This window comes from Balaenoptera acutorostrata, chromosome 9, assembly GCF_949987535.1.
Source record: "Balaenoptera acutorostrata chromosome 9, mBalAcu1.1, whole genome shotgun sequence".
In the NCBI taxonomy this organism is placed as follows: Eukaryota; Metazoa; Chordata; class Mammalia; order Artiodactyla; family Balaenopteridae; genus Balaenoptera; species Balaenoptera acutorostrata.
The window spans coordinates 11,925,913-12,069,378 of record NC_080072.1 but is presented as its reverse complement, the minus strand read 5'-3'; the positions used below and the strand labels follow the sequence as shown (position 1 = coordinate 12,069,378).

At 40.3% G+C, this 143,466-nt stretch overlaps 4 protein-coding genes, 1 non-coding gene and 1 pseudogene across 9 annotated transcripts; 4 read left to right on the top strand and 2 right to left on the bottom strand.

Annotated features, from left to right (window-relative positions):
• Positions 1-5,712: 5,712 nt before the first annotated feature.
• Positions 5,713-15,379, bottom strand: LOC103006664 (olfactory receptor 1444). Its single transcript, XM_057552498.1, is given in 4 exon segments — positions 5,713-6,543; positions 6,546-6,689; positions 8,737-8,821; positions 15,165-15,379. Coding segments are annotated over 4 exon segments (1,275 nt in total).
• Positions 10,544-10,616, top strand: TRNAK-UUU (transfer RNA lysine (anticodon UUU)). The gene has a single exon. It is a non-coding gene; the product is annotated as a tRNA-Lys (tRNA).
• A 2,617-nt stretch (positions 15,380-17,996) lies between the features above and the next one.
• LOC103006963 (mitochondrial calcium uniporter regulator 1-like) lies at positions 17,997-18,554 on the top strand (annotated as a pseudogene).
• Positions 18,555-25,896: 7,342 nt separating this feature from the next.
• LPXN (leupaxin) lies at positions 25,897-69,682 on the bottom strand. Of its 4 annotated transcripts, none has more exons than XM_057552202.1 (9): positions 69,587-69,682; positions 59,867-60,024; positions 54,709-54,755; positions 47,146-47,245; positions 43,574-43,741; positions 42,490-42,663; positions 42,294-42,375; positions 27,441-27,589; positions 25,897-27,116 (listed from the first exon to the last, which is right to left on the bottom strand). In XM_057552202.1, exons 1-9 carry the CDS (start codon positions 69,624-69,626, stop codon positions 26,847-26,849), a joined length of 1,188 nt encoding a protein of 395 aa, XP_057408185.1. In that variant the 5' UTR covers positions 69,627-69,682; the 3' UTR covers positions 25,897-26,846. The 4 variants fall into 4 exon arrangements, with proteins under 4 accessions (XP_057408185.1, XP_007196542.2, XP_007196543.2 ...); XM_007196480.2 differs by lacking the exon at positions 69,587-69,682 and adding an exon at positions 67,997-68,719; XM_007196481.3 differs by lacking the exon at positions 69,587-69,682 and adding an exon at positions 65,337-65,466.
• Positions 68,887-99,383, top strand: ZFP91 (ZFP91 zinc finger protein, atypical E3 ubiquitin ligase). Of its 2 annotated transcripts, none has more exons than XM_007196478.2 (11): positions 68,887-69,320; positions 74,343-74,371; positions 88,023-88,232; positions 88,488-88,524; positions 88,902-89,003; positions 89,889-90,023; positions 90,805-90,855; positions 91,280-91,358; positions 92,726-92,840; positions 95,058-95,157; positions 95,514-99,383. In XM_007196478.2, the coding sequence occupies exons 1-11, from the start codon at positions 68,977-68,979 to the stop codon at positions 96,022-96,024; spliced, it is 1,713 nt and encodes a 570-aa protein (XP_007196540.1). In that variant the 5' UTR covers positions 68,887-68,976; the 3' UTR covers positions 96,025-99,383. The 2 variants fall into 2 exon arrangements, with proteins under 2 accessions (XP_007196540.1, XP_007196539.1); XM_007196477.2 differs by having other exon boundaries at positions 88,899-89,003.
• Positions 99,384-99,528: 145 nt separating this feature from the next.
• CNTF (ciliary neurotrophic factor) lies at positions 99,529-106,761 on the top strand. The gene is made up of 2 exons (XM_007196482.3): positions 99,529-101,300; positions 102,555-106,761. The coding sequence occupies exons 1-2, from the start codon at positions 101,187-101,189 to the stop codon at positions 103,041-103,043; spliced, it is 603 nt and encodes a 200-aa protein (XP_007196544.2). The 5' UTR covers positions 99,529-101,186; the 3' UTR covers positions 103,044-106,761.
• The last annotated feature ends 36,705 nt before the right edge of the window (positions 106,762-143,466 follow it).

Genomic DNA, 143,466 nt, shown 5'->3' with positions numbered 1-143,466 from the left:
GATCTCCCTGTGCTATGTGGCTGCTTCCCACTAGCTATCTATTTTATGTTTGGTAGTGTATATATGTCCATGCCACTCTCTCACTTTGTCCCAGCTTACCCTTCCCCCTCCCCGTGTCCTGAAGTCCATTCTCTAGTAGGTCTGCATCTTTATTCCCATCCTGCCCCTCGGTTCTTCATAACCTTTTTTTTTTTTTTAGATTCCGTATAGTCAGAAAGAGAAAAACAAATACCATAGCATTTTATGTGTATCTCTTGTAGTTGTTTATAATTTTCCACATAGAATTAAAGTTACTTATATGTAGATATTGTCCTCACTTTAGTTTATACTATAAACTGCTTGAATATAGGAGCTCTGTTTGATATATCTTTTTTAACATTTCTACTGTGAAATATATCTTATACAGAAAAGTACATTACAGAAATGTACATAAACGCTTTGATTTTAGGAGCTATGTTTGACTTACCTTTTTTAACATTTTTACTGCGAGACAGGCATGTATATTTTTAAGTGCATAAAACATCTAGTTTTAGTTTAATAATAGCAAACTCCAATATATCCACCACCCAAGTCAAGAATAGAGCAGCAGCTCTGTACATCCACTCCCATACATTTGTATCTGTTTGTGGTTTGCTTTCTTTTTACACAAAATAGAAAAATGGCTGAAAGATTTGAAAAAAAAAGAAACACGTGTGTTTAGTTTCATCAGTAATCAAGGAAATGCAAATTAAGACGACAATAAGAAAACACTGACCTCTCTCCAAATTGGCATAATTTAAAACCCCAGTTATACCACGTGTTGGCAGTGGGAATTCACACACTGTTGATGGGAGTATAAATTGGCACAATCACTTTGGAAAATAGCACATTTTATTTAGTAAAGTTGAAACTGTATATAGCCTATGATTCAGCAATTACACTTTAAAATAGAAACACTCTAGAGAACTGAAGGCATATGTGCACTGACATACATGACAAAAATGTTCACATCAGCCTTGTTCATCTTTACCCCAAACCAGAGATAAACCAAATTAACATGAACAATAGACTGGATAATTAAATTTTGTATTTTTCTATTGGGTTGTCTGACTTTTTCTCACTGATTTGTAGAAAGTTTAAAACAAAAACATTTTATACAAACACACGCACACTAACTTTTTGCTGATTAAATACACTACAGTAATCTTATCCATCCCCGCCCCCCTCAACTAACACACACACATACCTTGCCTGTGAAATAATCACAGACCAACCACTGAGAAATCCCATGCTATGAACAGGAGGTAGGACTCCAGGGCTTGGATCTGCATAGCTGAGTGGTGGTATCCTACAGAAGTCTCTCTGTAAAAGCATGATTTCTCTGTGGGGACACAGTTGTTCCCATAAGCCCAGGCTCTTCATCCAGTTTGATGGGAAGGAGTCTTAATTGACTAGAAGTAATGGACTGAGGAGTTGGTGATTTACCTACTTCTAATCTGAATAGTTTATTTTCTTACAAGTTCCTGCCAACAGAAGATCCTGCCATATGCAATCCCATCTCCACACCTGAGTTCAGATGGGTCCCTATAGGTCAGGAACTCCCTCATTCAGCTCTGCTTATAATAGAATTCCCAGCAGCAATAATGTCCTTAGAACAAGGGTGGCAATTTTTAAAACGCTTTCCTGCCCATTATCTCATTTGACCCTCATAACACCCTTGAGGAAGGCATGGCTGGTGCTTTTATCTCCACTTTGATGAGGAGGAAATTGGCTCAAAGCTAAGTGGCTTATGCCAATCTCAGAACCAGTAAGTGGTAGAGTTTTGACTTGAATCCAAGTCTCCTGTCTTGGAATTCTGGACTCTCTGTATCATCTCTTCAGATTCTGGCTCAAGTTCCACCTCCTCCAGGGAGCTTTTTCCACCCACAGGATTCTTTCTCACCTCTGAAGAGTTCTAAATATTATTTTCTATGCTACTCACTTGACAATAACCACAAATGCCTTGAGTGGTCATCTATCTTGAAGTATGTGCCTTGTTCCACTGCACTATTTGCAAGCTTCTCCTGAAACAGGAACAATGTAGTCTATTACTGGTTCCTTCACAGACCTCACACCAAGCCTTTCCTGCAGCTTGTGCCCAGTAAGTATTGGCTGGGGCTTGGCTATCCCCGTGGGATGCAGCATTCAAAGAGCCAATTCCAACTATCAAGACTGATATGCCCTGATCGATGCATATTTCATAGAATATAGGAAAAATTCCTGCCAACAAAGTTGTTGAACACTGAGTCATGAATCTCAAAGTGCATTACATCGGTCACCATATATGCAGGAGGATTTGCTTTGTTGAAGTAGGAATTATATCTTATATTCTTAAATGTGTTTGTATTCTCCAGCATGCCTTTCCACACAGCAGGGACATATCATGAAAGACTGTCTTTAAATGATTTATACATCAAATAAGTCGTCTATTAAAATTTACTGAAATACAAGGCTACTTTTTTTTCTCAGAGAATTGGGCAGGAAACTAAGACTTATGTTCAAATCTGGGCTCCTCTTGTTAATGCTAGGCAAATAAGCTTTGAAAAGAGTTGATGTCTTCAACTGCAAAACTGAAGCACAAAAATCTGTCTCCTAGTGAACAAATGAAAAGTAAAAATGTCTTTTGCTACATCAAGAACTTTATAGAAAGTAAAGGATGAATAAAAGTCAAGGAAGATTTGGTTCTTGGGAGGTTAAGCAAGTTAAACTGTGGGAATCAGGGATTTCAATTGTAAAATGAGAGAACTGGTATAGATTATTTTTAAAGACTCTTTCGTGGCTAAAGAGTCTATGACTCTGTAATGTTAGCTTCAATCGTCCAGGACTCTTAATATTTTAATTTTTCTTTCCATACACATAAAAGCTAAACAAATTATCTCATGCACAAAGGGAGACTCCTATTTAAAATAATTCAATCATGAATCCTTTTTCAAAAGGATAATCTACCCTGATGTAAATAATTGTCCTTATATATGTGTTTTCACATTCTGTTTTTGGACATTTCAGAAAGGAAGTCTTCCTGTGCCTTTACTGTGCTAACTTGAGCTTCAGGTCTTACTCACAGTGTCTTTCCTTCATGAGGACATTCATGCAGGGAGACAGTGGGTGTTGTTAAAAACCAAATGAGCATTTTGTCTCCATTTGAGAGATTTCCCTTGTGGACATGAAAAGTTCCCCATGGTAATTTGTATTCTGTAAATTGATGTCTTACTGGCAACAAGACATCCCCTTCTGAGTAGCTTATGTAAATGAATACTCACATGATGTCAGATTGAAATGTGTCTGCTGTAGGACTGGGAGGTTGGAGGACAGGAAATTAAACAACGAATGGACCTAAAGGCTTGGACGTGGATGGGGTGGACAGAGTGGGGGAGCTCAGGAGCCAAAAGTGGGAAGTACAAGAACAGATAAGTGAGAGCTATTGCAGGACTCTCAGCTGTATAAAACACACATGCATTATGACGGGCATGTTTGCATACTTTATTTCATGGTGTCTTCACAGTTTATCCTGTATGTTGGGTTCAAAGAGATCAAATGACTTTTTCAAGGTCACACAACTGAAAAGAAGGGTAAGAATCTTCATCCAGCTCTTGATACTAGAACTAGGACCTTCATACTCATTTGCAGTCAACTGTAGTGCTAGTTTGAGATGACTTCAATAGAAAACGTAATATGTAGTCATTAGGCCTTTAACTCTTAGAAGATCCACACACTTTTCTGCCTAAACTGGGATATAGAGGCAGAAAGAAACATGCCCAGAAACACACCTTACTAGGTACTGTAACAGCTTTAATATAAAAACTATAGACTTTAATTTTTCATAGGGATCTAACTGCTTAGTGGTGAGGGAAGTTCTTGCTTGGGCTGAAGATGGAAAGAGGTTGAGGAAAAAAAGGAAGAAAAAGAGGAAGAGGAGAAGGGAAAAGAGGAGCAGGAAGAAGAGGAAAAGAAGTGAATGATATCTATCAAGTAGGAAAAGAAGCTGAGCTCTGAGCGGAACACACTCAATGCTCGGATAGATGCTTCCCAGACTCATCTCCAAATCTGGGTACCTTGAGCTCTGTAACTTCTATAAGTCACTGAGAAGGACTCCTTGGTGAAGTGGATCCTGGCCATTCAAGGTTGTTCTTCTGTGTGTTACTGGAAAATCCTCACTGCTAAGGCAGGGAGGTGGGAGGATGGATGAGGCAAGTCTAGGTTGTCAAGGCCTTGGATCCAGAAGAAGCTCCCAATCCCTTTAGGTGATGGTGACCATGTGCTTGAGAAAGTTTTTCCTACAGATCAGCCTAATGTCCCTCTTTGCTTCCCTCTCCACAAGACCCATGATCAACCCTCTTCAGACCAAGGCTGCCCTGTGCATAATGGAGTTTGAGCATCTCGAAACTAATATGACCTTCTAAGCTCCCTGATTTAGCCCACCAAGATTTCTGGTTTTCACATTTAAGATAAAAAAAAAAAATTTTTTTTTTGAGATCTTGAAATCATGAAATATGTGGCAGCTTAGACTAATCGTAGCTATAAACATCAAGCAGTTGATATGTGAGAAGTGAAATTAATCACCGCTCCCTTCCCACCCACACACATCCGCTCACACCATTTAGCTCATGAAACAAGACCTGAAGGTACACTTGTGCTGTGCATCATCAGGCCATTCCCATCTTAAGAAGTACATTAACACAGGCTTTTTAATTTTTGCTGCATCTAATTACAGAACATCTGAATAGAACAGGGATCCAGAGGTGAACTGAATTATTGAAAAAACAGAAGCAATGAGGGCACAAAAATCTATTGTGTGAATTCATAATAGATTCACCAAACTTAAGGATGCCGAGAAATGCAAGCATTTAATTCAGAAGCCAAATATGCCTTCTCAAGGCCCTTGGAAAAAAATGTTTTTTCTTTAAACCTTCTGTAAGTTTTGGTTATTATGTTAGACCAAGGCCAAAAGCATAGAACAGAGTGCAGGAACTCTAAAAAGAGATATACTTATTCAGGTTAAAGTTTAAACAATTTATCTACTGAAACATACATACACAAGGTGGCTTATTGTTTTCTACCAAAGTTGTCCTAACACTTTAACAGAAGGAGATGGAGAATACAAAAGTACACAGCCTATGAGTGAGGATGGGAATAAGAGTGGGCGCAGAAGCATCGGGGTTAGAAGGATCTCATACTGGGTCACCTGACTCTTGGTCCAGTGCTTTGTCCTTTCAATTATAACCTTCTCTGAGACATTATTAAAAATATTGAAACATCCTTTGTCAGCATTAGACACTTTAACTTTCAAACTCACAGATCAAAGAAACGAAAAGCATAAGGCTGTGCCTTCCAGTTGACAACTATTATTCAATGAAGATGTAGTCCTTACACCACACTTTAATAACAAATGGAAAATTTCTTCCAATTAAAATAGGGAGAGGGAAAGTCAATGCATTCAGTTTATGCTTTGATCTTCGGCTTTACACCGTGTCAGTAAACTAATGCAGGAAGGACTTTAAACATCCCAGGGTGTTGTTCACTAAATATAAGGTTATTTTTCTGAGTGAGACATTTCAGAGGGCTGCTTTTTTACCACTTTTCCTAACAGCAGAAGTAACCACTGTTCTTGGAGAAGAAAGAACTGAAATCTGCCAAACCTCAAAAGTTGAGGTGGCATCTAGGTCTGGGGGGAAGGTTTATCCCTTAGTTACCTGCCTACTTCCTACTCACACTTAAAGACTGGGAATTAAGTTTGTTGAGTATTTTCCAGAGAGCATGTTTCACTTCTTTGTTCCTAAGACTGTCAATCAAGGGGTTCAGCATGGGAATCACCACCGCGTAAAACACAGATGCTATTTTGTCCATGTCCACGGAGTGGGTGGAGCTGGGCTGTAAGTACAGGAAGATGATTGTTCCATAGAAAATGGAGATGGCCGTGAGATGGGACGCACAGGTGGAGAAGGCTTTCCTCCTTCTTTCCGCAGAATGCCTCCGTCAAACGGCAACGTATATGAAGAAGTAAGAGATGAGGATGACCAGGAGGGTGACAAAGACATTGAAGCCCATGACAAAGAAGACCACCAGCTTGCTCATGCATGTGTTGGAGCACGAGAGAGCCAGGAGTGGAGGGACTTCGCAGAAAAAGTGATTCATCTCATTTGAACCACAGAAGGAGAGTCTGAAGGTGTCTGCTGTGTGGATGCAGGCATTGAGGAAGCCACAGACATAGGAGCCCATTGTCAGGAGGGCACACACACCTGCTGTCATGGTGGTGCTGTAATGAAGGGGCCTACACAGCATTGCATGGCGGTCACAGGCCATGGAGGCCAGGAGGTAGCACTCGACGGTGGCAAAACCCACAAAGAAGAAGGACTGAGCAGCACATCCATTGTGGGAGATGAGTTTGTTTCCTGAGTGCAGTGCAGCCACTGTCTTGGGAGCTACGGCTGATGAGTAACCCGGATCGACAAAGGAGAGGTCGCTGAGGAAGAAGTACATTGGAGTGTGGAGGTGGGAGTCTGAGTAGATGACCAGCATCACCCCCACCCCCCATTCCCAACCAAAGTGATGAGGTAGATGAACAAAAATACCAGGAGGAGGGGAACCTGGAGGTTGGGGTCATCTGTTAATCCCAAGAGGATGAACTCTGTTGCTTCTGTGCTATTCTCCACTGAGGTTAACTTCAATTTAGCCTGGCAATTAAAGAAGAGGAGCCAGTGAAACAGATGAAAGTATAGAGGGATGATGTAAAAATAGAAAACTAATATATATTGAAGTACTCTGTGTAAGGCACCTGCTAGATCCTTCTATTACATTACAGCATTTAATCCTGTGAGATAAGTACTATTATGCCTACTTTCTTGGGAGCTTAATATTGACGAGAATAACCTAATAAGTAGGGGTCAGAGTTTAATTCACATCTTTATACTTCTGAACCCAATGTCCATACACTCAGAGCTTGAATTATTCTACCTGTTTACATCATATGAAACAAAATATGATATGTCTGGTAGCCTAGCTTTTAAGATTTTGTTTATTCAGTTTTTAAAAAATCAAAAAGAGAATAGTATGAAGTAAAAAGTATAAATCCCTCATTCCTTGTTTTTTTATTCCACTCCTAAGAGTACAGCCTCTACAGAGATTTCCTGATATTTTGTATGCCAATAGAATTATATGGTATTAAGTACAATAAGAGCTTACTGTATGCCAGGCACTGCTCCAAGAGCTTTACTTGAAGTTAACTTATTTAATCCTCAAACCAACTCTTTGGGGTTGATCATATTATTTTCCTCATTGTACACAAGGAGAAACTGTATAAATGTGTAAACTGTGCAAAATATACCCAAGGAGTATATATGATAATACTCTTATTTCAAAATGTTCACCTTTTTCAACAATGCTCCATGATATAAAATATGCAAATAGAGCATTTTGCTTTTTACTTAGATTATTTCCAGTTGTCAGTATATTTTATACTTGGTCTCTTTTTTCTGGCTACTATCTGCTCCTAAAATCTAGCAGCTTTTAGATGAAGACTGGAAAGCTATTATTATGAAATAATAGTAATAATAATAAGATGAAGAAGAAGGAGGGAGTGTAGGAGGAGGGAGGGGGGAGGAGGAAGAAGAGGAAGAAGGAGAAGAAGAGGAGAAGAAGAGAAGAAGAGGAAAATATCGCCCAAAGTCACATAACTGGTAAGTCTTGAAAGTGGAATTAAAACCTTGGTCTCTCTGATATCAAATCCAAAGCTCTTAACTACAATTTTAATGTCTTTATAAGTTTATCCCTCAACAGTAATTCAATTGTATTTTATATTTATATATTTAAATTGAGATTATACCTCTCCACTTCCTATCAGAAGTCTTTGTTATTGATCCTGATTACAATTAAGTTCTCCCTCCTCTGCTCTCCCAAAGCACTTGAGATTTGAGTGATTCACACAATTAGTTGAGCAACCACGCAGCCTACCATGACCCCTTGATCACATACCTAAATATTTGGTGAATTAATTAGAACATCAATAGCAAAGTGTTTAAACATTTTTCATGCTAACTAACCCCACAACAAACAGCTTCTTGTTCTCTTGTCTAGCTGGGTCCACCTTTTCTGCCAACATATTAGCTAAGATTCGTAGTGTAAAAAATATTCAGAATTAACAGTGAGACTGGGGATGGGCAGGCCTGGTGAAAGACTTGTGTCCTAATTCTAGTGATCTGTCTCTCTCTCCTATTGTTTTCCCTCAGTCTGATGTACTTATAGGTTTGTCCTGTCCCTGGTGGCAGAATGGGTGGCAACAGGCTCAGACAGAGGAAGAGAGAAAAGATGTGAAGGAAGGAGAGAAAGGGAAAAAGAAGGGATTTAAGGGAGAAAAGGCTTCAGCTCTGCTTGGCCTTGGTTAATCTGCAACTGCAGTGATTAGATTGGGTAAGGAGCCTTTTTTATACCACAAAAGGAGGCAGCCCAGCCTGTCACGTTCGGATGATGATTACATACACGAGTGTCGCAGCTGGTATCATAAGACTGGCTCAGCCAGTTTGGAAATGCTATTGGTCAGGAACCATGATAAAACTCCAGTCCTGGTTTCCGTTTTCCACCTTTATAAACAGTGCTCCAGGGAATACCCTTGTAGATGTCCTCTCATGCCCCTTTCTTTTTCCTTAAGATAAATTCCTAGGATTTTACATTTTTATCCTTCTTTTGCTTATTGACAGATTTCCATTCAGTAATGTGTCCACTAACTTTCCAACTAGCAGCACTTTCATTACATTTAGCCAGTCCTTCATTTTTCTTTTTTTCCTTTCGACTTTTGTCATGTGTGCGTACTCTGTAATTTAGCAGACACAATATCCTATCATCTATGACAGGCAGTTTCCTGATATTACATATTAGGAACCTGGGGCCTCTTAACTGCAATATCTGTACAAAGTCCCAGAGCAGGATCTATCAACCTCATCACTATTAACATTATGCGCTGGATTAAAAACAGAATGAAATAATGCCATTTGCAGCAACACAGATGGACCTAGAGCTTGTCATACTGAGTGAAGAAAGTCAGACAGAAAAAGACAAATATCATATGGTATCGCTTCTACGTGGAATCTTTAAAAATGGTACAAATGAACTTCTTTACAAAACAGAATTAGAGTCACAAATGTAGAAAGCAAACTTACAGTTACCAAGGGGGAAACAGGGAGGGGGAGGGATAAATTGGGAGATTGGCATTGACATATACATGCTACTATGTATAAAATAGATAACTAAATAAGGACCAACTGTATAACAGGGAACTCTATTCAATACTCTGTAATGACCTATATGAGAAAAGAACCTAAAAAAGAGTGGATATATGTATATGTATAACTGATTCACTTTGCTGTACAGCAGAAACTAACACAACATTGTAAAGCAACTATACTCCAATAAAAACTAATTTAAAAAAAACATTATGGGCTGGACAGTTCTTTGGTTGCAGGCGGGGGTGAGGCAGGGCAAAGGCTGCCCAGTGCATTGCAGGAGCTTTAGCAGTATCCCTGGCCTCTATCCACTAGATGCCAGGAACATAGTCCCTTCCCGAGCTGTGACAAACAACAATGTCTCCAGATACTGCCAAATGTCCCAAACGTCCACAGGGTCATCCCTGGTGGAGAACCACTGTTCTAGAGATTATAAAACTCTATCTGTGTTCACAGTTTATTAAATCACAATTCCATGAGTTATGTATATTATATATTTTACAGCATACATATATATTACAGACCCATATTCATGTATAGATGTATATATATGAAGAAACTGAGACTTGGTGAGATAAAGCAGTTAGTTCAAGATCTAGCGCTCCAGCCAAATATTGCTGCTCATTGGTGGGGTAGTCTAGGAAGAGAGAACTGCTTGCCAAGTACTGTGGTCCTTCAACTAAAGAGATACTCACCTTCCTGTTTCATAAACCAACCTCTTCCCCAACACGAGGTAGGGTAAGCGACGCAGAAAAACTCCAAAAATGAAAGGCAGCTGACTTAGTGTGGATTCTGAATTCTATTCCAAAACACCTTCTCAAATGTTTATTTAATCAATTTTCTTGGTTAATACTGACCACCCAATTATATGTACCTAAGCTGTAGGTCTGATTTCTAACAGTTATCACGCACTCCCTATATTGAATTGCCCCAGACTGCCATCTTCATATATTATCAATTAACATTCAAAGTATTTCTATGTTCTCTTGATGGACAACCCTTTCTATCACGCATTGTGTCACTATTAATAAATGTGTCTGGATCCAGAGCAGCAAAGAGAATTTGGAGTCAGGGCAGAGAGAGGAAAGCCTTGCTTTGCCCAGCACCATCCCTGAAGGCCTGAATCTAAATCCCATTGCTGCCACTGCTGCTGTGTTCCCTTCCACCAAAGTCCTACAAAGGCCAAGCTTTTCTGCATAGGCCTAAAATAAATATCAGAAGGAGCCTTGAAAAAGTAAAGACATTAAAAAAAAATATTTAAAGATAGCCTGTGATCAACTGCTTTATTTAATAAATAACAAATATGAGGGAATTCCCTGGCGGTCCAGTGGTTAAGACTCTGCACTTTTACTGCCGAGGGCCCAGGTTCGATCCCTGGTCAGGGAATTAAGATCCCACAAGCCGTGTGGCCTGGCTAAATAAATAAATAACAAATAAGAAAGGGTGTTGAAAACTGAAGACCATTAAAACTTCAAGGATTAAAGGATTATAAAAGTAGAAACCACCAAGACAGATAATCTGAAAATAAAAGTATTATCAAAATTGTTTCTAAAGGTGTTTGAAGAATCACCCTCAGCCATCACATCCCGCTGGGGGATTTCCAAAAGAAGATTCTCAACAGAAAACCATAAGACTAAATTCCACGAAAAAAGAGACAGTAAAGGATTAAGGAAGATAAAATATGAGAAAATCTAGCCACTGTGTGGTCTATGGTGGGTGCTCAATACAAACTAATTCATCTTTTCATTAAACTATCCGTCAATCAATAGAAAACAAACTTACGGTTACCAAAGGGGAAAGGAGGTGGGGGAGGGATAAATTAGGAGTTTGGGATTAACAGATACAAAATATAAAATATTTTATCTATATATAAAATAGATAAATGACAAGGTCATATATATTTATATATTATATATACATATATTATGTATATATTATATATAATATACGTATATATAACTGAGTCACTTTGCTGTATACCAGAAACTAGCACAACATTGTAACTCAACTATACTTCAACAAAAAAATATTTTAAAAAACCATTGGTCAATCATATGAACTTGAGTCCCAGATTTTATTAACACCAGCTGGCAGCAGCATTCTACCTAGACATGACTATGTCAGTTTCTGTTTAAGAAAAGATGACCCAAAAATTACCTAGGAGAGGTTCATTGTCTCAGTTTTTCATGTGGCAGAGGAAAGTGGGGAAAATGGAATTGAGTCCTTTTTTTATACCTACTTCTGAGCCCCTTTCTCCTAAAAAACCCATTATTGTTACCCACAGTACGAAGAATGTTGAAAAAAAAAAAAGTCAGGGAAAACATACCTAGTTCCTTGGGAATTCTGAGACCTTAATTCAGAACTGCCTTCAACTACGGGGGTTTTGGAAGCCTGCAAAAGAAAAGAAAAGCTGTTCAGTCTCAGAAGACCTCAGATTTCAAAGCGTAAAAGATTTCCTGCGGTTACGAAGTAAGTGTAAAAGCAGTTCAGCTGTGTTTGCTGCTTGTTTCAGAGCGTGAGTGGTACCAAACTGTATGAGAGGCCTGGGATCGGCCAGAAGCTGGCATCTATGTAGATGTGGGAGCCTCTGGAGGGACTCAACCCCAATCCAGAGCTCAGTAACGTGCAAACGAGTAACCAAAACACCACTTTCCTGAGGCAATGAAACATTATCGTGATGTGGAAAGGCTTAAAGGCCCAGGGGGAGCTCCAGGCCTTCAAGCAAGGGCTAAAATGATTGGTGATCAAGTTCCATCAAAAATGCCTTCAGGGGCTTCCCTGGTGGCGCAGTGGTTGAGAATCTGCCTGCTAATGCAGGGCACACGGGTTCGAGCCCTGGTCTGGGAAGGTTCCCACATGCCGCGGAGCAACTGGGCCCGTGAGCCACAATTACTGAGCCTGCGCGTCTGGAGCCTGTGCTCTGCAACGAGAGGCCGCAACAGTGAGAGGCCCGCGCACCGCGATGAAGAGTGGCCCCCGCTCGCCGCAACTGGAGAAAGCCCTCGCACAGAAACGAAGACCCAACACAGCCAAAAATAAATAAATAAATAAATTAAAAAAAAAAAAAAAAGCCTTCAGGGGCTTCCCTGGTGGCGCAGTGGTTGAGAATCTGCCTGCCAATGCAGAGAACACGGGTTCGAGCCCTGGTCTGGGAGGATCCCACATGCCGCGGAGCGACTGGGCCCGTGAGCCACAACTACTGAGCCTGCGCGTCTGGAGCCTGTGCTCCGCAACAAGAGAGGCCGCGATAGTGAGAGGCCCGCGCACCGCGATTTAGAGTGGCCCCCATTTGCCACAACTAGAGAAAGCCCTCACACAGAGGCGAAGACCCAACACAGCCAAAAATAAATAAATTAATTAATTTAAAAAAAAAAATGCCTTCAAAGGAGCTGCAGGGTCCAACCATCCCCACTCAGCCTATAGAAGACGTCCTGTGAGAATTTGGAATTTGGCATTTTCTCTAAGACTAAACGGGGAGAAATTTTCATTTTAATTTCATCTTTATTTAAAATTAGAATTAAAATTTCTAATTTTAAATATAGATGATAGACTTCATCAAAATTTCCATTTGCCTAAATCCAGCTCTAAGGAACCTCAAATTACAAGGACTTTTATGGATCAAAACAGTTTCATGAAATTTTTTTCCAATCAACTTGATTTTAGATGAGCTTTAGCATGGAGCTTACAGGAAGCAGTCTTCTATACCAGCCCCTACTGAATGATCACATATTGGATGCTTCCTATGTTTCAGGCCCTTGCTAAGTACTATATGAGTGTGTTTTTTCACTTACTGTTCACCCAACTCTATGAGAAATGTATTGATATTATCTTTCCAGTTTTACAGTTGTGAAAACTTCAGTATATACCTAACACCCTAATCTTGGTTTCTAATAATAATCTCCAATAAAAGGAACCAGCACTCCTTGGAGAACTGACTAATTCCAAGACTAGAGCAAGGGATACAACACACGAACTTGGAGCAGCTTGTCACTCCAGGAAGTAAGGAGATGCTCAAGTCTCTCTGACTTGAAGTCTACATAGTTTTACACTGTGCTCTACTGCTCCTTTTGGAAATCAGTGTAGAAGAACAGGGCTGCTCTCAGAATCCAGAAAAGGGTCCTGCTTCCCACAGGACTCACAAATGCATGTTCCAATAGAGTCAGCTACAAAAGTGAAGCTTATTTACATTTTTTTCTTTTCCTTTTATAAAAAAATTTCTGTTAGAATAAATTTAAATTTTTTTGATAAAATAAGAAGTGGCCAAGTAAGTGGCAAGCTAGGTATTAAGAGGCCAAGGATGTGTTTGCACCACTCTTCAAATTTTGTAGGATCTAATCTTCTGACCCACACATCCAACCTGAAGACTAGACTTTCCTCATTGTTATTTTATTTGATCACTACAACAACCAAAGGGAGGATGGAGAGAGAAAGAGGGAGAGAAAAAGGGAGAGAGATTAAAAAGAGAGAGAAGAAGAAGAAGACGAAGATGAAGAAGAAGAAGAAGGGCTTCCCTGGTGGCGCAGTGGTTGAGAATCTGCCTGCTGATGCAGGGAACACGGGTTCGAGCCCTGGTCTGGGAAGATCCCACATGCCGCAGAGCGACTGGACCTGTGAGCCACGGCTACTGAGCCTGCGCGTCTGGAGCCTGTGCTCCGCAACGAAAGGCCACGATAGTGAGGCCCGCGCACCGCAATGAAGAGTGGCCCCCACTTGCCGCAGCCAGAGGAAGCCCTCGCGCACAGAAACGAAGACCCAACACAGCCAAAAATAAATAAATAAATAAATAATAATTTAAAAAAAAGAAAAAGAAAAAAACTTTTAAAAAAAAAAAGAAGAAGAAGAAGAAGAAGGAGAAGGAGAAGAAGAAGGGGAAGGGGAAGAAGAATAGCAAGAAGAAGGAGGAGGAGAAGGGGGAGGAAGGAAGGGGATGAGGAAGAAGAACAAGAAGGAAAAGAAAGAAAAGGGAGGAGAAGAGGGAAGGGGAAGGGGCAGAAAGGAAAGAGAAAACTTCACCTTGTAGGTCCAACATCTAACAACTGAGACAATCTAGCCAAAACATCTGACTCTATAAAATAATTTAGTATTCTCCTTTATCTGCGTTTAATATTCTAAAAAAATTAAACTGCTTAAAATGAAGACTATTAACATGGTAAAATGGAATAGTACTGGCTCTTGGCGAGTGAGAGACCTAGAATCCCCTGCTTCCTAAACGGATAACTCATCACTTCCTTGTGCTCCTGAACTTCTCTTCTTCCTCTTCCCTCCCAAAGGCTCTTAATTCCTATGGGGATACTTCTGCTTTGACTTCTGTGGCTCCTTCACCGTTGGGCTCCTCACAAGATCAAGCTGTGACTTCACCTTCAAATAAGTATACTTTGGGGTTTTAGAAAAATAAAGGGGAAGAAAGGGGTCAATTCTGACTTCGGGGTTAGTTCAAGGCCAGGTATCTCTGAGTTAATGCTGCCACCTTGCGGCCATTGCAAGCCTTTCCTGCGAGGATTACAAGAAGAGTGAAGAAGCTACCAGTCTATCTAAAAAAGTTAGTTTTATGGACACATGGGATGTCAGCACCTTTTAAGACTTAAGAGATCACTAAGTGTTAAGGTACCCAAGACACCATGGCTCAGAGGTGATAAGTACAGTCCCTAGAGCTAGATGCACGGGTTCAAACCCCAGCTCTCCCCCCAGTGCCTGGATGGCTCGGACAAGTCACTTAGCCTCTCTATTCCTCTCTTTCTCATTATGGGATTGTTGTGAGAATTAAGTGAACGGATGTAAAGTACTTAGAATACTGAACACTGTATAACTATGTGTTATCTTGTAAATATCTAATTTTATCGAGGAATAAACAGGTTCATAGAGATGAAGTAATCAGCCTAAAGCCACTCCACTGATTAACAGCATGATTGAAACCCGTGCTCTAAGACTCCTGACTCATTTCCATCCATCAATTTCCCCAGAATTTCCCGAGCTTCTCTTGAGTCCTCAGCCCCACTGAGGTATCTGCACTCTCCGCGGATGACATCATCTTCTTTACTAAGATTGGGGCCACCTGATGTTAATGTCACCTCAGCCACTCCATCTAAATTCATGCTGCCTTCTGCCTTCCTAGCTCGGACCTTGCCCTCTTCTTTTCCCACCCCCTCCATCTATACCGTTGAATCAATCTCTACTTACTCTTGTGAGATCTTTACTGTAGCAATTAGTCCCATCCTTCATACCTTCTCTTACTTGCTCTTACCCCATGTGTCCACAAGCATGCTTAATTTACCCATCCTTTCCCCAAAACTCTCAAAAGGCTTTCTCCCACCCTAATAGACCCTTATGCTCTACGAGTATCCCTCCTTCTACCCTTACAGTTGTCATCTACATCATCTCCCATCCTATCATCAGTCTACTGCACCATAGCCTCAACTATTTCCACCTCCATTCTATTGAAACAGTATTCTTACAGGCCACTCCAGAACCTGCTTCACAGACATGCTCAGAAGGGCCCCATCCTTGGTGTTTAATGCTCTGCAGTTGTCATCTTCAAATTATTAATAATTTTATCTTCAAATATGTATTTTGTAGATAGTATCTGATGGGACAATGGAGCGTGCGTGAGAAGCTTGGAACCTCACCTCATGCGTGGTCACACCTCCCTCTGCGTTGCATTCTCCCTTCAATTCACCATGTTCAAAACTTCGATGACTTGCCTGTTGCCTACAGATGAATGTGCAGCCTCTCCAGCCTGACATTCAAAGCAAACTAGCCCCAACCAACCTTTGCAGTTTTATTCCTCTTCCTTTTTTTAGTTTAATTTTTATTTTATATTGGAGTAGAGCTGATTTACAATATTGTGTTAGTTTCCAGTGTACAGCAAAGTGATTCAGTTATACATATACATATATTCATTCTTTTTCAGGTTCTTCTCCCATATAGGTTATTACAGAATATTGAGGAGAGTTCCCTGTGCTCTACAGTAGGTCCTTGCTGATTATCTATTTTATATAGAGTAGTGTGATTATGTTCATTCTCTTTATTACTACCAAGTATCCTACTTTATCCACGCACACCTGGAAAAGCACACCTTAGATCCTCAATAAAGGAGTTCCTTTCTCCACCTACCATATCAGGCACATTTTCCCCTTTGCCTTACTTCATGCTTCTCCGCCCTGCCTCACACCCCTGCCCCAGGTTGGAATGCCCCAGTTTTCTTTTCCTGCTTCCACGTGAAGATTCAAATGAAAGCCATCTCTACCATGAAATTTTTCTCTGAGGTTCTAAGAAACATGTGTGCCTCCTTCTATTTATATCACTTTCCCAAATTGCCTCCTTTTGTCTCCTTTCCCAGAACCGAATACTTCCACGTTTCCCACCTCCAGGTCCTTCGTCTTTCACTGCCCTGACCTCTGCTGCCAAGGAAGAAACCCTCCTGTATGGACAAGCTCATATTAGGGCTGAATGTGTGACTCTTCCTAGACTGTAAGCTCCTTGAAGACAGAGACTAAGTCTTACTATCTTAGGTTTTCCCCTGGAACCTAGAACAGTCCTGTAAACAGAAATTGCCTAACGAATTATGCAAATCCTACCTGATTTTCTATTTAAGAAATTGGACTAGGAACAGGGATGTCATTTGAGGAGCTCACTTAGGGCAAATTTATTTGTCCTTAACTCACCAAACTAACATTCAGCTCACCAGACGTGGTAATGTTAAAAAGCACTGTATGCTTCTCATTAAGAATAAAAATGGAAAATTATCTATAAGAATAAAAATGGAAAATTATCTATTTGTAGATTTGCAAACCCTGAGGGCTTCTTTGTTAGTGAAAAATAAAAAAGAAACAGTTTAAACTGGTGCTTTGAAATATATCTCCCCCTGGCCTTTAAAGAGGAAACCAACAGCCATCAGCTGTATCACGGCACATTTGCATATGTAAACTCATAGAAGAGGGACCAGCCTGATTCCTTAGGATAACACCTCATCTCAGCCTCCATCTCATCTGTCCCGTTGTATCTAGTTTGATTACCTTCTTCATCTTAAGACTCCAATATCTCCATCTCTGTGACCTTCGTCCTCTCAGCACACAAACATCCAAAAAATACTTCTCAACTCTGATCATCCTTAGAGCTACCCTTCTAATGCAGCTTTAGTTTCCACAATATATCTCAAAAGAGATGTTCATGTCCACTGAGTGAATGAACAAAGAGATGATAAAAAGTCAAATGATATTGCACAAGGTAACAGAACTAGTAAGCAGTAGAGCTGGACAGAAGCCTACACCTGAAGTCAAGACCCACATCATAAAGCCGTCCCCAACTTCCCTGGTGGCGCAGTGGTTAAGAATCCACCTGCCAGTGCAGGGACACGGGTTCCAGCCCTGGTCAGGGAAGATCCCACATGCCGCAGAGCAAGGAAGCCGTGGGCCATGCCTACTGAGCCTGCACTCTAGAGCCCGCGAGCCACAACTACTGAAGCCCCCACCCTCTAGGGCCCACGTGCCGCAACTACTGAGCCCACAAGCTGCAACTGCTGAAGCCCACATGCCTAGAGCCCATGCTCTGCAACAGTAGAAGCCACCGCAAGAAGCCCGCGCACCCCAGCGAGGAGTGGCCCCCGCTCACCGCAACTATAGAAAAAAGCCCGTGCACAGCAACGAAGACCTAACACAGCCAAAAAATAAACAAATAAATAAATAAAATAAAAAATTGTAAAAAAAAAAAAAGCTGTTCCCATCTTTTAACTAAAGTTCAAATACATCAGTCCCAAATGAGCCATAAACCCATGCCTTAGTGTGTTTAGTTGAAGGAAATGGGTTTACTACTCGACAAGCAGAAACCATTGCATCTGCATTGGTCAAGATCATGGAGGCCAACATGGATCTCATCTACAAAGATATGTCACCAAGATGCAGCAGGACATCATTCTTCGGCAGATAATGTCTCAGGTTGCTAATGTGAAAAAGGATATGATTATTATGAAGAGGAGCAAATTTCCATCCTTCAAAGCAGAAAATGAGAAAATGAAACTTGAACTATATCAATTAAAACAAGTTATGGATGAAGTGATAAAAATCAGAACAGATACAAAATTAGATTTCAATGTAGAAAAGAGCAGAATCAAAGAACTATATTCATTGAACAAAAGAAAGCTGCTGGTAATGAGAACAGAAATAGTGATATTACATCTCAGCAAGATCAGACCCCCATTTAGATAGACACTGAGGTTGCTGGCCTCAAAACCATGCTAAAGTTGTACAAGCTTGATAATATTAAATAGTTAGCAGGGTCTATATTTTTGTGCCTAATGTAAGTCTGGGATTTTATGACCTGTGTATATAATAAAGTGTCTATTAAAAAAAAAAAGATAAAAAAAAAAAAGGATCAAAATTTGCCTGTTGATGAGTCTGGAATTAGATAACAGAGTGAAGCCACCAAGCTTATGACCAGAAAGCATGTGGAATTGTATCTTTGCCACTGTATCTTTTTAAGTAATGTTATGGACTGAATTGTATCCCAACAAAGTCCATGTGTTGCTTTGCTGTTTATCTGAAACTAATGCAACATTGTAAATCAACTATACTTCAATTAAAAGGAAAAAAAAGACTATGTGTTGAAGCCCTAATTCCCAATGTGTCTGTGTTTGGAGATAGGGGCTTCAAAGAGGTAATTTAGATTAAATGAGGCCATAAGGGTGGGACCCTAATCCAATAGGACTATTGTTCTTATAAGAAGAGGCAGAGACACCAGGGAGACACATGCACAGAGGAAAGGACACGAGAGGACAAAAGAGAGAAGGTGGCCATCAGCAAGACAAGGAGAGAGAACTTAGGAGACACCAAACCTGTCGACACTTGGATCTTGGACTTCCAGCCTCTAGAACTGTAAGAAAATAAATTTCTGCTGCTTCAGTCATCCAGTCTGTGGTATTTTGGTAAAGCACCTCTGGGAAAACTAATACAAGTAATAATGATGCCTGGGAATTTCACTTGAATTGTGGTTAAGCCATTGACAGGCAATGAACATCATGGCCTTGGAAGGTTCCTGAACTCTTTTCCCTTGGTTCTGCTTCCTTAACCTGGGTTCGCTGTTTTCTATCTACGGGAAGCAGCTAACTGGATGGATTTCCTGTGCCATGGAAATCATTCTGTCTTGAGCATTACTTTGTCAATATGTTGCTGCAAAGGAAGATTATCAGCTCACACTGAAGCTCTTCTCCTAATCTCCCAGCATTTTCAATTCCATCAGCTTTCATCCTTATCCCAAAAAAGATTTCTAAAATCATACATAAACAACTAAAAGCCTGCCATGGTTTCACAGTCTCCATGGAAATTCTGCAGAGGGAAGCTATACTGACTTCCTCACATATCTCTTGGACTGTTTTGTTAATGCCTTTTATGTACGATTCTTGGAGGTTTACAAAGCTCTTTCGCACTTATTATCTTGGTTAATCCTCACAGCAAACCCACATGGGAGGTATTATTACCCACATTTAGCATATTATGAAACTGAAGTTCGGAGAAGATAAATAGCTTAACTAATGTTTACATAATTTGTAAGTGGTACAATTGGCCTGTGAACTTGGGTCTGTTTGATACCAAGGCTACAGTTCTTGCCACTATACCCCTAAACAACATAGGTTGCACCACTGGATCACCCTTCCTGCCCTAGTGCCCTCACTCGTCCCTTGAAAATTCACCTCATGGGACATATTTCTGAGATGTATTTTACACTGTTGAAGTAAAGCCTAAGAGAAAGTGTCCCAGGCAAGGGATACTAAACAAACATTGGCCTGGTTGTAGTGCTATCACTAAAATTGAGTGATCTTGGCCTATTCATGTCATTGATCATTTTTCCATAGGTAAAATGGAAATAATAATCCCATTGCCCACTCTCTTCCTCCCTAAATGCCCTCCACCATTACTACACTAGCTGTAAGCTAGTGTAATGCATTAAGCTTTCTAGAACTGGGAACATTTTAAAATTCTGCAAACAAATGGCTCATATACGACCCATTCCAAATGTGATCATCAGTGACTCGAAGACCTTTCCAGTGAATTTTTTCTTACATGCTTACCTCCTCATAACTTTCCCCAGCAGATGCTCTAAGTTTCCATATCTGGTGGTACTCGTGGCCAGGGGCACGCTGATGCTTCCTCCTGCAAGAAGCTGTGACTCAGACTAAAGGCTTTTCTTGGTCAGAAGCATGTCCAGCTTGCACACAGGGAGGCAGAGGTGGGGTGGGGGCACTGGCTGGCATCCCATGTGGTCTACAATAAACCTCAGAGGTCATGAAGAGTGTTGAGCTCCAATTTCCCATAGCAGCAACCTGTTCATTAACGAGCGCTGAACTGGCCCTTTGCTGTCTCATTCCCTCGCCCCCCCGCCACCTGTACATCCAGCAACACCCTCCGAAATAGACTACTGCACACAAATTCTAGTCTCAGGGTCCACTTCTAGGAAAACCCAAACTAAAAGACACCCCAGGATGAGAGGTAGTGTCCCCAGGCAATTTGCATAACGGAATTAATTGAGTGACAGGATCCCCATTACAACCACTCTTCCTCACAGAGTGTGTTGTATGTCACCCTTCTTGTTTCCCCATGTTTCCTTCTTTTCTGGAAGCTCTGGAAATTTCACCTTGTCCAACTCACAAGTTCTCTTGTATATCCCATAACTTTCTCCCCTCCTTCTTTCCCTCTCTTTCAAAATTTTCAGATTATTTTAGGAAAATCTCTCTCCCTCTAAGCTCCCCCACCTTATTTTTGAGCCTCCGATATTTCTTAACTCACATCTGAAAATGCAAGGGCACCGGACAGGGAAAGTGATATTTTCCCAGTGTCATCAGACATAATGAAAACCATCACCCTCAACCTCCAGAGCACTAAAAAGTATCCCTACAATCTCCTCTCAGCATCACTATAAATGTCTTCCTTCTCTTCCTCAAGCTCTTATAAACCCAATTTTCTTCAAGTACCAACTTTCGGGATAAAGGTAAATATAATTCTCTTATAATTTTCCATTTTTTTTCCTTTTTTGTTTGCAAGTAAGGCATCAAGTTTTTTAAACTACTTTTCACTACAAATACACAGCACTACAGTAACATTAAAGGTTTAATCATTTTCTATGCAGGGGCACTAGACAAAGCAGCATATATAACATGATTTTCAACACATTTTTGCATCTCAGAGGATGGCAGCACCCTTCCCTCTTTTTTGCCCCCTTAGTGATATTGATACACATTACTCAACTTTACTAGCAAATTGGACAGGAACAAGAAGTTTGTTTTCTAAATATATGAGCTATGCACAGGATGCCTCAGACTTAAAATACAGCATTTCACTGTGCTCTAATGTAAAAAGTACTGGGCAGTGAGCAGATAGTTTTTTGGTCTATTTGTTTTTCATGGTGACAGGCAGTGTACATTCTGTACCACTATAGCGTTTACTTGTTCATTTATTCATTTTTTCACAATACTTTAAGTTTACAAAAGAAAGAATATGTCTGTTCTGCTTACTCAATTAATTGATGACACAATTCCAACTCAAATTAGCTGAAGCAAGAAAAGAAAAGTTACAGCTTCCCAGTCTGAAGCTAAGATGCTGATACGCTAAGACTGAGTGGCTCTAAAAAAAGAAGACATTGCCTCTCCATTATTTATCTCTACTTTCCTCTGTGTAGGCTTCGTTCTCAGGCTCCCCAAGTGATGCTAAAGATACTACTTCTCAGCAGCAAAGGGCTTTTAATATCCTCGGAGCCAGAATCCTAAACAAATCAGAGGGCCTCTTTCCCAATAAGCCCAGGGAAGGTCCTGGGGAGCAATCTGATTGGCTTTGCTAGGGTCACATGTCTAACCCTGATCCAATCACCTTGATCCAGAAGAACAAAGACCACTTACTGGTCAGGCCTGAGACTTGGGGCTGAGGGTAAAGTCAGCCCCACCTAAGCACATGGACTGAAAAATGGGAGCCATGCAGTTCCTTGTGGAGAAACTAGACTGAAAAAAATGATGCTGAGAAATGTACTTCCATTCTATTTCATATCCCCAGTTAGTCCCGTCATATAATGCAACATAGCATATCAAAGTCCAAAGGCAAAAAAATCCAAAATCAAATTGTCTCACCAACTCTGAGTTGAAGTTTACAGGAAGTAAAGTCCTGTTTGATTTCTTGAATTGTTCATTCTCAGCTATAGGAGTTGTATCATTTACACCCGTGATCTGAGATATCTCTCACTGAATTGGGATAGTTTTCCCAGGCAGAAATGTTATTCCTAGAATGCAATATTTGTTGAGATTTGGTGATACCTAAAATAGGCAGGCAAGATGGAGTGCTCTGACCAGGATGGCAGAATGTCTATGCAATTATCAGAATCCATGGCCTGTCAACGTAAATGCAGTTAGGAGATGTCTTTTCACAGGAAGTTAATTTAAACACTATGCATTTACCATAACTGGGGAGGAGGAACCTCCTACATTAACAGCATTTTACCGAATGGATTTGAGAATAGATTTGAGACATTGCTGCCTCTGGGCAAAATTATACATTTGTAACAAGCACAACTCAAGCCCCAGCGCTGATCTGAGAATTCTTTCCTCCTCCTCCAGGGGATCCCAGTAGATTTCCATTTCCCCTTTGACGTCTGGGTTCTCAGCACTTACTTGCTGCCCTGATGGAGAGTTTTATCTAATAACACAACCTCCACAATATTTTGAGGGCAAGTAGTCACCTTTTTAGTCTCATATTTTAGTGGCTGCCACCTCTGTCCTTATTAAGGACCTGCTCACACCTGAGACACTTGCCCCTAGAGAGAGTTGTCACTCCTTCTCACCTTTATTTCAGCTAGAAGATCTCCCTTCTCAGATTCTCACGCTGAAGCTGCTTTTTGATGTTTCTTAATGCCGTGCCCCGCCCCACCCCCCAGGGCCTAGGGAAGATCAGTATCTCTGCCATATGTTGCTTTTAACATCATGTTCCTGGCTCTCCTCTGCTTTTACATCCTGTAAGGTTCTCAGACATGTTCCCTCAGGGCACTGGAAAGATCTAGCTTACCTTCCATATTATCTTGAAACTCAGAAGCTCTTTAATATTTTTGTTTTTGAACATATAGGCATATAAATTCAAGATTCATTGCCCTCTTTTTACCAGTACCCAGATTTTTCAATATTCACATCTCCTCCACAGAGCCCTTGTGTTTTTAGAAACTTAATCCTGCCCCTAACTCTGGAAATGATCTAGTTTGGTTTAAGGCAAGCTGCGTAGTACAATTCCCCAGCAAAAATCACTGGCGGGTATGTGACCTAAGCTAGTACAGTTAGGATGATCTCGGGACTTCTGCTTGCAAAGATAGAGAAAAGTACTCTCTCTCCCTCTGCTGGTCACAAACAGGGAGCCTGTAGCCAACAGCCATCCTACAAGGTTACGTGCTAGAACTTGTATAGAAAAATGATTGCCATCTTTATCGAAGTATCACCTTGGAGGACTCTATACTTATTCCAAAGAATCATTGGCCAAACTGAGGATTTCCTCCTTGAGAATAGAGTTCCCAATCTATGGCATATTCTTTTATAAAAATATATAGCCTCACAGGTGGAAAAAACCTGTCTTTTGAGGGTAGGTTTTACATTTTTATTTCTTTAAATTAATTTTTATTGGAGTGTGGTTGCTTTACAATGTTGTGTTAGCCTCCCCTGCACAACAAAATGAATCAGCCATTCACATACAGGTATCCCCTCCCTTTTGGACTTCCCTCCCATTTAGGTTACCACAGTGCATTAGGTAGAGTTCCCTGTGTTTATATTTTAAAAGCTATAACTGGGCTTCCCTGGTGGCGCAGTGGTTGAGAGTCTGCCTGCCAATGCAGGGGACACGGGTTCGGGCCCTGGTCTGGGAAGATCCCACATGCCGCGGAGCAACTGGGCCCGTGAGCCATGATTACTGAGCCTGTGCGTCTGGAGCCTGTGCTCCGCAACAAGAGAGGCTGCGACAGTGAGATGCCCGCGCACCGCGATGAAGAGTGGTCCCCACTTGCCACAACTAGAGAGAGCCCTCACACAGAAACGAAGACCCAACACAGCCAAAAATAAATAAATTAAAAAAAAAAAAAAGGAAAAAAAAAAACCCTCTACTTGTAAACTGCCTTCACTGATTAAGTCCCCTTTAAAAAAAAAAAAAAAAGCTATAACTTACTCAGAACCAAGAGTAAACAGGTATATATCAGTGTGAGAATAGTATTTTTTTTAACAGGCGAACGTCAAAATTTTGAGTGGTTTCCTTGTTGCTAAAACCTGGGTCCTGAAGGCAGCATCTCCTTTTGAACAAATATATAACCACTTACTTTCATTATGAAAAGAAAAAGTTTTCACTTCCTAATTTCACCCTAGTAAACTCTGGTTTTTCTTCGAAACTTTTAAATACATAGATTCTACTGAAATCTCAAAACAGCTAATCCTTAAAAAAAAAAAAGTCAGCACCTGAATGTTCTCTCTTAAGGGTTAAAACCCAAGTTTCCTTTGTCAAATTCCCAAAGCTACCATATAAACATCTGCAAATGACATCACAGAGTCATATGCAGTAAAGACGATGTTTAGAAATCGAACATATATTTTGCTTAGTCTGGTACTCTCAGCCAGCCAAACAGGACAAAAACCCAGCTGGCTCCCTACCTGGGTGGCCTCCCACATAGTCTGGATGCATTTGGAGTTCCTATTTTATAGAATTAACTGTTACTACTTCCTTTTAATTTTCAAAAGCCCCTCATCATCCGTTCCAATAAAGGAGACCAAAATGATAAAGCTTAGCAAGAATCATTTAATCCATTTCAGTTCTCCAAGAAATTCTGTGCCCACATTAATAATCTAAAGACACCAAATTCAGCCCTATTTTTAAAAATACCTCCAGTGAAGGAGTTTTCCTCAGTAATTAAAAAAATTTTTTTTAAATACATTTATCTATTTATTTTTGGCTGCGTTGTGTCTTCATTGCTGCATGGGCTTTCTCTAGTTGCCGCTAGCGGTGGCTACTCTTCGTTATGGTGTGCAGGCTTCTCACTGCAGTGGCTTCTCTTGCTGCAGAGCAAGGCTCTAGGCGTGTGGGCTTCAGTAGTTGTGGCTCGTGGGCTCAGTAGTTGTGGCTCGCAGGCTCTAGAGAGCAGGCTCAGTAGTTGTGGCCCACGGGCTTAGTTGCTTCGCAGCATGTGGGATCTTCCTGGACCAGGGCTCGAACTCGTGTCCCCTGCATTGGCAGGTGGATTCTTAACCACTGCGCCACCAGGGAAGTCCCTGAAAATTTTTTAATAACAAATAATCAAACAGTTATTTTTAAGATCATGGTAAGAGAGATATGGTATAGACCTTATCGAGATTTCTTTTGAAGAAGCATGGCTCCTTCTGAAGCTGACTTGAGATAGGACATGAGAAGGTCAGATTCCTTAATAGCCTGGCAAGCTTTTGTACAATTTTACTTATAATATTTTTCAGAGGAAAAAATAATTAAGTGGAGATTTTTTTTTTAGGTGGGCCTGGGATTTCCTAATCCTAACTGGAAAATGGTGAAATGAGGTTTTATAGCATCTTTCTTCAGAGATGCTCTAAGAACAGCCATCTTGTTTGTCTTTATGAGACAACTATGAATTAAGGAAGATGCATGTTTCATTTTTTTAAACAGCTTTATTGAGATATAATTGATATACAAGAAAATTGGACAAATATATACAAATTTATGAGTTTGGAGATATGCATACATATGCAAATATGAATTTGGAATTGCCTGGTGGAAATCACTTTTTCCATAGGTAAACAAAGTGATGAAAAACTTTTAAGAAGCTTTGCCATCTTTTAATCAATCACCGAAGTGCAAAAAATAAAATAAAGTGAATGTTATGAGCCCAAATTAAGAGAAAAGTTAGTGACTAGGAGTCCCCTCTTTTAATTTCTTTTGATTTAAACGAAGTGTCCATTGTATGGAAGTAAACAAGAGGTATGATACAAATTTAATTGCACATTGTGCCTAGTATATAACATGGGAAGCAGAAAGTTTATTTACCAAAGTAATATGACATTGAGCCATTAAAACCACAAGCTACTTTATTTATCAATGATGTCAGTATTCAAAGTTGTCCAGTTAAAAATCTACTTTCTCTTGAAAAAGAAATACACTGAAGGGAAATGCAAGGAGCTTAAGAGTGATATCATGATTCCTAACAGCAAAATAAAGTCTGCAGCAGTGATTGTGAGAAAGTGAGTCACAGGGAAATGCGGGTAGCTTAAAAGACCCAGTTATGAGGGCCAGAAAAGAGAATATCTGAGTAGAGTCATCATAGGGGTGAAAATGGAGAAATGTGAGTAAACCAGTGTGGAATGAATGTGTGCATGTGGAAAATACATCTGCAGAGGCACTAGACAGCAGCTCCCAGATCTAAATTCAAGTACCTGATAAAAAAAAAAAGTAAGACTTGAAATCAAAACTTAATACCACAAGCCTAGTCGTGTAACATCTAGACGTTCCCTTATTTGTTCATCATCTTTGCCTTCTCTGTAAGCCTATTGAGCAGAAGGTCAGTAACTACAAATGTACTCTCTCCTCTCTTGGTTTAAATTTTATAGCAAATCAGAAGAGGGTGTGGGTTTAGCTGAGATTACAGTGGGAAGAGCTTATTGAAGCAGGGTTGACAGTAGGTCTTGTCATTCTGCTCTCTGAAGATTCCCTTCGACAGCTGCGTCAGGCAGAAAGCACATACAAAGTGCTCAGGATGGAACTTGTAGCCCATGGCACTGATGCAGCGACCAGTGATGGGCTGCCCACATCCGTGGCAAAGGGTTCCTCGGCGGTGATGGTAGTGGAGTTCACAGAAGGGACGTCCATCCAGTTCAAAGAAGGAGCCAGTAGAAAAACTGCTAAAGCAGTCCTGGGTGGGGTGGTGGAGAGAAGAAAAAGAAAAGGGAGGCAGATGTCAAGCAGTAAAAGCATCAGCAAAACTTCAGCCTTGAAATCCCTGCTAGTTTCCTGCCAGTGCAGGAATTCACTTGGGTTCTTGACAAATAGACGCTAGAATATTGCCCATTTGCAAGACAGACAAGCAAATGCCCACGATGGAGGCTGTGTTTCATGTTTCTTTTAAGAAGGCCCCTGTCAAATTCTCATCCCGAGCTGTGAACCCTCTTACCAACTGCCTCTCAGAAAGGAGAACCCTGACTTTCCCTAAATCCAAAAGATAAGCGAGTATACAGACCCCACAGACAAAGCACTCTGGGTGCCAGACAGTGTCCATGGCTGAAAGGTAGTTTTCCAACACTGGGCGGTTGCAGCCGCCACACTTGGGTGAGAACATGGCTAAGAAATCCTTCCGGCAATACGGCTTCTTGTCCTTCTCATGAAAGCCTGGAGAGAGAAAAATCAAGGGTTCACTACTGCACTGTGAGACCTTAAACCAGGGTAGAGACTGAGAAGAGGCCAATGATTTAAACGCTCCCAAACTCAGTGTCTTCATATTCAAAATGGTGCTAATAGATACCTACCCCAAAGGGCTGTTAGAAGAAATATATGAGATAATGCAGGTAAAGTGTTTCCGTATTGTGTCTGTTTCATAGTAAGCATTTAATAAGCATTAAGGTCTATTCCTCCTCAATGCCTTTGTACTGAGTACTCCCTCAGCCTGTACAGTTCTGCCCCAGGCCTTGATATGGCTAGCTTCACCTTGTGTTTCAGAAATCAGCTCAAATATCATCTTATCAGAGAGGCATCTCTTTAGCCTGTATCTACACTTCATCTTTTTTATTGTCTTTATAACATTTTCCATTATCTGAAATTTTGTGGTCTGTCGTCCATCAATGGAACATTTGCTCTAAAAGAAACTAGATATTGTTGGTCTGGTCACATTATATCCCTAGTGCCTAATATTTAAAAATAAAGTACTATTAAGTAATAATTTCCAAATTGATGCAAGATCTAAATATAGTAATGAAAACTCTACAAATACTTGAATTAAATATGGATAGGTTCCTCTTTAATCGGGGAATGAGAAAATTGTAATAAAAACGGATCACATTTCAAAAGCAAGTTAGAGACTAATAAATTTAGCCACATTAAAAATACATATGAATGACTTATGCATGACGAAAAAATATCATAAGCAAAGACAAAGACAAAGAACAAACTGAGGAAAATATCTGCTAATTATATCTCAGAAAAATATAGCTAATACAAGAGTTCCTAACTGGATGCATGATTTAAAGTATTGTTTTATAAAATTTTTTAAAATATAAAATAAAATAGAAAATCAATCCCTAAAAATTAAACCAAGTTTAAGCAAGTTAACTTAACTGTATATCAAATTGATGATATGACTAAAGAAAGGCAACGATTCATTCATGTGTCTTTAAAACATAGTATTTTGACTGTATAGTCATACTGGATCTATCCTAAAGACAAAAAGAGCTACAAAGAAATTTTAAACTTTTTTCAATAATCTTGTTTTTGCAACATTTATATTGATTTCTTTAAAATAATATGGGTAGATTTATAAGAAAGCAAATAATCAGTTATAGTAATTTGGTAATACCCTTGGTAGGCAAGGTTTTCAGTGTGAAAAAAAGATACAAGCATAATATAAAACAATTTCAGTAAATGAAAAAACCTGTAATCTTATATTAGAAATATCAGTATAGAGATAGCCTCATCCACCAGAGGGCAGACAGCAGAAGCAAGAAGAACTACAATCCTAGAGCCTGTGGAACAAAAACCACATTCACAGAAAAATAGACAAGATGAAAAGGCAGAGGGCTATGTACCAGATGAAGGAACAAGATAAAACCCCAGAAAAACAACTAAATGAAATGGAGATAGGCAATCTTCCAGAAAAAGAATTCAGAAAATGATAGTGAAGATGATCCAGGACCTCGGAAAAATAATGGAGGCAAAGATCAAGAAGATGCAAGAAATGTTTAACAAAGATCTAGAAGAATTAAAGAACAAACAAACAGAGATGAACAATACGATAACTGTAATGAAAAATACACTAGAAGGAATCAATAGCAGAATAACTGAGGCAGAAGAACGGATAAGTGACCTGGAAAACAGAATGATGGAATTCACTGCTGCGGAACAGAATAAAGAAAAAAGAATGAAAAGAAATGAAGACAGCCTAAGAGACCTCTGGGACAACATTAAACGCAACAACATTTGCATTATAGGGGTCCCAGAAGGAGAAGAGAGAGAGGAAGGACCCAAGAAAATATTTGAAGAGATTATAGTCAAAAACTTCCCTAACATGGGAAAGGAAATAGCCACCCAAGTCCAGGAAGCGCAGAGAGTCCCATACAGGATAAACCCAAGGAGAAATATGCCGAGACACATAGTAATCAAATTGGCAAAAATTAAAGACAAAGAAAAATTATTGAAAGCAGCAAGGGAAAAATGACAAATAACATACAAGGGAACTCCCATAAGGTTAACAGCTGACTTCTCAGCAGAAACTCTACAAGCCAGAAGGGAGTGGCATGATATACTTAAAGTGATGAAAGGGAAGAACCTACAACCAAGATTACTCTACCCGGCAAAGATCTCATTCAGATTCGATGGAGAAATCAAAAGCTTTACAGACAAGCAAAAGCTAAGAGAATTCAGCACCACCAAACCAGCTCTACAACAAATGCTAAAGGAACTTCTCTAAGTGGGAAACACAAGAGAAGAAAAGGACCTACAAAAACAAACCCCAAACAATTAAGAAAATGGTAATAGGAACATACATATTGATAATTACCTTAAACATGAATGGATTAAATGCTCCAACCAAAAGACACAGGCTTGCTGAATGGATACAAAAACAAGACCCATATATATGCTGTCTACAAGAGACCCACTTCAGACCTAGGGACACATACAGACTGAAAGTGAGGGGATGGAAAAAGATATTCCATGCAAATGGAAATCAAAAGAAAGCTGGAGGGCTTCCCTGGTGGTGCAGTGGTTGAGAGTCTGCCTGCCAACACAGGGGACACGGGTTCAAGCCCTGGTCTGGGAAGATCCCACATGCCGTGGAGCAACTAGGCCCATGAGCCACAATTACTGAGCCTGCGGGTCTGTAGCCTGTGCTCCGCAACAAGAGAGGCTGCGATAGTGAGAGGCCCACGCACCGTGATGAAGAATGGCCCCCGCTTGCCGCAACTGGAGAAAGCCCTTGCACAGAAACGAAGACCCAACACAGCCAAAAATAAATAAATAAATAAATAAAATTAAAAAAAAAAAAAAAGAAAGCTGGAGTAGCAATACTCATATCAGATAAAATAGACTTTAAAATAAAGAATGTTACAAAAGACAAGGACACTACATATTGATCAGGGGATCAATCCAAGTAGAAGATATATCAATTATAAATATATATGCACCCAACACAGGAGCACCTCAATACATAAGGCAACTGCTAACAGCTATAAAAGAGGAAATTGACAGTTAACACAATAATAGTGGGGGACTTTAACACCTCACTTACACCAATGGACAGACCATCCAGACAGAAAAATAAGGAAACAAAAGCTTTAAATGACACAATAGACCAGATAGATTTAATTGATATTTATAGGACATTCCATCCAAAAACAGCAGATTACATGTTCTTCTCAAGTGCGCACAGAACATTCTCCAGGATAGATCACATCTTGGGTCACAAATCAAGCCTCAGTAAATTTAAGAAAATTGAAATCATATCAAGCATCTTTTCTGACCACAATGCTATGATACTAGAAATGAATTACAGGGAAAAAAACGTAAAAAACACAAACACATGGAGGCTAAACAATATGTTATTAAATAACTAAGAGATCACTGAAGAAATCAAAGAGGAAATCAAAAAATACCTAGAGCAAATGACAACGAAAACATGATGATCCAAAACCTAAAGGATGCAGCAAAAGCAGTTCTAAGAGGGAAGTTTATAGCTATACAATCCTACCTCAAGAAACAAGAAAAATGTCAAATGAACAATCTAACCTTACACGTAAAGGAACTAGAGAAAGAAGAACAAACAAAACCCAAAGTTAGCAGAAGGAAAGAAATCATAAAGATCAGTGCAGAAATAAATGAAATAGAAACAAAGCAAACAATAGCAAAGATCAATGAAACTAAAAGCTGTTTTTTTGAGAAGATAAACAAAATTGATAAACCATTAGCCAGACTCATCAAGAAAAAGAGGGAGAGGGCTCAAATCAATAAAATTAGAAATGAAAAAGGAGAAGTTACAACAGACACCACAGAAATACAAGCATCCTAAGAGACTACTAAAAGCAACTCCATGCCAATAAAATGTACAATCTGGAATAAATGGACAAATTCTTAGAAAGGTATAATCTTCCAAGACTGAACCAGGAAGAAATAGAGAATATGAACACACTAATCACAAGTAATGAAATTGAAACTGTGATTAAAAATCTTCCAACAAACAAAAGCCCAGGACCACATGGCTTCACAGGTGAATTCTATCAAACATTTAGAGAAGAGCTAACACCCATCCTTCTGAAACTCTTCCAAAAAATTGCAGAGGAAGGAACACTCCCAAACTCATTCTATGAGGCCACCATCACCCTGATACCAAAACCAGACAAAGATACTACAAGAAAAGAAAATTACAGACCAATATCACTGATGAATATAGATGCAAAAATCCTCAGCAAAATACTAGCAAACAGAATCCAACAACACATTAAAAGGATCATACACCATGATCAAGTGGGATTTATCCCAGGGATGCAAGGATTCTTCAATATATGCAAATCACTCAATGTGATACACCATATTAACAAATTGAAGAATAAAAACCATATGATCCTCTCAATAGATGCAGAAAAAGCTTTTGACAAAATTCAACACCCATTTATGATAAAAACTCTCCAGAAAGTGGGCATAGAGGGAACCTACTTCAACATAATAAAGGCCATATACGACAAACCCATAGCAAACATCATTCTCAATGGTGAAGAACTGAAAGCATTTCCACTAAGATCAGGAACAAGACAAGGATGTCCATTCTAGCCACTCTTATTCAACATAGTTTTGGAAGTCCTAGCCACGGCAAACAGAGAAGAAAAAGCAATAAGAGGAATACAAATTGGAAAAGAAGAAGTATAACTGTCACTGCTTGCCGATGACATAATACAATACATAGAAAATCCTAAAGATGCCACCAGAAAACTACTAGAACTAATCAATGAATTTGGTAAGGTTGCAGGATACAAAATTAATGCACAGAAATCTCTGGCATTCCTATACACCAGCAACAAAAAATCAGAAAGAGAAATTAAGGAAACACTCCCATTTACCATTGCAACAAAAAGAATAAAACACCTAGGAATAAACCTGTCTAAGGAAGCAGAAGACTCGTACTCAGAAAACTATAAAACACTGATGAAAGAAATCAAAGATGACATAAATAGATGGAGAAATACACCATGTTCTTGGATTGGAAGAATTAATATTGTGAAAATGGCTATACTACCCAAAGCAATCTACAGATCCAATGCAATCCCTATCAAACTACCAATGGCATTCTTCACAGAATTAGAACAAAAAATTTTACAGTTCGCATGGAAACACAAAAGACCCCAAATAGCCAAAGGAATCTTGAGAAAGAAAAACGGAGTTGGAGGAATCAGCCTCCCCGACTTCAAACTATACCACAAAGCTACAGTAATCAAGACAGAATGGTACTGGCACAAAAACAGAAATATAGATCAATGGTACAGGATAGAATGCCCAGTGATAAACCCACGCACGTATGGGCACCTAATTTATGACAAAGGAGGCAAGAACATAAAATGGAGAAAAGACAGATTCTTCACTAAGTGGTGCTGGGAAAACTGGACAGCTACATGTAAAAGAATGAAATTAGAACACTACCTAGCCCCATACACAAAAGTAAACTCCAAATGGATTGAAGACTTAAATGTAAGACCAGACACTATAAAACTCTTAGAGGAAAACATAGGAAAAACACTCTTTGACATAAACCACAGCAAGATCTTTTATGACCCACCTCCTAGAGTAACAGAAATAAAAACAAAAATAAACAAGTGAGACTTAATTAAACTTAAAAGCTTTTGCACAGCAAAGGAAACCATAAACAAGACAAAAGGACAACCCTCAGAATGGGAGAAAATATTTGCAAATGAAACAACAGACAAAGGATTAATCTCTAAAATATATAAACATCTCATGAAGCTCAATATCAAAAAAACAAACAATCCAGTTAAAAAGTGGGTGGAAGACCTAAATAGACATTTCACCAAGGAAGACATACATATGGACAAGAGGCACATGAAAAGATGCTCAACATCACTAATTATTAGAGAAATGCAAATCAAAACTACAATGAGATATCACCTCACACCATTCACAATGGCCATTATCAAAAAATCTAGAAACAATAAATGCTGGAAAGGGTGTGGTAAAAAGGGAACCCTCTTGCACTGTTGGTGGGAATGTAAACTGATACAGTCACTACGGAAAACAGTATGGAGGTTCCTTAAAAAACTAAAAATATAAATACCATATGACCCAGCAATCCCACTACTGGGCATATACCCAGAGAAAACCATAATTCAAAAAGGCACATGTACCACAATGTTCATTGCAGCTATTTACCATAGCCAGGCCATGGAACTGACCTAAATGCCCATCAACAGATGAATGGATAAAGAAGACATGGCACATATATACAATGGAATATTCCTCAGCCATAAAAAGAAACAAAATTGAGTTATTTGCAGTGAGGTGGATGGACCTAGAGTCTGTCATACAGAGTGAAGTAAGTCAGAAAGAGAAAAACAAATACTGTATGCTAACACATATATATGGAATCTAAAAAAAAAATGGTACTGATGAACCTAGTTGCAGGGCAGAAATAAAGAGGTAGACATAGATAATGGACTTGAGGACATGGGGTGGGAGGGTGAAGCTGGGGTGATGTGAGAGTAGCATCGACATATATACACTACCGAATGTAAAATAGTTGGTTGCTGGGAAGCAGCAGCATAGGACAGGGAGATCGGTTCAGTACTTTGCGATGACCTAGAGGGGTGGGATAGGGAGGATGGGAGGGAGGCTCAAGAGGGAGGGGATATGGGGACATGTGTATGCATATGGCTGATTCGCTTTGTTGTGCAACAGACACTAACAGTATTGTGAAGCAATTATACTCCAATAAAGATTAAGAAAAAAAAAGATTTCTTTTAAATATATAAATATCTCAATCCTGGAAATTAATCCATACAAATAATTCAAGAGAAGAAAATTCTATGTTTAAAGATAGTCATTACAGGACTTCCTTAGTGGCGCAGTAGTTAAGAATCCGCCTGCCAATGCAGGGGACATGGGTTCGAGCCCTGGTCCAGGAAGATCCCACATGCCGCGGAGCAACTAAGCTCGTGCACCACAACTACTGAGCCTGCACTCTAGAGCCCATGAGCCACATCTACTGAAGCCCGTGTGCCTAAAGCCCATGCTCTGCAACAAGAGAAGCCACCGCTACGAGAAGCCAAGTGCACCACAACGAAGAGTAGCCCCCGCTCACCGCAAGTAGAGAAAGCCCGTGTGCAGCAACGAAGACCCAACGCAGCCACAAATTAATTAATTAATTAATTAATTAATTTAAAAAAAGTCATTACAACACTACTAAGACACCAGAAGTAATCTAACTATACTACTACAAGCACATTTATTGTAGTTGTTTTCAGTGTTTGGAACTATAATGCTTCAATGAACATCTTCAGGCATATAATCCATTATAATTTGTTTACATAAAGAAAGCCCTAATGGAATAACCGATATTATTTAAATTATTATTATAAAATTATGAAACGACATGGAGAAATAAGTTTAAAAAAAAGGAATTTCAGATACACTATAACTTTTGTATTCATAAATATTAATAAATGTAGAAAAAATATTGGTAGGGCAAATTTTTTGTTGCATTAGGTTAAGAAGGTAATAGATTATAAATGAAATTGTATGCAAAGTCTTCTTATTGTCTTTACATTAAAAAAAAGAAAAATATAATAAACTAATGCATCCTCAAGCACTTATTCAAGTGATATATTCCCTCTGCTTCAAAAATCACTTCCCAAGATACCCAGATGGTTTGGTTCTTCACTTAACTCAGGAGTCTGCTTAAGAGAACAACTGATCAGATCACCCTATTTCAAACAAAGCCCTGTCACTCTCCCCACAACCTCTCCTAACACACAGAGCAAGTTAGTTAATTAGTTAGTTGGCTAGTTTGATTATTGTCTGTCTTTCTCACTAGCATATATGCACCATGAAGGCAGGAACTTTGTTTTTTGTCATTGTCTCCCTAGTACCTAGAATAGTACCTGACACATACAAAGTAGCTGCTCAATAAATATTTATCGAATGAGCAGACATGTGAACAATATTACAATAGCAAAATTGAGACCATCCGCTTCAGAATAGGGTTGCCCCACTTCAAGATCAACTAGAACATGTATAAACAGGAGAAATTTTCTGGAAGAAACTCTCCTTAGCGTTTACAAGGAGAGTCTCCCTAAGATGAAGAGGACTGTTAGCAATCCCATTTGTGCAGGGAAGTACTTTGTACTGGTTCCAACTGAGGGCTCTTCCTACAGTATTAAATCAAAATTAGACTCTTCACAGCATTCCTCCCATTTTACAGGTGAGAAAAGGGAAGCTCAAAGAAATTACATATAACCAATGTCAGTGGAGGAGCTGACATTCAAATCTAGGCCTAACTTCAAAGCCTAACTTGGATGTCACACCCCTAGCTTAAATGCATTCTGACCTTGACCTCTCTGTGGGAACTGAGAGTATTAGCTGAGCCCAAATATCATAACCCAATAACTTTGTAAATATGAGAGCTCTCTAACTGTGCCCCACCAAAACAGCATGTAAGCAAAACATGCACAGTGGATTGGAAAGCAGCCCATCCAAGAAACATTATTTCTAGAAATACGCTTTGATAGTAGCAGCCAGACCAAAACCAGGCAATAGGAGTAGCCAGGTTTGGGACCCAAATCATGTAGCTGCAGTGGTCTGTTATCTGCGGTCACTTTTTGATATGCCTTACCTTGTTCAACTATGCTTTCTTTGAACAGCAGACAATTTAATAGACTTCTGAGGTCTCTATATCTAAGAATGTAAACTAATAATTTTATAAGCTGTCCTGTATTCTTCTTTTCTACCCCTGAGACACAGAAAAGCTCACTTTGCTTTTTCACTTTATTGAAGAATGTCTAGAGTCTGATCAAGTACAAAACTGAAAGCAGGCATGGGAGTTCCCTGGTGGCACAGTGGATAAGAATCTGCCTGCCAATGCAGGGGACACAGGTTCAATCCCTGGTCTGGGAAGATCCCACATGCCGCAGAGCAACTAAGCCCGTGAGCCACAATTACTGAGCCTGCGCTCTAGAGCCCATGAGCCACAACTACTGAAGCCCATGTGCCTAGAGCCCGTGTTCCGCAGCAAGAGTAGCCCCCGCTCACTGCAACTAGAGAAAGCCCGCGCGCAGTAACGAAGACCCAACGCAGCCATACATACATACATACATAAATAAACTGAAAGCAGGCAGTCCTGCTATTTAAGAAAAACAAACCAACACCCACAACCATCTTTCTTGCTTTTGTGTGGCACACAAACTATAACGTGCATCCATCACCTGGAGAGTTTGTCAGTATGCTGACTGCTGGGCCCCATCCCACCCAGAGTTTCTGATTCAGTAGGTTTGGGATGGGCTCGAAAATTTGCGTTCTGGACAAGTCCCCAAGGTGATGCTGATGCTTCATAAAGCAAATGGCGTAAAACCGTGCTTGCCTGTAAGTAGGTGTCACTCGAGAAAATTATAAGACATTCCGACAGACCTAGGAATGACCCTCATCTAGGCATTTACAGGGTATCGGGTCTCAAGAATGAGACAGCAGAGAAGTAACAGCCTCCATTTCAACTCAGGTGAGTCTCAGGAGAGGAATCAAAAGCATCCAGCCAAGCTTGCTGTGATACCCCTGCATTTAGTAATCCAATAAATTGAGGAAGTTTCAGCACTAACTTTCCAGGAGGCTCTCTCTGGGGCCAATTACCTCTGGAGGACGGATGAGAAACACTAACAATTCGAAGTGCCTTAGAGAGAAGAAGGGTGTTCATATTCTGGTGAGGCTCTTAGCCACCGGGGAAATTAGGGAGCACCTGCATGGCCTGGATAATGAACAATTAAAAAGAAAGACATAGGCACTGAGGACCTGGTCCCTGTGGGAGGACGCTAAGTCCCGATGTGCTTAGAAACTTGAACCTTAACGAGGAATTCTCTGAACTGAAACAAAAATGCAGACGAATTTAATTTCCCAGGAGGCTCAGTAGTTAAGCTGTCATTACAGAAACTTTGTGTGTGACTATGTGACTTGGGGCAAGGCAGGATGCCTTGGACTAATTAATGGACTAACCATATGGCAGGAGACCCATTTACAGAAAACAAAGGATGAAAACAAAACTACAATCCAAGAGGAGCTTCTGATTAGTAAATGGCCTTTTTTGTCACTTGTCTCAATAAGTCTGTTTTAGGTGTGGCTTCATATTTTCTTGTAAAGTCATAAAGGACCAAATCAGCCTTGTCTGGTTAGAAGGGGTCCAAGTCAAAAACAGTAAGAATTAGCTACCTTCATGGCACTTTCTGATCATCCTATGAATAGGGTATTTTTCTTTTGTATCTAACTTACGTCTCTTCTTGACATATGTCTGCATCCTGTTATTCTGCTCTCAGGCAACTTCCACATCATAATCATCTGTGAGCAGTATTCACTTGCTGACTGTTCTACTCAACAAACCCTCAGACTTCTAAGGCTACCAGTGCAATATATAAACTGATCATGACTTAGATTAAATCTCAATGAAAAATGTTGCTTAACCAAAGTGCAGTCTAAAAATGAAAGACCTAATGATTTGTGAAAAGCATTGAACAAGCTTCAGTGAGCAAGCAAATTACTACAAAGCACTTTGACAATGGATTTTATCAGTGCTACTCTATCCAGGTCTGTCTTCAAATAAAGTGTACCGTGTTGGTGCCAAGCAAGTAAAGAGACAACAACAGCAGAAGAGGGACTGAGCCTCTGTCAAGGGGCAGTTATGATGGTGCAGAACAAAACATGGAACTTGCTGAAATGAGACCTGAATTTAAATTCCAATTATTTGATTTTCTAGTTGCATGACTTTAAAAAAATCACTTTACCTCCCTGATGCTCAGTGTTTCCATCTATAACTTGGTAAAATGTGGGATAAAATTATTCTCTCAAAGTTGTGGTGGGGATTAAATGAATAATAGTTAGGAATATACATAATAACCTGCCTGATATTTAGGACCTGACCTCCAGGAGAACGGCACAACACACAGGTATATCTTCATACCCTCTTGAAACATCACCACAATAGTTTAAGAATTATTTAAAACAGAAAGACTCATAGGAAAAAAGAGAAAAGGAAAGGACATGCCACAGATGAGATATCAATAAAATTCTCCAAAATTTAAAGTAGGTATTAGAGTGGCATGTAGCTTGGCAGAAAGAAAAAACAAACTGAAACCTAAATCTCTGAAGAGGGGAGGTGCCAATAAAACTCAAGCCATCCTGAGCTCCAAAACATCAAAGGGGCTCAGGAACTGAATGCATAAAATAGTCTTCAAGGCTGAAAACAGGATTGGTTGAAAGTCCGAAGAGCTGTCAGAAAATCAGATCTCTCATCTTACCGTAAGATGCAGTGATTATTTCTATAAATTTCAAACCAGAGGATCTCAATGATCAGGGATACTGGACATCATAAGAAAAGAAGTCAAGCTTTCTACTAAAAATTGAGAATTAAATAAAAGTTGGCATGCCGAATGGTGAAAACCCCATCCCCCAATCTCTTTTACTAACTTTTGTAATGTCAACAGAGGAGAATATCTCTTTGGTAAAATTTATTCAAGATGAAAGACCTAAAATATTAATAGTCAGGGGTCCCGCAGCAAAATGGCCAGAGCACCCTACCTGAGTACAGTACAGTTGAGTCCACCAGTCAACACGTTCTGCCTTACCCACAGAGCTTCCAGTTAGCATTTTAGTGTCTCATTCATTCTTAAATAAAAAATGGGCAACCAAAGGTCAGCAGCATTTGGCAAAGACCACTGTAACAAGATATAAGGCATCAAGATGTAATAGACGTCAAAGTTCAAAGTGGGCTGCAAGACATCCCTCAAAGTAGATAGCCACGGACTATTTGCACAAATCTTGAACTCTGCACTCACACCTAGGATATAAAACAGGTAAAGGGAAGGGGAAATTGAGAGAGGGATTTCTTTGGAGAAAACTGTGCTATGTGTGCTCCACCACCACCACCAAGAAGCACGCGGTATGGTTCCGGCTAACCGCAAGTCAAGAGAGGGAACTCAGTGGGACCACTCAGAGAGCTGGGTATGTGCCCCCTGCCATTAGCGGGATACAGCTGATGGTACTTGATTCATCCCAGGTGAGCATCTGGCTGACGGGGCCTATGGCAGCTGAATAGAGTGATGCGCTTGAAATTAACTGCAGTCCCCATTGACTGCAAGAGAAAGATGCAAGTTTCCCATGGTCCCTATTTGAAACTATGAGTGAAAGAGTTAATCTGGAACCATTATAATCATTTCTAAGTGATCACCTCGAGGGAACAATGAAAATCCTGCAGAAAAGAGTCTCTGTGGAATGGATCCTCAAAGATCCATGTGCTAAGGGGAGAACGGCCAGCCAAGACATGTAAAGGGCCACCAAGAATTTGTAATTGGATCCGGACTGAATCCACAAAAACATCCAAGTAAAAAAATAAAGTCAGAGTTAAATATCTGACAGGCCCGGAGAGCACAAAGCAAATTAGACAAGTTAGAACTTTCCTGCCCTCCAGTCTCACCTCTTCCACCCCTGTTTCAACCCTGGAGGGGTCAGCTATCAAGATTAGCAGTGGGTATGAGAGTGGAAGCAAGAAAGGACCAATGAAAGGCCACAACCCCCTTCCCTGGCCTCCTGCAGCTTAAAGGCCCCAACAGGGGAGAGTGTAGCTGTCACTTTAAAGTTGGAAAGCTTTAGCTCTTACATAGACTGAATTACCTAAGGACTTAGATTTGTGTTTTGTGTCTTAAATTGATTTTCTATTTAGAAGAGTTTATTAAGAACAATAAAAAAAGACATGGGACTGCCCAAATCTTTATTTAGAAGAAAACTTTTCCCACTGAGTTAATTCTAAAAGGACAGGAACAGAAAAAATAAAGAAGCTTTCTGATTCCATGCATGAATCATATTTGTTCAAAAGAAACATAAAAAGAAGTCAGAAAAAAATCAAGAAAATTCAGAAAACAGAAGGAAAAAAAGCTTGCAAAAGGGGAAAAACAGGTCACATAGAAAGGATCAGGAACAAGAACAAAATTTTAAGAAAAAACTTCTCAACCATGGAAGCTGGAAGACAGCAAAGCAATGTCTTCAGAATGATGAAGGGAAATAGTTTCCACCTAGAATTCTATGTCCGGGCAACTTAAGGTAGACAAAATATTTTCAGATATTCAAGGTTTCAAAACTTTTACCTCCTATTCATTCTTTCTCAGAAGCTACTGGAGGTGTGCTCCACCAAAATAAAGGCAATAACATGTATTGAAAGATAGAGGGAAATAGTAAAAATAATTCCCGAGATACCGGCCCAGAATAACGGCTTCTCAGCAGGCCTGAGGAGAAACCGTTTTAGGCAGGAGCAGGAGGAACAAAGCCTCCTGGACAGATGTCTTCAAGAAGAAAACAAGGGGAACTGACATACTACCACATGTGGTAGACCCTTTTTTTTTTTTTTAATTAATTAATTAATTAATTTATGGCTGTGTTGGGTCTTCGTTTCTGTGCAAGGGCTTTCTCTAGTTGTGGCGAGTGGGGGCCACTCTTCATCGCGGTGCGCGGGTCTCTCACTATCGCGGCCTCTTGTTGCGGAGCACAGGCTCCAGACGCGTAGGCTCAGTAATTGTGGCTCACGGGCCCAGTTGCTCTGCTGCATGTGGGATCTTCCCAGACCAGAGCTCGAACCCGTGTCCCCTGCATTGGCAGGCAGATTCTCAACCACTGCGCCACCAGGGAAGCCCCATGGTTGACCCTTCTGAGAAGGATTTCACAGCTCTGTCAGATAAATTAGTGGTAAGTACAATGAAAATGAAGCTAATGAAAAAGAGATCCAAATATTAACTTCAGGAAAAAAACAAATGTGTATGAAAAGGACACCATGATAATGATAATCATCATCATTACCAGCCTCCATGAGCCAGGCACTGTTGTAAACGCTATACTGATACTGTCTCTTAAAATCTTCATAATGACCCTAGAAGGTAAGCATTATTATTAGGCCCATTTTACTCATGAGGAAAGTGAGGTACAGAGAGGTTAAATGACTTGAACAACATCACATAACTGATAAATACCACAGCCCAGATTTGAACCAGACAGTCTAACCCCAAAATCCATGCTCTACTATATCAGTTTGTTATGTGGCTCAGCTGTGAGCAATATTTATGTGACTGTCAACATATACACACTGAATACTGATCTGACCTATAATTATGACCTACTTATAACTGAGAGAATGGGGGAGGAATTATGTTGGGGGTAGGTGGGGTAGTAATAAAATTTCTAAATCCTCATCTCTCCTGGTAGAAAGTTAATACATAATGGTTAAAAACTGGGGGAAAAAAATCAGTATATAGTAATATATTATTTAAAACATACAAATAAATAATAGAAGAAGCTAAAAAATTTACAGAGGAGAACTGGATTTGGCAGTGGAAAAAGGAAAAGCAAGGGACTGTTCTTTTTAATATTACTCTTGAAGTAATATTTGCATTTTTAAACTATGCATTTGTATTTCTTTGATTAAAAAAGTCAATTTAAACAAAATTCATCAATGTTGGAAAAAGGTAGGGAGGGATGGCATTTGGTACTGAAATGGGCACTTGGATGGTAGAGGCAAGAACCAGGACCAACAAAGCAGATCAGGGAAAAGCTCTGCTGGTCTTCTTGTAACCACCCTGGGTCATACCTTCTTCACCAAACACCTCTCCACAGTGAGCGCAGAAGAAGTGCTCTGGGTGCCAGGTTTGGTTCATGGCCGTCAGCACTTTCTGGAAAAGAAACACACCGGAGAGATCAAAATGCTACAGAGCTGTAAAACCTGACCCCAGCTCTAAGTGAGGAGTAATAGCTACATGAAAGCAGGGGGAGGGCGGTTTACTTACATCCAGGATGGGAGCTCCACAGTAAGCACAGCGTGGAGAGAAAAGGTGGTGGTAGTCCTTGGGGCAGTAGGCCACGCCACTCCGCTCAAAGAAGGGACTGGAGCCGATCTCTCTTTTGCAGTGAGCGCAGACGAAGTGCTCCGGATGCCACGCTTGCCCTAGAGCATGGATCACCTGGAGAACAAAACAAAGCCTGGCAAGTGGGGGCCCAGTTGGGGGCTCTAGGGTCCATAGGGGGCACGACTCTGGAGGGCGCTCTTCCAACAGTATTCCATGTAAACGACTCCCCCTGGAGTTGCACAACACTGAGGCCTAGACCTAGGTCTCTTGTCCGTACTTTATGGATAGTAAAACAGTGCCCAACTTTCCTGAGCGATCACACTGAGAAAGGCCTATAAATGATCATTCCCACTATACTGCCCCAGAGGATGGGAGAAACAAAACAGAGCATCGCAGTGATGGATAAGAGATAACTAACCATACCTTGGCATGGAAGGGACCCCTGGAAGAGGAGAAGGCCAATGACAGTTCTTATTCCTCTGATCTGAACACCTCACCTCACACCCCATGCAAAATCAGGTCTCAAAGCCCTTTATTAAGGTTTTGGTGAAGGATGATGCCCGAGCAGGAGTCTGTGGCCATGATATGGAGCCGAGTGCAGCTAAAAATCGAAATCAATTGATTTACACCCAGAATGTCTGAACAGAGGGAGCAGTGAGAAAGTTCCTCTGGGTGAAGGCAGTACAAGAAATTGGTTAAGAGCTCAAACTCGGGAGCCAGACTCTCCTGGGTTTGGATCTTACCTCTACCTCCTACTAGACCTTGGACATGTCAGTTAATGACCCTGAGTCCTCGGGTTCCTCATCTTTATAAAGGGCTTGTGGCCACTGAAGGGCTAATGTGACCATTAAATAAAGGAATACTTGTAAAGTGCTTTGTTCAGTGCCTGGAGCACTGTAAGGGACCAGTAACTATTATTAAACTATCTTGGAATATAAGGAGAAAGAGCAGTCCTTAGTGGGATGGAGACAGACATACACACAGACACAGACGGCTGTAGGATCAACGTCTTGGCCTATCCCACCTTTCCAGCAATCGGTTTCCAGCAGGAAACACAGTGGCCCTTGGGCACTGTCGCAATTCCAAGGTCCTGCAGTTCCTGCTCCAAACCCCCCAGCATCGAGTCCAGGGAGGCCTTGTGATCCTGCTTGTCTGGTAAGTGCTTCTTGCTGGTATCTGCTTTCACTGTAACCTGTGTCAGGAAGAGAACCACAGAGACAGGCATCCTCACTGGCATCTTCTGCACGATCCCTTAGTCTTTCGCTAGCCTTCCTCCAAGGCCCTGGGAGAATCTAACATTGTAACACCAATAAAAATGCTTTCATTTCCTTTCATTCTAAGTTCCTCAGGGCAAATGAAATCTGACTAATCTTCCTCTGTTTGTAAATCTTTTCTGGCAATAGGAAATTGAATATATGAAGATGATACTTTATCTCTTATGATGACCACAGGTCAACAATTAACCTTATCTTCTTTTTATTCATTTATTCTGCAGTATTTATTGGGCATCTGGTTTGTGCCAATCACTGCTCTAGGCTCTTGGTGTAGAACAATGTACAAGACCAACCAAGTGTCTGCCCGTCATGCAGTTTACATTCTCTGGGTAATAGACAATAAGCAATTAAAGAAATAAATATATGATGTGTATCTCAGGTGGAGATAAGATGTAAGTTATATATTGAGACAAATGACAGAGGGTGGAATGGAGAGGAAAAACTGATTTAGATGAGGGTGATCAGAGAAGGCTCTCTAAGGAGGTGATATCTGAGCAGATATTTGAGTGATGTACTGAGATCTAGAAATATTGATATTTGTGGGAAAAGCATTCCAGAGGGAAAGAAGGCCCAGAGGAAGGAGACAGTCTGACACATAAAAAGAAAAGTAAAAAAGGTCAGTAGGGCTAGAGCAGAGGGAGTGAGAATGAGTGAGTCAGGAAAAAATGATGGAAAAAGAGGCAAAGATCACATAGGGCCCTCAGGATAAAAGCTGCAGTTCTATTCCAAGGGTGATGGAACCATTTTGTTTCAAGCATGAGCGTGAAAGAATTTGATTTACAAGATCCTTGTGGTAGCCGAGTGAGGAATTAGGTGTGGGCAAGCCAGAGTGGAATTAGAGGCACTAGTTAGGCAGGAGACCATTATAACAGCTCAAACTAGAAATGACTTGGACCAGTGTCAGTGGAGAAGGTGGTGAAAGTTGTCAGATAAGACTTGCTGATGGATTGGATTTATTAAAGCAAAACTCCAAAACAGTTATTATAAAACGTTCAAAGGAAAAACCTCAAATTACAAAACAGAACAAATTACAAATTGCCCAACTTATCCTTCGTCAACTCTGGTCCTGAGATTCCATCTCTCTGAACTCCTTTCCAACTGGGCTACTGCAAACATCTATCTAATACTTCCTGATCAGAGAACTACAATGATTCTCCATTGCTTCCAGCATGGAATTTGCAGCATCAGATGGACATTCAAAGTCTCCCATCCACTGCCCTCACTTTACCTTTCCAATCTCATCTTTTATTACTCCGTAAAAAGCCTCCATTGTTTAAAGCCAGCCAGGTTCCCTGCAGTCTCCTGAATGTGATCTGTTACTTACTGTCTGCCTTCAGGCCTCTACTTATCCACTTTTTACTGCCTGGAATAACCTCACATTAGCTCACTAATGCAAAATGCTCATTTCCCTTCAAGAATCTTATCATATGACACATTTCCTTCCTCCTCTATTATATAATGTTAGTTAATGCTGAAGAGAGTAATGTTCAAAAGGTTAACATGGAAAAGGCCTGAAAGTACCTAAGTAAAAACACAATAATGTATCTATAGCTACACATCATACATTTACATCTATAGCTATTTGCTGGCATATTCCAGAATACTTTTGAAAGGGTATGTAAAAAGTAGAAAATACTGACTACCTCCAAGGGGCAGAACTGGATGGCTGGGAACAGCTCACTGTAAACTTTTGTACTTTTGATTTTTGTACAGTGTAAAGGTATTCAAAAAATAAACAGATATTTTTTGAAAATGTAAATAAACCAAGACACGTGCTAAACCAATTTAAAAATACCACACAATTAAAACTCCAAGTGTAGGGACTTCCCTGGCAGTCCAGCGGTTAAGACTCTGCACTTCCAATGCAGGGGATGTGGGTTCGATCCCTGGTCGGGGAACTAAGATCCCACATACAGAGCGGCATGGCCAAGAAAAAAAAAAAATTCCTAATGTAGATTTTTTTCTAGTATTTTCAGATATACAGTGCAATGAGGAATGCACCCAGCTTTACTGTAGACATTAAAGAAACCTTGTTTCTGATATTTATTCATTTGTCCCTCTAATAAGTACGCATTATTCATAATGTATCAGGAACAGTGCTGGGCACTGGAAGTCCAAACGTGAGCCACAGAGATAAGCTTCCTGCCCTTCCAATCACACACATTTTTATACACTGCCCTGAAACTATTTCATGCTCATTTCATGGGTACATATCATATCCGCCAACCAATTCAGAATGGATGGATTCTCTATCTTAAGAATTCTAGCTCAATATTCTGTAATAACTTAAATGGGAAAAGAACTTGAAAAGGAATATATACCTGTATATGTATAACTGAATCACTTTGTTGTACACCTGAAACTAACACAACACTGTTAATCAACTATACTCCAGCATAAAATAGTTTTAAAAAAGAATGAATTCTAGATGATAATTCCCTTAATAAATTCTTAGGTCCATTTATGTGAGTTCCATTCCCTGCCAGGCCAGTGAGCTTGCCACCCATGCTCTGGAGACTAGAACAAGGGGGCAGATTTTATCTCAGTATGAGTTTAGGACTCATCCTTCCTACTGTCAAAGCCACACTTTGCTCTCCCTTGCTCTGACCCAGCTAGCCCACAGGTGTCCTCCATCCCACTCAGGGGGTTCTCTTTAACAGCCCTTCCACGCTTTATCCAGCTTTAGTGGCAAACAATCTGTCTTTTATTCTATAAATGTCACAGAGTCTTATGCCTCATTTTATCAAGCACACTCCAAGCCCCTTGAGATCAGAACCCGTATCACAGTATCTTTTATGTCCAGATAATACACCTTAAAAAAATTGACACAAATGAACTTATATACAAAACAGAAATGGACCCACAGACATAAAAAACAAACTTATGGTTTCCAAAGGGGTAAAGGGGTGGCGGGGGGTAAATTAGGAGTTTGGGATTAACATATACACATTACTGTATATAAAATAGATAACCAACAAGGACCTGCTGGATAGCACAGGGAACTATACTCAATATTTTGTAATAACCTATAAGGGAAAAGAATCAGTTTTATATATATATATACACACACACACACACACACACACACACACACACACACAACTGAATCGCTTTGCTGTACACCTGAAACTAATACAACACATTGTAAATCAAGTATACTTCAATTAAAAAAAAATACATAGTACAAATTTGAGTTCATCCATTGAATTAAATTTAGTATGGGGAAATGAATAATGACTTAGAAGAGTTTCTCAAGGGGGAATGCAGAGCTGAGTCCACAGAGATGAGACCCTGAAGGCTGTATCACAGGAACTGTGCTCACCTGGGTCTGCATTTCACACAGGTGGGCCATCAGCTCCTCCAACTGCACAGCTGCTGAGGTTTTAGGAGGTGGTGGTGATTCCTTTGGCTCTTGGACCTCACTATAGGGAGAAAACAAGAAGTCGTACCAACACATCAAAACTCAAATAAATGTTAGGCCATGCATAAAATACCAGAAAACGCAGTTTTAACTATTAACCCCTTAGATATGACTAAAACTAGAGACAGAGACTATTTTTAACAAATAGGTACTAAACATCTGAACAAGGTCTCCCTGCCTTTGTCTCCATGTCTCCCTCTGGTTGTCTCAAAAACTGACTATTGTTCTCAAGTGCATGAAGAAAAGTGCCGGACCTGTAGCTGGGTGGCCTTCTCCCCCAACAACCAGGAAAAAAGCAGCCTCTGAAAAGAGTTTGAAGACCACGGTCCAATGTGTATTTTTTATTTTAACAGCATTCTTTTTTAAACTATAAAGTATTATATCTTCTTTCAGTTATTGTCAAGTGAAAGACAAAAAATAAATATATAATATATATACTATATATTTATATAATATGTTTAATATATATTTATATAACATATAATAACATTTATATAATATATAAAATACATAAAAATAAATAAATACAGAGAAGACATTGGTCCATGGGCCCCAGAAACAGTAAACAGATTTTTATTCAAATACCTGCATAATCATTAGTAAAATTAATCATGTGTGAGGACACAAAATAGAGTCTAATAAATTCTAAGAAGTAAATCATACAGACCATATTCTGTATACTTAAATAAAAATAAAGTAATTCTTGGGAGAAAGAAAAAATTAACAATTTTCAAACTATTTAGAAATAGCTATAAAATCACACATGCTCTTCAGAGTTGAAAGCAAATGTTATTGAAAGGAAAAATATAAATAGACTTAGGTGCAATATTGAAAAATAAAAAAGACCAGAAGCAAATGAAACATCCAACTCAAGACTCTCAAAAAATAAAAAATAAAATAATAATTAAACAGAAGGAATAAAAGCATAAATCAATTAAACAGAAAACAAACCAAAAAAACTAACAGCTTTTTGGGAGCGTTGTATAAATTACCAAGTACATAATAAAATATGGAAAAATCACCCAACAGGTTCAATGAATATCTCAGAAACTTGATACTAAAACCAAAGACAGAATGGTGTGCATGTGTGTGTGTGTGTGTGTGGTAGTGTGCATACCAGTCATCCAAGAATGGTTCAACATTACGTAAAGGATTATTATAATTCATTATACTAACAGAAAAAGAGAAAATCTTTATAAACATATTGAGAAGTACTGAAAAGCAATTGAAAACAAATTTAACCACCATTCTTGTTGTTGAAGATCGAGGAGAAGAAAAATTCCATAACCTGACAAAATATGTCTATAAAAATCTATAACAAGCCTCATATTTAATAGTCAAATACTATCCACATTTCTAATTCAGGGAAGAGGAGGACAAGGCTTCTACCCTCATTGCTAGTCTCCAATATTATTCCAGAATGCATTAGCAAATGCATTTAAAAGTAAAGATAAGAAATTTATATATTTTAAAGAAAAACATAAAGCACTCTCACTCTTTTTAAATATATAATAATATTCCTAGAAAATGACAGATAAATGATATAACAACTATTATAATGAATTTTTAAAAATCAGGATGGCTACTAGATACAAGAATAAAATGAAATAATTCGTGTCTTTCCTATAGACCAGGGGTAACTGATTTGAAAATTCAATGAGGAGAAAAATGTGTTCACAATGCCAAGAAAAAAATATATTAAGTATTAAAGAATAAATCTAACAAGAAATGTGTAAGATTTCTATGAAGAAAAATCACTAAAAAGAAGACCCACCTAAATAAAGATGCATAATATGATGTCAGTTTCTCCCAATTAAACTATAAATTCAATATAATCCATACAAAAATTATAATCGAATTATTCAAGTTAATAGGCTGATGCTAAAATTCAATACAAGCGAGAACACTCAAGGCAATTTTGAAGAAAGAAAAAAAAAAAAACAGGGATAACTTGCCCCAGTAGATGCGGTATCCTATAGAGTGATAATTTAATTTGTGTGATGTTGGTAAAGAAACAGACAAGTAGAACAAAAGTAGGGTAGACTAGAAAACCCAGAAACAGACTCTGGTACCTATGAGCACATTGCATATGGTAAACCTGGCATTTCAAATAATCAGGAACAGACTATTAGAATCAAGGTGCATGATAACCTATTTGGAACACAATAAATTTAGATCCCTAACACACTGTACACACAAATGTGTTTTTAATGAATTCAAGATATAAATGTTTAAACAAAAATACTAGGAGAAAATGGAGGATTTTTTAATAATTTGGAGTGATAAAGACTTTCCTAAGAAAGGCATAAAACTCCCAAGTGATGTCAAAAAAGAAAAAGTATTGATAAAGATAGTATTAAAAAATTTAGCATGAATAAATATGTAAAACATAAACAATATTCAAATATTTAAAAGTTGATTAATCAATAGTAAAAATATAATGCAAAAGAAACCTGAGCTAAGGATTTTTTAAAAAGTAAGTTTCAGAAAAAGAAATTTGAATGTTTACTACATAAAAATATACTCAATCTCAATCTTTAATATGCAAATTAAATGGTGAGATACCATTTTTTCCCCATGAATCAAAGTTTTGAAAGATTGACAATATGCAGTGTTGGCAAAAGTCAGGGTTATATCTACACAGATACATTTACATATATTATAGGTAGCTACATAAGTTATAAAACCCTTTGCAAGGTAGCATCTATCAATATTTCAAATGCATATACCCTTGGATTCAGCAATTTCACTTCTAAGACTCTATCCTACAGAAAAATTGGACATATCTATAAAGATATACGTACAAGGACATTCCTTAAAACACAAAAACAGAATAGTTTTTATGAGCAAATTAAAACTAAATGAAAATATAGTCAAATAAATTATGGTCCACCCATGCTATGGAATAACCCTGCAGCTGCTAAAAAGAATGCCCACATAGAATTTTATGAACTAAGGAAGACTTCTCATTTATATTGTTAACTTAAAAAAGCAAGGCCCAGAACAGTATGAAAAATATCCTTCCATTTATCTAATTTTAAAAGCACAGATACATAAGTATGAATATGCATACACAAAGGTCTGTAAGAAGACATACCTACCAGCACAGTTACCTAAGGAGCTGGTAATTAGGTGGTGGGAGGAAAGACTCTACTGGAGGTGGTCTCACATCTTACCCTGTGTATTTTGCATTTCTTTGACTTTTTTTTTTTTTTTTTTGGTGGTGCCAGTGTGGCTTGCGGGATCTTAGTTCCCCAACCAGGGATTGAACCCGGGCCCAGCAGTGAAAGTGCAGAGTCCTAATCACTGGACCACCAGGGAAGTTCCTTCTTTGATTTTTTTTAAAGACTATTTTTTAGGGCAGTTTTAGGTTTACACTAATATTAAGCAGAAGGTATCTCTCTGACTTTTTATATACGTGAGTTTATAAAATAATTGTGTACATGAAGTTGTATTTTCAACACAAAGGTCCTCTATACTAGAAAAGAAACAACGATGAAAACAGATGAGGCGGTAGGGGTGGCAGATGGGGCATCAGCAGTACAATTCTCACGTATATCTTAGTTATACACACATACACACATGCATAAATAACGATTCCATAAACAACCTTCCGTATACTACATTAATACAGTTACAGTGTTGTGAGTGAGTCCTACTAAAATTATTTTTAAATATAAAATTAATATGTTAAATGTAGAACATTTTAAAACTGCAGAGGAATACAAAGAAAAAACTAAACCACACATAATCTTCCTTTTGAGAGGCAGTTAATACTCTAGACATGCTGGCTTATATTTTTACACTCTTCTATAATTGTGTATGATTTTAGAAAATTTGAATATTACTGTTTTTTTCATGTTTTAAAGTTACCATTTTTCCATATCCTTATGCACATCCTTATCTGTCCTTTGCAAACGTAATAGTTAACATTTATTGAGTGTGTATACTACACCAGGCACTCTGTAAAGGGTTTTACACATGTTCTCTTTAAATCCTCATAAAAACCTTAAAGGTAAGTTTTATCACTCCCAGATGAAAAAACTGGGACCTAGAGAAGTTAAAAACTTTGCTCTACCCAATACAGATGGCAAATAACAGAGTTTGGGCCTGCAGACTGTGAAGCTTGTGTTTTCTATCACTAAATTATCTTTTAAAATGATATAATAAAGGCTATATAGTTTTCAAATGCATAATGTACCATAACTTATGAAATCAATCACTTATTGTTAGACACCTAGATTGCTTCTGATTTTCACTGTTATAATCAATACTGCTACATAAATATTTGATATTTATTTCCATAGAGTACACTCTGAGAAGTGGAATCACTGGGTTATATAGGTAACTGACTCTGGAATAATTTTTGCAACCAACGTTAACCAAGAAGCTTAGCTAACAACCCACCAAACTGTGTGTGTGTGTGACAGACACACACACACACACACACACACACACACAAAGCCATAAATAAAACCAAATATTCTACGTCTTTCACTAAATATATTTTCAAAAATGACAACAAAGTCTTACTACTTTACTTATTTTTATGTATTTATCAGCTGGGGAAAAAGTAGAAGGAAGATGCTTATCTTCCTCTCTTAAGAAAAAAAGACTATCTGTTGGGTACGATATGTCCTGCTACTGACTCAGTTTGAGTATTTAACAAGGAAAATTTAGGAGGAAGTGGATCTCTTCCCTTCTTAAAAGACTTTGTCTTTTAGGTACAACATGGCCTCCTGCCCCACATAAGTTTGGGTTTTTGTTTTTTGTTTTTTTTTGGAGTAGGGGTGTTTATAATCTAAGAACAGAAATGGTCAGGTGACTGATTACAAGTGACTGATATAGTTCTTGGAGGCTTCCAACAAAGTACAGAGGAGCTCTCTCTCACAGCTCTTTTCAGTCATAATCCCTTAGTAATTTCTGCCACAGGCATGTGTCTTGGAAATACAAAAGGCAGCAGGACTGGGAGCACATTCTTCTGCCCTGTGCCCCAGTGTAGAATAAATGTAGTTTCTTAGATGGGTCTGTATAATCCTAAAAACCTGTCCATCTCACAGGTGGGGTATACTTGTGCTTATTTAAAGAACTCTTACTGGTTTCTAAACAGACTCCTAGTGCAGTGTATAAAGAGAAATAGATCATTGCCAAAATACCCTAAGAGTAATTGTGTCAACAATATAAACTTCTAAATAAGAAATGAGAGACCTTGAAGAGTTGATGTTTGCATCACTACAGGAAATGTTTGTGAAAAGAGAGAAACCTCAAATCTCCTTTGATTTGTCCCCAGACCTATTGAAGATGATAAAGGCGCTTAGCATGCCATCAGCAACAACTTCATTACTCAGAGGTTTTAATAATACAAATACAAGAGATGCGTTTAAAAAAATCCAGACTTCTCAAGTGAGGGGCTTCATTTTTTCCCCCCATTCATTCCTCTGCAATATTTTTATGAAGTCTCCCTCCCTATTCTTACCAAAATTATTTCTGTTCATATAAAAGATACATTTCTAAATACTATCATATTGTCATATTCTCGACTAGTATTTCAAGGTATTGGTACTTTTAAAGTTGAAACTAACATTTGGTTAATTTAAGCAAGCCAGAGGAAATGGTGGAAACAATGCAGGAATCTTGTTTCTGTGTCTCATGTTCCATCTGTACACGTGAGCCTTGTTCGCTCTGAATTATACCAGCCTTGGGTTTGTATCAGTCCATTACATATTTACTAGGCCACCTGGATTTCATATCACTCTCCCACTCAGATCTACACAATAAGTATCATTCAGTAATGGTTAAGTACATCGACCAAGGTCCACTCAGGAAAATACAAACACTAGGTGTAAGAAGAAGGAATTCAATCCAGAAATTTGATTACACAGGTGATGGGAGAGCTAAGAAGCAAACAGAAAACATTGAGGGAACCTAGAGATTAGCTACAGCAGGAAGCCATGAGGCCAAAGGGACAAAGCCAAGAGGCAAAGTTACCAGAGCCCAGGAGCCCAGGTGAATAGGCGTAAACTGCCACCACAACAGACCTGTTTTTCTCCAGCGGAAGCCATAAAAGTAGATATAACTGCTGACAGAGACACTGTGGAGAGAGAGACTGGGGGGAGCAAAGGCCCTAAATTTCCCTGCCTTTCACCCTCCAGTCTCTCCACAGCGCCTCCCATTGGTTGAAACCAGTAAAAGCCTACAGACCCTGGAGCCTGGAAAACCCAACCTGCAGGGTTCAGCTCCCCTGGAGTACAGAGCAGAGCAAGAGAAGAGGGAGAAAGGGGTCTGATGGGAAACAGATCACAGATTTGTACTACAGAGGAGGGGGTGCCAATAAGTTACCATTGGCATGCCATCAACTGATCACAATGCCAGATATACAGGAGAATGGCTGTTGGTTGAGCTGGTTCTCATACCTTCCTGTGTTTATTAGTATTGCCATTAAAGTCTTGGTTTCCTCAATTTAAAAAAAAATCAATATTAACTGAGAGCCTATTGTGTACCAGGTACTGTTTTGTTGTTGTTGTTGCTTTGCTTTGTTTTCATGTTTTTACAAGGGGGAGAGACAGGAAGGCCTAGGAGACACGCCCACCCGGCAGCTTCCTAGAACTGGAATAAGCTGGCATATGTATTAGTAAATTGGCCTCACTCCCATCAAAGTAGAAAGTGCCTTAAAGTGGGGAGTTGTAAAAAGACTTCAAAAGATAGCACAGGTCCTCCCCTTATTTTTACACCTTGTGTGCACTATTGGTTGCAATTCTGAAACCAAATAATATGTGGTGTAGTACTCTTCACCAAGCATGGACCTTTACTACCTACATTTTAAACCCTTTGTTTCCCAGAATGCTGTCTCACTTTTTTTTTAAAAAATTGCAAGCTATAACTGAAGAGAGAACAGGAAAAGTGGCCTTTTAATTTTTTTGGACTGTCAATTCTGCTTTGGCCAGAAGAGATAACTTAGTAAGTGGATCTATTTCAATAAGTAACTTTTATTAAAAGGAAACCCCTCCACCACTAAATAAATTTTGAGCAAATATGGAAAGAAGTATATATTCATCGATCTTCCACGGAGACACACTGTTTTAGCGCAGCCCTGATCCTAGGTCTGACTTTGTCGGCTTCTTGCTGAAATTTCTTTAGGTGTTTTCTCTTTTGTGAACTGAAGCATGATATCTGAAATGGCTGGGCCAAAACATCTGTGGTGACTTGGACTATTTACACTTTTTCAGGTGGTAAAGGAAATAGCAGAGCCCACCATCCTGGACAACCTGTCTAAAAGCCAGGCTCCTTGAGAAACTGCCAAGTCAGCTGGGCAGAAATCCACCTCTGCTCACAGATCATGGAACGAGGGGGAGGGTAGTAGGAATTCTCATAATAAACACCTGCAAGGCAAATTATGGTCCAAACACAGGTGATAACAATTATCTAATAAACTTAATTTTTTAAATATTTAATTTTAAAAAATACCTGTGGACATGGGGCTCCTGGATTTTGGTAGTATACACGAGCTGCACCTAAGACATACAAGTGAAAGAGAAGAAAGAATGAATTTCTGTTGGATGCTGGATAAACAACAAGGTCCTACTGTATAGCACAGAGAACTATATTCAAAACCCTGTGATACTAACACACCACTGTAAAGCAATTATACTCCAATAAAGATGTTAAAAAAAATAACCTGTGATAAACCATAATGGAAAAGAATACGAAAAAGAATACATATGTATATGTATAACTGAATCACTTTGCTGTACAGCAGAAATTAACACAACATTGTAAATCATCTATACCTCAATAAAATAATTTTTTAAATAAAAAAAAAATGTTGGTACTTATCTACACCCAGAGTTAGAAGATGTTTTTAGCTTCTAAAGGGGACAATAACTAGCCTATCTCTGAAATCTCCTTTCACAAGGCAGAGGAGTACCAGCCATCCCACAGAGGAAGGCCAAATTCTAAGCACAGTAGCTGGCATGTGAACAAATACGGTGTCCCCCTCCCTGCCCTAAAAGCACTGACATAGAGAAGTCATCGTACTCAGAAAAGAACCATAAAACAAACAAACTGAGTCAGAGCAAAGCCCCTTTAACTAGACAGGATGGTGTCTAGGGGAAGACTATAACACAATTAAATTTAACATACCAAAAGAAATAATGAGTGACTCTAAAGGGTAGTTGACCAGTAGTTTATTTCACGAACAAATATTTATTGAGTGTCTGTCATGTGTCAGGGCTGGGGATGCAGGAGTCAACAAACAAAACAAAACAAAGGAACAGAAATGGTTCCTGAGCCTTACATTATGGTGGTGAGAAACAGATAATAAATTAATAGGTAAAAAAATAATAAAAATTAATGAAGGGTAGGAGATAAGAAATGGGGGAGGGATGGCATTTATAAATATATTGGTCGGGGAAGGACTCACTGAGAAAGGGGCACTTGGACAAGGGCTTATAGGGGGTGAGGGAAGCATGCAGATATCAAGGGTAACATGATCCAGATAGACAGCACCCTGGAGCATCTATGGAACAGATAGGAGGCGAGTGAACCAGTGAGACAGGGGCAAAGAGTACAAGGGGCCAAGTCATGCAAGTAGGGTGACCATATAATTCATTATTCAAACTGGGACACCTTTGAGAGTGAAAGAGGGGACTAAAAAATAATTAATATTACATTAATTTTTAAATATGTATTTATGGACCAAAAATTTTATTTTATTATATTGGTGGACCAATAAACTAATTCTATTCAAAATAAAATTTTCTAGAATATTTTTAAATGACACACAGCTATGAACATGAAAGCAAAAAAATTTTATACCTTTCATATTGATTATTTAAACATTTAAAAATAGCATAAGTAAATAATTATTCTTGAGATATAGATATATTTATATATACCTTAATTGGCTACTTAGCCATTGTTGCCTTTAACACTGTGATGTGAAAATTTTTCTGAAAAATGTCTTTCTTTTCTATATGATCTTATTTATTTTTATATTTTTTATAAAATTGCAATCTTCTACAAAGCTTCATTTTATGGTTAGTATATTTGAAATTGTTGACACTGCTTCTCCATAGCCCATAACAGTTTTAACTGAGAAAATACTCTCTCTCCAGATGCTGATGAACCTATAAGTTCAGAGCAGATTCTGCTAAATGGAAGATATTCTGAATTCTATTTTTTATATTAAAATGTGTAATTATTTCAGCTCCAATATTTTCACATGTGCTGTATTTCTGCCTCCATTGGGCCCACCTTTCTTCAATAATATTTTTACAGGACAGAGCTCTTAAATTGTCTCTATTTGTGATGCCTTTTAACACTTCATCAAATGTAGATACTGCAAAATCACAGGCCTTTACAATTTCATCCCATTCCGGTGGGAATATAAATCTATCCAATTAAAATCAGGAGGTCCGTCAAAGTCAAGATGTTTCCAAAGCACGATTTTCAAGTTAGGTAATTAAACCATTTGAACTCTCATCTTTTGATTTGTTGAATTCCTCCCAGGCTTTTGTAGGGAGAAATCTGAGCTTCTTCCTTTTTGTAAGCTTTGTTTCACATAATTGCAACTTGTTAAAAACTTCAAAAGCTGACTTTTCATGCTACATTCATTGAATAATTTGATTAAATATTTCCAATTGATTTTGCACATAAATGTGGCCTAAATTTAGGCTGCTTTACAAAGTGGTTTTTCAAAGGCTCAGGCTCACAGGCAATGAAGAGAGAAAATACATACAGCCATGCTAATATATTTTTACATTCAACAAGAGCTTCTGTCACAAAAGTTTTGTAGATGAGCTATATATATACTCTGATTTTGTACAAATATACATACATATATAATTTGTAAATTTTAACAGTAGCAATTTCTATTTTGATTGGTGGAATACTAAAGCTTATTTGGATGCAGTCACGAATTTTGTGCATATCACAACAAATTCCAAGTACATATCTGCTCCATAGGCTTTTAAGTATGTAAGAACATTGATTTTACCACTATGCTCTGCTCCACCAAAATCTGTATTAGTATTATCACCGCCCCAGAACAACATTTTATCTCCATTGTTGAACTTTTCAACTAAATTTACAATGGCATTAACAATCTCATTTTAGACAAAAGAATGAACTTCTAAATATTTTGCTTTGATTCATTGAATTGGATGTAAAAATTAAACCGTTTTGAACTTAAATTTTCTAATTGAGGTCTCTGATTTAATCTGGTATTATTTGATGGCTTGCAAAGGGAATCAATTAATTAATCATCACCAATTCACTTTACTTACAAGCACAAGAAAACTTGGAATTGAAAATGAGCAAAATTAATCTAGAAGAGTAATTTGATCCAAATGGAAAGGTGTGCTTTTCAATGACATGTAAACATACCTCCTGCAGCTTCACATATTGAATTATCATCTGCTGGCCCCATTCTTCTTAAATTAGACATTAATTTTTGAAGTAGATCCTGATGCTTCTTCCCCATATTTGTGTCTTGCGGTTTTCAAATGGACAGTGATAATTCTATTCCCCCCACCGTGGATGGTAAATGTTAACAAATACTTAGATTACACATCCATTATCAACTTTATTTTATTATTTTTTTTATTTGGTTGCTCTGGGTCTTAGTTGTGGCAGATGGGCTCCTGAGTTGCAGCATGCGAGCTCTTAGTTGCGGCATGCATGTGGGATCTAGTTCCCTGACCAGGGGTCGAACCCAGGCCCCCTGCATTGGGAGTGTAGAGTCTAAACTACCGCACCACCAGGGAAGTCCCATCATCAACTTTCTTGAGACAATTAAACGTGCAGTTTTGGTTTTGGTTTGAGCCAAATGCTGCTGAAAGCGTTTGTTGCAAAATTTTAAAGCATTACCAAATAATAAAACTAACAGTTATAGCTTTAATATACAATTAGTGACAAAACTGATTTAACAAGAACATTTAGATTATACTGTACTCTATGGCAAGAATGCTCAGCCTCTATTTCCTAGACACAACTTGTATGACATTAAGTCACAATTTCCCATATTTCTTTCTGACCCTGACGAGGCTCCCTGCATCTCACAGACCACCACATGGACCACAGCACAGCATGAGTGGTGCTATATCAAGAGGCCCCCAGGGGAAAAAAAAAACCTCAAGGTTTTTCCTGCCACCACCTAAGACCAAAGGAGTTAGCTGCCCCTGACGGCTGTGCTTGAAGGCTTAGCTTTAACAGCCAGTACCTTGCATATTATCCTTCAAAGGGAGCTGTCAGTTAGATTTTGTCTTATCAGGATCAGGAAATGAGAAACAAGTGGTCATTAGTCTTTTAGGTCCAGCTACAATAAAATAAGAACTCTGTTCACTGCACATGTGTTTTATATGCTACTACATGAGACTGTGAGAGAAGCCAGAAGAACCAAACGGAGGTCTATTAATCCATGCTGGTTTACTTTAATGCAAATACTAATTTTAAAAATTTCACACACACAAAAAATGGAAAATCTGGGGTAAAAGGTAAAGTCAGTAATAGGATGTCAAGAAAATAAGCATAAACCCAGGCTCTTCCAAGGGAACCAAGACGTAGGTCACCCCATAAAGTCAGTGTAAAGACTGTGGCTTTTATTCCAAATGAGATGACAATTCATCTTGGGGTTCTGAGTAGAAGAATAAGATGATCTGATTTAAGTTTTACAGGATTATCCTGACCGCTTTTTTTTTTATAGCTATGGCTATAATCTCACAGTGAGAACAAAGACAATAGCTCCTTAGTAGAGAGATAAATGTGTATCCTTAAAACTGTATGTATGTAGCTGGAAGGAAGAACAGTTAAAAGGGAAACCTACCCATAGGCTCAAATTTCAAGTCTGTGCTACTGGTGATTTCCTTTAGTGTACAAGGATGAATCAGAATATCATAGTTGAGAAACACCAGATATGAAGAGCACCTACTTAATTCCTCTTACACTAATCCCTTCTCATCAAGTAACCTTCTAATCATAAAGCAGATGCATGTAGACTTATCCATAGGAAGGGAATACATATATCAGCAAATACTAGTGTCTGTTCTACTTGATAGTTTAAACTCTAACCAGAAATTAATAAATTGGATTTCTGGGGTTTTTTTATACATAATCTTTTATGAGTTTAGTTTGTTTGTGTTGGTTCCCTAGAGCTTCGTCATCTCTGGATATACTAATTGAATTTCCTAATATATTCAGCAGAAAATAACAGCTGGAAAGTGGTGATCCTAAAAAATCATCCTGAGAAGATCTGGCTGAGCTGCTGCCTGGCCTTGCCCAGGTGATCTCTGGCCTTACTGAGTGCCATTCCAGTCAAACTGCAACATGCATCTCTGATACCCAGACGGTGATATCAGAATATCCCAAGTGAATTAGGGAATACTCTGCCTGTTACCAGGTCCTCAGGAAAAAAAAAAAAAGTTCTCAAAGGTTTATTCTTCTATGATTTTTCTCCATTCTCCTCTTCTTTCTGAAAACAACCACCTTTAAGTTATCATTGAGTAATTCTTTTCTCTTTCTTGGATATATGATTTTCCTTTTGCATCATTTTATGTAAGATACAATTAATTTTCAGAAATGCACTCAAATATCTATATTCAAGGTACTCCAATAAATGAAAAGTTACCGGAAAGGGACTTGAGTCATCTGGAATGGAAGGGGCATTTGAAGTCTCAGCATGGTTGCTCTCTTTTCTGGAATGCTGGTCCAGGGGAGGAGAAGCTGTGTTGGAGTATTCATCACTCTCCTGGAGGGTGGAGTATTCCAGTTCCTCCAACAAGGCATCTATAGCAAAAGATACAAGATACAATGACATAGAATATGTACGTTTTCTGGAACAATTATCCTCTTAAATATCCCCACTGTGCCTCCATTCATCTCCCTCTTCTCTTGGGTCTTAAGAGAAGGCTAAATTCAAACATCCTCCCTTACTCCTTATTTGACTTCAAGAATATGGTCCATTCTACCAGGAGATGTTTAATGCCCTCTGCATACTGTAGCCTGCTTCTTATTTCCTATGGTTGCATTCAATTTCATAGTCTTATTCCACAATTTGGCTTTTTATATTGCAGCATATTCATTTTTATCATTTATTGAGAGTGGATCACCCACCAAGATCTCCAATTATAAAAAGGTAAATGCTACATATTTTTTCCCATCAGAAAAATATAAGCAATTATATTACAGTTTTCCAAAACATGCCAGTACAGTAAAACTTATTCTTAATCCTGATAATTTTTTTTCTTATATCCCCAGCACATAACAAAATTCTCAAAGCAAAGTATAAGTATTCTGTCATTTAAGGTGTGGGGAGAAAAAGGGATTGGAGGGGAAACAGATGTTGCAAAGTCAAGCAAGATGCTGCAATCCAAACAGCTGAGATTTGTTTCTCTTGTAGTTTTCTTGGGAAAAACCAATGGACTTTAATGGATGAGTATTACACTGTTACCTTTCTGTTTTGGGGAGATTAATGTTAATAATAAAATTAACACAGGACAGGCATTGTGCTCAGGAGTTTATATACTTCTTATATATTTAATTATATATTTATATATTTAGTCATCCTAATGCTTTGAGGCAAGTGATAGCATTGTCCTTATTTTGTAGATTAAGAAAGAGACAAATACCTTGTTTTTTTTTTTTTTTTTAAGGATTTTCTTATTTATTTATTTATTTATTTATTTATTTTTGGCTGTGTTGGGTCTTCGGTTCGTGCGAGGGCTTTCTCCAGTTGCGGCAAGCGGGGGCCACTCTTCATCGCGGTGCGGGGACCGCTCTTCATCGCGGTGCGCGGGCCTTTCTCTATCGCGGCCCCTCCCGTCGCGGGGCACAGGCTCCAGACGCGCAGGCTCAGCAATTGTGGCTCACGGGCCCAGCTGCTCCGTGGCATGTGGGATCTTCCCAGACCAGGGCTCGAACCCGTGTCCCCTGCATTAGCAGGCAGATTCTCAACCACTGCGCCACCAGGGAAGCCCAATACCTTGTTTAAGGTCACGCTGCTACTGAGTGCAGCACCTGGCTGATCCTGGGCTATCTGATCCCTGGCCCCTGCAAGTCAGAAATTCCAGACCCCATTCCCATATGGATTCTCTGGAGCATCTTGGCATGACACTTTCTTTTCTGAAGCTGTTTCCTCATCTACATAATAAAGCAATTGCATCACAACAGTATTTTTTTAAATTGCGGATCGAGACCCACTAGTAGATCTCCAGTGGATTTCTTACCACACATTGTAGTTTTTCAACTTTGCAAAACACTGGATTATATTATTTCTAAGGATCTGCCTAGCTCTAAAGTCTTCAGATGAGGAAAATGAACTTTACAGGTCATTAAAAAAAGATTTTAATTTATTTCAGATATTCGGGGATGGGTATTTCTTAATGGCATAAGAAAAGATCTAAACATTTCTTACAAATGAAATCCTCTACAGATCTTTCTCAAGAATCCAGCTCACAAATATAATGAATTTTATGCACCATTTTAGAGATAAGCAAACTGAGCTAAACTCTTCAGGGCAAATGATCCTTCAACAAATAAACTGTAATGGAAAAGAAGAGATAGAGGGGGAACCAATAGGTTAAAAGAGACATAAGAGACTTACAACTGATTTCAATGTATGACTCTTAAATAAACAAGCAAAAACCAAACAAACAAAGAAAGAAACAATTAGTAATACTGAACAGTGACTGAAAATTCAATAAGTAATAAGTACTGTTAACTTATTTTAGTTGTGATAGGATATTTGATAATATTAAGTAATTTCTGTTAATATTTTAGGTGTGATAATGGTATGTCATGACATTAAGAAATTACTATTAAGGATATTATGGATATGATAATGGTATTATGGTTATTTGTATAAATGTATATATATATTTATGCTGAAATATTTACATATGAAATGATACAATGATAAATGATAAATCACTTTAAAATAATCTAGGAATGGACGGAATGGGTGGATGTATACATGAAATAAGATTAACCAAGAGCTGATAATTGTTTAAGGTGATTGATGCGTACATCAGACTTAACTATTTTCTTTCCTTTTGTAAATTTTAAAATTCTCTACAATAAAAGGTTTTTAAAAAGAAGAGGAAAGGGCTTCCCTGGTGGTGCAGTGGTTGGGAGTCTGCCTGCCGGTGCAGGGGACACGGGTTCGGGCCCTGGTCTGGGAGGATCCCACATGCCGCGGAGTGACTAGGCCCGCGAGCCACAATTGCTGAGCCTGCGCGTCTGGAGCCTGTGCTCCGCAACGAGAGAGGCCCGCGCACCGCGATGAAGAGTGGCCCCTGCTTGCCGCAACTGGAGAAAGCCCTTGCACAGAAACAAAGACCCAACACAGCCATCAATCAATCAATCAATCAATAAGAAAGAAAGAAAAGAAAAAGTAAGGTAGAAATAGAAAGTAAAACTTTTTCTCTCAGGACTTTACTAGCCAAACTGAATGCCAAATCTCTGAGTTCCAAATTTTTTTTCTATAGCCCTCTATTAAGATATAGCTTCTTTCTTTTCTATTTCCTAAGCTTTGCTCCAAACAGAAGTCATGGTTCCTCTTGGATTCAAAATAAAAAGTCAGGACTTCCCTGGTGGCGCAGCAGATAAGAATCTGCCTGCCAGTGCAGGGGACACGGGTTCGATCCCTAGTCCCGGAAGATCCCACATGCTGCGGAGCAACTAAGCCTGTGCACCACAACTACTGAGCCTGGGTGCCTAGAGCCCACGCACCGCAACTAAGAGTAGCCCCCGCTGGCCACAACTAGAGAAAGCCCGAGCACAGCAACAAAGACCCAACGCAGCCAAAAATAAATAAAATGAAATCTTTAAAAAAAAAAAAAGGCATTTACAATAAAGATGAGGGGAGAGGGAAGACCCTCTACAAGAGAAGCAAACCATACCACTAAGAGCAGAAGGTTACCCTTAGAAGCGCCAGCTAACCAGAGTTACTAAAACTCCTTTCTGGGTCATGAGTTAACAGGCCTTTCTCTTCCTGTTTCCTATGAGTGTACACATCACCAACACCCCGAGATTATCTCCCTTTTGGCCAGATGCTGTAATTTGAAGATGACTAATTTCAGCATGACAAATACAGGATTACTGGTGCAGGGTGGGGGGTATCAGACTGAACACTCTGCAGTCCATTTTCATAGCGCCTCGTCTGTGGAAATCAAACAGTGTCAACATTCACAGGAAGGGAAGTAAGTGAGGTGTCTTGAGGGTCTCACTAGACTGTAATGACTTCATTCCGAGCCAGAGTCTGCTCCCGGTTCACCTTTATCTAGCATCCCCATGTAATGAGGGTTTAGGTAAGACTTTCTGGGTGGATATAAACTACCAACCTTGGGGGCAGTACTGCAGAGAGGAAATATTGGCCCGCCTGGGCTGACTTGTCCTCCACGCTATTTCTCCACATTGGAGAAGAAACACCCACCCTAAGTCTTTTGGGTAGTTATTGAGCTGATGACAATTTGAAGAAGCGATTGAGGTGTAGCTATTAACAGCCTAATGAGGTTTAGCCACCTGGATAACATACATGAATGTTACCTTCCAGGCCACTTGGTACTTTCCACATTCCTGGACCAAATTTCTCTACCATTCATCCTGCTGAGGAAATGCAAAACTGCGCAAATCTACTTTAAAAAATTTTTTTAAATTATCTGGGTTATCCTATTGGCTGGAACACCAGAGCCAACAAACTGCTAAAATAGGAGAACACCTTGTCACTTAATCGGTTTTGGTGTCAGATGCTCCTATGAGTGACATTGAACAAGTTATTTTGTTTTCCTTAGTTTTCTCATTTGAAAAAAAACAGTGGATAATACCTATTTCAGAAGGTTGCTTGGAACACTAAAATGATTAACATATGTACAAATGTAGCTTAAGTCACTGAATAAGCATTACTTCCCTTGCCGATTACCTACATTAAAGCCATGAGGTATCGCTAAAATAAAAAAGCAGAACTGGACTCTAGAGGAACTCATGCAGAAATGTGAACTTCCCCAACCTTCACACAGGATAAGAACTGGGAGTCTACCCCAAATCCAAAATATATTCTACTCCAACTATCAAAATAGACTTTATTTCCAAAACAGTTCAATATTTATTAAACATTAAATACTCTTCTCCTTTTCATTAACATCTCTTCCCTCCTGTAATTTGCCTTCCTTCCTTCCTCTACTCCTCCAGCTCTCAAAATACATTTTTTTTAAAAAGACAACATGCAAGATGTTTTTTGTTGCTGTCATTTGCACTTTTGACATACCCCAAACATACAAACCCAGGACACTGTGTAATTATGCAGCTTGAACATTGGGTAAAGGTGACTCAGTGTTAGTAAGGATGACAGCAACAAAAGTTGGCAAAAGATATGGAATGAGTCCCAAGAATGACAGACCTTACATTACTCCAGAGGTTTGAAATCAGGGATCACTCTGAGCAGTGTGGCCAATGGCTTCACTGCTGGTTTCAACTGCTTTGGAGTGGAAGGAGGTATCATATTTGCAGGCCATGGTAATCTGTTCCTTCAGAATTGCTCCCAATAAAAAGCTTAGCAATGAAAGCACTGGAGTAATAGTGCTGTGTCTTATTTAATACTAAACCATGGAACAAATGAAACCGCTCTGGCCTTTCTCCAACCTTTGCGAATCCCTCATTCTTGTACTTCTATTCCATTTCTTCTCATAACACCCTTTAACCCCCCTCCTTTTTCTTTCTTTTCCCCCCCAAATCACATCTCTGAACTTGCCAACTCTGTGACCACCCTAAGATCTCCAGCAGCCCCCAAGAGGCAAAATGCTCATAATAAAATGACAATTTCAATCACAATTCAGCCCACAAGTATTTGTGCAGAGTTTACTCTGTGGTTAGCACCAAATTCTCTGCCTATTGTGCCTCTACAAACAGCAAACCCATAGTTCCCCAAAATAACATAGTTCCTCATGCTTCACTCTTGGTTGGCCTGAGGTCAGGAAAGAAGTGAAAATAAAATCTTCCAACACTATCCTCCATCTGGCTAGAAGTATACCCCACCACACATGGAGATGGCAGCCAAGTCTTCATTCCCTCAGAGTTTCTCCTCCAAGAAGATCCTCACTCACCCAACTCTTCCATTGTCACACACCCAAGATGCTCTGGTACCACAGGTTGTGAGGAACTGTTTTGGCATGTGTTGAAGAAGAGGACCGCAAAGGAACTGAATGAGCCAGCGTGAAGCAGCCTCTATAACCCTTTTTGGTTCCTGTATTTGCTTAGCACTTCCTCTCTTTTGATTTGGTGAGTTTCTTTCTTTCTTTTTTTTTTTTTTTTGTAGGTCAGAGTTTTAAAAAATGAGCCTGACATAAAAGGTGAGCAATTGGATTTGAGTTCTGGCTGTGCATTGGCCAGGGTGATAAAGAATCAAAACTAATTTTGAAAAATTTGAGAACCTACTATATGCCTGGATTCATCTTGAATTCATGGGAATGGCAGATTTGCACTTGTGTTTTTGCCCAGTGTGGGTATCCTGCTGTAACTGTGCATGATGGAATCTGATTTTTTTTCCCCTGAGGGACCACGGAAGCATAATCTCCTTCATAAAATTTCCATCAGAGTTAACTAGCACCCAATTCATTTTGCTTAATTATCCAGAAATTGTGCTTACCTGGTTTTCTGAATAGATCATAAACCCATTAAAGGCAGGGAAAAAGAGAGATACAAATGAACTTATTTATAAAATAGAAGCAGACTCACAGACTTAGAGAACTGAATTTATGGTTACCAGAGGGGAAGTGGGGGGGGGGGATAGTTAGGGAGTGTGGGATGGACACACTGCTATATTTAAAATAGATAACCAACAAGGACCTACTGTACAGCACAGGGAACTCTGCTCAATATTCTGTAACAACTTAATTGGGAAAAGAATTTGAAAAAGAATAGATACATATTATATGTATAACTGAATCACTTTGTTACATACCTGAAACTAATACAACATTGTTAATCAACTATACTCCAATATAAAATAAAAAGATAAAAAAAAAAAAAAAAGGCAGAACAGGATTCTCAGGACCAGGTTCACATTTGGATTCTCAGGGCCAAATTTATTTCAGTGGTTCAAAATGCAAACAACTATAGCGGTCATGAAGAATGAAACCGGAAGATTTAAGACACCAGGTTCTAAGCTGCAGACATCTCAATTAAGCACAATTCCTGCCTAGTTATATTGTCTTAGTTTCTCTAAAAAGTGACACTGAGGTTAACTTTCACCTTTTTTTTTTTTTATACCACTGTGATTTTATTCACCTTGAATAAAATAAAACAATTACAAAAAGCCTACTATGAGAAGGCAGTACATAAAGAACTAAAATTACGGTCCTGTGAAACAGATATTATCCCCATTTTTACCAGTGGTGAAATAGATACAAGGAATAGAAACTTGTTAAAGATAATATAATTAGTAGGTGGCTTTGCTACTTACTATAACAGATTTAACTTCAAAGCCTGTAATCTTTCCTCTACAACACAGTGGTCTTTTTAAGGTTAATCTAAAGGAATCATTCATCCTCCATTCCATTGTGACTCTAAGACTTATAAAAAATTTTTTTTAATGTAAAGGAGATCCCACCTCCGCATTACTTTGAGCAGCCATTGGATGTCAGTGCCATTCTAAAAGTCTGCTCACTGCAAACATAGGTTTGAAAAATTCCCATCCACACTATGCTAAACAGTTTTTACAACTGAAATGCCATTACCCGCATGAAAGTGCAAAACACTCAACAGAGAATATGAACATTTGCCCAATCTGAAGTGGTAACTGAACCAAAATACTGGAAGGAAAAATGCTCTTCAGCATTTGGCTTGCAGATATTGGACTCCATCTGCAGTTTAACTAAATGATTAATGTGAAATTTAGAACTGGATTCCGAGATCTTGTTTCCATTCACTTACGTTGGAGATTTTTAACCCCGGATGCTTTAGTTTCCAGGGGTAAGAACTGTTCCTGCAAATCGCTCCTTGATTATAATGGATGAAAGGAAAAAAGGAAGCAACGCAAAAAGCTCACAGCCATCACCAAATGCAACTTGGAGATAAGCAAACGGAAACTCCCGTTTGATGCGTTAGAGCAATTTAGTTTCACATGCTAGCGAAGAGAAAAGTAATTTCTGACAAAGCTGCTATTCTGACCATGCTTCCTGTGCAGCAGAAACATTTAAAAACCGCAGAAGCAGATGGTTTCAGGGTGGGGAGTGTGAGGGAGGCCTTCAGTTTTCCGGGTAAGTCATGCTAACAACCCTTCACCTCCCTTCCTTCCAGCCCAGGGACCACAGCCAAGTTAAGCAGCCGATACCAGTTCCTCGACCCCGACAACATCTAGTAAAAAAGCAATTCTAAAATTATTTCTACAAACTTTTATTAAGAATCAAATGAGTGGTAGGAATTGTGCTAGCCCCCCTAGGATCCAACGGAACCAGATTCAATCCCTGACCTCCAGACGCTCACAGGTTAGTGGGTCAGACACAGAAGACGGATATTGCAGATATAAACGCTAACCGGTCCCAGATGAGGTGCCACCTAACCAGACAAAGGTGAGGGCTATTACGTGTCCACCCTACAAATGGTTCGCCAACACCAAGTACGAAACTACGGAAAACCCTGCCAGGCAAATCCCACCAGCTACTGGGCCCACAATTGTGGCCAGATCTGCGCAGGCGTTGAGGCCTAACCCGGAAACACTGCCTCCCCGGAAGAGTAAATTCGAAATGCGGAAAGAGTAAACTACCTTTCCCATCGCGCATTAGTCAAACACTCCCAGCATCCTCTCCGCCTCTGGCTTCGTATCTTTTTTCCTAAGGCGTAGGATAAGTTGAACTTCATTTCCCAGGATGCCCCTGGGCAAGTTAACCATGCTCATGCGCCAAAAGGCGGGTCCTCCTTGCCCTCACGACCCCGCCTCTGTCCTACCGCCGCCATTTTTTCAGAGACTTTCATCCGGCAGCCGACGGGGCTTTTTTTCTTAAAGGAGAAGCGACAGCTCAAAAAAATTTCCCCCTTCTCCCCGCAAGACCTGGCGGCGCTGGGGACAGAAAGGCTACAGACAGGAAAGTGGGATCGGGGTGGGGGCAGAAAAACGCCGAGGCTACTTCCGCGGCTTAAGGAAGAAGGCTAGAAAGAGCCCTTGTGGCATTAGCGGCTCCTTAGGGAGGCAGGTGCGCGCGCAGCCATTCCAGGGTGCGCGCGAGGCGGGGAAAGAGGTGCGTTTTTTTCCCACCAACCTCCTCGCGAGACCTGCCCCTCCCACTGCCCTTAGCGCGCGTTGAGCTCCGGAGGTGGGGGAGAAAGGTCACTTTGGCATTGTCGCGAGACGCAGCCGTTTAACGGTGAGAACGGGTGCGCGGGGAAGAAAACCTCGCGCGCTCCCTTGGAGCCGTTTCCTGATTGGTTGAAGGGAGGGGTGGGGGAGGGAACCGGTACGCCGCTGCGTGAGAGACCGTGGGGGGCGGGGCGAAGAAGCCGTTCCTTCTCTCCGATTGGTCCGCTGAGCGTCTGTGGCGGGCGCGCGCGCGCCGCCTGCGGTAGAAGGCCTTGAGTGGCAGGGGGTGGGGGGGGCGCCCTCGGAGCCGGGCGGAGGGGAGGGGGGAACGAGGAGCGCCGAGTGAGAGTGAGCCGGTCGCTCCGGGGGGCGGGGGGAGCAGCGCCGCGGCCGCCGCCGCCTCCGCCTCCGCCGCCTGGGACTAGGGGGTGGGGGGCGGACGAGTCCCGATGCCGGGGGAGACGGAAGAGCCGAGACCCCCGGAGCAGCAGGACCAGGAAGGGGGAGAGGCGGCGGCGGCCAAGGCGGCTCCGGAGGAGCCCCAACAACAGCCCCCTGAAGCGGCGGCGGCGGCCCCTGGGGGGACCACTAGCAGCCGCGTGCTGAGGGGAGGTCGGGACCGGGGCCGGGCCGCTGCGGCCGCCGCCGCCGCTGTGTCCCGCCGGAGGAAGGCCGAGTATCCCCGCCGGCGGAGGAGCAGCCCCAGCGCCAGGCCTCCCGACGCCCCAGGGCAGCAGTCTCAGGCCGCGAAGCCCCCGTCTCCAGCTCAGGGCAAGAAGAGTCCGCGACTCCTGTGAGTAACGCAGTCTTTCAGGCGGTGGGAAAGACCCCCCTCTACCCGCACGCAACCCTCTCGGCTCCCGTAGCGATCACTCCACGTGACATCCTGCTTGCTCTGCCCCCTGCCGGCTCGCATGGCAGATGTCACGCCGCTTCCCTGGCCGTCTTATCACTCCTCTCTGGCTTCCTCCGCCCCCTTTGCTTGTCTGTCCGGCCACTTCCCCACTCCCTGAAGGCGTCCTTTGTAGGATACACTTCTTCTGCTCCTTAGTGATCCACCTCTCCCCTGCCGCCTCAGGCTTCTCCCGCACTCTGGCATCTGCGCTCCCTTTGTCAGCCTATCCCTTTCCCGCTTAGGGCGGCTCTCCAGTATTACATCACATCCCCATTAGGAAATCTACAGCATGAGCTTAGATCTTAGCCTTCAAAATTGTGTCGTCCCCCTCACCCCCCCCCCCGTCCCATTAATTAGCTCCAGAGCCAGTTGTACTAGTATCGTTATGTAGCTTTTTTCACTCTACTGAATTTTCACATCACTTTTCACTCGTTTTAAAAGCCTAGGAGTTAGTAGTCGGGTAAAACGTGGCTTGCCAATTTTAAGTGTAGAGCCTTTCATGTAACGAGATGCGTTTTCTTTCATTTTTTTTGACAAGTAGCTTATGTGTTTGTTTTTGCATATGTTTTAATGTAGGAACTTCGTCCTTAAAAATTAGAATAATCTGAAAGTAATTTCTTTATTACCTAGAGATCATAGAGAAACTCAGTTGACCAGAAATATAAATATTTTAAATTGTTTATTAAAATGTTTCTGTGCTGAAAATACTGAAGCACACGTGTTTGTAAATTCTAGAAATTAATCACATTAGCCATTGAATTCGTTACTGAAGACATTTGTGTCTTTTGACTTTCAAGTGAAAAAAATTAGTAAAAGCAGGGAAAGTTGAAGGTGGGGGGAGAAATCAGTTTTAAATGCCCCCCGACCTCCACCACCACCCTACCTCCCCAGCAGAGAGCATGGCAATATTTTGCTTGTACAGACCCGATAGATTTAAAACACTCCTGTTCTGAAATTAAGAGTGAAGTCTGTGACCTTAGCATGCTTGTCTTAGAAGACTCTCAGAAAGAGAAATAACATTCAAAGGTATACTGTGTATTATATGTGCTTTCAAATTATTGAATGTTAAAAAAAAAATTATTGAATGTTATTTAAATTAACATAATTTAGAGAATTGTGTAAACTTTCTGTGGACAACAGAAATACGTACTTACAAATGGTTCAGCTGCAATTAGAATTCTAATTGCTGTAAATGAATTTCATGGTCACAAAAAATTTAAGCTTCTGTATTTAATCTCATAAATTTGAAAAGATATATCATTAGCCTTATTTGGATATAAATTCCTTGGACAAATTAAACTGCTCGTGCCTCAATTTTATTATCTATAGGAGATAATGTTAATCTCTATGAGATGCGTTTGTGAGACTTAAGTACACCATGTGAGACACTTAACACAAAGAATGATATGTAGGAAGTATTTACTAAAAGTTACTGTTTTGAGCAGTGATGTCTTTGGTAGAGGTAAAACTAGTGTGTAGTGGTCTTTTTCATGTAAATTCTGTGAAATTGGATTTTTAATTCTTTTTGTATTACCGTACACAGGAAAGTTGATAACTTAATATATATTTTTTAAATTCCCTTCTATTTTCACCTGCCCATTTGAAAGTTAAATATACCTATATCTCCTTGCCACATTTCCCTCCCACTGATCCACCAGTTTTACTTATAGAAATGATCTCTTAAGATAATTATACCTAGAGTGGTAGTTTTACTGGCTGTCATGGTTTATTACGTTCCCTGACTCTTGGCAAAAAAGTGCTAATGAGTCTTTTTTTATTTCCACATTATAAATGTTACAGTAGTTGAACTTGGGTGAAGATGACTTAATTAAACCCCTTCAGTTTTTTTCTCCACAATATTCCTTGTGGGGAGGAAAGAATAGTCTTCATTCTTAAAGTCCCTTTCTCTCTCATCCAATATCATAAAAGGTAGTAGTGTTCTTTTACCTTCGCTTAGCCTCAGAACTCTCTCTTAATTATATATATATATTAAATTATCCAGTTTTGATTGGATTGTTACAATACATTTTCATTGTAATAATTTTTTTGTTACACATTTTCAATTTACTGCATGCCCTGGAAATCAAAGAACTAAAGCATTTCAGCTCAAACCTTGATTGAGCAGTAACTGGTCCCGGTACTGTGTTGACCCAGGGTTTATAAAGGAAAATGAGACATGGACTTTATCCTCAAGGACTTTTCAGTAAAGGAGGAAGATGCATTGATTAGTGGAGGTTTGTCAAATGTGTGCATGGTTTACAGGTTTTCAGAATGATAAAATAAATTTTAAAACTAGTTAAGTGAGAAACAATCCTTTAAGACATTTCAGTTTACTAAACCCTGGTCTAGTGCGTTCTCACCTTGATTCAGCCCTACTTTCCAAATAACATTTCCCCCAATAAATTCCCAGTCATCAGCTGTTTAACCTGCATTTGTTTCTCTTGATAGAAGAGACAGCAAAGTGTATAGTAGCTTAATAATGTCAGTAAATACAGAGACTTGGATTGAGTGTAATCTTTTTTCCTCTTACAAGGCAAAATAACAGAGGAAAAAACATTGCTTTCTACTGCTTACTAAGTGACCTTGGGCAAGTCACTTAATCTCCTTAAATATGCTTCTTCGTCTTTAGTTGATAATTTATGATTTGTGAAATGAGCTTTATAGTTAGATGACAATTATCGTTTTTAGAAACTTGCCTAAGCTTATAACAACTTTTCTGTTTGCACTGAAATGTTCAGAAATTAATGAAAAGAGTAGGAACTCTTTGTGAAGGGAAATAAAGAATTTTTCAGTGAATGTGCTCAAGAAAAAGGCATGAAGTTAAATCTATAATCATTATAAATTAAAACTTAAAGGCTAATAGTAAGGAAAGGTAAACCAAATTTGAAGAAAGATGATATATCAGTACTAAGAATTAGGCTTTTCATTTGCTGTATTTTAGCCAGTAAACTCCAGAGTTAAGATTCTTATGTTTCAAATACAGATGTTTATATACTCATCTAACTTAAAAATGTGTGTGTGTGTGTGTGTATATATATATATATATATATATGTATGTATATGGGAATTTATATATATACACACACACCCACACACTCCAGCTTATTTCTGATTCATAAGTTAAAACGTTCTTGCTTTCTGCTAATATGGAAACAATATAATTGTTAAAATAAGACTACTTTAAATGCAGAAGGCTGATTTTCTTTCTCCCATGTGATAATAAGTCCTTTAGTTATCTGATGCATTTCAGAATTTAACACTTAAATACTTTTTTTTTAAATTTCTCATTTAGCTGTTGAGGAAAGGTGTTCTTTCCTCACCACAGGGAATATAGGCTAAAACTGAATATTACTGGAGGTAAACCTACAGGCTCAGATGGGTTACAAATGAAGGAAACAAGTACTGCTCTGTTTTCTGGTATATGGAGTTCCATTTTGGGTTTATTTTCTTGCTGAAAGTAAAACGGTAGTAAACCTTTGCATGATACCTTCTTGCTGCTTTTGTAGGGAAAAGGCAATGGTCATAATAGTGAGAATGAAGAGGCAGTAATATTCTGAATTGGAAAAACTTTTATGATTCTTTGGAGAAGGCTTCAATTGTATTTAAGCCTGAAATCCTGAGTTTTCCTCTTAACAGTGATCAGTGTGGTAAAAGAAACATTGAACCGTTCCAGAAGGTTTTCAGAAAGTTAATTGTATAGTGTTTCAAGATCTAACAATTGTTTCTGTACTTTTCATTTAGAGTTAACATGATTAGCAGTATTCTTGTGTTAGTTGTTAATTGGGACATTAATAACATAATTTAAAATTATTATACCAAGCTTTTTAAAAAAAAAATGGTATGAGAAAATGATATCTAGTCTTTCTAAAGGGAACAGAATATTTATATTATGCTATCACTTCTGTATTTGCTTAGATATTCTTTTGTAACATAAGAGTCTTCATTTGTGTTAGGTTTGCTTTCAGAGAAAAAGAGAAAACTTTGTACTGCTCAGAGATGCTGTGTGGCATCTTTATGGTAAAGATCCAAGACATGTCAACTTTGAATGTGGGTAATGGCTATGAGGGGATTCATTATACCGTACTCAACAGTTATGTGTGATAGAAATTTTCCTGAATTAAAAACATGGGGATGACATTTTTTTTAGCCAGTAGTTTATTACACATTAGCCTCTTTACTATTCCTATCTAATTTGTAAAGTGCAAGTTACATTTATTTCTGAGGTCCAGTCTGTTGCCTTTTTAGAAATAGATTTTGACTTGGGTTTAACAAATGAATAATTTTAGGGTTTTCTTTTAGGTTCATTAAATTTTTATTATGAAAATTGTCAAATAAACACAAAGTAGAGAAATAGTATAATGAAACCCCAGTATTTATCACCTAAATTTAACAATTGAGATTTTGCCATGCTTGCTATCTTTATCCCGCTTCCCCCTCTTTTTCTTTCGGTAGAAGTGTTTTAGAGGAAATCTCAAGCATTATTTCATTTCACCCCAAGTTACTGCATTTGTGTAGAATAAGGGCATTTTTCTCTTATGACCATTTAATACAACAAAATTAGCAATATTTTCTTTGTATTAATATCTTTTTACAGTTAAAAACAACTTTTGAGTGATACTCTAGCTGTGTGCTGTCAAATATGATAGCTACTTGTGGCTATTTAAATTTACATTAATCAGAACTGAAAATTCAGTTCCTCAGTTACATAGCTATTTTAGGCACTCAGTAGCCACATGGCGACTACCGTATTGGACAGTGCAGATGTAGAATATTTTCATCACTCCAGAAAGTTCTGTTGGACAGTACTACTCTAGATGTTTTCTGCATCACTCTGGAGATGAACTTGAAAGAGGTAAATATTTGTGTTTTAATAAAGTGTGCAAGATTATTCATTTAATATTTGATTCTCTTTTCTTTCAGATGCATAGAAAAAGTATCATCTGACAAAGGTAAGATTGAGTCATTCTTACCTCATGTATATTTCATGACTGCTTTACAATCTGATAGAAATTAGAATGAGCTTCAGCCTAATAATTCAAATTGTTCCTATTTAAAAGTGACTATTATTTAGTAAAGAATTACTGGAGTAGATAGAACCTATTTAAGTTAACAGCAGGTTTGGGCAAGTGGAACATTTTGGCATTATTTAGAAACCTAATAATGGGAAATCAGATTATTTGATGTCACTTGATTGCAATTTTTAAAACTATTTGGTTTTTCAGTAAAGTAACAGAGAGGAATGATATACACTATACAGAGTAAAGTATAGACAAACTCTTGGTGCTTGTAGAGACTCATGTTATAAATGCAGTTTGAAGAATAGGAAGAGAAAAGTTTTCTAAGATTTTAGCCTGGTGAATAATTAAATCGGGTCATTAGGTCTTTCAAATAGTAAACCAAATATATGTATTAAATATACTCTTCTGCTTATCTGGATTATGAAGGGAAGCTGATGTTCACTTTATCCTTTTAAATGCTTTTTTAAAAAGACTATTCTGGCTTTGCAGATTGCGTTATTAAAATTGCCCCTGTCATGTTGGGCCAGTTGCTCATTTATTAAATTTTTTTTCCCTAGTTATTGGCTGTGTTCCTTGATGCTGCATTCAGATACACAGCGTCCTTCTTAAAACTGGAACAAAGATACTTTTAAGCATATTTCATTTACAGTGTCTGATCTTGGTCCAGTCCTAAAGGATTGATCAGTTAATTCATTATGTATATGTATAACATAAATACTTATTATTCTTACTGTAGACTTTTTTCTTACAAAGAATGCTTTGCAAATATGTATAAGGCAAGTGTAAAACCTGAATTTATGCCATTGAGAAGAATGACAGTGTGGTTAGGAACCAGTAACTTGAATTGGTGGCTGCTTTGTAAATAATTAGATGTCAGTGACCAGGTTTCTTTTTTCTCTGAATTTTAGAATCTAAGGCTAATATTTCATAGTATACCAGGCATAAGTATTTTGTACTAGGCAAGTTTTTTGTGTAGAAAGTTTTGCATGACTATTTTGTTTAGCAAGTTTTGGATTTTGTTGCTGTTGATACTTGGAAATTAGAATATGTCTGCCAAGAATGGAAAGTCTTGTGTTCCTTACTCAGAGATCATTTTGGAAATTTTAGGATGAGGGGAAAATGTAGAGACAGGTGGCAGTCAAGTACCAGAGCAGTTTCTATTAAGACAAAAAACAAAAACTGCAACCTGCCTTTATCAGAGCTAAAATTACGTCCTGTGTCTAAAGACTATGTCTAAAGAAATTATTTTGGGTTGTCTTGAGGTGAGCTCACAGAATGCGGTGGAAATTTTGAACCCTGCTGGAGATAAATTAATCACTGTTTGTGTCAAATTCTTAAACCAGAGGTTGGCATATTATGTACAGTTTTGCAGTTGAGGAGAGATTAAAACTGCATTGTGGTTAATTCAGTCTCAGTCAATCCCACTTTAATCCACTAGTTAAATGCTCTGGATCTAGAGTTAGAGCTCAGGGTTTGAATTCAGGTTCTTCCTTTTATTGCAAATAATCCAGTACACTGAATCCAGTAAGGACTCAATAAAAGGTAGCTGTTGTTAAGTTTGTAAAATTTCAAAGAAATACTCTCCAACCCCCATCTCAGTCTCTGCATTAGTTTACTTGTTACGGTGGCTGTTCAACTCTATGAACAGTATATATAGGTACATAAGTATATCTTATCTTATACAACTAGATCAGTGAATAAAGAAATGGAGGTTGATTTTCTAAAGGTACAGCTATCTTTTTGTTTTCTTAACATTGAAAAGATGTTTTCAGGATTGTTTTTACTCTTATTTACTCCAAACAACTTGAAATTATGTGCTGTCCTTCAACTAAAGATAAGAACTTTGGACATGTTTGAATAAATGACTTGGCACACACAAAAAAACAGCTTGCTGTTGTTCCTAAATTATTAAATTGCAAAGTGCCATGTTCGTTTTCAAGCTGAAATAATAGTAAGGAAACATATTAGTATAGGTCCCTGTTCCTACTATATTTATTTAACCCTGATGGGTATATGTAAAAGAATGGAAAGTTGCTTTGAGAATAGTGTTTATTAATTCATTCAACAAGTGATCGCTTAAAACATGAAAGCTTGGTTTACCACTGCCAGGGATTATCATCGTCATTGTGGAGCTTCCAAGAACGTTAGCAGAAATTCTGAGGGATGGAGCCTGGCTAATGCCATTTTAACTTGGCTTTATGTTTTCATTCTGGTCTCTGTTTTGAACCAATGTTATACTTAAGGTAATGAAGTAAAGGAATGGTTTGACTAAATGTAATTATTAATAATCCCAGTGTTACTTAGTCTGCTAATTTTAATTTCTTTCACTTTTCAAACCTCCAACCAGAACTGCCCAAGATAAATCGTAAAAAAGGAGACAGTAGTATCTTAATCTTTATTAAATGTTTCAAGAGTTTCATGGAATAATAACAAATATTACAGAGTCAAATGAATGTGGGCAGTGTTTGAGTCATCAAAGTTATTGATTGCAGGACTTCTCAGAGACTTTGATTTCGGGTACTATGCAATGTAAATACCAAAATATGCAGCAATTACCTATAAGACACCCCCTCCTTTTTTTTTTCCCCTCCCTTTAAAGAATAGCTCATGAAATCAGAGCTTATGGGAAACAGTTTGGAATCCTGGGTGCTTGAAAATTTGATTGTATAAAAGTTTGGGTCTCATCTTTTATTCAAAATCATTTTACTGTTTTTAGTTACTCTTCCTCTTAGGGAGTAGTGATGTTTGGAAAAGATTGCCTAGACAGAATCACCAAATGAGTTCATAACAGATCTATGAATTTACTTAAATTGTTTAAAGTTTTGACTATTTGCCTCATCTAGTTAATAACTTTAATAGCTTTAATTTCATCAGAGTGTTTCTGTTTTCCTGAGTTGGAATACCTTTGATTATTTCTTATCCTCTCATTTCCAGTATTTTTAAACAATATTTGTGTCATCCTTTAATATATAGAACAGGAATTCCCACCTTTTTTTCCCACTCTAACAAGAAAAATCTAACTTTTTAATTTTTACCATTTGGGTTTCTGTGCAAAGGATGTACAGAACACTGTCTTCACAATTCTTTCTTGAAACATTTTGAGTTTCTTTGTTGATAACCGGGTTTCCTAGTGAAAATAAAATACTGTAAGTTTTGAATAGAAAAGAACTCTGGAAGAAAAATCTCTAAGTAAAAAAAGGCATATATGTATACTTCCATTCTTAACCCTCAGATATGCTGTCAGGTTTAGCTAAAAGACTCTCCTTCACGTATTAATGATACGCTTCTAAAGTTGGCTTAAATATAAGTTTTTTTAAAAGGACTCGCTTTCCCTGACTTCTTTTAATATTGCTGAGATTGGCTAATATTTCAAAATGGGCTTTACTAATTATTTGTGGAAAACAAAGTAGAGCTAATTATAGAAATACACAGAGTAGTACGATCAGGTTTCCGAAACTCAAGTTCTGACTATTATAATGCTTACGTCTCAAGAGGCTGACAGTACTTTAGATAGGCATTTTATCTATCCTATTTCCTTCCTAGCCCTTTATCTTAAGGTAACAGGAACCATATTATTTCTCTCAGTATGAGAATGATCAGCTCAACATCTTGTTCCATGTTGGGAATGCCCCATAACCTTTAAACCATTTTTCTAATTCAAACATCCAGACCTCCTGTGGTTCTTCTTGAAGTGCAGACATACCTCATTTATGGTTAATGTGGATTGTGACATAGGCTTAGAAAGCCTTGATTATCAGCTCCTTTCAGTTATGGGATGTTTCATCACTCAGGTAAATGAGTCTTTCTGTCCCTTACATATAAAAAAATAACTTTATAACGATCTGCTGATTATGATTCAACATATCAGAACCATCTCAACACAGTTTATTCTGTTATATATAATAGTGATTTTATATTGAGATTCCTTTCCCTGCCAGAACCAATTGAGAGTTGCAACAGAATGCCCTGGTAGAAGAAAACTGAAGCAGAAGAAGCCTAAGGTCCTGAGTGGGCAAGCCTACACTCAGCATATAAGAATCTGAAACCCCTGAAGAGACACCCGTCTCTACATGCAAGCATAACATTATCCTCATACTGAGATCATGGGTGGATGAGAACCTCTGACAAAAAGAAATTCGCTCTGATTTCATGACCCCTGACCTTGTAAGTCCAAGAAGGATCAAGCTCCTCTGAATTAAAACTAGCCAGGTTGATCTAACTACATCCAGGCAAATAACCCTTTAGCTTCAGTGCAGTTAATTCCCTTAGAGGTAACTGAGGTTCTGTCTTTTGCCTGCCTGCTTCCTTGCATGTGGCGTACTTCTTTGATCCTGAACTCCCAACTTACATCCTACCTTCTTATTGACTGATTCTGTTTGTAACTTTACCTCTTTGAGAATTTCTAAACCCCATTTTTTTTACTGTGACTCTCTAAACTCTTATGCATTGTTGTATAACGAACCATTCAAAAACTTAGTGGTTTAAGATAACAAAAATTTGTTATTTCTCAGTTGTCCCTCTCCTCAGTGGCCGTTCAGTTCAGGCATTTTCATGTCATGGTAGGCTCAGGTCAATGGTCCAAAAGCTGCAAGGCCTCTTGAAGTCACCCCACAGGATATAAGATCAACATACAAAAATCAATTGTATTTCTGTCTATTGGCAACAAAAAATTAAAATTATAAAATTTTTAAAATATCTTTTACAATAGTATCAAAAATACAAAATACTTAGGGATAAATCTGATAAAAGATATGAAGTATACCTATACACTGAAAAGTATAAAACATTGCTGAGTGAAATTAAAAACCTAAATAAATGGAGTGATGTGCCTTGTTCATGAGTTTGAAGACTCAGTATTGTTAAGATGTTATTTCTCCCCATATCAATCTATAAATGCAGTGTAGTCCAAATCAAAATCCCAACAGGTTTTTTTGTGAAGAATTTTGACCTTGAAAACTTCTTGAAAGGGTATTGGGGACCCATAGGAGGTTGCAAACTACACTTTCAAAACCATTAGCTTACCCTCTTTTTAATAGTGGATTTGATTCTTTAAGGAGAGAGGAAGAGATGAATTAGATACTTGGTGGGCATCCAACCATGACTACTACACATGTATGTTCTGTGTTTATTTAACTATTACTTGATTGAAGGACATTTGCTATTTCTCAGGTCCCTCCCCCCCCGATTACAGGTGATTTTATTTACTGATTGATAGGCTGCTCAAGACATACCATATGTATACAAAGGTACACTTACTGGAAGTGCACTGCTTCATGAATATTCACAAGGCAAGTCCAGTCATATAACCATTACCCAGCTCAAGAAACAGAACATGATCAACCACTCCTACGTGTAACCACCATTCTGACTTTGAACAGCACAAACTAGTTGTGCAAGTTTTTGAATTTTATATGAATGGAATAATGCATTATGTTCTCTTTTTGTAGGGCCTCTTTTGCTCACTGTATGTGACATTCCTCTATGTTGTATTTGTTATAGATTGTTTATTTTCGTTGCTATGTAGTGTTCCATTGTGGGGGAATGTATCACAGTTTATCCATTTTACTGTTGATGGGCATTTGGGTAGTTTTCAGTTATTGGCCTTTATGACTAGTGCTGCAGTGCATATTTTATTAATATTTATTGAGGCATAATTTACATACCTTAAAATTCACACATTTTTAAGTGTGTAATTCAGTCTATAGATTTGCCTTTTCTGACATCTTATATATAGACTTGTACATACAGTATGTGAGGTTTTTTGTTTTGAGTCTGGCTTCTTTCACTTAGCATAAGATTTTTGAGGTTAATCCATGTTGTAGCATGTATAAATATTTTCATTCCTTTGTATGGAAATACTCCATTTGACCTATCAGTTCATCAGTTGATCCACTTTTTAGCTAGCTATTGTGAGTAGTGATACTGTGAATGTTCTAAACATGCAGTTTTAGGTTAAGAATTCACTTCCTTGAAGTAATTCTTCTTGCGGTCTTTTAGGTCAGTATCTTACATAAGTGAGCTTCTCTTTTGGCTCTGAACCTAAGGCTGGGTGGAAATGAACCAAATCTGAATTAAGCTCTTGGACTGGCACGTCCCCATTCCTCTTTTATATGATTAGGTGTGGTATAGTAGAAAGAATATAGACTTTGGACTTAGATATACCTGAGTTCAAATCTCAGCTCCACCATTTAATATGTGAGCTTGGGAAAGTCAGTTACTTGCTTTCCTCATCTATAAAAATAATAATTACTTGGCAGGATTATGAGGACTAAGTTTAGAAAAAGGGAAAAAATATTAGGCACTTAACAAGTATTTAAGGTTTGTTAGTTTCCCAAAAGAAATGTAAATATTTAAATAAATAGAGATGAGACTTTTACTCTGGTTTCTTCCAGCCTATCAACCAACTATTCCCTATTTACCCCAAATCAGTGTTAGCTTTATAATCTTGGGTAAGTCATTTAATTTCTCTAAGCCTCAGTTAGGAAAATGAGGCAGTCTGAAGGAGGACCAGGTCATGTTAGGATAAACCTTAAGATTTGAAGTATTTTATCATGATGAAATGGCTATCACCTTTTGGAATTTGATGTTAGGTTGTTTTGAAAGGATTATTGGTTGCTCTAGGATTGAGAAAATTTACTTTATGTTTCATCTTTTGGTACCTAGAAGAATTGGGAGAAACATTCCTGCCAGTAGTACCAGTATCTTTTTATCTCAATTCATAGCATCAACCACTCTTGATTTGTCCCTTCTTTCTCTTTCCAGAACGTGGTTGTATTCACTGTGCCTACGGTGGCTTGCCTGGTGTCTTCCTTCACCCGGGCTGCTGCGGCTCTTTTCTCTTCTTATCACTTATGTATCAAGGAGCCTCTTCAAAGTCACCTACTATTATGAGAAACAACTACAAGTTGTCTTTGAAGCACCACACAGACAGAACTTGGTTCTTTTCTATCTTGTCATGATTATCCTAATGTGTGGGTTATCCTCTGTTGTCAGTTTCTACTCTGAGAACCTGAAGTGCTCCTTTTTTCCCCTTTGTATTTTCTTTTTAAGGTGAAATTCATGTAACAAAATTAACCATTTTAAAGCATAGAATTCAGTGACATTTAGTACATTTATAGTGTTGTGCCACCATCACCTCTGTCCCCACCGAAGACCCCACACCCATTAAAGGTGGTCATTTCCCACCCCACCCCCATTTCTAGCCGCTAACAAACATTAATTTGCTTTTACCTTAGTTACCTTAAAACATTACTCTGAATTTACCTCTATTCTGAATATTTCATGTACGTGGAATTGTACAATATGTGACTTTTGTGTCTGGTTTTTGTCCTATAGCATAATATTTTCAAGGTTCATCTGTGTTGTAGCATGTATTAGTACCTATTGGTACTTCATTCCTTTTTTTTAATGAATTTTTACAACAATCGTATTTTATTTTTTATTTTTGTATATTGGAGTATAGTTTATTAACAATGTTGTGTTAAATTTCAGGCATACAGCAAAGTGATTCAGTTATACATATACATGTATCTATTCTTTTTCAAATTATTTTCCCATTTAGGTTATTACAGAATGTTGAGCAGAGTTCCCTGTGCTATACAGTAGGTCCTTGTTGGTTATCTATTTTAAATATAGCAGTGTGTATATGTCAGTCCCAAAGGTACTACATTCCTTTTTTTATGAGTAACATTCCATTGTATGGATATACTGCATTTTGTTTATCCGTTCATTGTTTGACAGACATCTCGCTTGTTTCCACATTTGTGGATCGTACTGTCTGTCAGGAGCATCCATGCACAGGTGTTTGTTTGAATACCTGTTTTCAGCTTTGGGGGTATACACCCAGGAGTGGAATTGCCAGGTAGTATGGTAGTTCTATGTTTATTTTTTTTGAGGAACTGCCAGATATTTTCCACAGTGGCTGCACCATTTTACATTCCCACCAGCAACGTACAGGAGTTCCAATTTCTCCACATTCTCTCCTACACTTGTTATTTCTCATTTTAAAAATTATTATTGTAGCCATCCTAGTGTGTATGAAGTGGTAATCTCATTGTGGTTTTGATTTGCATTTCACTAATGACTTATATTGAGCATCTTTTTGTGTGACTTTTGGCCATTTGTGTATCTTCTTCGGAGAAATAACTGTTCAACTCCTTTGCCCATTTTTTAATTGGATGGTTTGTCTTTTGTTGTTAAATTGAGAGTTTTTTATACTCTGGATATTAGACTCTAGATATATGACCTGCAAATATTTTTTTCCATTGTGTAGATTTTCTTCATTTCTAAGAGTTACTTAGTGTTAGCTCTTACAATTAGGTCTTTGATCCATTTTGAGTTAATTTTTGTGTATAGTATAAGGTAAGGGTCCAGCTTCATTCTTTGCATGTGGATAGCCATTTGTTGAAGAAGCTGTTCTTTCCCCATTAATGGTCTTGGCAACCACGTCAAAAATTATTTGACCATAGATGTATGGGTTTATATCTGGACTCTCAATACAGTTCCATTGGTCTTTATGTCCATCCTTATGCCAGTCCCACACTGTAGTACTGATTGATTACTGTAGCTTTGTAGTAAATTTGGAGATTGGACAAAGTGAGTCCTCCAATTCACTTTTAAGATTGTTTCGGCTAATCTGGGCGCCGTGCATTTTCATATGAATTTTAGGATCACATTTTCAATTTCTGCAAAAAGGGAAGCTGAGATTTTGATAGGGATTATATTCAATCTATAGATCTACTTGGGGAATATTGCCATTTTAGCAATATTTAAGTAGTTTTTTTTCTTTTTGATTGAATTGTAAATGGAATCATTTTCTTAACTCCCTTTTTGGATTGCTCATTGCTGGTATAGTGAAAGTAATTTTTGTCTGTTCATCTTGTATTCTGCAACTTTGCTAAATTTGTGTATTACCTTTAATAGTTTTTTTTTTTTTTTTTTTTTTGCAGATTCGTTAGAAATAAGGTCATTTCATTTGCAAATAGAGGAGTTTTACTTCCTCCTCCTATTTATGTGCCTTTTTTCTCTCTTGCCTAATGCTCTGACTGGAACTTCCAGTACAGTGTTAAATAGAAGTGGAGGGAAAGGGCATCCTTATTTTGTTTCTGATCTTAGGGAAAGAGTTTTCAGTCTTTTGCCAGTGAGTTTATTATCTCTAGGGGTTTGATAAATGCCTTTTTATCAGGTTGAGGAAGTTCTAGTCTATTCCTAGTTTATTGTGCGTTCTTATCTTGAAAGTTTGTTGATTTTGTCAAATGCTTTTTCTGCATCAATTGAGATGATCACGTGGGTTCTCTTTTCCTTCATTCTATTAATGTGGTATATTACATCAGTTGATTTTTGTGTGTTGAACCACTCTCATAATCCTGGGATGCATCCCACTTGATTGTAGTTTTAATGTGCTGCATAGTCTTAATATGTGCTGGATTTGGTTTGCAGGAATATTGGTCTGTAGTTTTCTTGTGATGTCTTTGTCTGGCTTTGGTATCAGAGTTATGTTGGCCTTACAGAATGAGTTGGGAAGTGGTTCCTCCTGGCCTTTTCTTTCACTGGGAGGATTCTGATTACTAATTCAGTGTCTTCACTTCTTATAAGTGTGTTCAGATTTTTGGTAATTTGAGCCTCCTCTCTTTTTCCCCTCCGTCTAGCTAAAGGTTTGTCAAGTTTGTTGATCTTCTCAAAGAACTAACTTTTGGCTTCATTGATTTTTCTCTGTTGGTCTACTATTTTCTTATATATCTCTGCTCTACTCTTTATTTCCTTCGTTTTGCTAGCTTTGGGTTGGTTTGCTCCTTTCTGCCCCCTTTTTCTTTAAGGTGTGAAGTTAGGTTATTGATTAGACATGTGATTTTTTTTTCTATTTTAATGTAGCCATTGATGTCTATAAATTTCCCTCTGAACACTGCTTTTGCTGCAGCCCATGTTTTATGATATGTTGTTCTTTTGTTTTGTGGTTGTGGTGGTGGTGGTTGGCCACACCCCATGGCAGGCGGGATCTTAGTTCCCCGACCAGAGATCGAACCCTTGCCCCCTGCAGTGGAAGCGTGGTGTCTTAACCACTGGACCACCAGGGAAGTCCCTCAATCTTTTAAAATTTCTGGAGTGGCTTAATATATGGTCTACTCTGGAGAATCTTCTGTGTGTACTTGGGAAAACGGTGTATTCTGTTGTTTTTGTGTGAAGTATTATATATCTGTTAGGTTTAATTTTTTTTTAATAGTGTTGCTCCGGTCCTCTATTTCCTATTTGAATTTCTGAGTAGTTATTTTATTCATTACTGAAGGTATTGAAGTTTCCAAATTATTTTAGTAATACCTATTTCTCCCTTCAATTCTGTCATTTTTTGCTTCATATATTAGGTATGTATAGGTTTATAATTCTTATATCTTCTTGATTGATTGACTCTTTTATTAATATACAGTGTCCTTCTTTGACTCGTCTAACAGTTTTTTGACTTGAAGTCTGTTTTGTCTGATATTGATGGAGCCACTTGCTATCAGTTTGTTTTCCCCCAAAAGATGTTGAGTACCTGTGAATGTAACATTACTTGGAAGTAGAATCGTTGAGTTTCTTGTCTGTGTAGATTTGTGTCTTTTTTTATATTTGGGGGTGTTTTTGTCCTTTATTTCTCCAAGTATTCTTTCTGCTCCATTCTCTGCTCTCCTTCTGGGACTCTGTATGTTGATTTGCTTAATGGTCCCCCACAGGTCTCTTAGTCTCTGTTAATTTTTCTTCATTTTTTTCTTTCTATTCTTTGGACTAGATGCTCTCAGTTGTGACCTATCTTAAAGTTTGCTGATTTGTCTCCTTTTTCAAATCTGCTGTTTAATGAAACCCTCTAATCAGTTTTTCATTTCAGATATTATACTTTTCAGCCCTAGAATTTCTGTTTCGTTCCTTTTTATAATTTCTGTCTTTTTGTTGGCACTTTTCTATTTGTTGAGACATCATTCTTCTGATTTCCTTTAGTTCTTTGTTAGTGATTTCCTTTAGCTGTTTGAGCATATTTTAAAAAATCATATTCTTTGTCTTGTGTGGTCTCTCTAAAGGCTCTGTTTGGTTAAGCTTGTGCCCAACGTGTGATTTGACAGAGATTTCCTTACATGGCTTGTTTAACTTTTGTCTTGCTTCAGTGTTTACTTGGTTGCTGTAAACCTATGACTATATCCCAGAGTTCTTACAAAGTTGATTCTGGCAGGTGTGTGGTGTGTGTGTTTCTGACAAGGGACCTTTTTGCTGATGTCACTCTATGACAATGCTTTTTTTTAAACTATAGAGTTTTACGGAATGGGTATGTTATTCAATAAAATAGGCTATTATGCTTTATAAGGATAAGCAGTTCTCATCAAATTGCTGTTATTTGTCCAGTGGATAATATCCACAGCATGAGAAGATGTGGGCATACAGTCCTTTCATCATGAAGTATAAAAGAGCTTTATTGAGTATAGGAAGTTATGGAATAGGTTTAAAGTCCAAATTAGCATAGCTGGGTTTAGTAAAAGAAATAATTTTCTCTTCATTATTTAATGTTCAGTACTTTATGGAGGGTATTGAATTGCTCCCTTTGAAGAAATTTTCTTAAAAGCAGCCACGACCTACATGTAAAAGTCCTTGATTACTAGTCTCAAGACAGGACTTTTAAATCCAGGTCTGCTTAGATAACTTTGTGATCTTGAACAAGTTGTCTTCATTGGCATTCCAGTTACCTTAAGGGGAAAATTCATTGGATTGTACTTAGACTAGTTAATCTTTAAGATATTTTCAACTGTAAACTTTTTATTATTATTATTTTGACACTTGAAGTAGCTCAGATAGTAGAAAGGTAAAAAAGGCATTTTAATGGTGAAAGGGAAGTCAAAGGAAACGCATATCTGATTTAATAATTATGTCTGTTTATTTTAAAGTTCCCACTGCTATTCATATTTGCATTTCAAATGAATGTTATTTCATTACCTTAATATGTTCTCATAAAACTTTCAAACAATGTAGTTAAAGCTGAAATAGCCCCCAGTCACCACCTTGTTCCACAGTGGAGGAAACTATAGTTTTTCAGATCATTTTTTTAAAGGTTAAGCAAAAAAAATTACCATACTATATGTGTGTGTGTATGTATGAAGTTTTATTTTTTCCATTTAACAACATTTTTGCCAGTAATTCCATGTCATTCTTTACAGATACCTCCATATATTTTATTCTGTCTTGGTGATATACCATGGTTTATTTAATAAACAGTGTCTCCTTAATGTGGAGAGTTAGGTTGTTTCCATCTTTTGGCTATTATAAACATGTTATAGTGAACCTCCATGTGCCAGTTTATTTTCCTAGGGTAGATACTTTGAGGTGGAATTACTGGAAGTATTTTTGGACCTTCCCTGGAAGGTGACCAGTATTTATCTCAATTTCTTGAAATCTGTCCAGGAGTGTTGTTGTGATATATAGATATAAATAGATAGACTTATTTATTTATACCACGGGTATACACACATATATATAATATTTGGACATTTTACGGACGTGGGTTTTATAAGTGTGATTATAGTTTTGTAGGATAAATTCCTAGTAGTTGAAATTAATGTGAAAAGGTATATGTACTTATAATTTTGATAGATTTTGCCAAATTGTCCTTTATAGAAAGGTTTTGCTGGTGTTCACATTTTATCTCTATTAAGAGTTCCTATTTTCCTACAGCCTTGCCAATACAAACATTTGGATCATTGCCAATATGCTAGGGGAACAATACTACAGCAATATGATTTTCATTTGAGTTTCTCTTGTTATGAGTGGATTGAGCTTTGTTGTCATTGTTTTTGTTTGTTCATATGTCTGAAAACCATATGTTTTTACTGAGTTGCCATTTTTCTGTTGAGCTGTTAGACTTTGCTTATAGAGGAATTTGCCATGCAGAAAACTTTATGTTTATATAGTCAGATGTATCAGTCTTAAGACCTAAAATTCTGTGCTATTCTTAGAAAGGACTTCCATTCTGAGATTATTAAAAGGATCTTCCATGGTCAATATAGGCTCACTTCTAATATACTAAGTAAAATTATTGAATAGAATCAAGGGAAGCCATTCCTACCATGGAATTCCTCTTTATGGAATTCCTCTTCAGTACTTACTTGAAGCATTGTTTGATTATTAAATTGTCTAGACGTATGCTTCTTTCTTATAGTAGATCTGGTCATCTTTTTGGGACCACTCACTCAATTTAGTTTCTTCTGTCTTAGATCTAAAGGTTAAAATATAGAACAAAAGGTTAGATCTTAGGTATATTTCTCTTAGCATTATTTTTTAGTATATATATAAAATATACGTGTAAAATAACTACTTTGCAACATACAAAGTTTCTTCTTTAGACTGATGACAATAAGGATAAGTTTTACCAAATTTTCCTCTTATCTTGTTGTTTCTATTATATCAGTAAAATTCTGAGGTTTTTTTTTTCTCCCCCCCACCCCGGGGTGGGGGGGAGAAAAAAAAACATTTATCATCTTTCCATTGACTATATTTATAATAGTAGATATACAGAGATTGTTATTGGTTAACTATAAACTTTAAAAGAATGGTGTATGTTTTCATTTAGATCCCAAGGAAGAGAAAGAGGAAGAAGGTTCTACCGTCCCTCAGGAAGTTTCCGTTGCCGCAACTAAGCCTAGTCGGGGCTGGCGCAGCAGTAGCAGGACATCTGCCTCTCGGCATCGCGACACAGAGAACACCCGAAGCTCTAGGTCCAAGACTGGTTCATTGCAACTCATCTGCAAGTCAGAACCAAATACAGATCAGCTTGATTATGGTACAGTGAATATAGAGTATGGTTATTTAATAACCAGTTGCCTGTTGATTTTAAACGTAATGTTGAACATTTACCAGAACAGCTTAACTTTCAGGGGTAAGTGTGGTGTTATAGGAAGGATTCCTTTTTGACATTTTGCAGATAATTCTCCTTTTGTATAATTACCCTAGGCAGTAATTTGGTTTGAGTCTCTTGGCTGCAGAGAGAAAATATCTATACCTACATAGATAAAGTTTTGTTTTGGACTTTTTCTAGATGTTGCAGAAGAGCATCAGTCTCCAGGTGGCATTAGGTAAGAAACTTTTCGTATTTCATATTTAAACCCTTGGGGACGTAGAACACAGTCAGTCATATCACATGACTCAGAAGTTGTTTTCTACTTGAAATAATAGTCAATTGTTTTTTAACTCTTAGTGTTACTGAGCCATCATTGCCTTGCCTTTATTTAATGAAGTGATAGCATGTCTAAGATTTATGTATTTTTTGTTCCAATTATTATTCTTTAGGATAAAGCAGCTAGATTGCAGTCCAACTACACCATAAGAATGAAAATCCTAGATAACTTACTGTAAATCTTCAGCTACCTCTAAATAAATTACTGAATAAAATCAAGTCAGATATAATTCGTATAGCTGGAATTTCTAATCTCTATTTGCTTCTTTTTAGCAGTGATGAGGAGGAAGAGGAGGAAGAAGAGATGTTGATCAGTGAAGAAGAAATACCATTCAAAGATGATCCAAGAGATGAGACCTACAAACCCCACTTAGAAAGGTATGTCTCAGATTTGTCAGTGAAAAATAAGTTAGGAAAGCATTGTTGCATGCTTTTATTTCACCTTGTTGCCAAACTAATGGATATGGACTTAATTTTAAATGAGTAATTAATTATGCACTTGTTTTGCAAATCTAACATTATCTTATTACTCCCTCATACAGCCCTCTCTTCCATTTATAGAACTTTGTTTTGATCATATTCAAATTATTATGATGTCTGCCTGTTTTATCTTAAGGTATCATGAATTGCCTGAATACTTAGAATTTTTTATTTTTGTTTCTCTTTACAGCTATAGTGAGATTTGATTCTAAGGCATTGTTAGCTGTGGAGGGGGCGGGTCATCTCATAGGCTCTAAATATATGTATGATGTACATATGAGGAACAGCTGGCTGGAAACCACATTTTATGGACTGAGGAGCATAATTTTATTTTATTTTTTAAATTTTTTAAATTTTGCATTTATTCATTTTATATATTATGAACATATTCTTTTTTTTAAATTTTATTTTATTTATTTATTTTTGGTTGTGTTGGGTCTTTGTTGCTGTGCGTGGGCTTTCTCTGGTTGTGGCTAGCAGGGGCTACTCTTCGTTACGGTGCACGGGCTTCTCAATGCTGTGGCTTCTCTTGTTGCGGAGCATGGGCTGTAGGTGTGTGGGCTTCAGTAGTTGCGGTGCGCGGGCTTAGTTGCTCCGCAGCACGTGGGATCTTCCCGGACCAGAATTGGCAGGCGATTCTTAACCACTGCACCACCAGGGAAGCCTGAGGAGCATAATTTTATAATAAATCAATGATAACTCCTGGCTTTACCCTTTTGTCACAGTTGTCCTTGAAAGGGTCCTTTGCTGGATACCAGTGTTGAAATATATTTGTATTTTCAGGGAAACCCCAAAGCCACGGAGAAAATCAGGGAAGGTGAAAGAAGAGAAAGAGAAGAAAGAAATAAAAGTGGAAGTAGAGGTAGAGGTGAAAGAAGAAGAGAATGAAATTAGAGAAGATGAGGAGCCTCCTAGGAAGTGAGTAGGCAATTACTACTAAAAATGGAAATTTAACAGATTTTCAAGCCACTAGTGGAAAAAGGGTAGGAGTGTGAGGAATGATATTGACATATACATATTGCTGTCTCAAGCAGCTGACGGTTTCATTGGAAAGACTCTGCTCAAAAGCTTCAAAAGTTTAATTCAAAGCAATACTTAAGAGACGTTCAATTGAGTGGGTAGGACAATAATAGCTATAGGGATGCCGAGGAGGTAGAGATAGCAAGAAAATACGGCAAATATGGATCCTCAGAAGAGGGGCAAATAAAGCAAGTGATGTAATAACCTTGATCAGGTGAAAATTTGGGCTAGCAATTATTTCCTGTTGCAGAAATAGCTTTTTTTAAGTTTGTAGGCTTTTGTGTCTATTGCAAGGAGAGTATAGTTTATATTCTTAGGGTTTTTAGATAATAGATGCGTTTATTCTACTTTTTAAATTGATTAAATATAAGTGATAGACTTTTCACTGAAACAAGTCTCCAAGTAGTAACCTTGAGGTTTATCCAAATCTTCCATAGAAATGTGTAGTTTATGAAAGGTATATATTTTAACTTGTGGTGCAGACTTATTTGTAAGTGAAATTGCTTCAGAGTGAAATTGTTTTTTGGTTTGCCAGATATGTCTTTGGCTTTATGTATTCTGGGTTATCCTTTGTTTCTGCCACCTGCTCTTTGGTCTTGAGTATATGTCCTCAGCTCTCCTTTACTATATAAGCTTCAATCTGGAATATGTGCACAGTTACTCTGCTCTTTAATTACAGGAGAGGAAGAAGGCGAAAAGATGACAAAAGTCCACGATTACCCAAAAGGAGGTGAGTAATTGATCCTCCTGCTGTGTTGTGCCTTCTTTCTGGTGGTGGGCGCTTCACTCACATGTTCAGCCCTCATAATTATCCTGTGGGAATGGCTAGTTAAAAATTTCACAAAAGCAACTTCATTAGTGTCCTCGATGCAGAGTTACTATGTTTTTATTTCCATTGCAGGATCTTAAAGTTTCTAAAAATTTTAATACTTCTTTGCCTTTTGGGGAGTTACTAGTTTGTTTTGTGCTCTTTTGTAAAAACTCTAAACATTTGGCAATTTCTGGTTACCTCTAACATAAATTCTGTGCAAGCTATAAACTTAGAGATTTTAATTCTTCATACTGTAAAATAGCTATTCCCTATAGTGCAGTTTGGCCACTGTGCAGACTGCCTCTTCTCTGCTGCTAACTTTTCTCCTACGTATCGCTAATAGGAAAAAGCCTCCAATCCAGTATGTCCGGTGTGAGATGGAAGGATGTGGAACTGTTCTGGCTCACCCTCGCTATCTGCAGGTCAGTGAAGTTGTTAACTAAGGCAGCCTTGCAGGTTACGTTCCATTACTAGTTCTCATACTTCATGAGAGTTTACAGTTTGTGGACTTGTGTAGGCTTTATCATTAAATGTGTAATGTCAAGGAAAATCTTTTTGTAAACATCAAATTACTTCAGTTGAGTTTTTGTTGTTGTTGTTTTTTAAGTGATTTAGAACCTGAGCTTAAATATTTCTGTGGGATCTTGGAATATTCCAGTGTTTTTCATGGTGTAAATACTCCTGATACAAGAAATGATTGCGTAACAACACACCACGACACAGTGGAACAGATTTTATTTTAATGTGTATTTTTAAAGAATAAAATTAGCAACTAAAACCAGTGACTTTTTGAATCCTATTTAGAATAAATTCTAATATTTTTAGGTTTCTTTTTTTTTTAAGTGAGCAGGGTTTTTAAAAATAATTTTATATAAATTGCTGTGCATTCTGCGTGTTTTTAAAAATTTATTTTTTATTTTACTTTATTTATTTTTGGCTGCTTTGGGTCTTCGTTGCTGCGTGCGAGTTTTCTCTAGTTGTGGCGAGCGGGGGCTACTCTTTGTTGCGGTTCACGGGCTTCTCATTGCGGTGGCTTCTCTTGTTGTGGAGCACAGGCTCTAGGCATGCGGGCTTCAGTAGTTGTGGCTCGCGGGCTCTAGAGCACAGGCTCAGTAGTTGTGGTGCATGGGCTTAGTTGCTCCGCGGCATGTGGGATCTTCCCGGACCAGAACTCGAACCCGTGTCCCCTGCATTGGCAGGCGGATTCTTAACCACTGCGCCACCAGGGAAGTCCCAGATTTTTTTTTAATGAGTAAAGATACAGCTTGTATTTAGGTCTGGCAGAAAACATGAAGGTGAAATACTAATTACTAGAGCTTAAGAAGTGTTTGATCTTTATTTAGCAGCAAGTATAACATAAGATTAAGGCCTTACTTTCTGATTCTGGTTCTACTATAATAATGATAGCTACGCTTCTTTTGTCACGTACTATTTGCTGCACTAAGCACTGTACGATATATGATCTCTGTATTCCCACAACAACACTACAACACAGTTAATCATTATCTCCATTTTACGAATGAGAACTAGAGCTTGTAATATATGTAATGTAATATGTAAGTATTATATTCTAAGATCATGCTGCTAGTGAATGACAGACCCAGAATGGAATCACCATCTATCGGTTTCTGTAGCCTATGTTTGTAATCATTTTATTATACTGCTTCCTGTTCATATACAGAGTATTTGGTTTTCCTTCAGCACTTTTGACTTAGCAAAGGAATGAGCTAAGCTAAGCTTTCTGGAATCCTTAATTTTTATCCCCCTTCACTTTCTTTTACTGTTCTAGCACCACATTAAATATCAGCATTTGCTGAAGAAGAAATACGTATGTCCCCATCCCTCCTGTGGACGACTCTTCAGGCTCCAGAAGCAACTTCTACGACATGCCAAACATCATACAGGTATTTTTTACATAAAATGTTTATCAAGTAGCTAAATTCACTGATTCAACATCACCAAGTTTGTTTTACAGCTAAGAAACCAGAGGCTGAGCAACATTAGGTAACTTGCCCGTGGTCACACAGCTAGTTTTTAGCAGAACCGGGGTTTTCTAATTCTGCCTCAGGTAAATAGATACTTGTAGTAACTACCTGGACTGAAAATGAGGAGTCTGGAGAAAGCTGGAGCGGTCAGGAGGCCTGCTTATAGTGTATGTTGCCTACTGAGACGCTCCCGAGACGTCTGCTCCTCCTGGAGTCATGAAGGCTAGCTACTGAATTCACATGTAACCTCCTGTAGGAGCCGTTGACTCAAAAAGAGAAACAGAATGCCTTTGTAGTACATGTTATGGAATGGATGCAGACATCATTCATTTTTATCCACTTGACAGTCTCAGTGCAGTGCAGCTCATAGGAACAAACTGGGCTGGGAATTAGTGGTAATTGAGCACATGCCAGACACTTGAGTATTTATTATATGTTACATTCTTAATAATCCTTAGATGGTAAGACTAGGAGTTCCAGTAACAGAGATTTCATGTCTCTTGCACAAGGTCATATGGTCAGTGTCATATATATACCCTTTCCATCATTTACTAAATGTGTGACTTAGGAACGTTACTTAATTTCTTCTCTCTTTTCCTCATTTGTAAAATAAAGCTAATAATGTTACCAATAACACTGAGTTATTACAAGGATGAAATGAGATAACCTATAAAGTGCTGTTTACTGCACAGGGCTGGGCACCTGATAGCACCACGATTTAAACTCAGGTCTTAATCACTCCAAAGTCTACTGTCTTTGCATTACACTATGTTTCTTCAGAGAGTATACTGTCTCCACTGTTTCTTGATAGAAGCTGCCATTTCTCCACTCCTTCTCCCTGCTACACTGTTTTATCCTATAGAAAAGTAATTTCTGACAACCAGTTTAGACTGTTCTAGTTAAATATTACAAGCCTACTATGACAAACAGTGTTTTAGAAATTCAGTCCATTCTAGATATTTATATTTGGTTGATACAGTTTTATGATGTCAGTGTTAGAGAGTTTTCCTTTTCCAAATTAGTGTTTACTGGCTCCCTTTGAAAATATAATGTATTTAAGCAAATGGAATGCCCCACATGGGTTTGTCATGCGACAGTGGAGCTAGAAAAGTGGACAAGACCTGAGAGATACTAAGAAATTGTCCCTGAGTTAGAAGTATGCATTTTTAGACCCTACCACTCATTATGTAGAACATAGACCAGCAAACATTGGCATCACTTTAGCTCCATTTAGAGATGGAGAATCTCAGGCCTTGCCTTAGACCAACTGAATCAGCATCTGCATCTAATAAGATCCCCAGGTGAGTCCTTAGTACATTCAAGTTTGAGAAAAACTTGACTTCTTCTCCCACACTTGGTTTTAGAACTGTTTGGGATGGAATGTAAGATTAAATTGGATACTGTTTGCCTTTTAACTTACCCTTGTGTTTTTACTGTGACTATTTCTAGTAATTTTTAAGTAAAAGGCATAGAAGGTGGGTAGTGGCCATTTATTCAGCAAATGTATGTTGAGCATCTGTTTGTCCACTTTCTCCCCAGCCACTTGATAGAGAAGAAATTAAGTCCAGTGTTTCTTTGCCCCATAGAATTTTTGAGAGAAGTTTAGATTGTTTATCTTGGGTAACTTTTTAAAAAATCTGAAATAGAAGATATGAGTAGCACTTTATATGTGGGTCACTTTTCTTTAGGGAATGCCAAATTCATTTGTTGTTGTTGAACGCCAGATTCTTTATATGTAAGCATTCAGCTTTCACAGTCTGTGAAAAAAGCTGTTTTAAGAATAAAAGCTATGTAAAATGTAGTTGTTTACTTGCTAACCAATTTATCCAAGGTCTGGATTACTGGTAAAGTTGAGATTAGGATTCCAGTTCTCATATTTCTGTCTAGCTGTGTTTTTTATTTTTGTTTTTTAAAATAGGTTCGTATGCTACTGAATGAATGGAATAAAAAGAGATAAAAATGATATTATTTACTTTTAAGTTTTGTTTATCCAAAGTGCTTATACATTAAAAACAGTATTGCTTTTCCTCTAAATTCACCTGCCTGGTCATCTGCTTACTTGTTGTAAGCTAGGAAAAAATACTTAAGAGGGATTCTAAATGGAACACTAAATAACCACATTATTTTTCTTCTTAGATCAAAGAGATTATATCTGTGAATACTGTGCTCGAGCCTTCAAGAGTTCCCACAATCTGGCAGTGCACCGGATGATTCACACTGGCGAGAAGCCATTACAGTGAGTACTTATTTACTGGTGAACATCTGGGGTCTAAGTGCATATACCCCACTTGAGGGTTAGACCCTTTACAAACATTTCAGCTGGCATTGCTATTTTACTTTTACCAAATTAAAGAGTGGGTATTGATTAAGGGAGCTACTTAGTCACGTTTTTCTTTTGTTTTCCTCTTTTTCAAACAAACAGAAAAAATCAGATTAGTTTTCTATCTATTAACTTTTCCTAATCTTTCACAAGAAGTATATATTACTGACTGTCACTTATAAATGTGACCTCTAAATTCTCACCCTGACCCTAAATGAGAGGTCTCTTTATTTCTCTATTTGATCAGCCATTTCCTTTTTCACTCTCCTTAGATGCGAGATCTGTGGATTTACTTGTCGGCAAAAGGCATCCCTTAATTGGCACATGAAGAAGCATGATGCAGACTCCTTCTACCAGTTTTCTTGCAATATCTGTGGCAAAAAATTTGAGAAGAAGGACAGCGTAGTGGCTCACAAAGCAAAAAGCCACCCTGAGGTGCTGATTGCCGAAGCTCTGGCTGCCAATGCAGGCGCCCTCATCACCAGCACAGATATCTTGGGCACTAATCCAGAGTCCCTGACACAACCTGCAGATGGTCAGGGTCTTCCTCTTCTTCCTGAGCCCTTGGGAAACTCCACCTCTGGAGAGTGCCTCCTGCTAGAAGCTGAAGGGATGTCAAAGTCATACTGTAGTGGGACGGAACGGGTGAGCCTGATGGCTGATGGGAAGATCTTTGTGGGAAGTGGCAGCAGTGGGGGCACTGAAGGGCTGGTCATGAACTCGGATATACTCGGTGCTACCACAGAGGTTCTGATTGAAGATTCAGACTCTACTGGACCTTAGAGGAAGGGAAGACTTTGGGCACTGGGACAGCTAAGACTTTGTATTTAAAAGACAAAAAGGACAAAAAAAAAAAATTTAAAGCATTTAAAATCTAGTAAAATAACTGAAGGGCCTGCTCTTTCCATTGTGGATCACAGCACACAAACACACACACACACACACACACACACCCACACACACCCACACACACACACACACCCTCTTCTCCCTCTGTTGTCCCCTTTATAAAGTTGATGTTGCCTTTACCAGAAAGCTAGACAAAGAAGCAGCAGCAGCTCTTAAAGTAACGGTTATTCTTATACTCAGTTCCATCCAGGCAGACTTCCTGCTCATCAGCAGATCCCCCTTTTCAGCCTGTAACTCTGATGTGCTCTGGATCAGCTTTTAACTCTTAATGATATATTAATACTCTCTAAACCCCTTCTCTTCCTTTACTGCTTCCCTATGGTTCTGGCTTCTATCCCCTGCAGCACATGTATCTTCAAAGTATCATGTAATTCTAATCTCTGGAGGCTGGCAGCTTGACTTGGCACTTTAGGGCCCCTTAGCAGGGTGAGCTGTTAAAACAGCACACACCTCTCACCCCTTTCCCTCCATTCCCCCTGGGTTTAGGGAAGGAAGGATACACGGGGACCACCTCCTGCCTCTTCACCTCACCGCCTTCCTCAGTCCCCCTCCCAGCACCTCCATAAGGTTCTCAGTGCTGCTCACTTGCTTTGCAAGCAGGCTCCCAACAGGGAGGGAGCTACCGTCTACATGGTCTCTCTGACCATGCGACAGGGTTCTGTATCAGTGAGACAGTGAGAAAAGTCCCAGACTAGTGGCAGAAATTTGCACTTTGAACATGTGTGTTTTTGTGTTGTGGAACCTGAGATTCCTTATTTATTAACAAAGTCTGATTTTTTTTTTTTTTTGTCTTTGTTGCTATATTTTGTGGGGCTGGGAGAGATTAGATTATTCTGACATGGGGTCCTGAGAGATTAGATTATTCTGACATGGGGTCCTTTGCATAAGAGGTACTTGTAGAAGGCAAGATATAGGGTTGAAGAAGCACAGCCAGCCTCTAAAATCATAGCTCTCTAGTGGCCTTTAAAGAAAGCTGGTCCTCAGCACTAACAAAATCACTACAGTAGCCTAGTGCTTTTCCGGAAACCTCTTTAGGGAAGGATGTTAGGTTTGTGGTAATTAGTGGTCTGAGTTTTTAGAGCATCGAGATTTAGGAATTTTGAGGGGGTGAGGAAGGTTGTTCAGGGTCTGAATTACAGATAAAAGGTTTTCTCTTGTGAATTTGTTGATTTTCTTTTTTGTCCCCATCATTTCTTTATACAGACCTCCCTGTTATCCCAGCTCTGGCCCCTTGCTTTGCTTTTCCTTTTGCTTTTGCTTTGCTTTGCTTTGCTTTGCTTTATCGTTGGTTCATTCCAGCTCCCAATTAGTGAAGGACACTGCCATCAGTGAAGGAATAGTCTGAGTCATACAGTTGTAAGTAAAAGAAAATTGTTCTGTTTTGTTTCCCTTTTAATAACACTTCAGAAGAAGAAAGGCTTCAACTAAGTTAATAATCTGTATAATGCTTTGGCTTTCACCTGAAATTGTAGGAATGATCATTTCCCTCGAGGTGGGGATTTTCATGGGGTGGATTACTTACTACTGTCCATGGGAGAGACAGTTTTGTACAACTTAACTTCCAGAAGACTAAAAACCTATCTTGGCTCATTTTTAGAGAATTAGAAGGGCAGTCTATCCTACGTACCTCAGAAACTGGAATTAAAGGCTTGCCCTATTCATTGTTTGTCAGAAATGTATGATGGCTGTTGGAAAGAATGAAGTTTTGCTGAGAACAAAATAAGGAACAGCTTGTTTTTTCACAAACACTAAAATTACAAAGTTTATCAGTTTTCTCTTTTGATTTTTTTTTTTCCCAAAAAGAAGGGTAACAAAACCTCATCTCTGAAAGAGTCTTACTTCACACCCACTAGTGTCAGTGGTTGGGATGCCAGGGAACAGGGAGTGAAACACCTGCAGTGAACAGTCTTAAATGTACTGTTGTTCCTTTTCGGTGTTGCAGATTTGCCATCCCCTTCAGTGTGAGGGTAGAAAATGGAATAAGGTTAGAAGGGATATAGAGTATGCTTTCCTGCCCACAGTAAGGATTTGGAGTTGACTTTGGTATGTTGAGTAAATTTGAAAATATTGTAAGATTGACTGGATGGGTCTACAACAAAGTTGTTCCACTCCCGTATTAAGTCCATTTTGTGCTGTTTCACTAGCTAGCATCTATACCCCACCTTACTTTTTGTCTTCGTCACATTTATCTTATCCTTTGTCTCCATAAATTACATTTGCAGTTGTTAGTCATCAGATGTTTTAGACACCTACACAAAAGCAAACTGCATTAAAAAAAAAAAAACTTTATGAGATAGAGGGAAAATATATTCTTCCCTGTATCACACTCCTCCCCACCAAAAGCAGCTAGTTAGTTCCCATAATTAGAAACTTTCTCCTTTCTCCCTTTTTTACTCATCTTCATTTGCCTGTAATTTGCTTCAGTAAATTATTATAGCAGTTTGCGATAAATTTTAAAATATTTTTCATGGACTTAAGATTTTTTCCTTTTGAGAAAAGGGGTGCTAGCAAAGTAAAGAGTTGGTTAAAGTAAACTATCTTATACTAGATTCTTTTCCCTTTTCCTTTCTGCTCATACGTTTACTTCATTGTCCTTCTAAAGAACTCAGTCTTAAAATTCTACATGTCGTACTCTTAATCAAATTCTGCTACCTTTTTAATGACTCTTCCCACAGCATATTCTCCATCTTGAATTAGCAATTCTAAATTCTGAAAATGTACTTGATACAAACATTATTTCTACAAGATATAGAAATACATCTTGTAGAAATACATCTTTCCCCTTGTTTGTGGTTGCCCAGGGTTATTTTGCAAAATTGAGACTTAATATGCTTCAGAGAATTTAGATAAACACTGGCCAAGATTACTGGGAGTAAAAAATAGATACATTGAGGTATGGAAAAGCATTCACATAGAGCACTTGAACTTCCTTAGAACCTGTTAGGAGAAAAAAATATAAAGAGTGTACTAAACCTAACTAAGGTTATTACAGTCTGGCTGTTCGAAGCACCATTTTTCCCTCCTGTCTTTTTCCCACTTTCCAGTGTACTCAAGAAAATTGAAAAATTGTAATGAATCAGTTTAAAATATTTTATTTCCTAGAAGCCTTTTTTGCCTGTTGTAATATGCAGGACCCTTCTCCTTTGATGGGAGAGACAGGTAGTTACCTGAATCTAGGTTGAAAAGGTTATGTAAAAAGAAATTATAATAAAAGGGATACTCTGCTTTTCAAATCCTTGTTTTCTCTTAATCTAGGTAAGGCATATCCAAAATAAATATGTAAAGAAGAAAAATAAAAGTTGTCTTCTTGGAAGCAACTGGTCTTCCTTGGTTGTACTGAGTTACAGTTATCCTGGGGTGAAATAATTGCTGCTGCCAAATAAGAAAAACAAGTTGCCCTCAGGGCAGGTTTTACGTGGCAGATACTGTTGTTTGCTCTTGTTGAGAATCAGGTAGTTAACTTTTGACTTAGTTCAGTTCTTGATTTCTAATGCTGAGATGCCATATGATTCTATGATCATTTGACAAAGTTGGAAATCCTTTCCATGTTTCAACCTTAGGAAAGGTGGATTCTTAATCTAGTAAAGAGAACGTTAAGGAAGCTGTGGGGTTACTTTTGCTCTGATGATGACAAAACTCTGATAGCATTTAATATCAGTGCTTCTTCACAAAACTCAATGTCCATACAAATACAAAGTTAAAAAAAAAAAAAAGAATCCTCCTACCTTCTTAAAAAGCCTACTGTGACAGCCACCCTGGCCTCATTTCTTTCTCCCCTATGTCCCTCAATTATTGTTTATGTATGGAAATTTCCCCCTGAGAAGGCATGTGTTTCAATTCAGAGGGAATGTCCATGATACAAAATAGTGAAAACTGATTCGTTTGGGGATGAAACTTGTAACTCTTACCCAATTGGCATCATCCTCTAACCTACAGAGTTAAATGCAATAGAACAACTTGCCAAGTGCTTTTAAACTCTGCCTTCATTTCACAGTCCAGCTCATGCTCTTGTTTTGTTAAGAAGCAATGTGGTATGACTGGGATAAGGAAGAAGAAGAAAAGCATGTTGTTACTTGAGTGAGACTGCCTCAGAAATGTTACCAAGTCAGGGTTGGGTGTTTCCTGTCCTTTGGAAGAGAACAGGCCTAAACAGTACCTTCCTCATCCTGTAGCTACAAGGAAGGCACCATGATTGAGATTACAGATGCTTCCTTAGCTGATTTTTAATCGAATGTAAATTTAACTTAGCAAAAGGATGGGAGTGAAAAAATGCTGTATTTTCACAGGATCTATTTCATGTAAACTTTGTGTCTTGGAACAAAATATGAACTACCTAAAGAATGATATTGGAAACTCAGTGGGAGAAACAGTTCTAGAATCAAAGACCTATATTTAAATTTTGAACCTAGTTATTGGATTTTGTGCACATTATTTAATTTCTTTAAGCCCCCATTTCTTACGTAAAATGAGGAAACTATCTTGTAGAATTATTCTAAAGATCAAATAAAGGCTTTAAAGCCGTGAGCAGTGTCTGGCCTAGGGTAGATGCTTAATGAATGGCAGCTATATCAATAATAATAACAATATTATTGAATAGTTTACCAGGCCAAGAAAGAAAAGGACATGGGGAGCACAGGGAGGGTGATAATAAAATGAACTGATTATATGTGTATATAAATAGATCCCATCAGGCAGGGGTGTCATGAGGATCAGTGTGATAATGACCTTGTCGCCAAGTGCAAAAGCAAAACAATGACACGAAAACAAGTACACTAGGCCCTGAGTGGAGGAGAGAGTTGGAGGCAGACGCTGCAGGACAGAAAGCTGAGTGAAAAGGGGCCTTTGATTCCACAGGCGCAGAAATCCACAGCCAGGAATTTGCTGCCACCTCTGAGTCAGGCGGGGGGGTGGGTGCCGAATTCCATTAGTAGGGAAATGCCCAGTGGATTTAGCCCGAGAGTCACATTTCTTATTTGGACCAGTATAGACAGAAACAAACCCAGCTCACTTGTTTCCCGGGACAGTTGAGTTAGGGGATGGCTTTCACAGAGCATTCACCGCTGACCCCTCACCGCCGGGACCTCTGTAGCCGCTCTGTCTGGCTAGCAAGGAAGATCCGTTCCGACCTGACTGCTCTTATGGAATCTTATGTAAGTTGCCTATTTTGCTGTCGTCTATTTTCACTTCATCTCTTCTGATCCAGCCATTTACCATCATGTTCCAGGCCCGTTACCAGTTACGAAAGCCCTAATCATATAGTCATTTATATATTGGGCACCTGTCATTTGACATGGCCCCTTCCCTTAAGGAAAGTCATATGACCTTTCTTTCTCTAGGCTATTCAGGAGACATGTTGTTCCTTGAATAAGAAAATATACATGGGGTTCTATGTAGAATTGGCTTTATGTCCTGGAGGCTGTTCCTAGTTTGATTGCCTGTCTGAATTCTGCCAGAATAGATTAACCATGAGGCCTCTAAGCTTGGGTTCTTCACGTACATTGTTCTGATTTTTTGAGCTTATAAACGAAAGATGGAGTTAGGTTTCTAGGATTGGGAGAAGAACAGTATAAAGCCACCAGTTTCTCCTATTACATTATTAGCCACCCTATACAATCAAAAGTGTTCCTCTGTCTAAATAGAAAGGTCACCTACACTATCAAAAAAGTCTTCTAGAAGAATCACTGGGGACCTGGGGAAGTGTCCGATTCTTAGGGAGCTAACCATGGATCTCAGGTTTTCTGATAGAGGAAGATCCCCCTTGGTCTTCATCTAAGGCCTGCTGTGGAAACACTCCAGGCCCCCGTGGAGAGTTCTGAATTTAGGTTCTCTGAGAATTGGTTTATCTTCATAAAACTCCAGCAGTCAGAAATCAGATTCTTTGAAATACCAATGTTTTAAAAAATAATTGCCATTGACTCCTCTAATAAAGGATTGTCCTCACCATTGACAGTGAGCGATGGAGAGGGCTGTTAGAAAAATTCTACGATGCCTATATTTTAGAGCTTAGGTGTGGCCAGTGTCTTCAGGTATATTTAAAATACTTAAACTCCAGTATGATTATAATACTCCAGTTGCCAGGAGGGAGTGTCAAGTGGGAAGGAAAAATTATTCTAGACCAGTCAGTGAGTGGTTTTCAACCTTTGGAACCTAGTGAAAGCTGCAGATTCTCCCAAGAAAAATGAACAGGTAGTCAAAGCAGTGTGTATAATTTCTGGGAGAATAGGATCTTCCTAAAGTCAGTCAAGGTTCCCAAATGAAGAGTTCCTCATCTAGACTCTTTATTTTCTTTACAATTTGGATCCTTGACCAGGGAAGTGAATAAGATTGTGTATGAGATTTAGAGATTAAGTGAGAATGGTGGAGTGATTACAGAAGATGTGAAGTTTTTCTGTATCCTTGACCAGGTGAAGCATCAAGGTCTGAACGAGAACATAAACCTGGACTCTGTGCGTGGTGTGCCAGCGGCAAGCACTGATCGGTGGAGTGAGCTTAGTGAGGCAGAGCGACTCCAAGAGAACCTCCAAGCTTATCGTACCTTCCACGTTATGTTGGCCAGACTGTTAGAAGACCAACGGGTGCATTTTACTCCAGCTGAAGATGACTTCCATCAAGCAATACATACCATTCTCCTCCAAGTCGCTGCCTTTGCTTACCAGCTGGAAGAATTAATGGTGCTCCTGGAACACAAGATCCCTTCCAGTGAGGCTGATGGGATGCCCCTTATTGTTGGAGATGGCGGTCTCTTTGAGAAGAAGCTGTGGGGCCTAAAGGTGCTGCAAGAGCTTTCACAGTGGACAGTGAGGTCCGTCCGTGACCTTCGAGTCATTTCATCTTGTCAAACTGGGATCCCAGGACATGGGAGCCATTATACTGCTAAGGACAAGAAAATGTAGCAGTTACCCCTCTCTCTCTCTTACTTGCTTTCTCCTCTAATGGAATATATATAGTTTTCTGAGGCCTCACTTTCCCATTCTTATTTTTGAAAACCTTTAAAACCACAGGCATTTTCATCAGCTAGGGTTGGAGACATGGACAAATGGGCATACAGGTTTAGTCTGGGGGGGAGGGATGTGTGAGTGTGTGTGTGTGTGTGTGTGTGTGTGTGTGTTGGGGCCATAAGGGAGTGGGGGCAGGGACAACATCCTTCCACCTCAGTGCTGTGATCTTTCCTACCCACTAAATAACCTTTACAGGCATTTAACAGCCTCACATATACTTTTAATTTTAGTCCTGGATGACTCTTCTGAGAAGACTGAAATAGTGAATTAAAAATCATGGACTCTAGTCAATTCAAACTCTTGGATAATAACAGTAACTAACATTTACTGAGTACTGTATTGAAGCAATATGCCAGGAGCTTTATGCATATCATAATTTTCACAGCCCTGCTGAGGGAGGTGGTGTTATTTCCATTCGGCAGATGAGAAAACAGGCTCACAGAAGTTTACAACTCGTTCAAGGTTACCCATCTAGCAAATGGCACACGGAGTTTGAACCCAGATCTTTCTCGTTCCAAAGCCTAGTGCCCTTCACTTTAAAGGCCTGATTATGAACCTCTATCACGGTACCTCTTTGCTACAGAGGGTTGGAAAATGTATCCATGTCATCTATCCCCAGCACTGAAAAAGCAACCCCCAACTATGTCCTGATGGTGTTAAAGGCAGTACTTGTTGCCCATATTTGGCAAAGAAGAGAGCAGTGGAGATCTTAAGATCAGTCCACCAAACTTTTGAACTTTGGAAGCTGGGAGTGTGCAGTCATACAGCTTGCTTTCAAGTATCCACTAACGTTCTTGAGTTTGGGGTTGGGGACAGCTTATACTCGGTTACCTCACATTTACTGTAATCAGCAATGCAGTGGTACAGGCGCCGTAACCCGGGCATTCATGGACAATGGGTAGAATACTGCTCAGGTTAAAAAGTCACAGAACTCCTGCACCAGACAGTCTCTGGACTTAGTCATGAGCAGAGAATGAGGCTCACTCTGTTCCCAGTGGGAATGCCAGCGATTCTGAAACAATATAGAGCAAAGCCTCTATACTTCAGAACAAAGGGCACAGTTCTGCATTTAATGTTCTTGAGAGAAACGGTATGAAAAGCACCAACTAGTAAATGTGGGCATTAATGTAAGAGGTCATTTACAGTCAGGCCTATGAACTAGTGGTGCAAATGGGAATCCAGAAGTTCTCAGGTGTATCATTTACTTCACCAATTCAAACTCAAGATCTTGGGTTGGGGGCCCAAATCAATTTGGTGCACTTATTTGAGACTTCTATATTCTTTTTTTTTTTTTAACGTATACTTTTTTTTTTTTAAGGAATTCCTTTATTTATTTTATTTTTTATTTACTTATTTATTTTTGGCTGTGTTGGGTCTTCGTTTCTGTGCAAGGGCTTTCTCTCTAGTTGGCGGCAAATGGGGGCCACCCTTCATCGCGGTGCGCAGGCCTCTCACTATCGCGGCCTCTCTTGTTGCGGAGCACAGGCTCCAGACGCGCAGGCTCAGTAGTTGTGGCTCACGGGCCCAGTTGCTCCGCGGCATGTGGGATCTTCCCAGACCAGGGCTCGAACCCGTGTCCCCTGCATTGGCAGGCAGATTCTCAACCACTGCGCCACCAGGGAAGCCCCCAGGCTTCTATATTCTTAAAAGGACCATGAGTCAGAGGGGGCTAGCTGCCATAGCTTGTGTCCTTTCCTACATGGGTTTATGTCCAAAACTCCATGAAGTCAATATTCTGAGAGGGCTCTGGGTGAGGCACGGTGGCAATACAGGGGAGGTCAGGCCCTGCTCCCCAGGATGCATCTGTGGAAACGGTTGTAGGCATACAGGAGATCAATACTATTGATAGACCTGAATCGTGAGATGGGTTTAAGCGGTATGGAGTTGAAGGAGATCCGTGAGGGCCAGAAATTGCTTCCTGGAGGAGAGAGGAGTTCAGTTGTGTCTCAGAGTTTGGCTGAGTACCAAACAAAGAGAAAAGTCATGAGGGCAGAAATAGAGAAGAGTTGCCCAGTTAGAAGAAAATGAGGCAATAATAAACATTTGGGTCCACTACCACTAGAAGTTTATCATTTTGTTTGTAATTTTGGTAATGGTATAAAACTTTGCAGCGAATGCATAGAGGCTTATTTCATTCGAGCTTTTCCTTGTTTAAGTTGTTTCTTGTGCTTAAGAGCAGTATTTTGATCGGTAAAATACTTGCTTATTAATGTGAAGCTCTTAGGTTTATCTGTATAGTACTTTAGGTTTTTTTATTTAATGAAGAAAGGCGTGACTCAAATTTCTTTTTTTAAAAAATAAGTTTATTATATTTATTTTATTTTTGGCCGCGTTGTGTCTTCGTTGTGGTGCATGGCTTCTCACGGCGGTGGCTTCTCTTGTTGTGGAGCACGGGCTCTAGGCGCGCAGGCTTCAGTAGTTGTGGCGCACGGGCTTAGTTGCTCCGTGGCATGTGGGATCTTAGCCATAATAACAAAGACATAAACGTGTGGCTCTGAGTTTGTAGACTTTGCATCATGCTTATCTAAAATGGATGAAACAAACTGAATAAGGGACTGACAATAGGCCATATACATATAACTCTGTATATTAATAAGGTCTTAAAAGGCATAAATTTAGTTCCCAGCCCCTAACTCTTATTTCATAAAGGGGGTTCCTTCTATCCCACTCCCTCCAGAAAAGTCCTCTCTATGGGGAGAGATTCAGTTCTCCTGAATCTGTCAAGGAATTGTATGTATGAGAGTTGATAAATACTTCATGCATTGATTTACGAGGATAATTTGGAAAAGACTTGCAAATTAGCACAAACTGAAAGTCCAAGCGTGGAATAAAATTGACTTTGAGACAATCAGGTTTTGAGGGAAGTGAGAATTTTAATAAAAATGGAAAGTGTAAGGTCATAGTCCTGGAACTGCTGTTATTTCAGGCTGCTGTGGATGAAAGCCCAATGGATGACTCACTGTTGTGACCGCTGGTCAGAGAGGGAGAGGACAAGTAAATATTTGGGGGAGACGTATCTGACAAGTCGTTTAGAATGACTTCTGTTTGTGAATCCTCAACTCCTCATGAAGTAGCTGAGCAACTTCTCCTATTGAGTAAAGTAGAAATGCAGGACGCAGAGGGGCCTCCAGCAGAATGAGAAAGGGATTGGTGAAGAGGAAAAGGAAAACAAAAAAAAAGTTTTTGGATATCACTTGAATTGATTTATCTGTGTGTGAGTGTGTGTGTGTGTGTGTTACCAACAATGTCTAGGCCAGGGCATTTACAAAGGCTGGTTTGTCCTCCTGCCTCATCCTACCTCAGCTTCAAGCATCAGACCCAAGAATGAACCTTCTGAACGTTGGTACATTTGAAAAGTGAAAATGATAAAAATGTCATTGTTTCATTCAAAAGCTTCTATAGCGCTCTATAGTCTACAGAAAAAGATGGAGTAAAAATATAATTTGATCTTTTGATGAAATATGTGTGGGGTGTGAGATAAGAAAATCCATGTGCATGTGATTCTTTATATAATACATTACTTTGATCGGTCTGTTTTTGGCAGATAGATGCAAGAATGAAAGAATAAAGGATTCAGTAATGGCTAACAATAAAGATTTTGCCTCAGCAAGACCACGAGTTGCTTCTTTTATTTCTGTATCTGGATGAATAAGGGGAATTTCAAGTGATTTCAACACTGGATGAAATGTAATCCTCCCAGCCAGGGCCAGGCTCACTCAAGCGTGCTAGGTAAATCTCCATGATGCCAGGCCACTGGCATCAACTCCCAAGGCCGGTCAGCCTCAAAAAGGTAGATTCCCCCTACATTTATCAGCTGGCCTGTAGACGAGGAAGATTTCCTTTTTTTTTTTTTTTTTTTTTAAAAGAAATTCACGTTCTTTTATTTATTTATTTATTTATTTATGACTGTGTTGAGTCTTCGTTTCCGTGCGAGGGCTTTCTCTAGTTGCGGCAAGTGGGGGCCACTCTTCATCGCGGTGCGCGGGCCTCTCACCATCGCGGCCTCTCTTGTTGCGGAGCACAGGCTCCAGACGTGCAGGCTCAGTAATTGTGGCTCACGGGCCCAGTTGCTCCGTGGCATGTGGGATCTTCCCAGACCAGGGCTCGAACCCGTGTCCCCTGCATTGGCAGGCAGATTCTCAACCACTGCGCCACCAGGGAAGCCCAAGATTTCCTTTTATATGGTTTAATTTCAAGTATTTGAACCCTAATCAAGCCTTTGAAACAGAAGGTTCCTTACTAGCCTGTTTCTAGTCAGTTTGAAGGCAGAAACTAAGTTGAGGAAAATACACAGGAGAAAATATAAAGCATGGCTAAGGGTATTTTTATCAACATGTTCAAAGTCATATGAAAGGAAATACGGCATTTACTTACTATGTCAGACAGCTCTACCCTGTCTTATGTCATTTGCTCCTCTTTCACAAACTAGGGAAATGAGAATGAGTGTTAACTTGTCCACGGTCCCTCCTCTAGTATATGACAGATTTGGAGAGTTCTGGCTCCAAGGCTCATTCCACTATAGCCAGCTGCCACGGTATACCTAGCAATCGAGATCATCTTAGACTGAAATCCATTCTCCATCTCTGTAATTCACTTTTCTTGGATAAAGCCAGCTACAGACTTGTACAGAATCACTCTCTGTCACAAACCCTATTATGTTTCCAAACTTTGGGGCAAGTCACTTTTTCTGAGCTCCCTCATTTATGAAATGGAAATAACTAACTTCACATGTTGTTACATGGTTTAGACAAATTTGAGAATCTGAAAATACTTGTAAATGACGTACAAACATCAAGTATACTTAATACCTCAAATAGCTTGGATTAACAGAAGACTTTCGACTGAGGAGAGACTATCTTAGAAATACCAGTTGCTTCCCAGGATCCATCTGGTCACAGCCTAGACTTCACTCTGTTTGTTGTGCCCATGCGCCTTTGGCCACTAGAGGCTGACCCAGTTTCATGCACAGGCTCCAGGAATCATCCACCTCTCCGGAGAGGGGAGACCAGGCTGTTCACTACATCCACTAAGATGGTTTTCACAAGCGTCAGACAAGTTCTGGAGAAGCCTGGCAGGCTCTGGAAAGAGCCAAGGAAACACGCAAGCCAAGGCACCGCCCAGGATGTGTTAAAGCATGCATTCAGACTTGGAGTCACCCCGCCATTGGCCAGCACCCTCCTCAACACAAGAAGGAACTCAAACTTCATTTAGTTCAGTCTCACCATTAAACACATTGCACAAGGAAGCCAGAGAGGTGCCCTGGTGTCCCGGCTGCAAAGTAGAATTAGAACTATAATTTGGTCCAGCGCATTCCCCACTGGGCCTCCCTGCTTCTCCATTAGACCAGTATCATCTTAGGAAGCCTCAGATCTCTTTGTCTGCATCCTTTCACTCTCCTGCGTCCAATGCTCTCTGGGCACCCTTCCTTCTAACAAGCCTTTGGAAGCTCTGGGAACAGCAGCTCATAACCCAGACTTCTTTTGCCTCCCCAGCCCCATCTCTACTATAATTTGGTGGTCCCGTATCCCATCCCTCCCCTAATATTATGGGGAAAATGGGACACATTCTGAGGTAATGGTTAAATATGTTATTCCTTCCAGGTGAGTAGCATTTGAAAAAAGGGCCCAGGGAAAATATTTAAAAATAAATTTCTGAGGCAGGTTTCTTATCTTTAGGTCAGACCAACCATTAGGCGACACCACTAGGAAAGGTTTAGGACTACTTTCTCTTTTCTTACTTAGCAATCCCTAGTTCCTATCCCCAAAGCTTGGTGTGGAAGGAGGGTTGGGAGTTACATAAATAACTTAAATAGACCAATAAAAGTTCCCAACCTGGTTCTAAGCAATAAAGCTCTAAATCTTTCAGAAGTGTTCTGCCAGACTCCAACCAAATTCAAGAACAATGCATAATGACACCTACTTTGGACCAGCACTAAGAATACGGAAATGAATATTAATGATAGTAGCAGACATTTATATGGTGTTTACTCAGCCATCCATCGATCTAATCGCTGTATGTGCATTCGTTCATTTACTCCCCACAAGAACCCAATGAGGTAGGTACAAAGATATTTATGTTACAACTGAAGAAACAGGGCCACAGAGAGCTGATGCTTCCCTGCCCTGGAAACACTCACTGTCTCCTGAGAAAGACAACAGGTACTCACTCAACTGTGACAGAAATCGGGGTGCAGTTAGTCATACCAGAGTCTAACCAGGGGCTGGGGGAGCCCAGAGGAAGGAAGGGCTGGAGGAAACCTCTCAAAAGAGGCACTTTGGGAGCTAGGCTTTGAAAAATGACTAGGATTTTGCCTTCAGGAAAAAATACAGTGGGGTGAGGGGTGAGGGATGGGCAAGAACATCTCAGGTAGAAGCAGAAGCACTTGTCAAGATTTGGCTGCTGGAAGGCATGTGGCATGTTCCAGAATGTTCCCCCAAGAGCCCCAGTGGAAGATGAGGCGGAAGGAGTGAGGGGATGATGCCTTGAAAAAAGAATCTATGAAAGGTTTTTGAAGAGGGATAATGCTAGCATCTCCCCTTTGTTTTAGAAAAGGAATTCAGACAGCTAAGTCAGAGCTGTATTAGAGGTGAACGCTGCTGGAAGCAGAGAGACCCATTAAGAAGATGCTTTTTTGCTCAAGGTAAGATATGTTTCAGCTATTTGTGGAAATGTTAGAAGTTCTAGGAGATAGAGGTGAACACGACACAGTCCCCGATCTCTTAGAATCTGCATTTTGGTGGGGGAAGACAGGAACACACAATCATATAACCGAGTGTTAAAAATTATATAGGAACTTGAAAAAGTGATACAGAATTACTGCGAGTAGGAGCCGTGAAGGCCTTTCTCAAGTGGTTACTTCCTGCTGAGATCTGAACGATGACAAGGAGGCAGCCGTCAGTAGACCCGAAGGTAAGGTATTTCGATCACAGGGAACTGCTTTTTGTTTTTGTTTTTAATTTATTTATTTTTGGCTGGGCTGGGTCTTCGTTGCGGTGCACGGGCTTCTCATTGTGGTGGCTTCTCTTGTTGCGGAGCACAGGCTCTAGGTGCGAAGCTTCAGTAGTTGTGGCACGTGGGCTCAGTAGTTGTGGCTCACGGGCTCTAGAACGCAGGTCAGTAGTTGTGATGCACAGGCTTAGTTGCTCCACGGTATGCGGGATCTTCCCGGACCGGGGCTTGAACCTGTTTCCCCTGCAGTGGCAGGCGGATTCTTAACCACTGCGCCACCAGGGAAGTCCCAGGGAATAGTTAAGTGCAAACCCTGAGGCAGGAATGAGCTTTCTGTCCTCAAAGCCACATTAGCCTGAAAGAAGGCTCACGTGGCTGAAACCAGGTGAGCATGGGAACCATGCCAGTGCCAAGGCCCTCAGCCAAAGACCAGGAGAAACACACCTGTAATTAGACAGGTGGGTTTATCACCTGTTGCAGTGAGGAAGAACGCACACTGTGGGAGACTCTCTCTCAGCAAGAGAGTTCTAGAAAGAACTTATATAGGATTTAGGCTTTGGCTGGGTGATTTGGGGGAGAGCCTAAGGAATTTGCTCTAGTTTGGATGCTGTCAGAAAATGGGGGCAAGTCCATGACTGAGTATTTTGTCGGTGACCTAGTGACCTTGCTTTTGTGTGTGATTAGATAAAACTATGAAGTGACCTTGTTTTGTTGCATTTATCATGGTCTCAGGGAGCTGTGTGAGGTCGCTATTCTATGGGGTTGTTTAACGTGTTTAGGATCACTGGCTGTGAGCCCCAGACTGACTTGTAAGACTATGGCAGACCAGCTGTGATCGTCATTTCAATTCTGGACATCAGAAGCTACCTTTTTTCTCCCTCACTACTAATAAGATTATGTGAGGAAAGGGAACTGGATTTTCTTCTAACTGCTGAACACAGACAACAGTCTGACAGCCAACTCTGACAGAAGTCAATGTGTGAAGAGTATTTCCACGCAGATAACAAAGAATAGCTCCTCCTAGATAAAAATGACCAAGACACCAATCATAGAACTGGCTCTGCTTTCTGACAGCACCCAACTCCAGAATGAAACTATGCCTCATTGAATCCTTCCCCAAACTAACTAACCCAACTCCAAAGCTTATAGCGTCAAATCCCTCCTAACCCTTCTTTTTTGAGGTGCCCATTGCAACAAGCCAATAAACTCAACTTTGTTTGACTACAGGTATTGTCCTGGAGGTCTTTGGCTAAAGGGTATCAACACTGCAAAGGGAAACCATTGAAAATTTTTAAGCTGTAAAGTGACATGTTAGGGTTGACATTTTTAAAATGAGCACTCAAGCCACTATGCACAGATAGGTTTATGGGGGCAAGACTAGAAGAAAATATTATCTAGATGATGGAAAACCCGAGTTAAAACTGACAGTGGGAGTGGAGGAAAGAGAAAATCTCTGAAGATCATGACAGAGGTTTGGAATGGGAAGATGAGGAGAAGGATAGTGAGTCCTAGAAAGAGGGAGGAACCCCAGAACACCCCCTCCCAACTAGGAGGAGAGTGAATAAATTAGGCAGGAAACACAGAAGGGGGAACAGATATTGGGGGTAACAGGAGGTTGCAAGCCCGGTTTTTACATATGTTGAGTTGAATGTGCAGCATAGGTAGCATGGAGGAAGGGGTTGGGAGGTGAGTGACTGAGATTGAAGCTGGTTGGGAATGTTGGGACTCAACAATAAGGGTCTTGAACCCCATGCTAAAGAATCTTGATTCATTCTATAGGCAGTGAGGAACCATTCAAGGTTTTAGATCAGTGACCCTCTTAAAGTCAGCATAAAAGAAACCTTGACAAGAAGGAAGGAAAGGAAAAATAAAAATCACCAAAGGTCAGGTCAGTTCTTCTGCCTTAGTCCTAATGGGAACTGAAAGTGTTCCCTTGTCCAAATCCAAGTGCAGATCTGATTCTGATGGTCACTACAGCTTTAATAGACTTAAGGCATATCAGGAAATCACCCCATTCTACATCTCCTATCTTGGGAAAATTTGCATCTCTAAAGAAGTGTTTCATTTTATTCATTTTATTCTATCTGTGCCCCTACCTCCCTTTCCACATGACTAACTCCTGTTCTTGCTTCAGGATCCAGATCACATATCACTTTCTTTGTGAAAACATCCCTGATCTATACACCTGTATCACTGCCCTCTCATCTTTGCTGCGACTTGCACCTGGTACATCATCTACTATCACCGTTGCTTCTACTACTGATTACTATGATGACCACTGCTGCTGATAATAATAATATTGGGCTCTGACACTGAACTAGGTTCTCTGCACAAAGCAGCTCATTTAATCCTCACAACAACCCATCACACTCAAGGTTATAATCATTTCTACTTTACAGATAAGAGAACTGAAGTTCAGAAAGGTTAAGTGACTCACCCAAAGTTGCAGAGCTGGGAATTGGCAGAGCTGGGATTCAAACTGAGGTATTTGAATATACAAGTCACATTTTTTCTTTACATAACTATTATACGACTTAGTACACTGCATATTGGTTATTTATGTCTATGTCTCTCTTCTGCTGGAGTGTGGGTTCCTTGGAGGCAGGGGCTGTGTTTTCCCTGGCATAATGTAGATGCTCATCAAAGGTTACCTGAATGAGAGGAGGGAGGCAGGTAGATATAGTGATGAAGGGAATGGAAGGTGGTGTGTAGTAGAAGAATGATCACTGTTTATATAGATGTTTCCCAACCTTTTTGACAGAAATGATAATGTTGCTAACATGGAGGGGATCTGGGTTCTAGGAGAAGGTTGCTCTAGGATGGAGGAAAGTGGACCATGTTAAGGACGGTAAATCTGGCAACCTCAGTCCCCAATTAGTTACCGTAGTGTTGAAGGGATCAATACATCTTGGCATCCATTGGACAGTCTGTGCTTTATATGAAGGGTTAACAAACTATTTCTTAAGGACCAGATAGTAAGTATTTTATATTTTTGTGATATGAGGTCTCTGTTGCAACTATTCAACTCTGCCATTGCAGCATGGAAACAGTTATAGACAACACATAAACAAATGAGTGTGGCTGTGTTCCAATAAAACTTTATTTACAAAAACAGGTCCCAGGCTGTTGGCCATGTTTGCTGACCCCAGATTTGTATGAATTTTATGGTTCAGAGCTTTGGGTCCTTCTCCTCTCAGCCCAGTTTTTAACTTTGATGAAGTTGCAAGGGAGGCAAAACTTTACCACTACCCATTTTAGATTTTCAGCTGAGACTCTTTACAAAAAGGGAAAAACAACAGTTTATTAAAGTATGCAGGGGGCTTCCCTGGTGGCACAGTGGTTAAGACTCCCCGCTCCCAATGCAGGGGGCCTGGGTTCGACCAGGGAACTAGATCCCACATGCACGCTACAACTAAGAGTTTGCATGACACAACTAAGAGTTTGCATGCCACAACTAAGGAGCCCGTCTGCTGCAACTAAGACCCAGCGCAACCAAATAAATTAAATAAATAAATAAATATTTTTTTAAAAAAGCAGACAGTGTACATCACTCGGGAGAAAACTGAACCAGAAGTAGCTCAAAATGGCGGCTTAGAATTCCAATTTATGTAGCATCGTCAACAAGAATAATAAACTTGTAGAGAAATGATGGGACACAGGAGAGCTTAGGCTTCCAAGGGGGGGAAACTATGGGAAGTTAAATATACGGGAGGAAAATTAATGGAGTAAAGTTTGTTTGCAGGTTCCTCTGGTGCCTTCTCTGGGCTGATAAGAGTGTGTCTTAGTAAAAATAGAATTTATATCTTGCCTTTAGGCAGAAAAGGGGGAGCTTTTTCTGCATTTGCTGCTTCTTAATTTCCTTTAGTTCAAAATCATTTTTATGTCAAAGAGCATATTTTGGGATGACTTTCTGGTTTCCTTCAAAGTCCAATTTATTAATTTGTTCTTTTATGTATGGTGCTTTTGGTATCATATCTAAAAATCTTTGCCTAACTCACGTCACAGAGTTTTTTTCCCCTATATTTTCTCCTCCAGTGTTTTTTATCTTCCCCACTTAGTAAAGGGTCATCCTTCTTAGGAGCCCCTTAAGAATGAATAAATGAATGATTTGAATGAAAGAACAGAAAACCCTTCTTTCTTCCTTACCTCCTGAGCTCTCCTCACCCTGGACTCTCCAAACCATGAAGCTCAGCAGAGATTCCTTGAACCCCAGTCTGATTTTTGAGCCCCCAACCTTGCTGATTTTTTTGCCTATAACTTAGTGATTCCCAGCCTTTCAATGATGCAGCATTCTTTTTACAACAAACACACAGCCACTTTTATTTGCACCTCCAACCTGTTTTATTTTTTCTTTTTCTTTCTTTCTTTCTTTCTTTCTTTCCTTCTTTCCTTCTTTCTTCCTCTCTTCCTTCCTTCCTTCCTTCCTTCCTTTTCTTGCTTTCTTGCTTTCTTGCTTTCTTTCTTGCTTGCTTTCTTTCTTGCTTTCTTTCTTGTTTTCTTTCTTGGCTGCCTCACGGCATGCAGGATCTTACTTCCCTGACCAGGGATCAAACCCGTGACCCCTGCAGTGGAAGCACGGAGTCTTAACCACTGGACCCCTAGCAAGTCCCCTTCCAACCTGTTTTAAAAACAACAACATAGTTTTAAAATTAAACTTAAAATTAGTTTTCATTCTCAAATTTTCAGGAACTCCTTGAGATAACCAGAGACTATCTGCTTTACAACAGTCCCTCTCTATGAAGTACAGAGAACACTCACTACAGGATGATTTGGACCAAGCCTAAAGCTATAGGTAGTGGAATTGCGACTGGGCTGAGGAGTGGGCTTGGGAGCTGGGGCTCAGAGGCTTCCCAGGTTCACCCTGGTGAATCTTCCTTCACAACTGCTCAGTTCTGTTATCCATTTCTTTATTCTTTAAAAATAATACATGGCGTTTTATGTAAATGCATATCTTACAAAATTTTGAAAAATGAGTTAATCAAGAGGGAATATAAGTACAGAAGAATTGGGACTAAGGTTGAGTTCAGCAACAGGAATGTTGAAGAAGGGGCCAAAATTTGGCTCTAGGCTCTCTGGAAGTCAAAATAAGGAGAAAGGTCTCTTTGTTTTATATGACTTACAGTGTCTGTAAGATCGCAACAACCCAGTTGCCCAAGTGAAGCCTGTTCCAGGAGGAGACATTGTGTGATATCCAAGGAGCGGCTCCCTGACAGCAAGTTGTCCATCAGTCCTCATTTTGTCATCAGCTGGGATGGAATTTCAGCAGGCTGTCCACCCTGTTACTCAGAGCTCTAAAAGGAACTTGGAGATTTGGTGGTTACCCCATGCCACCACCTCTCCCTCTCCCATCCTTTTTATTTTTACTTTTTGTCTACTTGCCTAGAATATTTTGAGACAGTTAAAACTGAGTTTTACTCATCTTTGTATTTATTCAAACACTTATACTGGGCAAAATGAGGCTTAAAACTGGTTCATTCATGAGAATTCCCTGGCGGTCCAGTGATTAGAACTCTGCGATCTCATTGCCGAGGGCCCGGGTTCGATCCCAGGGGAACTAAGATCCCATAAGCTGTGCGGTGCAGCCAAAAAAACCAAAAACCAAAAAAACCCAAAAAGAAAAACAACAAAAAAACTGGTTCAATCATGAAATAGTACAGTTAAGAATCCCAGAAGGGCAGATAAACTAAAAGGATTTGGTAGTTGAGTCTTATCACCTGGGGCCTCCCAAGATCTCTTCCGGTTTTCTTTCATTCAGCAAACTTGTAGAGCAGCTGCTAGGTGTTCTGCCTGATGCTGAGCTCTGGAAATAACTGCAATGAGCACAACATCCTCCTTTCTCCCACTCAAAGAGCTCATGAGCTAGTTGGAAGGAGAACTCATGCAAAGTGACAGGCTCGTAGTTACATGCTGCTAAAGAGGTTAGGAGGAGTAAGAGACAAATTCTTCCTGGGAAATTGAAGGAGTATGTGAGGGTAGAGGGAGAGGGGGCGAATAGAAATGTATTCTTGTGTATTCTCGGGAAGGTGACCTTTGAACCCAGTCTTGATTGATGAGCAAGATTTCATCAGCCAGGAATTGACATGATGTGGCAATCAGCACAGGGCATGTGTATCATGGGGAGAGGCTAGCTGGAGATCAGGGCGATAAAGTGGGCCTGGGCCCAATGGCAAACAGTCACCTATAAAAGTGGAGCGACGTATCTTTCGATTAACATGTCCCATATAATTATTTATAGTGCCTCCTTTTGGTCTCAACGGGGTCCAGATTTGGATGATCACTTACATAGCCATCCTACTTATAGGATGGTTCATTTTGCCCCTTTTCTTCTTTATTCCACATCAAAATCTTTTATTATGCCCTGATCCCCATCTTGCTCGTATCAGTCGGAGAGCTCAGTTTTTAGAGCCTGGAGGGCTATTCCAGGAAATGAACTGAGACCATCAGAAATGGGCATTCAGTTTCTGTAGAAAGAATCCTCCCAGGCCAGCAGAACTGAGCAAATCTGAAAATGGGCCTGGCTGAGACAAGAGTCCCGTCCCATGCCAGAAACATTATCAGTACCCTCCCAGTTAGAATTTGTGACCCTCATGCATTTTCCCATAATGCTCTGTTTGAAGCTCTATGACATTTTTACAATGGGTAATTTATGTTTTGTGGGTGTCTCACCCACTCAACTGTGAGCCCCAATCATACAACTTTGTGTACCCAGTCCCCACATTGTGATAGCTCACTGTGACATGCCAGATGTGAGGCACTGTACCAAGGGATTTCTTTGCATTGTCTCATTTAATCCTTGCAACAATTTATGACATCAGTCTTATGATTATCCCCATTTTATAGATGAGATTAGTCCTCAGAGAGGTGAGACAATTTTCTCATAATCACAGAGCTAGTTAGCAGCTGTGCTGGGACTTGAGCCCAGTTTGTCAGATTTGATTCTGGAATCCCACTCTTAAAGCAGTGGCAAATCAGATCCCAAAGTGTTAGTGTCATCAATTTCAAATTTAGAAAGGCCAGGCTGTTCCAAGGTGCTTTGCATCCATTAGCTCATTTAATCTTCTCAAGTAACCTAGGAATTTAACACGCTAACTACATTTTATAGAGGACCAAACTGAGGCACAAGGGATTTCCAGAGGCCCATATTTGACCCAGACCAAGCCCATAGCTTTACTGCTGTGCTCAGCAAAGAAATAAATGAAATAATCTTTGCAAAGAATGAATTCTAAATCTGCAGTAGGCACTAGCCATTATTATTCTTTTTTTTTTTTTTTTTTTAAGATTTATTTTTTTATTGATTGATTGATTGATTGATTGCTATGTTGGGTCTTCGTTTCTGTGCTAGGGCTTTCTCTAGTTGTGGCAAGCGGGGGCCACTCTTCATCACGGTGCGCGGGCCTCTCACTATCGCGGCCTCTCTTGTTGCGGAGCACAGGCTCCAGACGCGCAGGCTCAGTAATTGTGGCTCACGGGCCCAGCCGCTCTGCGGCATGTGGGATCTTCCCAGACCAGGGCTCGAACCCATGTCCCCTGCATTAGCAGGCAGACTCTCAACCACTGCGCCACCAGGGAAGCCCCTATTATTCTTTTTTTTTTAATTTATTTTTGGCTGTGTTGGGTCTTCGTTTCTGGTGAGGGCTTTCCCTAGTTGCGGCGAGCGGGGGCCACTCTTCATCGCGGTGCGCGGGCCTCTCACTGCCGTGGCCTCTCTTGTTGCGGAGCACAGGCTCCAGACGCGCAGGCTCAGTAGCTGTGGCTCACGGGCCTAGTTGCTCCGAGGCATGTGGGATCTTCCCAGACCAAGGCTCGAACCCATGTTCCCTGCGTTGGCAGGCAGATTCTCAACCACTGCGCCACCAGGGAAGCCCCTATTATTCTTATTATTTGTCACATGACTGTGGGCAAGTCAACCTCTCTGAGCTTCAATTTCCTCATCCATAGCACAAGAACTACTTACCTACCTTGAGTTCTGTGAAGATGAAGTGCGATGCTATTATAAAGGTATTTTTCACATAGAAAAAGTCTCTATAAATGGTAGTGACCACAAGTCTGGAGAAGGCCCAGGAGAGCCACTAGTCGGTCAGTTCTTAGCTCACGGTCAGCTCCAATGTGCCCGTATCAGACCAGTAGGAGAAATGATCTCAAACATCTAGAGTTATTTGGATTTCAATTGCCTCTTCCTCTCAGGACTCAGAGTTTGCACTATCTCATCAATATCTTGATATATTCCAATTTGTAGCCAGAGTAGATGAAACACCAAGAAGAAAAATGACTCACTTAGGTCACTCAGGTCATGGAAATGGGGTCTTGTCAACCCTGTGAGGCCACACTTGCCGGCTCCCTAGGGTCTGTCCACGTACCTTTGGAATTGGCTCTAAAATTCACACATGAGGGGCCCAACTGGGCTAGGTTCTGCATGCCCTGTGGTTCCAAGGTTAGGGTTTAATGTGACACCCTGTTTGTCCTTGTGACAACTACAGACCCACACTCTGGGCTTAAATTGCAATGAGGCTTGTGTTCTAGGAACACTGCAAAACGGAACACTGGTCCCGAGAGACTGCAGTCTTGGGTTAAAGAATGAAAATGTACTCTGGTGTACTTGAGAGAAACAGGATCTCCAAAGGGAAAACGCTTCCATTGGGGGTGAGGACTCCAGTTTTCCAAAGCTAAGTTTCATGGAACATAGAATGAAATGGAAGAGTGGAAGAGTTTTTCCCTTGGCTTTCCAGTGTTCTGACTGTGATCCTATTTTGATAGTTTGTATCACATCTTACATTGTGATCCCATATAAAACTGTGATCCCATATAAACCATACAAAACTGCCATTTTTTGGTGAGTCAAAAATGATTGGAGGGAACTCCCTGGCAGTCCAGTGGTTAGTGATTACAGCTCTGTGCTTTCACTGCTGAGGGCCTGGGTTCAATTCCTGGTTGGGGAACTAAGATCCCTCAAGCTGCGTGGCGTGGCCAAAAAAAAAAAGATTGGATGTGGGCAATTTTATGTGATTAACCTATTTCACAATATAATTATTATAGCTGTTTCATGCAATGTACTGTTTTCTGTCATTAAAAAAAATTTTGCTGATTACAACTTAATTCATTTCATCATCCACAAGTAGGTCAGGTCCTATTTGGAAAACAAAAAACAAAATGACCCTCTGAGTTAAACCAAGCCCAAGAGGAAACTTTCTGGGTTCAAGGCAATGATTCTGGGAAAACAAATTGAGAGAATGAATTTTATAATAATTACAAAAAAAAAAAATTCTAACTTCAAAGCTACATAATATGTCCTGGGGTCAATGCTGATTCTATCTCCCCTGTTTGCCCACCCCCCCAGCAAAGAACACCAGGAATACACCTGTATTTGAACAAGGTTGGGTTTATTGGCTCCTTGCAACAAGGGAGGCACCCAACATGGGAGCACACCAAGGAGAATGGGGGGCCTCTCAGCAAGAGGGCGTTAGGGAAAGAGATTGTTACAGGACTTGAGCTTGTGCTAGGTGATGTGGAGGCGGGCTTGAGGAAGTACAGTTTAGTCCTGGTACCTTCAGGAAGTGGGGCCAGTTCTATGATTAGGTATCTTACATCTTTTTACCTAGGCAGTAGAAGAAACAGAAGAGGCTAGAGCTCTGACCGGCAATGATGCAGGAGTCCTGTTTTGTTAAAGCCTAGACAGAATTCTTGTCATTCTGTATGCATTCAGACCGAGCTGGCCTCTCAGTGGTTTCTGTGGCCCCATAGGCCCTCTGTTCCTCTGTCAGGATGCCTTCCTGCAGTCTCCTGTAACCCCCTTTCTTTTTTTTTTTTTTTTAAAAAGGTGTAGGCTTATTTATTTATTTATTTTTTGGCTGTGTTGGGTCTTCGTTTCTGTGCGAGGGCTTTCTCTAGTTGCGGCAAGCGGGGGCCACTCTTCATCGCGGTGCGCGGGCCTCTCACTGTCGCGGCCTCCCTTGTTGCGGAGCACAGGCTCCAGACGCGCAGGCTCAGTAGTTGTGGCTCACGGGCCCAGTTGCTCCGCGGCATGTGGGATCTTCCCGGACCAGGGCTCGAACCCGTGTCCCCTGCATTGGCAGGCAGACTCTCAACCACTGCGCCACCAGGGAAGCCCCCCCCCCTTTCTTATAGAACCCGAAGCGACAGCTTACGCCCAGAGCAAGAGCCACCAAGGCCACCATGGCCCCCACCCAGGAGCCAACAATGGCCCCAACGCTGGGTCCCAAGCCAGCCTGGCTCAAGAGTTTGGCTGACAGGGATGGGTCATTAATATTGGCCTGCTGCCAGCGGTCGGAGCCTTGCAGCCTCACCCAGACCCGCTGACCACTGGAGTCAACCAGGACAGAGAGCCTGTGGGCGCTGCTTCTGTTGAGCAAGGGGCGGGGGGAGGGGGGAGGGTGAGGCGGGGGGGGGGGGGTGAGGCAGGGAATAAATGGGGGCATCCGAACAGCTGCCTGCTCCTGGTCCAAGAGGGCCCCAGCCCTGACGCAGCAGAGGATTTGGCAGCCATCGCTGAGGTAAGCCTGGTGTTGGCTGTACCCTGCTGGGCATTTCGTGGGGAAATCCGTGGGGCTGTCCTGGTAGAACACCTCCTTCATGAGCCCAGGGCTCTGGCCCTTCACAAGGCCAGCCAAGGGGTTGCCCGTCTGGCAGCTGAAGAAACCCCCAAAGGGGACTGCGGGGGCTGTACCCAGCTCTGAGTCGCTACTGACACAGACCTTGAGGTCGCCAAAGAGTGTCAGTGGGTAGAAGTGGGAGGGGCAGGCCTGGGACCCAGTGAGCGGGTTTGGGTTGCCAGGGCTATACAGGCCTCCAAAGAGGAGGCCCGCAGGGGCGGGCAGGGAGGGCCCCGAGGGCGCGCACCAGGAGGCAGCCAGGCTCGCGGCGCTCCGATGCTCATGGGGGGCGCACACTGTCCAGCAGTATCGGAAGAAGAGCCAGCACCTCCGGCGGCGCTGCCGGCACTCAGGACCGGCCTCGCTCCACGTCTTCAGCCCGCTGACCAGGGCGCTGGCCGTGTAGTTGGCCGGGCAAGAGGCTCTGCCGGTGATAGGGTTGGGGATGCGATAGGCCCGGCAGAGGTGATTGGCGTGCCACCCGGACACGGCCTCGCATTCCTGGAAGACACCCCCGAAGCTGAAGTTGGCGCGGCGGCGGCCTCCGCAAGAACCATCGTCCACATTGGCTTGGGGGTCGAAGGTGGGAGCCCCAAGCTTCAAGCATCCGGGACGCGTGTTGACCGCGTAGTAGCGGTGGATGGCGCGGCGCACGGCGGGCGCGGGGAGCTCGGGCAGCGCCTCCGGCTGGAGCAGCACCCGCAGGGGCGGGCCCGACCTACCGATGGCCACCAGCCGGCGTCCGATGCCCTCCTGCTACTTCTGCAGGGTGATGCCCGGGTAGAAGGGCACGCCGCCGTGGCTGTGCATCTTGGAGGCCACCGTGTTCCGCCCGTAGTTCTGGAGAAGCCGGCTCTGCGCCTGCCAGGAAAGCCCGTCCCCAGCGTTGACCGAGTGGAAAAGCAAGGCCGAGGCGGCGTACGTGATGTTGATCATGTCTCGGGCTTCGCTGTCCACCAGCTCCCGCCTCACCTGGTCCTCCCGCACCAAGGCAGCCCCGGCCTCCACGTCGGTGAGAACGTGCGTGCCGTACCTAAGCACAAGCATCTCCGCCAGGTATTCGGCCCCCCCGGGTCTGGTTGTTCTCCAGGTGGTCGCTGAGGGTCAGCAGATGTCGCAGAAAGTCGGGCTGGAAGTCGGGGTTCTCCGGGGCCTTCACAGAGTAGATGCCGTGGCGGATCTGCAGGTCGTGACCGTCTGGTACTCCAGGCTGTACTTCCTGATGTTCTGGCAGTCCACGGAGAACTTACCATTGAGGTCGGGGAGGAAGGAGAGCTCAGCGTTGATGGAGGCGGCCCAGGTGTCAGTGTAGTTGACCCAGTGGTCGATGAGCTCCGCGCGGGTCTCCACAATACTCTCCCGCCGCGGGACCACCTGCACGCGGTCTGGGATGAGGTCCTCGCCGTCCTCGGTGGTGAGGCACTGCGAGTAGTCTCTCCTGAGCACCAGCCCCAGCTCGACGTTGCGCAGGTTGTCCCAGCCACCTCCTGGCAGCGCCCCCAGCACGGACATGTTCAGGGTCTGCCTGCAGCCTTGGAAGCCGGGCGCCCTCTGTTGCCCCATGCCTCCACACCCGGCCAAGAGGACGACCAGCAAGGGCGCAAGGCACAGGGCCATGGCTGGAGGAGAGCTTCGCCTGGGCGGCCCGCTGCGCCTTAGCTCCTCCAGGATTGGGGTCGCCGAGGGGAAGTTCTCAGCCTGGGAGCTGATGCTAAGTGAGCCTCAAGGCAGTGACTAAGCCCAACTCAAGTCCCTCCCAGTTTCCTCTCCTTGAAGTCTTCAGAGGAAAGAATAGCAAGCAGGTCTCTTATCAGAAGCACCAAGGGAAGTGAAACTAATTCCAGGCTTTGGGCCAGGGAAGGGTAAATTAGAGGGGCGAATTGCCCGAAGGCCCTCTTGAATTCATCTCTACGAAGAAAATCCAACCTCATCTGTTGAATACCTGGTATTTCAGTCTCTCACTCTCTCCTGGCCACTGGACGAAGTTAGGGTCCTGTTATTCCAAGTGTCAAGTTCAGCCTCGGTGAGGAAGTAGCCCAGGAAAACGGGGCCTTTCCCCAGTTGACCAGCCAACCTGTGGGCACTGTGGCTAGGAGGTCACATTCACTCCAGGCTGATTTCCTTGTGGGCCTTCAGCAGATACTACAGAAAAGAGCCCCTTTCTGGACTAGAGCAGGTTCAGGGCAGCTCTAAAAAAAAAAAAAATCAGGCTTCCCTGGTGGCGCAGTGGTTGAGAATCTGCCTGCCAGTGCAGGGGACACGGGTTCGAGCCCTGGTCTGGGAAGATCCCACATGCTGCGGAGCAACTAGGCCCGTGAGCCACAACTACTGAGCCTGTGCATCTGGAGCTTGTGCTCCGCAACAAGAGAGGCCGCGATAGTGAGAGGCCCGCGCACCGCGATGAAGAGTGGCCCCCGCTTGCCGCAACTAGAGAAAGCCCTCGCACAGAAACGAAGACCCAACACAGACATAAATAAATAAATAAATAAATAAATAAATAAATAAATAAAGTTAAAAAAAAAAATCAGGTATGGCTGTGCCAGTGCTCCACAGCCCTGACATGTAGGCAGGACAGAGCTTCTCAAGGGGGCTTAGCACGCTTCGCAAACAGTCCAGGGCCCAAGAATTTTTCTCCTCCTCTTGCATCTGCTTGGAGCTCTCTAGGGCCCCTGTCTCCCTGAGATCAGCAGCTGCTCTAAATAACACCCTGGGCTAGTGCTTTATAATCCCATTCTAACATCTCACCAGTCTCTTTTTACACATTAGGAAACAGGCCCAGAGAAGTCAGGGGTAGTACCCAGGGTCACAGTTAGGTACCCAGGGGAGGCAGCGTTCGAATCCAGGTTCATCTGATGCCAAAGCACACTTTCCATCCACTGATCTGGGCGTAGGGCTTCTTCTTCCGATCCAGTGTCAGGGTCTTCTTGATTTTTGTCTCTCCTAGAGCTTTGGGGGTTCAAGAAGGCTCCTGGCAAGGGCATGTGGGATCACCGAACCCAGTGGTATCACTCCTGGTTACACCTGTTTGCAGTGGTGTGGTTGGGGCAGAGGTCTTTTCTCCCCATCGTGTATGGGAGAGGCAATACTTTCTGGAGGAATAGGTACTGGCCTTGACATCTCAAGATCTGAATTGGAGTCTGGGCTCCGTCATTTCATCAGCTGAGCCCTCCCACTAGCATGGCTTTCTTCTCTGAGTCCCACTTCCCTCATCTGTTACATGATGAAAGCAATACAAAGCTCTTCAGGCTTGAGCTACTGGATGTAAGATGCCCAACAAGTTGCCTGGCACAAAATAGGGTGTTCATTCAGTGAAATGGGTTAAGTGACTTGTTTAAGGTCTGAATTCGCACCCAAGTTGGTCTGAATCCAAAGTCTAGTGCTCTTTCTACCACTGTGTGGTTCCCTCTGATCTCCATGTTTGCAATTCTTTGATCAAAAAGTGTCATTTATTTATCATAAGGTAGTTTAGGATGGAGAATTTGCTAGAGAAGCAAATTCCCGTTCTCTGGGAAAGCAGTAAAGCTTCCCACCCCCGCTCGGTGTATCTTCCTATGACAGGGACAAGTAATCACACTGCTTTCCCACATTCTGTGCTTGTGACTTAGGAACAAACACCTCATGTCATAAATTCAAAGAAACTGGAAATTTATCACGTTGAGTGATAGCTCTTTCCCAGGACCTTGGGCAGGTTTGTGGATATTTTATGGCAGTGGATACAAGAGAAGATAAGCATGCTTTGGTTGAATGGTGGCTAAGCCTTTGCTGACGTGGATCAGATGCCAGCAAGAGGAGGGCAAGGAAAATCGTGAGGATGTTTTGTTACCAGCCCTGGGCCGCACTGGCTGAGACTCGGGGATTAAGAGGGTCAAACGGTGCTCAGCACTCACATCCCCCAGTTGTTCCGAGGCAGTGTAAGGAACACACAGGCAGGACAGCCTTGAGTCAGATGTCAAGGCCCTCCCCCCCCCCACCCCGTGGGACCAGGGATAAAAAGTGTGACTTCCTGCAAAACAGGAACAAATAGGACTTTTCTAGCTATTCACTTTTAAAAATCACAACAAATGATTGTTATGGAAAATGAAGAGTCAAGAGATTAGATAAAGTGAAAAGGCCCTCCTTCACCCAGTTCTATTCCCCACAAATAGCCACTGTGATCAGGTGGGTATATATCCTTCCAGACACGTCTCCTTGCGTGAACCCAGGCTCATGGACACATACTGTTTTGTTTTGCAAAAGTGGTACCAGGCCGTATGTTGATTTTACTGTGGAGAAATGGATTCCCAGGGAAAGTGAGGTGTGCAAGGACTGTAGCAGGGCCAGATCTGAGTCCCTGTGTCCTGACAACCAGGCTCAGTCCAGGCCCCACCCTGCTTCACAGCCTGAGGCAGTGCGAATTCCAGTTGAGAGCCCTAGGGGACACACATGCAATTACCCTGGCGGATAGGCAGAGAAAACAGTCCAAATATTTAACACCCTGCAAGTTGCAGGTGAAGCTAGTCAGAACTGACACCAGCTGCAAGTGGCCTTCCTGGGGTTACTGGCTAAATATTGGCCCCTGCAGGTAGGGTCTTATGGTAGAAACCAAGTTTGTGTGCCCGACACCAGTGAGGAATTTGGAGCGCAGGAAGGTTTATTGTAGGATGCCAAGCAAGGAGAATGGGCAGCTCATGCTCAAAAGACCTGAACTCCCCAATAGTTTTGCAGGAAGAATTAAAGGCAAAATTTGGAATGAGGGCTTCAGGGTGTGTGACTTTCTTCTGATTGGTTGGTGGTGAAGTAACAGGGTGATGTCTCCGGAATCTCAGCCTTCTGGTTCCAGCTAGTCTGGGGTCTACATGCTTGTGGTCAGCAGGTGGTCGCTATCATCCACCTGGGTGGGTGGATCTTAGTTTCTGTAGAACAACTGAGAGATGTGTATCAGATTGTTATCTATAGCCCTTCAGGAGGAACTAGGAGTCTTGTGACTATATTAGCCTGTTAACTGCTTGAGCCTGCTCTTTGGAACTTGGGGAAGGCCTAGAAGACTCAAAAAAAATATTTTTTCCTACAAACAAGAAACAGGGGACATTGAGAGGCTTTTGTACCCAGGAGAGCTCCACAGAGTTCTGTTTGATTTCAGTCTCATTCCACACCCTACTTGTTTCTAGACGCTTATCTGAGGAGGGAATACATGAATGAATGAATGGATGAATGAGGATGCAAAGTGGTCCTAAATAACAACACAAAGGAAGAAACTCCTTTCAATAGAATCACAAGATTATTAACTGCAGCATTATCTGTGTATATATTTTTCAAATAAGGACAAGGACCAAGTAATCATGCTGCTTGAAAAAAATCATGCTGCTTGTCAAAGGGAAAGAGGCAATAATGATAAAGAAGTAGAGGGGGAAGTTAGCTGGAGTTCAGCAGAACTGTATTTGGGATAGAGCCTGGCACTTAGTGGCTCTGTGTTCTTCGACAGGTGACTTAATCTCCTTGAACTTCTTTTCTGTAAACATCTGTGAATGTGAGGGGGAGGAGAGGAACACAGTGATTTAACCAAGATTACACCAATTAAGGGTCAGATAGGCTGAAAGGTCTGGGGGACTTTTAGTCTGGTGTGTTTATAGTTCAACGTCAGGGGCAGCCCTGGGGTCCTAAATTCCAGTCTTAAGGACTCAATCATCCTGAATTCAAGCTGATGGGGATTCTGGGTTAAACTTCTAAGTAACTCCTATTGCCTCTGTGTGGAAACCCACCCTCACTCTGACATCGACACCCAAGAGTCATCTGGCCAAGGGACCTGTAGGATAAAGAAACTTCCAGTTCCCACTCCTCCCCTCCTTCCAAAGACACCTGGGAATCCTTGCTTCCTGCACAATCCCTGCCCTTCCTGTGATACTTTTCCTCATGGATTTTTCCTGGGTTTGCCTCACCTGGCAATGGATACACGTATTCTCTGCAACTTAGCTTGGAGAAGATCCAGAATCATCAAAGAGATGAGGAAAACTGGCAGCGGATACAGAATCTAGAAAAATCCTGACCAGCGTCACTGAATTAACCTGTGTTTGTACCATAGTTATATCTTAACCTACAGTGGTTCATGGCTTTGTAGAGGAGGAAAAATAATTTCCCTCCACCTTTCTGAGTTCTTGACTGAGACGCCCTGTAATAAAAGACAGATTAACAAGAGAAAAACAAGTTTATAATATGTCTACCTCATGTATACATGGGAGATACCCAGGGGGAAATGAATAGCTCAAAGAGGTTGGCTTTAGAATTTAGGCTTAAATATCCTTTTAATAGGAAAAAAAGAGGTGGCCACAAAGGCCTCTTAAGGGAGAACAAGTGATTTTTTGGAAAGATGAATGGGTCCTTAGAAGACAGATGGGAGGTGTGATTGTGATAAAGTTCATCTGGTTCTGGTGTTGACCTGTAGTCTCCTCTCCTGTGTTGAGTAGTACATCTTCCCTGGATGATGAACTCCTGGGGAGGGGGTTTATGACAATTGAGTTCCTTTTGGAAGATTTCTCTTTAGACAGATAAGGAAAGTTCAGAAAAAGCCTCTTCCTGCATTTGCTGTTTTTCAAATGCCTTTAGCTTGAAATAAGCAATTACCAGCATATTTGCATAAAAAAGCAGCATATTTGGGGACAGTCTGCCCTACTACCCGTCAGCTTATAGCATTGATTCCCAATGAAGCCTATTAAAAATAATAGGGTTATTATTCTTGGGTTCCACTGAACAGGAACTTCTGAAGATGAGTTCTGAGAATCTGTATTTTGACAAAGTTCTGAGACACAAACTACCTATACTCCACAGAGCTTTCTCTTCATGTTAACCTAGTATTCCAATCTGTTCATTAGCATAATTTTACTATTCCAGGAGGTTCTTGCCTAGACAAGTGGCTTAATTATTCTTTCCAGAGTATCCATCAGCTCCTCAAGGAAAGCATAACAGTTTGTGCCCTAAGATTATACAACTCCTTTGCCTTACTTTGCTTTTGCTGCCTGCCTTAAACTGTTGTGTTGTGATCTCTACACAGTCCTAGTCAAGACAACCCTCCCTCTCCATTGAGGGACCTGCCTTAAACCAAACTTCCAATTCTCACTAGTTCTAACCTTGCCTTTCCCTCTCTGAGACACTGCCAAATCTCTGCTGAGATGGAGTTCTCCCTGTCTCATCAGCTGGTTATTTTGATGGTATTTGGGGAGCTGGCATTCCCTGGACCCCAGGAGATTCTATGACACAGTTGGATTTGAGAAATACTGAACAAAATTAAGTCCAAATTGCTGAGCCTAATATACAAGGTCCCTAGTAGTCTGACTGTTGCCTCACTTACAAACCAATTGTCCACTGACTCTTCTTTACAAACCATACACTTTAGCCCGTTCTTTTGTGTCTTTAGATACTTTGTGCTTTTAGCCAGGCTTTTCTCTCTGCTCATCCTTCTATATCTCAGCATCTTTTTCTCACCGTTGTTGTAACCAGTCTCCAGTGATGGTCCCCAATTAACCACCACTCCCAGGATTCATGCCCCTGTAAGGTCCTATCCCACAGTGAATCTGGGCTGGCCCTGTGACTCATTTTAACTAATTCAACGTGGCAGACATTAAGCTGTGTCATCACTAGGGCCTAAATGTAAGACCTGGAAACCTGCACTCCTGAGAGCCCTGAACCATCCAGCTATTCTCCTGGAGAGGCCATACAGAGAGGGAGAGACCATGTGACTATTTGGAGAGATGCACGGCCTGCTCTGCCAGTGTCCTGGTTTAGCTCAGCTTTCGTGCCGTCTCCATGGAGGCTATGTAGGTGAGCTCCCAGCCAACATCCCATGGAAGGAAAAAGTGTCCAGCTCAACCCAGTCAAAACACAGAAGAGTGAGTGATAAAGAATTGTTGTTTGAAGCCAGTAAATTTTGCGGTGGCTTGTTACACAGCAGTAGTCAACCAAATATGAACTTTCAAGCCTTATCTCAAAAACCACTCCTTTATGGAGCTTTTTGCATTGTCTCACTCAACTATCTTCCCATTTTCACAGTGGGAAGTAGAAATCACCTAGTTCCCTGCTGGAGTCGAAAGGAACACATTCAGCTTCCTGAGTGGAAACTTCGATTTTTTTCTGGTCTCCTCCTGAAGAGTATTCCATGAATTCAACCTGTTTTGCGGCCAATGGGCCTTTTTAGGTGAGACTAGCAATTTAGGAAAAACTCTACCAAGGGTCAGAAAAATTTGTGATATGCACTACAGCCAGTAGATCAAATGTGCGTTACACTGATAAAATCACTATCCTGATACATCCTGATATCCTGAGAGGTTTTTGTTTTTTGTTTTTTGTTTTTGCCCCACCGCATGGCATGCGGGATCTTAGTTCCCCTGCAGTGGAGGTGCGGAGTCCTAACCACTGGACCACCAGCAAATTCCCCTGAGAGCTTTTAAAATTTTTTTAAAAAATCTTATTACTTTCATTATTAAAAATTTTTTTGTATTGAAATATAGTTGGTTTACAATGTTGGATTAGTTTCAGGTGTACAGCAAAGTGATTCCATTTTATATATATATTCTTTTTTAGATTCTTTTCCATTATAGGTTATTACAGATAGTAAGTATAGTTCCCTGTGCTATACAGTATGTCCTTGTTGGTTATCTATTTTATATATAGTACTGTGTATATTTTAATCCCAAACTCCTAATTTATTCCCCATCCCCCTTCTCCTGGAATCGTAGCTTTTAATCTTTCAAGTCACCAGGTTATGGTTTATCTGATAGAGGCTGGGATAACTTTTGAGAGGATGTGGGCATACAACCACAGGGGCAAGCGTAAGGGGAAAAAAACGTGAAGGATGGGGGTGGCTTTCAACCCTCTTGGTTTATGGTGCAGGCTTTCGATGAAGTTTTTAACCCTCTGAGCATACTTCTGCCAGTTTTAAAAGCCGAGTAGCAATAAAATAAAAGGCTCCCCCTAGTGGTGAGCAGTTGATTTTATTCTGGAAGCCGGGAGTGCTCCTCCCTGCGTCGTGGGCATCGTTGACCAGCAGAGGGCAGTGCAGACAGCAAGAGACATCAGTTGGCAGGCTGTTTTATGAGCTATAATGAATTTTATTTTCCTTCAATTACGGTAAAAACCACGTAACATAAAATTTACCACCTTACCTTTTCTAATTGTTGTGCAACCAATCTCCAGAATTTTTCCTCTTGCAAAACTGAAACTCTGCACTCATTAAACAACTCACCATTCCCCGCCCCCCCACTTCCTCTCCAGTCGCTGGCAACACCTTTCTACTTTCTGTCTGGATGAATTTGATTACTCTAGACACCTCAGAGAAGTGGAACCGTACAGTGTTTGTCTTTTTGTGACTGGCTTATTTCACTTAGCTTAATGTCTTCAAGGTTTTTTCGTTCTGTAACACGTATCAGAATTTCCTTCCTTTTCGGAGCAACTTTTTTTTTTTTTTTTTTTACAAGAATTAGTACTGGGAAACTGGAGGTTGGACAACAGATTCTGCAGTCACTTCTAACTCTTTTTATTTTGGGTTTATTTATTTATTTATTTATGGCTGTGTTGGGTCTTCGTTTCTGTGCGAGGGCTTTCTCTAGTTGCGGCAAGTGGGGACCACTCTTCATCACGGTGCGCGGGCCTCTCGTTATCGCGGCCTCTCTTGTTGCGGAGCTCAGGCTCCAGACGCACAAGCTCAGTAGTTGTGGCTCACGGACCTAGTTGCTCCGCGGCATGTGGGATCTTCCCAGACCAGGGCTCGAACCCGTGTCCCCTGCGTTGGCAGGCAGATTCTCAACCACTGCGCCACCAGGGAAGCCCATCAGGGCAACTATTTTTGCACGTCTCCTCCTCTTGACTCAACACGTCAGGGTATGTCATGTATTTGTAAGTGGTGGCATCACTGTCTCCCTTCAGCTCTTTCCTGTGCCGTCCACATATACGTGTTTACTGTACAGCCTGGTGCTACCTACGTGGCGTTCACGGAAGGGTGGAGCAGGAAAACTGATACATTTCACCGGGCCATCCCCGCAAAGGGCATTCTGGCTATCGGTATAAGAACCAGGACATTGTTCATACTCCCCTTTTGATTCAGTGTCTCCATGTCTGGGAATTTATTTAAAAGAAATGGTTCAAGGAGGAAAAGAGTATTCACATTCAAAATATTTAGAGTGGTACATGAAAGCAAGAATGATGGTGCACCGCTCACATCTCCCTGCAAGAGAGATCCTGCTCGCAGGGCTGCAGGGAGCTGACAGCCCCCAGCTGCTGCCCATTTGGGATCTGCTGCAGCATTTGCCCAAACTCTATACACTTCTTGGGAATAGGAAGAATATGCCTCCTATGGAATAGGAATATCCACTCTCTTAGAAAGTGGGCTTTAAGTTAAAACTCGAAGGATGAATACGACCTACTCAGGCAAAGAGTGGATACAAGAGTTTTCTAGCAGATGAGTTATTCGTAAGCCAGCCTAACAATAAAATTTCACCCCTCCACTTTGGTTATCAAGAGTTGTACTCCAATGGACCCATCTCTTTCCCACAAATGGCCCCAAACATGCCCTCCCTTTGAATCTGCAAATGCTGCTTCTAGCTGAAAATTCCTGGCCAGACAAGGACCTCTTGTAAATCCCCTGGATCTTTAGAATAGACTTGGTAAGTATTGGTCCGGTGATCAAGGTTATCTGTCATCTCCTGGATGGGTTAGGAAAAGAAAGAACAAGAAGGGATTTTGAAACACTGGGGAACCTATGCAAACAGAGGGCTTGCTCATTTCAGCTCTGGCATAAATATCACAGGGGAACGAGCTTAGGTTTCAACAAAAGCACAGATACTCCTACCTGTTCTTGTGGCCATATGATGACTGTTAAAATTAGACCACCTGCCCACCAGCACCTGAAGCTTGAGTAAGCGTTCCTCTGGTTTCTATGGAAAATGGTGCAATAAACCTGTAGCAGGCCAAAGACTATGGAGAGTCAAGACATTGGGAGAGGGCCACACAGCATCCCATGTCTGTGGATAAATCTTGAAATAAATTCATCGACTTTCAGGGCTGCCAGGGTTGGGGTCTGTGTGCAGCATGTTCACAAAATGGTGTCTGCTTGAGCAGCTTGAGTAAGGGGCTCACTACCTTCAAAGGCAACCCAAGCTGCTGGTCAGCTCTGACTATTAGACTTGCTTTTTGCTTGGTAGAAATTGGTCTCCTTGATGATTTCACGTTTCAATCTCAGGGTCCAGGTTACACCTGCAGGGATATTTTAATCTCATCTTGGCTTAAGTACAGTGCACACACCGTCTTGTTCCCAAGATATTATTTGTGCAACAAAATCAGTGTACTCTGTGTAAACTGCTTTTACATGAATCCAAACTGCTCAGAGGGTTCTTAAATTACATTAAGCAAATATTTCTTTTAATCAAATAAGTTTTTCCTTTTTTATTAAAGAACATTTATTGAACAACAGCTATGTGAAAAACACTCTACTGGGCACTCCAGAAACACAAGCAAGCAAGAAGCTTTAGTGTCTTCATTATTTACCTATATACCCATTCATTAAACTACAGTCCCAGGCCTTTTATTTTTTTTTTGGCCGCGGCGTGCTGCTTGCAGTATCTTAGTTCCCTGACAAGGGATTGAACCCAAGCCACAGCAGTGAAAGCGCCACGTCCTAACCACTGGACCACCATGGAACTCCCCCCACATCTTTATTTGAAATCATTTCTTTTCCTGGAGAAATTTCCAAGGGCACTCACTTCCACAGGTGTCATCCACAGGGCATGGCCATTTATTTCAGGCTTTGGCTGACCTTTTGTATAACTGGGAAGTCTTGGTCCACGTGGGCATACATGGGAAAACTCAGTTTATTCAGAGCCTGGATCTGATAGTAGAAGATATGGGGAAGTAGAAGATACAGGACAGGGTTCTTGGTACGCAGGCATGGCAGCTCCATTCACAGCTCTCAGTTTGGTCCATCAGGGTCCAGGGCTCAGGATTCCCATCAGGTCCCAGCAGACAGAAGATGGGGAAGTTCTGGATACTGTGCTTCATAAATCTTAGGCTCCTCTCATTCCCACAAAAATGCCAAAATTCATTCACCAAGGCAGAGAGTGACATCCAGGGATGAAAGTTTAAACATCTCTTACATAAATTCTCTTATATAAATTCACATGTAAGAGATATCATATGATATTTGTCTTTGTCTGACTTACTTCACTTAGTATGATAATCTCTAGGTCCATCCATGTTGCTGCAAATAGCATTATTTCATTCTTTTTATGGCTGAGTAATATTCCATTGAATACATGTATAATACAATGGGATGTATATGTGTGTGTGTGTATATATATATATCACATCTTCTTTATCCATTCATCTGTTCATGGACATTTAGGTTGCTTCCATGTCTTGGCTATTATAAATAGTGCAGAAATTATGTGTGTCATTTCTGGGTAGAAAGCCCTAAGAATCAATGCACAATATACCATCCTTTTAATTTTCCCTTCTGCCATGGTGGGCAGCTACATTTGAAATGGTTCCAGAATGGGAATACATGGAATAGAGCCTCCATCTGAATTGCAAAAGTGATCAAGAGTAAGAGAGAAATCATCTTTGTCTGGTTTTTTTTTTTTTTTTAATATTTATTTATTTGACTGTGCCGGGTCTTAGTTGTGGCATGCAGGATTTTTTAGTTGTGGCATGTGGGCTCTAGTTCCTGGACCAGTGATCGAACCTGGGCCCCTGCATTGGGAGCATGGAGTCTTAACCACTGGACCATCAGGGAAGTCCCTCATCTTTGTCTTTTTAAAGCACTGAGATTTTGGAGTTGTCACTGCAATATAATTCAGACTATCCTGATTAATATACCTTCCATAGTAACTTTCCGCAGCCTCTCATTAACCATTAGCTTTAGGATAGTCTGACATCCTTGATATGACTTACAAGACTTTATATAATTTTTTCCTTGCTTAACTAGTCAGCCTCATGTCTCACCATGTCCTTCCTCCTACCTGTGCTCCAGGTTATCCTGTACTTTCTGTTCAGTGCATATGTTAAGCTCTGTTTTGCTTCAGGCCTAGAACACTGCTTGCTATTACCTTTGCTCAGAGCATTCTCTCCCCCATCTGTCTCTGCTTGGCTTGATTCCACTCATCCTTCAAGTCTTCCTAACACCACCTAGACTTAGGGACCAAAGTAGTATACAGCTCTCCTCCCTGTAATGTAGCTGCATTATTGTGACATAGTCTACTGAACAAGGCAGCCTTTGCCTGTCTTGTTCAGTACTGTTTCCCCAGCATCTGAGCACATAGTAAGTGCTCAATAATTACTGCTTGAATGGATGAATAAGTGAAAAATATGATTCCTTCTTTTGGAATACTCTTCATCCCCTTTTGATCTGGTCAACTCTTAAATGTCCCCTCTTTTTTCAGCTTAGATACCATCTCCTCCAGAATCTTTGCTTTCATTGTCTGAAAAATAATGCCTGTGAAATTTTAAAGTATCAAAGCTCTTCCAGGAATATAACACCCAATAAGTCTTGGGACTGCACGTCCCCTAGGAAATTTTTCATTTTTTTAAAGTACAAATCAGTAGGAAACCAGAATGTACTTTACAGAAATGTTCTATTTTGCTAACCAGATTGGACAGTCACCTAAACTGTAAAGAAATGGCTGCATATGTTCATTATCCAACTCATGAGTCATTGGGTTTGGAAGTTCTGGGAGGTGAATTCTTTGAATATAGCAGAGAGGAAGACAGTTCCTGCAGTATCTCAACATTCACATAAATAAGATGGTCTGCATGTTTGCCCTTAACTGATTTGGTGAGGGTAACATTTTTTATAACCTCATCCAAGTTGGATTGTAAACCTACAGGAGAAGGAAAGAGAAGCAAGATTCTCAGGATAAGCCACTGTGTTGAAAGAACAGTGAACTTTGGATCCCCAAAGAGTGACTTAAAGTCTTAGTTCTGCCACCCAGTAGCTGTGTGATCTTGGAGGAGCTGCCTCACCTCCCTGATTCTCAGTTTCCACATATGTACAGTAGGGATGGATGATATCACCTCACCTGTCTACCTCACATGAATTTTGTGAGGATCAGATATTTTGAAAACTAATAGCAGCATGAGAGTCTCTGCTGCCAGCTCCCTTACTTTTCACTCTCACCCCGTCTCCCCACCTTGCTCCCTCAGGAATCTTGGGCACAAGTCTAAAAGAAATCATAAATCAGATAAATAGATAAATGTGTATAGATACAGATATAATTTTACCTGAAAATTTCACATTCCTTGGAATGTCCTTCTCATCTATAAATTTGTGAATTCTAACATTATTTAATAATCTACCTCACTGGGACTTCAAGTTTGATACCTTCATTGATTTCTGTTTATTTTGAACGCTGACATGTAACTATATTAAATATAAAAATATTAAATATATTAATATTAATATATTAAATTAATTTAATACTTAATATAATTATCGAATTATGTATAATATATACAAATTATACATATATATCAATTATTACATTAATATATAATTATTAAATTATAATATATGTAAATATATTAAACACTCCAATTAAAAGGCAATCCCTACTCTTGCAGGTGGCAGCTTAAAATAACTTTCCCAGGAAAGGATGTGCTGATCTCCAGCTGCTGGAGGACATTAGGAGCCACTGGTACGTTCTCCTTGCCACCTTTATGTATATTCCCTTGCTCTTGTTACAATTATATAGTTATTTGTGTAGTTTTTTTCTTTTTATACTGAGATATAGTTGATGTACAATATTATATAAGTTACTGGTGTATAACATAGTGATTCACAATTTTTAAAGGTTACATGCCATTTATAGTTGTTATAATACATTGGCTATATTCCCTGCATTGTACAATATACCCTTGTAGCTTATTTTATACATAATAGTTTGTACCTCTTAATTCCTTTCCCCTGTTTTGCCCCTCCCCACTTCCTTTCCCCAGTGGTAGGTAACCACTAGTTTGTTCTCCGTATCTGTGAGTATGTTTCCTTTTTGTTATATTCACTAGTTTGCTGTATTTTTAGATTTCACGTATAAGTGATATCATACAGTATTTGTCTTTCTCTGTCTGACTTATTTCACTTAGCATAATGTCCTCCAAGTCTGTCCATTGCAAATGGCAATATTTCATTCTTTCTTATGGCTGAGTAGTATTTTATTGTATATACATCCCACATCTTCCTTATTCATGCATCTGTTGATGGACAAGTGTTGTTACTTCCTTATTATCCCTGTCCCCTTCTTTTTTTAAAAAAATTAATTAATTAATTTATTTATTTATTTTTGGCTGTGTTGGGACTTTGTTGCTGCACGCGGGCTTTCTCTAGTTGCAGCAAACGGGGGCTACTCTTTGATGCGGTGCACAGGCTTCTCTTGTTGCAGAGCATGGGCTGTAGGCAGGTGGGCTCAGTAGTTGTGAGTCGTGGGCTCTAGAGCACAGGCTCAGTAGTTGTGGCGCACAGGCTTAGTTGCTCTGCGGCATGTCGGATCTTCCTGGACCAGGGCTCGAACCCATGTCCCCTGCATTGGCAGGCGGCTTCTTAACCACCACCACGAGGGAAGCCCCTCCCTGTCCCCTCTGACTAGGGGACTCTGGAGGGTACAGCCTATCTGTGTCTTATCTCCGCCTACCTCCTTAGTGCTTGGCACAGAACCTGGCTATTAGTAGGCATTGAATGAGGAACAAATGAGCACCAATGATTCTGAAGTCTCCACCAGTGACCCCCTTAGTCCACAGAATACTGACTGTAGCTGATGTCCATATGTATGTTGCTTGGAAAATTCTGGGATATGATTTGTCACACTATTCAAATAAATACCATGTCAGCATATCCTCCCTAATGTCTGAGAGAATAATCAAATCTAACTTTGGACGTAAGTTTGCACACTTGTTTGATTTGAGGAGATAACCTGTAAAAGTCACCTCTGCCATGAAATCTTAACTGGGAAAGACTGGAGTGTTTCAGAGTCAGATAAATGTGAGTCAGGCAAACCTCAGCTCTACTATTTGCTAGTCTTCGCTCATCCTTTCCAGGCCTCAGCTCCCCTATTCACAATGTTTGAATATTGGTGTCTCCTTCCAGGAATATTATGAGGTTAAAGGGAACGGGCATGCATGAGTCATGGGATGCTGGCCCCCATAGACTGTATCACAGTAGAGGTTGAGGTTCATACTCCCCCATAGAAGCTCCCATCTTTACCTTCATGAACACAGGGTTTTTTTTCCCCTCAGGGATTTCTCCAATGTTCTCAGCATCCGGATACCATCTAAGGCAAGCATTTTGGCTGAAACATTAATCTAGATAAAGGACCAAGAAACATTAAGGAAGTGAGAAGAGCTGGGAGAAGGGAGACTCAAAATCATCCTGTGTAATAGTCCAGGGCTCCAGCGACCTCACTGAGTTCTCTGGGACCATTAAGATGGTCTCCACATTGGTAAGGAGGATTCCCCTGGTGAAGTTTTCCACTTCTGTTGGTAATTTCACTACCCTTATTTCCACTAACTACTCATGCATTCGAAAGGATAGAATCTTCTTTTTACCACGTTCCCCTTCATAATCCCCAAATAAGATATTCCAAGGGAATGTGACTATGTTTTGGAGAGGAATTTGTAACTTTGCACACGCTTAGCAGATTGGGCAACATAAGGATCCTGAGATCCTTGAGAGAGAAGCATAAAGAGAGGAGGAGGAGATGAGGGACCAAGTATAAATTTTGCACGTTTCTAAATTATGATTGCAACACCATGAGTCTGACCTATGCAAAGATTCACAGCATCATAGCCTCTGTAGAGATTGTATCCACACCTCCCCCGCTCCACTTCTCCTGAAAATCTCAGGTTACCACACATGAAGACTCCCTGTTCTTTTGGCCAAGTATGATTTGGGTAAACTGCATGAGGCACATGTGTCCAGCTTTCCAGCCTTTGTAGTTATTTTCCAGGTAAAAGGCATTTCGTTGGTGCACATTTAGTCTGCAGAATCTGGTGAGCTGAGCCTTGTTTAACACTGACTCAGAATAAATAAATGAATCTTTACTGCCAAGACCTGATTTGTGCAACCTGTTCTCTTGGGAAAATGTGCATTGAAAATTGAACCACAGACTCAGTAGATCTGGGTTAGTGCTAATTGCTCCAGATAGGAAATGCAGTCATTATGCTGTCATTGTAGCTGACCTGGCATGTCATTAGTGTGAGAATATGTTAAGGGAAACTCAAAATTGGAGTTGGGAAGCCGTGAAGGGAGGGCTTTCATGCACATGCTACTCATTGCAGCTTGCATAGTTCAGCAGGGAGAAGGAAGATTTCCTCTTACCCAGCAACAGCAGGCTCCCCTGGTCTGCAACCAATAAGATCCTCCGCCACTTCGAACTCTCATTTTACTCCAATGAATTTTTGTTTAGAACAACCCCTCCCAACTTTCTCCTTTCCTCTATAAAAGAATGCTCTCCTCTTTTATTCTCTGGACTTGTCTATATTTTAACCATAGTTTTTTTGTCCTGAAATGCAATTCCTCTGCTATTCCCAAATAAACTCTTTTTTTTTTTTTTGCTTACCTAAAATTGCCCTTTGCTCTGTTTTAGGCTGATATCCAAAAGAAGAGCAACTGAAAGGGCAAACTGACCTTGTCTAGTGAGCAAATAATAAAACAGTAATACATAATGTATTGCAAAAATGTCATGACCAGGAGAAAACCTGACAGGGGCAGAAAATTAAAAAAAAAAAAAAAAAAAAAAGGCAGGTAAATTTAGAAGACTTCAACTGGACTCATGTCAGATTTTCCTCCAGGGCAGGAGTGGAGGAAATTCACATTCCTCCTGGTGACAAACAGCTGATGTAAATAGTGATGCGGTTATGGCGTGCTGGCTTTCACTCAATGGCATTCGGGAGAGTATGTGACCCACCCAAGGGGACAGCAACTTATTGAGCTCTGGCTGATTGTTGCCTTGTGGGCAGAAGGTCTCGTTTGGCCAGATCTGAGATTTCAAGAGAACTGTGAATGTGATTATGTATCAAAATGACCTTTTTTTTTTTTTTAGATGTTAGCATCTGAACCAATTATTTCTTGAATCGCCATATGCGCCTCAATCAACAGACGTATCAGAGAGCTTCAGAGGATGAGCCTCCTTCCTCTCCACCACCCCGTCACTTGTTACTAAGCACCTTCTCTTTGCGCGTTTCTGCTGAGTGTGCTAGGTTTCGGGTGGTGTGGGGCTGCAGGAAAGGAAGGAAGACCCACAGGGACGGGACACAGCTTGCTGACCTCAAGGAGCTCATGGTGTAGTAGTGACATAAGATAAGGGCAACAACTTCAACAAAAGTGTAACAGGTGTAGAATAATATTCAGCCATAAAAAGAATGAAATTTTGCCATTTACAACAACATGGATGGACCTGGAGTGTATTATGCTTCGTGAAGTAAGTCAGATAAAGACAAATACTGTATGATATCACTTATATGTGGAACCTGAAAAATAAAACAAAGGAACTGATATTACAAAATAGAAGTAGACTCCCGGATATAGAGAACAGACTGGTGGTTACCAGTGGGGAGAGGGAAAGGGGGAAGGGGCAAAATAGAGGTAAGGGATGAAGAGGTACAAACTACTGTGTATAAAATAAATAAGCTGTGAGGATATATGGTACAGCAAAGGGAATGTAGCTCTTCTTTTGTAACAACTTTAAATGGAGTATAATCTGTAAAAAATTTGGATCACTATGTTGTACACCTGAAACTAATACAATATTGTAGATCAACTGTACTGCAATAGTAGTTTTTTCATTTGAAATAAATGTGAACATTAAAAAAAAGTGTAACTGATGGAAAAATTTCCCTCTTAAACTACAACTGCTATCTAAAGAGGAGAAATTTTTAGGAGAAATTGCAATGTCTCTGCAAATCCTTTTCTTTTTTCTTTTCTTTTCTTTTTTTTTTTAAGCTGTGTATCCTAATAGCTGCTGGAAAGGCAAAATGATGGGACTTAATTTGAGTTAGTGACACACAAGAGCCAACTTCCTCTGCACAATAGAGAGAGAAGGACTTGGAGTTCTACTAGGTGATCCAGAAAGGTGAAAGTGTGGAAGAGAGAAGAGATGGGAAAGAGGAATCCCGATGGGTGAAATGTACAGGTACTCAGGTTGTTAAAAACTTAGATAAGGGATGGCTCTTGGTCAACCACTTGATGTTTGCTTTGCTACCTCAAATATCAGAAAGTCTGCTATACACCAAAAGCTCTTGTGTCATTCTTAATTTTTAATGTATGAAAATCAAGCAAAGGGACTGAGTTCCCAAGAAGTGGTGCAGGACAGGGAGACTATGGTAGGATAGTGAGAAAATGTATAATCTGAACTAATTCAGGGAAGCAGGAAGCAGAGCCAGAAGAGAAATGGGAATTTACATCCAATGGCTTTTCAGGCTCTACCGTTCCTAGAGATGGATAAGCACGTTTGGACACGGGACATTTATCTATCTGTGATTTTGTTTCTACAGGAAAATAATGATCAAGAAAATGAAAATAATAGTGGTCAACATTTATTAAGTAAAAATTATGCTCAAGGCCTATTCCAGGTGCTTTACATGGATTATTTAATTTAATCTGAAAAATAACCATATGACGGAGGGATTATTATGATCCCCATTTTACATAGTTGGAAGCTGAACAACAGTTAGGTAGATAAGTTGCCCAAAATCACACAAGAATTTAGAGGCAGAAACAGATAATAAATTCTCAGTTCGTATAAATTGATTTACTTGTTCATGTCTGACTCTCTCAGATATTTGGAGTCCTTAGACTTCTGAGAATTTCTGTCTTTCCCTCCTGAGTCCCTGGCCCCTCAGTGTTGCCAGTGAGACTTTCTAGTTATTGGAAGAGATATTTCTTGTCCCATTTCTCCTTTTTCTTCCTTTTTTCCCTTTCTGTCTTTCTTCCTCTCTTCCTCCCTCCCCCTACCTCCTTTCCCTTCCTTCTTTCTTTTTCTTTCTTCCTTTCCTTCTTTCCTTCTTTCTTTCTTTCTTTTTCCTTTTCCCTCTTTCTTTCTTCCTTCCTCCCTCCCTCCCCCTCCCTTCCTCTCTCCCTCTCTCTCTCCCTTTTTTTCTCTCTCTTTCAACAATCCCTAGCACATCATGTTTATAATTGCTTCTTCCTTTTAAAAAACAAGTTCATTTTCATTTTACGTTTCACTCATTCCCTTACCCACAACTTTAAGTCTGAAACATAAAATGTTCAGACTCCAGGGCCCACCCTGTGAAATTCTCATCAGGAAGAGCTAAGATCCAGTGACTCCTAATGTTTTTCAAATCATGGACACAGAAAATTTATATTTGTTCTGCACAGTGGGGTGAAAAGTCTACCTATAGCCCAATCAAGGCATCATTTGAGAAGCTCTGACTTTAAATACTATGAGAAGCACCTCATTGCCATTCTCCTGTTTAGACTTTGTCTACCTTGCTTCCTTCTCCTTGCCACTGAAATCAACGGCCTTGAAGCAAGTTCTGTTAATTCCATCCTCTGCTTAACGTTCGTCAATCCTCTGCATACAAACTTTCAAACATGTGAAGAGAGGATTGAAAGGGCCTGTCTTACCCATCCAGTGTTGTCTCTAACTTCTCCTGCTGCTTCAGCCCCATCCTTCCACTGAAATCAGCCACTCAGTGTCCCTTCTGCCTGCCGCACACTTATCCTGATTCTGTGCTCCTGCTACTCTCCTGTCTGGCCCTCTCTCCACACATCTCAGCATATCTGCAAAACCTACTTGCCTCTGAGGTCACTTATGCCGTGAGATCTCCCTGAAATTTCCTCTCATCCCATGTGGAATTAGATACATATTATTATTATTAAGACAATATAAAGTAGCTACAGACAATGAATTCTATTTTGGGCATCGTTTTGTGGAATTGCAGGAGGAGGATAATGGTAATTGGGATTGCCAAGGGGTCCTACTGAAAAATCCCCAATAAATGGCCAATTTGATATTGACAAAGAGCTTACTGTTTTCAAGGGTTATAGCTCAGAGGTCTCTTATGAGGCCTGAGGATTGTAAACGAATCATGTTTTTCGTGAGCAAATTATTTTGAGGTGATGATTTAGATTGTTTAACTGGCAAAAATTTAATATTCAGGTGTAATTGATTATAAGGGAATTTTCCCTTTGATATCAAAACTGCTGGTGTTGGCTTTGCTGTTTGAAATGCCCACTGGTGAAGAAAAATCAGGCTGTTAAAGCACTTGATTTAGGTGTCAGAGAGGTTATTTAAAATATGTAAATGTAGTTGATTCCTATAGCTGCCTTCAAATATTTATTGAAGGCCTATTGTGTACCTAAGTTCTGGAAGTTATGACACTTTTTTAGTAGCTCTCGTGGTCATAGTGTAACCGAGCAGGACCCTATGGGGCCTTCCAGGGACGGGCCTTCCCCCATATCCTCTGCTTTAGCTCCTCTCTGAAGTACCTGGATAACAGTATTTGATGCACATTTCCTGAGTTGTTTTACAGGTGTGAAAACCCCCCACCAAATGGAAGATATTAACTACTTGATGACCATGAGCACCTAGGCCCAGGCCTCCTGGAGCCTAAAGACTGATAATGTTAACCCCTGTGACACCACCCTGTTCCCTCCCCATCAGCCAATCAGGGAATTGTGCACAAGCTGATCACATACCCTGTGACCACCCCCTGCCCACTGCACCTGGCTTTTTCTTTTTTTTTTTCTTTTTTGGCTACACCAGGCAGCTTGTGGGATCTTAGTTCCCTGACCAGGGATTGAACCCAGGCCCTCAACACTGAAAGTGCAGAATTCTAACCACTGGACCACCAGGGAGTTCCCCCCTCACCTGGCTTTTAAAAATGCTTTGCCGAAACTTTTCGGGGAGCTCAGGGTTTTTTAAGAACATGAGCACCCGTCTTCTTGTACGGCCCTGCAATGAACCTTTCTCTGCTCCAAACTCTACCGTTTCGGTTTGTTTGGCCTCACTGTGTGTCTGGCACGTGAACTTGGGCTAACAATAGCCCATCATTTCATTTTGATTTGGCTTTGAATATTGTTTTCTTATAATCCTAGATGCTGGGGACGAAGAGAGACAAGGTCTCTGCCTTCTAGACCTCACAGTTTAGTGTTGGGAGGCTGAAGCCAGAGGAATAAGTGGGGTGGTGGGAGGACATGGAATGGGAGTGAGAAGATGTGCATTATTTCCCTCAAGTCCTAAAGTCCCTGCCCCACCCTCACACTCCTGTTCTGTCTGTCTGCTTTCTGAACAATCACCCCTGGTAGGCCTGTTCTTTCCCAAGTCAGAAGCCAACACCCACTGCTGCTGTGGGACTAGGTGTTCATAGGTGTGGCCCTAACAGGTAACAAGGTTTAATACAAATGAGGGTTGTGCCTGCATCTTTCACTTTGGAATTATTATGGGTTGAAATGTGTTCCCCCCCAAAGCTGAAGTACCTTATAATGTGACCTTATATGGAAACAGCATACCTTGGAGATATTGCGGGTTTGAATTCAGACCTCCCCAATAAAGCGATATGGCAATAAAACGAGTCACAGGAATTTTTTGGTTTCCCAGTGCCTACAAAAGTTGTTTATACTATACTATACTGTAGTCTATTAAGTGTGCAATAGCACTGTGTCTAAGAAAACAATGCGCATGCCTTTATTAAACATAATTTATTGCTAAAAAATGCTGACCGTCATCTGAGCCTTCAGCAAGTCGTAATCTTTTTGCTGGTGGAGTGTTTGAAGTATTGCGAGAATGACCAAACTGTGA

Excerpts from the sequence above, each read along its gene's own strand:
- ZFP91 (XM_007196477.2), top strand. The coding sequence starts at position 68,977 with ATGCCGGGGGAGACGGAAGAGCCGAGACCCCCGGAGCAGCAGGACCAG. Across the intron at positions 74,372-88,022 it reads AAAAGTATCATCTGACAAAG|ATCCCAAGGAAGAGAAAGAG; the intron begins GTAAGATTGAGT and ends GTTTTCATTTAG. Across the intron at positions 88,233-88,487 it reads TACAGATCAGCTTGATTATG|ATGTTGCAGAAGAGCATCAG; the intron begins GTACAGTGAATA and ends GACTTTTTCTAG.
- LPXN (XM_057552202.1), bottom strand. The coding sequence starts at position 69,626 with ATGCCAGAGTGCGGGAGAAGCCTGAGGCGGCAGGGGAGAG. Across the intron at positions 42,376-42,489 it reads GTGGAGCTCCCATCCTGGAT|AAAGTGCTGACGGCCATGAA; the intron begins GTAAGTAAACCG and ends TTTCTTTTCCAG. Across the intron at positions 27,590-42,293 it reads AGAGGTGTTTGGTGAAGAAG|GCTTTCATGAGAAGGACAAG; the intron begins GTATGACCCAGG and ends TTCTCTCTCCAG.
- CNTF (XM_007196482.3), top strand. The coding sequence starts at position 101,187 with ATGGCTTTCACAGAGCATTCACCGCTGACCCCTCACCGCCGGGACCTC. Across the intron at positions 101,301-102,554 it reads CTGCTCTTATGGAATCTTAT|GTGAAGCATCAAGGTCTGAA; the intron begins GTAAGTTGCCTA and ends ATCCTTGACCAG.